Source organism: Protopterus annectens, chromosome 1.part0 (assembly GCF_019279795.1).
Source record: "Protopterus annectens isolate FY-2018-M chromosome 1.part0, PAN1.0, whole genome shotgun sequence".
NCBI lineage: Eukaryota > Metazoa > Chordata > Ceratodontiformes > Protopteridae > Protopterus > Protopterus annectens.
The window spans coordinates 1,876,355,228-1,876,499,406 of record NC_056725.1 but is presented as its reverse complement, the minus strand read 5'-3'; positions in this window follow the sequence as shown (position 1 = coordinate 1,876,499,406).

Sequence of the window (144,179 nt, the reverse complement as noted above, 5' to 3'; positions counted from 1 at the left end):
CTTGTGTTACTCAACAAAGTGCTGCACCATGGTGTTATTGTGTTTCCACAGCAGAGTATCATGGCACAACAGGCATACACATGCACTATTAGCATGCATACTGGCCACATGCCTTGTGGTCACTGTAATATGCATGGCTACCACCACCACCATGTCTCCACAGTGCAACGTGTTCAAAAACAATGACACTAAGAAATCGGAGAGATCAACTGTGTGCAATGTAAACACTAGGAAGGACATGGTATAGAGATGGTGGTGTACCAGGGCTACATGTTGTGATTGAGATATAGACTGTAAAGGGAGGTCTCTACACGGCACTAACAGTGTCTGATAAAAGGGTATGTGTATGGATGTAGGAGTATGTAGCCATGGGTACTGTACAGAAATAGTGTTGATGGGGAGACTCGGCAAAGGATCAATTACAACACATAAATAGGTGCATAAAGGACAGGAAGGAGGCCATAAGTATGGTCATCCCAGAGCATACTGTATATCTATCTATATATATATATATATATATATATATATATATATATATATATATATATATATATATATGTGTGTGTACACACACACACACACACACACACACACACACACTGACTGACATGTTCTTTCCACAAGTGTACATATGCCAGCATGAACCGGCATGCCCAACTGAGGGAGGCAATGCCTGGAAAACTGTATTAAACAGGTGAATGAAGTGCTACTGCAGCATACCTCTCAACTGTACAGATTTTTGCAGAATGTCCAGATTTTTGGCTGATATTTTTGGTCTGTTCCTCATAAAATCTGTGTTTTTCTGACAAATTACTGGGATGATCGGAGAACTGAAGTCAATAAATAATGACATACATTTGAGTTTCATACAAATCCTTCAGAAAATGTATGTTAAAACAAATCCTGTTACTCTAGCAACTCTCTATGCTTATAAGATTAATATTTAAAATATATCCCTATTTTTGGGCCTTTGTCCCTCCATTTTCTCAGTCTTTGTCTAGATTTCTTGCACTGAGAGGTTGAGAGGTATGACTGCAGGCCTTTTGAATATGTGGCACACATCTCCTGGGCAAGGGTGCTGCAAGCAAGCAGTATTTGGACCACATTTTGTAGTTACTGGAACAGGATTTCTGCACAAAAACACTAAACAATAAAAAGTATATAGTACTATAACTACTAAAAAATAGTCATACAGATACCTGCAGCAACTTTAATGAAGGATGGAAGGTTACTGATATGATACACTGTGCAAAGAAAAAATAAATGGTTCATTGCAAGATCAGATCCCTGGTGATCTAATGGTTAGGATTTTGCACTCTCACTGCCACAGTCCAGGTTTGAGTCTCAGTCAGAAGATTTCAATGGATTTTGAGATGCATGGCTAGACTTAAAAAGGCCATTGTGGTCATTAGCCTAGTAAACACCTATGGACAGGTCTTCCATAAGCACAAAGTATCTAAGACTGAGGAGATTTTGGTGACACTTGCTAGTCAGGGGGAGCAGAACCTCATGGAGGTGGCTTAGATGACAGATCCTATAGCAGAGGTAGTGCTGTTGCAACAACTTATATGAAGGTTGCTGCTTCAACAGTTTGAGTAATGCCATTGTATGTAGCATTGCACACATAGCAAGTTTTGAGGCACATTTCAGGATTGTATTGCAGTGCCCTCTACTGATGTATCTAGGTGTTGGAAGTGTCCCTTGAGTTGATGAAACACCAGCTCCACTATTTATTGTTTTCTTTGTAGTTGTTTACTGGGATAGACCACTGATGTCCTTTCCAAGAGTGCCGTCTGGTTAATTGACTTGATCAGTGTCACACACTTCGGCAATAGAACTTGAGGGAATCAAATTATGGACCATAGGAAGCAGCTCGTTAACAGCTCTTCAATCCTCTGCTCCACCTTCTAGGTCATTTCCTACATGGTCTGGGGTTTCCTTATTTTACTTGTATCACATGCTAAAAATTTTCTGCAGCACAGCTGATCCCCAAATTGCAGTTTGTTGTATCTCATTAAACTGCTGTAGGCTTGGTCGCCCTTCTTCTACTTGCTGGGTAAAGTTCCATTTGATGATGTTCTGACCCAAAGTCCAATTTACTAACCATCTTTGCACCACTACATATGGTACCAATCAGGTACACTGTGAAAATACAAGAATGCATTTCTATCTATTCTAGTTTTATTTCTTTTTCACTCTGTTTAACTAAGTACAATGTCTCCTGAAACCAAACACATATATTTTATTTATCATGCTGCAACCGCAAACCTAGCCCCTGCTAATCTTTGGTGTTTGACACCAGTGGTCGAATTACCTGGTTTCCAAGATTAAATTCAGTTGTGTGGTGTTCCAAAACTGGTTAACTCTCTCATTTCTTCACTTCACGTCCTTATCTGCACACTCCAATTTCCCTTCACTCAGACCCATTCCTATCTGAAGCCACCCAGAGGTGTTACACATTTATAGCTCTTCCTATCAAGTCAATGCATTTCCTCCTTCTGTGGAAATTGGTTTCTTAAAAGTTAATGGCTGTTTGTCCTTGCTATGCCTGACTTGGCTGGCTTTTTAGCTGCATGACTTGTAGGCTTTGGCTCACATCTGTTTCTGGCTTTCTGTAGTTTTTTTTTCTTTTCTTTTTTTGTTTCATCATTGCTATTTGAAAACAACAGTACATCATGGCAAACATCAGGACTACACGTGCTTTCCCATCATTATGCTTACTGCTGACAGCTGTGCTGATATTTTTTATTAAACTCAGTTTTCCCAGACTATCATTCTACTTGAACAGGCAATTCAGTCAGGCAGTATGATATGCCAATATGTATTGGGTCCTGGTGGGTAATTTGGGTATCTGAATCTCATCTAACCAACTCATATTAAGACTGAAAATATTATCCAGATTTTAGACACCTTCTGTTAACTATAACATGGCAAGCTCCCTTTTATCCATTTGCTGTTTTTAGTTCTCAGGTCTGTGGAAATCATTCCCAAAGCACATTCTGCAGCCTCTTCCATCAGCCTTTTGCCAACTTCTTACAATCCTTCCAAGCAGCTATCATCCACTTATGGCCAGTGCCTGAGACATTCACTCAGTAGCATCAACCCAAGTTTATCAAAATTACAGGGTTGTAGCTCAAGGATCAGTTGTGTATGTCCTTCCTTCTTGCAAATCGCTACCCTTGTTTTTTAGACTTGGAGATGGTGTTATGCTGTTTGTCAGAAATACAACAAATGGTATGAATCTCTGGTTAATAGAAGTTCTACAACATCTGAATTTAACCCTAACTGGTTACTAATCCAGCTTGTGACATGGAACGATACGAAACTGTTTATAGTTGTTCTTTTAATCCTCCACCCACCGCAGTATTGCTCATTAAGAGATACATAACCAGGATTACCTCAAAGTGCTGTAACAATATTTTAATCCTACTGAGTGATCACAGTAGAGACTTGAAGGTGCTGCTAAGGGTACACCAAATAGGGAGAATTCATTAATAAACAATAGTGATATTTTCAGGCATTTCTCAAAGATCAGCCTACTGAAGTCTCTAGGCATTAACTTTTGTATGCATGCACATGCTAGTAATGGGCATAGTCAACCTTAGATATTTGTAGCCTAGGTAGACACCTAGGATGCCATTCACCTAGGGATACTCTTCTGAATTCTCTCTTTTTTTCCATCTAGATAAAATGGTGCCCTGGTTGTTTAAAACATCCATGGCTGAAGCACCTATCAAGCAAAGAGCTGCTTTCTTTTTAATTTCCAAACTTTTTTCTTGGTCCTGCTCATGATCTATACTATGAATCACAGACCCCTGAGGATTCATTATCTAGAGTACAGCAGTTGGACTGAGTATTAAGCCTTGAAACTTTGAAATATAGAGGATAAAGGCCAAAACAGCAAAGGGTGTTTGTAGCCAGTAGTATAGCGAGGGTTTGTGCTGCATAGTGTCTGAAAATGATGTCATAGTCAGGGTGCAGGAGCTAAGCTTTTTATCTTTGTAGACAGGCAACCAGATATTCATACCTCTCAACTGTCATTGACTTTGTAGAATACCTATGATTTGGGATGATATTGCTGCCCTTTCTCTCATAACATGTTTCCATTTCTGGTGAATCACTGAGGATTACTATTAGTCAATAATATCAGATATTAATGTTTCATACTTATTATTCAGAAAATGCATGTTGATTCAAAACATGCATGGAGTTCTTTTTAAGTGAGTGAGAGTAATATTTAAAACTTGTCCCTGATTTTTGGCCTTTGTCCCATCATTATTTTTGGCTTTGTCCCTGCTTCTTGAACAAGGAAGTTGGGAGCTATGCTCTCAGATGTCCATGATTTTGTAAAATGTTCCAGATTTTGCCACATATTTTTGGCCAGTTTCTAGTAAGATGTGTCATTTTCTGGTACATAATTGAGGGTTGCAGTCACTAAATAACAGAAATTTGAGTTTCATACTTTATCTGTTTCAGATAATGCATGGTAATGCAAACCATGTTATTCTAGCAACTTTCTTAGTATATAAGAGCAATTCTACAACGTGTCCCTTACATACCTCTCAACCTCTTAGTGCAAGAAATCTGGACAAAGCCTAAAATAATGGGGGAATAAGCCCAGACATAGGGACATATTTTAAATATTGTTCTTATAAACTTAGAAAGTTGCTAGAATAACATGATTTGTGTTAACATACATTTTCCGAGGGTTATGAAGTCTGAAACTCAAATGTATGTCATTATTTAGTGATTTAAATCCTCAGAGATTTGCCAGAAAACCACATATTTTATGAGAAACAGACAAAAAATATAAGCCAAAAACCTATACATTCTGTGAAAATCTGGACAGTTGACAGTTATGGTCCCTTATCTTTGGCCTTCATCTCTGATTTTTTTGCATTAATGTATTGACAGTGACTGAGGGCTTTACTGACTGACATTCATTTTATTTCACTTTTTTATTTTATAACTGTCAGACATCTGAGATGCACAGAGACAAAGTACCTATAATATCAGTTCTGACATCTGAGATGTACAGAGACAAAGTACCTATGATATCAGTTCTATCAGTGGAAGAAAATGACTGTCTGCTGTTGTTAGCTCACTATTCTAGCTTTGGAGGACTTATGTGATATGTGTAAAACAACTTGCCTTACTTTAATGTGTAGCTACACTTTGTGCAGAACATAGATGAAATGTATTACATGGCCATTTTTATCACAATCAGATATCTGAAGTGTAGACAGAAGTGACTATAACTGCTGAGAGGGAGTGGGGCCTGATTATAGATAAAAGTACCTGAGTTTCTCGTCATTTGCTCATTTTAAACATTCACCAATCCTCCTTTGCAGGACTAGTGTGCATTTGTGTGAAATGAGATGGTATACTTTACTATGATTGCTTTGTGTTTCTATGAAACAAACTTGAATTGCCATAATTCTTATTATTGATTTTTAATATCAGAATCATGCATCCAAGTTGTACACAGTCAGTCAGTAAAATGGCTGTAATTGATTGATACAAGGGCCATATCTGGATTAAAGTGACATACTCCAATGTTTTGTCACTGTTAAACAACAGCCACTAATCTGGTATGGCAGAAGTGCTGTTGCACAATGAATTGTAGTTGCTAAAATCAGTGTAAAACTAGTTTTATTATGGATTATGATTGCAAGTTTTGGGGCTGCAGTGTATTTAAGAATGGCAACCTGGCCATAATTTGCTTAATTTTCCATCACAAACATCAGCATTACAAATTATAAGTGGCTATCTTTGGTGGTTTGGCAGGAGCACAATGTGTGTAAAAGCAATTGCTCATTGGCATTCCAATGTTGTGAGTAGCATTTGCAATCCACACTGCTTGGTTCTAGTTGAGTGCTTAGCTGTGGCTTCTTCTATGTGGATTCTGCATGCTTTTCCTGCCTCTGTGTGGCTTTATCCATATGCTCTGTTTTCCTTAATATTCCAGACATGTCATAGGTGAATTAGTGTTCCTCCAATTTGTCTGAAGGAAAGCAGATTTTGTGTGTGTTCTTGTGCATCTTGTGATAGACCTAGTTTGTCAGAGGCAGTGTCAGTATGTGAGTGTGTGTGTGTGTGTGTGTGTGTGTGTGTGTGTGTGTGTGTGTGTGTGTGTGTGTGTGTGTGTGCAAAAAATAATATCACCTGCCATGAACCCCACGTGTTCTAAAACCATCCATGTTCACAAGTATGTGCAGAAGGTTGCTATACCTTATGAGGATGCTGGGTATGGTGTGGTCATTATTTCTTTAATGCTCACAATCAAAATCAGAGGCATGCACATAAGGCCATTACAGTTTTTTTTGGGGGGACTGGGAAAGAATCGTCATTAGTAATTTAACTTTCATTACAAACCTCAGGGGTATGCATATAAAGTCACTATAGTTTTAGTAGGGGCAGTACACTGTCTATGATCAATTGGTAAGAATACATTACTGAGATAATTATTTTCACATCAGATGTATATGCAGGGGCCTATGTTTTTAGAGTAAGGTAAGGATGTTTGCTGATGGAAAATAGTTGGAATAAGTTATTGTGTTATTTTTGTTCTTTCAGTTTCATCCCAGACTGACATCAGAAGGGGACACAGAAAATGGCTGTCTTTTGGGGATAGGTGTCAGGATGTGTAGCCACTTGAAATATATGACTGTGGTCATTGGTGCCATCAATTTCATCCCAATCTAACACCAGAAGGATGCACAGAAAGTATTATCTTTTGGGGGGGGGGGGGTCGAGAGAGAGGCACTATTTACAGATAGGATTTATCTATCTTCTCAAGCAATTGCTTTCTCAATTTATTGTAAACTTATTATTTTATTCATTTTGAACAGTAACACTTGGACACGGCCCTTTTCTTCCCTAAAAGAAACAAAAAGACTGAATTGTTTTCCTTACTCATAACTAATTCAAATCATTGGCTCAAAAAGATTGGTAAAATGTTCTAAAATGTACCTCAAAGCATCTATAATCCCATAACCCCATGGTGTCTGGGAATCTAGTGTCTCCCAATCCCCCAACCTCTCCTCCTCCCACAAAACACAAATACATGTGAGAGATGCAACTATACGGCCAAACTGGAGGCTGAGCTCTCTCAACATAGGACTGGCAAGACCAGACAGGAGAAGAAGGTAACCACACACAATACATACCCAGTCACACATGGTACCATCACAACTTCAAATCATACACATACTCACACAAAGACATACTCGGAGGCTCTGATCAAAAATTTACCAAAACAGCAGAGGCCACCAAAGCAGACACCCAAACAACTACCACCTCACGACCCAACACATGCAACACATAGACCACACAGTCAGAGTGTCAAACAGTCACAGCCCTTAAGGCCAAACAAAATGCCAGACACACTTGTCATTGGTGATTCCATAGTCAGACACACTGACGTCCGCTCACCAGACTGAGTAAGGAGAAGGTCACAGTAAGCTGCCTGTCGGGCGCTAGAATCCGCCACATAACGCAAGCACTCAGGTCTCTCAACAGCAGGTACAAGTACGACTCAGTCATTGTCCACGCTGGTGTCAACGACCTGAGACGCACCTCCTTGGACTACATGAAAAGGGACATCGAGGAGCTCTCTGATTATGTAGCCCAGGCAGGTATGACCCTGACCTTGAGCAGTATCCTACCTTCACCTAGAATGATGCCACAATACAGTGATAAGATGATCAGCTTTAATAATTGGCTTAAATTCTGGTGTCATTCAAAGGGGATCCAATGTCTGTCTGCCTGGGATGACATGCTGGACAAGCCACGCTGCTTCACAAGGGACGGCTTGCACCTGTCACCCTGGGCTTCCGGATATTGGCAAAGGCTCTTGCCACCCCATAGTGCCTTTTTAGGCAAGGCTCAAATTCTAAACCTACCACCCTAGAACACCAAAAGGAAAAAACTAAGGGTAATGCTGCTCAATGCCAGAAGTCTCACTCTCAAGATGCACAGACTCGAGGCCCTTCTCAATATGGAGAACATCGATGTCTGTGCTGTGACAGAAACCTGGTTCAAGGCTCCTGAGAGCACCCCAGCACTAACAGGTTTCACCTCATATCATGCGTTCCGGCCCCAAAATCCGGACAACACCAAGAAAGGAGGGGGGGGTGTCCATATTCATAAAGGACACCCACACCTCAAGGTTGGTGGCAACGCACGATGCATCGGAGACCATCCAGGTGCAATTAACCATAGGCAAGACTGCTCTGCAATTTGTAGCATGTTACAGGCCACCCTCTCAAACTCAGGAACCTCACATGGCCTTCCTGAAAACATTGGAGGGATAAATGTATCTCCAAACACCATCATACTAGGTGACTTCAACTACCCTAATATAGACTGGGAACACTACTCAAGCCCAAACACTCTAACCCAAAGATTCCTGGAGTTCATAAACTCAAATGCCATGGAACAACTAGTCACCATCCCCACAAGAGGAGAAAACATACTTGATCTCATCATCACGAACATGGGATCAAAATGTTCAACACCGAAGTATACCCCTCACTGGTGAGATCAGATCATAAACTAATCTCGCTGGAGGTCCTCATCCCGCCCCACCTGAAACAAAAAGACCACAGTGAAAAACTTCTCAAAAGCCGATTTCACACTTCTAAAAACTAGTGTGGTCTCCTTTAAGGCCCCTGAGCCAGTGGTAAACATTACTCAAACCGCTGAATCACTTACAAATGCCTTCTACCAGCACCTACAGGACTGCATGGATCAGGCAATCCCAAACAAAACTAAGACTCTCTGTACCAAAGGCAAGCATCCAGTCTGGTGGACCCCAGCCATAAACAAGCTCTACAACAAAAGGAGGAAGCTACTACAAGATAGAGCAAAATCCTTGAAAGGTAAGACATCTTTGATCATTATAAGTAAAAAACTAAGAGCTCTCATAAAATCATCCAAGGCAAATTTTGAGAGAAAAATCGCCAAGGACTCTAAAGACAATTATAAGGCCTTCTTTAGCTATGTTAGAAACCTAGGAGGAAACTCCCAGATATGCTCAGAATTAGTTCAAAATGATGTGAAAATTACTGAACCTACACACATTGCTAACATACTGGCTGACAGGTTCAGTGCAAACTTCTGCCCTCCCCAGAAGGAGAGATATCTATTCCAGAGGATTGTAACCCTCCAAACATCTCCAACGCCCAGGTGAGAACTGCCCTCACTAAGGCAAAAAACACAACATCCATGGGACCGGATGGTGTCCCCGGCTGTGTGCTTCATGAACTCAACGAGGAATTAAACCCACAGTTAGGACAGCTGTTTAATCTTAGCCTCACCTCAGGATATGTACCCAAGGAGTGGCGCACGGCGACTGTGGTCCCACTTCATAAGGGCGGTGCCTCCACAGACCCTGGAAATTACCGCCCCATTAGCTTGACAAGCCTTATCTGCAAAGCCATGGAGAGGATCATAATGGAACTCATAAATAAAGACATAGGGAACTTGCAGACTTTGGATCCAACCCAGTTTGGCTTTGTCAAAGGCAGATCCTGCCTCTTAAACTTGGTTGACTTTTTCGAGACAGTCACCAAGGCCATTGATGAGGGAAAGGCAGTCCATACAGCCTACCTCGACCTGGCAAAGGCCTTCGACACAATACCCCACTCAGGTATCATCGAAAAACTCATCAGCTTGAATGTAAACCCATACATCACAAGATGGGTTACAAACTGGCTAAGTGACAGAACCCACAGGGTCAGAGTTGCTGGAGCCATGTCAGACTCAAAGCCTGTCACAAGTGGTGTCCCACAGGGCTCAGTCCTGGGTCCACTCTTGTTCGGTGGTGCCAGAGCCATGGCCTGAAGTTAAACGCCAAAAAATGCATAGTCATACCCTTCGGGAAAAACAAGGTTACCCCTAGCTACCATATAGGTGGCAATCCACTGAGCACAGAAAAAGTCATCAGGGATCTGGGGACCCAAGTTGACAGTAGCCTTTCGTTTGACACTCATGTTGCTAAAGTAGTTAGGAAAACCTTCTATATCGCCCACCTGATCATGAAGGGATTCACATCTAGATCAAGGGAGGTCATCGTCCCCTGTACTCATCACTCATTAGACCTATGATTGAGTACAATGCCCGTTCGAATGTATCTGACCAGACACCTGCTGCAGCTTGAAAGGCCCCAAAAGTTCCTCACCAAAAGGATAAAGGGTCTCAAAAATATGTCTTATGCTGCCCGACTGAAAGAACTCCATCTCTATTCAGTCTCATACCGCTTGCTCAGAGGTGACCTGTGCCTGACATATAAGGCCATGTCAAACCCAGATTTGATGAATATGCTTCACCTCAAAAATCTAGATCCCTCAGAACCACAAGGGCGGAGACTTAAACCTTGACACGGTTATAAATAGAACGTGCTGGAGGGACAGATTCATCACCCAGAGACTCCCTATGCTGTGGAACAAAATCCCGGTACATGTGAGGCAGAGCACCTCGCTGGCCTTGTTCAAGAGGAATCTTGACCAATGGATGGGAGATCGCAGATATACCCCAGGGATTACTTCAGTGTCACTGCTTGACAGAGGCACAGAAAAATGATAGGCATAGTTTTTATTCAAACTAAAGGGGTGGCGAAAGCCACATAACTATGGGCTAGGCTTATAGCCTAGTATGAACCTATGAACCTATGCTTTCCTACACAGTTATTACAATGCAGTCTTGGCCAGTTATGGTGTGTTGAAAAGATGCAAGAGAATGTAAAGTCAAAGAGTACAACTGAATTTCTTTGTTTATTCATGACTTTTGTTCAGGCCATAATTGAATGGAAAGGTTGGTTAAAAAGAATTTAAAATGCACCTCAGAGATCTCAAAATCCTTCACTTAATTCAAAAAAAAATTTCCTCACAGTTATTACAGCACACTTTTGGCCATGTCGGGTGTGTTGAAAGGATGCAGAAAAAAGCTAAAAATTAAGATAGACGTGAGAAAAGGAATAAAAAAGTAATATGGATGGTGTGGGGAAACTGAAAAGGCTTGGGGGGGGGGGTTGTGTAGAAGGAAAGATCAGTCAGTAGCACACTGGGGGGCACCATGGAGCCCTTTGCATAGAACACCATTTTTCTTAAGGTTCTCCCTGCTATCAGTACAATCATATTACACACAAGCTATTGAAAGAAATAAGCTTTAACAACTTTTGCATGCTCACACATATTAACAGCTGTGGAGCTATGTAATATACAGACTGTTGAAAGATATCAACTTATAGCTTAAATGATGGGCAATACAACTACCAGTGATACTAAATCCTCTCCAGAAAAGCTAACGTGAGATTAAGTGATGTTCATATATGTAATTATGCTAATGTCTTCATTTTCATATTTTTCTGTCCTAACAGTCAAGCAGACTTGCAAACGCTCACAAATCGATGGACAAAACTGTTCTGAAAGTTTCTGTATAGCTTTAACATTTGCTGATATATGATAAATTGAATATTTACAAAAATTTGCATGAATTTGTTTACTGTGTCATCTAAAGTTTAGTGTAAGACTTTCAGTATAATGAATAACACTGCCGTGAAGATGGGTTTATACTTAACAGTTCTTCAGTTTATACTTCTACAGTAAATATAAGGTTATAGAAATATGTGCATTTGTTTTTACTGTGAGTTTATAAAATGATTGAATCAAAAAGTCCAGGATTCAGTTACTGAAAATTAGAAGATAACTTTATAGAGGTCCTGGGAGGCAATAAGAAGAATCATGTCCATCTTGTTACATCCCCCTCCAGACTTAACAGAGGTACTGGCTCCATCTCTCTTAAGTGGTGCGGTAGTTTCAGTTTCCATGAAAAACATCAGCATTTCAAATTATAAGCGGCTATCTTTGGTGGTTTGGCAGGAGCACAATGTGCGTAAAAGCAATTGCTCATTGGCACACCAATTTTGTGAGTAGCATTTGCAATCCACATTGCTTGGTTCTAGTTGAGTCCTTAACTGTGGCTTCTTCTATGTGGATTCTGCATGCTTTTCCTGCCTCTGTGTGGCTTTATCTATATGCTCTGTTTTCCTTAATATTCCAGACATGTCATAGGTGAATTAGTGTTCCTCCAATTTGTCTGAAGAAAAGCAGATTTTGTGTGTGTTCTTGTGCATCTTGTGATAGACCTAGTTTGTCAGAGGCAGTGTCAGTATGTGAGTGTGTGTGTGTGTGTGTGTGTGTGTGTGTGTGTGTGTGTGTGTGTGTGTGTGTGTGTGTGTGTGTGTGTGTGTGTGTGTGCAAAAAATAATATCACCTGCCATGAACCCCACGTGTTCTAAAATCATCCCTGTTCACAAGTATGTGCAGAAGGTTGTTATACCTTGTGAGGATGCTGGGTATGGTGTGGTCATTATTTCTTTAATGCTCACAATCAAAATCAGAGGCATGCACATAAGGCCATTACAGTTTTTTTTTTTGGGGGGGGGGGGGCTGGGAAAGAATCATCATTAGTAATGTAACTTTCATTACTAACCTCAGGGGTATGCATATAAAGTCACTATAGTTGTAGTAGGGGTAGTACACTGTCTAGGATCAATTGGTAAGAATACATTACTGAGGTAATTATTTTCACATCAGATGTATATGCAGGGGCCTATGTTTTTAGAGTAAGGTAAGGATGTTTGCTGATGGAAAATAGTTGGAATAAGTTATTGTGTTATTTTTGTTCTTTCAGTTTCATGCCAGACTGACATCAGAAGGGGACACAGAAAATGGCTGTCTTTTGGGGATAGGTGTCAGGATGTGTAGCCACTTGAAATATATGACTGTGGCCATTGGTGCCATCAATTTCATCCCAATCTAACACCAGAAGGATGCACAGAAAGTATTATCTTTTTGGGGGGGGGGTAGAGAGAGAGGCACTATTTACAGATAGGATGTATCTATCTTCTCAAGCAACTGTCTTCTAAGTTTATTGTAAACTATTATTTTATTCATTTTGAACAGCAACACTTGGACACGGCCCTTTTCTTCCCTAAAAGAAACAAAAAGACTGAATTGTTTTCCTTACTCATAATTAATTCAAACCATTGGCTCAAAAGATTGGTAAAATGTTCAAATATGTACCTCAAAGCATCTATAATCCCATAACCCCATGGTGTCTGGGAATCTAGTGCCTCCCAATCCCCCAACCTAATTCAGTGCTTTCCTACACAGTTATTACAATGCAGTCTTGGCCAGTTATGGTGTGTTGAAAAGATGCAAGAGAATGTAAAGTCAAAGAGTACAACTGAATTTCTTCGTTTATTCATGATTTATGTTCAGGCCATCATTGAATGGAAAGGTTGGTTAAAAAGGATTTAAAATGCACCTCAGAGATCTCAAAATCCTTTGCTTAATTCAAAATTTTCCTCACAGTTATTACAGCACACTTTTGGCCATGTCGGGTGTGTTGAAAGGATGCAGAAAAAAGCTAACAATTAAGATAGACGTGAGAAAAGGAATAAAAAAGTAATGTGGATGGTGTGTGGAAACTGAAAGGGCATGGGGGGGGGGGTTCTATAGAAGGAAAGATCAGTCAGTAGCACACTGGGGGGCACCATGGAGCCCTTTGCATAGAGCACCATTTTTTTAAGCTTCTCCCTGCTATCAGTACAATCATATTACACACAAGCTATTGAAAGAAATAAGCTTTAACAACTTTTGTATGCTCACACATATTAACAGTTGTGGAGCTATGTAATATACAGACTGTTGAAGGATATCAACTTAAAGCTTAAATGATGGGCAATACAACTACCAGTGATACTAAATCCTCTCCAGAAAAGCTAAAGTGAGATTAAGTGATGTTCATATATGTAATTATGCTAATGTCTTCATTTTCATATTTCTCTGTCCTAACAATCAAGCAGACTTGCAAAAGCTCACAAATCGATGGACAAAACTGTTCTGAAAGTTTGTGTATAGCTTTAACATTTGCTGATATATTGTAAATTGAATATTTACAAAAAATTGCATTAATTTGTTTACTGTTACATCTAAAGTTTAGTGTAAGACTTTCAGTATAATGAATAACACTGTCATGAAGATGGGTTTATGCTTAACAGTTCTTCAGTTTATACTTCTACAGTAAAATTTAAGGTTATAGAAATATGTGCATTTGTTTTTACTGTGAGTTTATAACATGATTGAGTCAAAAAGTCCAGGATTCAGTTACTGAAAATTAGAAGATAACTTTATAGAGGTCCTGAGGAGGCAATGAAAAGAATCAGGTCCATCTTGTTATATCCCCCTCCAGACTTAACTGTGGTACTGGTTCCATCTCTCTCAATTGGTGTGGTAGTTTCCAATATTCTGCACAGGAATCTACAGATCCCAGTGCTATCTAATACAATGAGTGATCATCATCTGTTTTAATCTATAGTTATTTAAAACCCCCATTTTAGTTCAAGTGAGGGCTGTCTCAGAAAAAATCAGATGATGCTCCTAAAAGCGCTGATTGTTATAACTGCCTGGCCAGCCTGACTAAGACTCTGTCCTCATTCTAGAATGGATAACTTTCCATACAAGAAAATCTTTTCCATCTAGATTACATAGGTTTAGAAGGCACTGGATGGCCTTGAATCACAACTACCCTGAAGGATCTTTTTAAACAGAAGGATAAAGCTGAGCTCTTATGGAGGGAAGACAACTTCAATCTGATATTGAAGCACCGCATGTGCTTGCACCTAAGACAGGCTAGCAGGATAACCATCAAGTCAGTAAAGCTTATCAGTTTGAGGAACCAAAAGGAGACACATTTCAGCTAGCCTATGTTGTTCTCGATTATTCTTGAAGACCTTACTGGGAACTTAATAAACTCTATTAATTCTGATCAAGTACCTGACCCTGGTATACTTAAGATCTTTAAAAGTTATATTTCTAACCCCACAATACACAAAAGAATTTCTCAATATCAACTCCTCACTGATAAATCACTTTTTTTGAACTATAAACAATCATTAGGGAGAATGGTAGGGCTTATTGAACATCATCACACGAAAATACCAATGGTTACAGCTTTTCAGTATTTGCATTTCTTTGCTCTGCTGTCACCTGGTAAGTTAAGTCGGTAGCTGTGGGGATACTACAGCATGATGAAGCATTACAACTCTTTAAGTTACAAGAAAAGAACATTTTTACATAACAAGAGAGGTATCATATACAGTCCTTGTAATGTGAGCTTAGCATTTAACCAGTCTCTGTACCATGGTATGGAGACACAACCCCTCCTAACAGGAAGCTGGTAATCCTGATAAACCTTGTTATATGCTATGTATGTTACTTTAAGAAACTAATTCTAAATACCAAGATCCTTTATTTATGGCAGTCAGTACTCCACTGCATTATTTTGCAGAACATGTATATGTGCCATTAGTTACTGAGAACACTACTATGTTTGCACAGGATGAATAGATTTACACAGAATAAATGAAAACGGTTCTTACAATAAGAGCATTAAGCTTACTGACTTTTAACAAGCTGCTTCTTGGATTGCAGGATTTGATTCCCTCAATGTACCTACTACATGACTGAACAAGTTACTTAACCAGATACAGCTCTGGGGAAAGGGAGAAACGGGGCTGAGTTCCTCAATGCTCTCCCAGAACACACGCCTAGCAACTGCCTACGGACCTGTTTCCCACTTCAGTGATCATCTGAGTTCAGATCCCATGTGGAATGCAATAAGGATTTCTTTCTTTAGTAAAAAGTTGTTCACAGCCACTTCTTAACCATATTCTATACAATGGCTCCCCAGTAATTTTGTATGCTATGGTCTTCTGGGTTTAGATTTCCTGTGGAATCCAATAGGGAAGTCTTTCTTTAAGAGAGTTGTTCCTGACCCTAATCACCTTAATTACACCTGCAGTCACTGGGGGAGTTGGATCAGTGACAAAGGGTGAGTACGGTAAAATGTGGACAAAAGAAGGAATCCTCTTATCTTTTTAAGATGTGGGAAGAAATTAACAGAAGTCCAGAAGTAGATGTCCTAGGGAGTACTTCAGCATTCAATAGATGCATGCAAGAACAGATAAAAGGTGAAATGTTAAAATGCAAATGAAAAGAAGAAGGAAGGGAAAAACAGGAAAAACAATGGCATAGCAAATAGTATACCTTCTTCAGAGAAAGGAAAACATGAGTGATGCATTTGATGGTTATAGAGCAGCCTAGATAGGTTCATAGGTAAGTACTAGGCTACCTGCCCTTGGGGCTATTTTAAGCCTAGCCAATTTCCCTCAAGGACAAGAATCAAACCCTGCACCTTGTGTCTGTGAGGTAAACTCCTTAACCAGTATGTCACCTCCCAACCCAAATGGTTGTGATTAAGGTATGAATAAACACAATTCACACTGGTGGTATCATCTTTCAATGTTGAAGTTAAAAGAGTGAAATTGGAAATGGAAATGGAAGGAAAGCAAATGGAAAATGGAGAAAAAGCAAAAGGAGAGGTGAGTGGTTGAGTAGGTGTCAGAGGAAAAGGTAAGAGGGAATGGGCATATAGTGAACTGGAATAAAGTTTGTGATGTGAAGTAAAGTAATGCAGGATGTAGGCAACTAAAGAGAGGGAAGAGGACAGACATGATAGAGAGGGAGTTGAAGCTTGTAGAAAGGGGTAGACTAGAAATAGATGGAGAATGGGGGGCCAGAAATAATAGCAAATTATATGATTGTAGGACATAGCAGGAGCAAAATAAACAGACAGAGATGTTGAATAGAAAGAAGATTTGTTGGGACAACAGGGAAATATGGAGGTACTTTGCATAAAAACTTAAATAAAAAAGGAATTATATAAAAATGGTAGGCAGAAACAATTGAATCAGTAAAGATGACATCATGGAAAACAGGAAAAAGATAATGAATTTTAATGAGGAATTGTACTGGTCTGGGAAAGAAGTTATATATGTAAAAAAAGGTAGGCAGATGAGGGCCAAAACAGCAAGCAATAAGGAAAACATAGCTCAAAATCTCAGCAAAAGAGGTAATGGATTAAGAAGTTTAGCAAAAGAAGTAATGGAGCCAATTGGAATTAGAGGAAAAAATACAGTAGATGCAGTTATATGTCTGACAATTTTTTTTAAATTACAAAGATTCAAAATGGGAACTGGAAAGATACCCTGATAACTAACATAATCACCTTGAATGTATCTTGTCATGCAGCTTGTCCTTGGCCTTTCATGATACAGTCTGTGCAGTGGTAAGCCTTTTGCACAAATCTGCAGTGTGGCATACTGCTGAGCAGCACCGTGCATCTTGCAGAAATCATAGTTTTTCCCTTGGACACTGACTGTTTAGTGCAAGGGCTATTATTAACTAATCAGTCCTGTCTGAAATCACGTGGTACCAAGGTATGACCCAGAGATACACAGCAAACTTAAGCTTTTGACAGAGTAAACCTGGCAAAACTATGAAGATAAGTTTGAGGTTTTACCTCAAAACTTAATGGACTTTATGAAGTCCTTGCAAAACTTCAGGTTCCATGCTGTTTGTAAACACAAATAGAAGAATGGAATGGGTATTTTATAATAGCAGAGGTGAAACTTAAGGAAAGTAAAGTTCAACATGAAAAAATTAAAAGTGTTTCACTTAAATACAATGATCTGTGAAATCAGTTTCCAACACAAATGTGATTCTGCACAGTGTATTTTCAGGAGCTGACATTTTTACTGAGAATGATATTCAAAATAACATTTTTACTGGCTGAACTAGTCTGCATTAATAGTAAATCCCAAAATAATGTATGTATGTATGTGCATATTTATTTATTTATTGTCGTTTGATAACCTGTATTTGGGCTGGTAAAGTGACCCTTCTCAGACATGACCTGGACTTGACAGAAGTGTCAATACAAATAAAGGAAAACAGTCAGCAAGTGATATCTTTACAGAAACACTAAGGGGTATATTTAAAGCACCAGTGTAAAGTTTCAATTTACAAATCCAGTTTTACACCATAAAGCACATTTTATGTAAAAAAAAATCAATATTTACAGGACCACTAATAAATTCTCTACATTTGTTCTGTGAAAGTATTGAATATGGAAATCAACAACAGATTTGTTTTATTCTTCTGAGTAATAAAAAAGGCAAATAAATTAGAGGACAAAATGCTTTCCCAGGATATAAATTCTCCTTTTAGCATTATGGCTTGAAATGAAAATGAAGATAGTTTCTTGTATTAAATGGCACACCATTATCATTGACCGAAGTCTGCCATATGATGATTATGCTAAAATGATTTAATCTAAGATCAGTTGGTTATGCAGAATTCTGTACAGAACTAACAAGGGACTTCACAGCTACAAATAGGATTTCTATAATTTATAGGGTGATTTTACATAAATTATGATTTGTTTCTTTGAATTTTGCTAATGTGTTGCATTGTAAGATGGATACATTTGCTATAACTGAAAACAATTTTGATAGATTTCTTACTGACTCATTCTTTAGAATTCATTATAGTCTAATCTTACAGAAAATGGCAATCAGATGTTCACTTTTGTTCATATAAAAATAAAAACATTGCATTCCTTCAGCTAACTCTCTAACCTGCCATATGATTCCATGGTAGCTTATCGACAGTTGTGTTGCAGACACTTAAGAGGCCAGGTAGCAAAATCACAGCTCAGCAAATGCCATCACCTGCTAGATTAACCTGTGTTGAAGAATGTCATTCATTAGAAGTTTTAAAGCTGTTTTTGCAGGGATGCAAGTACCCCACAGTTCCTTGGGTGGAGACTATGATAGGAGGCAGGTACCCTACAGTTCCTTGAGTGGAGGCTATGCTGGGGGGCAGGTACCCCACAGTTCCTTGGGTGGAAGCTATGCTGGGAGACAAAAACCCTGCAGTCCTCTGGGTGGAGGCTATGTTAGGATGCAGGTACCCCACAGTCTGGTGGGTGGTCACTATGCAGGGAGACAAGTACCTCTCAGTCCCCTGGGTGGAAGCTATGCTGAAAGGAAAGTACCCCACAGCCTTTTGAGTTACGGCTATGTTCCCACAAGTCTTCTGAATTATTATTATTATCATTAGTACTATTACTCTGAAATTGTGCAGACTTGGGTAAGGATGACAAATACTCTCTGTTCCCAGACTGAGAATACTAATTGGATGTGCCAGGGCTTACCTCTCCTGCAGAAATATTAGTCTTCCACTATTTTTATAAGTTCTATACCTGTTGCAGAGTTTCTGCATCCCTTATGAGCTATGTAGATACATGACAAAAAGTGCCCGAAAGCTTAATTCTTTGGCAGTTTTTTGTTCAGTAGGCTGTGAGATGAATTGCTGCGAGATGCATATTTGTAAAGTATGTCTGTCACTTTCTACCCTGGTTTCCACTGCAGACAGGCTCTGCATAAATGGATATACCAGGTTAGCAAAAACAAAAATACAATTACTCCTGGGTAGGCCAGTTGCATTAGTCAAACAGATATAAAACTTTCTCATACAATTTACAAAGTATAAGAATATGGCATAAGAAAATAGTTATGCTATTTATGTGTAATATCAAAACTAAAAACAAGGCTAAGTTAAGGAGACCTGGCTGCTGGTTAGTGAAGTGGTGTTTAAATTAATTGTATCTTTCACTAATGTATTTTTTTCCACATTTTCTAGTTCCGGGCTATATGACTCCTGGGTAACTAATTTAAATAGCAAAGCATTCCAAGTTACTTCCAATAGCAAGCAAGTAGTGTGGCTTTCTCAACTCTCAAAGGAACTTAAGAGTCATCCATATAAAATCAAAAATGCATTAAAAGCAAGAAGAAAAGCATACGGAACTAACAATCCTTAAAAGCATACCAAAGCTTGCGTGTGTACTAATCTATAACTAATGGTCATTTTCTCTGCACAAGTGTGGAGTTATAACCAGTTCTCTCCAGTTGCAGAAAATGTCAAATAATAAAAAGTACAGTTTAAAAGCAATTCAGAAAATAAGCTGGAGTTCTGGTAAGTGTATAAATGCAGATTCTTTTATGGGCAAAATCTATACATTAATTGTGTTCTTATCGAGCCTAACCTCTCCACAAGCAGTCTTTAACATGATGACAATCTATCTCTGAGTCTGGAGGGCAGTACTCTGCCCTTCTTAGTACTATGAAATTAAACTTGGGCTGTAAACACAAAGCACACCTTGCCACAGGATAACCAACTTATGCACTTCATACTTACCTGTGAGAACCCCAGGCCCTGCCTAGCTACTGAGAACCATAAGTCTGGACTAGACCCTCTACCCATTAATCTGACAATGATTTTACAGTTCTTTCTCTGTATCTTAAAGGCCATCACCATATTATTATCATCTTCACTAATAAAAGGTCCAAACTCTGTGACAGCATTATATATTTTATTTTTTTAATTAACTGTATTTATTACTTTATATTTTGAAGACTAAACTGCCCATGTATAGAGGAAACCTGGAAGAAAATCACCAGAATTACCAAGTATCTCATACTGGTGCATGTACTAACAGAATGCATGCAGACTAACACACATACTGCTATGTTCACAGCAAATATTTCTGTCCAGGTTATTTGCATCAAGTGTGAGCACATTCTATAAATATGTTAGCAAAATTACACAGATATTTTTTTCACAGCAAATATTAGTGTTTGGATAATTACACCAAACATGAATACAGTACAGAGCTGTATTAACATTATGTATGCATACACTGAAAGCAATAATTCTGGAAGAATGTATGCAGACATTTATGGATCTCTAGTTAAGTAAGATAAGTCTGATAGGGGTCTGGCAGAGCAAAATGGGGAAGGGATTAGAATTAGGATTAGAACCAGATGTTGTTGCTAGATTAAGACATGTATGTTGTCATGCTTTGCTGTATGCCAGAGATTACAATGGAGGGTCATGGAAAGAGAAACACAAAGTACAATAATTAAAGGGAGGACCTGTGCTGGTAGTTTACCAGATTTCACTTAAAGTCTCTTAACTGGAAGTATTTTAAAATTAAGATATTATAGTATGTAAATTTGTCTGCATGGTCCATAGTTAGATTTATTATTTTCTATTACATATTTATAGATATATTTATGTTTGTGTTTCAGTACAATTTGTATTTATGAAATATATAATATTTTAACAGTAGAAAGGGAACAATGTTATTATAAATGTGGTGATTTCATTTTGTCTAATGAAGTTTAATGAATTTGAAGAATGAAAGCGCTAAACAATTTTTGCAGTAAAGGAAGTGGTCATCTCTAAAGGCATTTATTTGCTGTTTTAAAGTTTGTACAAAGTACTGTAGTGTTCATAATATATACTTGGAGATTGCAATGGTGGTGAACAAAAAGTGTTTGCAAAGGCTGAGACAGGTGATTGTTATTGTCACAGAGAGGTGCGGTGGCAGTTCTGGTGGTCATTCACCCTCCTCCTGAGGTCTTTTTAAATAGTGTTTGTGAATGTTCCATACATAGTTGCTCTAGTAATTTGCTCTAAGGGTTAAGTAAACATTGTGCAAACATACATTTGCTAGATCAGTGATAGTTTTTAACTGGACTGGATGGTTGCTGCCTATCAGATCTTAGGATCTTGCTAATCAAGTTGCCTGAAAAATGTTGCAAATTGAATGATGGGTGGTGATGTAAGAATTTTAGAGCCATTCCACAGATAGTAGTATTTTACGTTGTTAGAATATTTAGGAGAATTTAACTGTTTCATAGAAGCTTATCAATGTCCTGCATGTATTTTTATTGCTGCAGATCTGGTAATATAGTTGTAATCCCTTTCCATTTTATCAGCTTTATTATGAAAGCATATGCTGACGTTAGCCATAAAATGGATCAAAATTTTTTTTGCAGCTGCAGTAGCTAGTTTTGTTCTTGCTGCTTAATTTAATAACAGTTTCCTCTGTATGGTCATGCTTATTGCTGCTTAACTGTCTGTAGGTGTCAAATTCATGTTATTGTTGTTATTCGGTCATTTATTCAAGTCTGATTTTCCTGACCTCAAGGACTTTAGCACACCAGACTTTTTCTTTTAGATCCTGCACATTCACATTTGTTGCTTCAGTAATGCTGTTTATCCATCTTAGCCTCTATCTTCTGCTTCTTCTTTTGCCTTTGATCTTTCCCAGCATCTGTGTTTTTTTCTGCTTAACCCTTTGCACCTTTGCATTATGCAGCCAAAGTATGTGAGTTTTAGTTTTAGCTTTACCATTACTGTTTCAGTATGGGTTTATTTCCATAAGTACTGACTGATTTGGTTTTCTTGTAATCCATGGAATTTTCAAAGGTCTTCTCCAGCACCAAAGCTCAAAAACATCAGTTTGGGGGTGCATAGCCTTACTTATGGTCCAACTTTCACAGCCATATACTATTACTGGAAAAACATACATTTGGCTATACAGACCTTTGTGGACACTGTGATGTCTTTGCTTTTTATTATTTGTGCAACAATAAAGTTAGTTAAGGAGCCATAGCAAAAAATGTATAAAACAGAACAAAATGTTTATTACAGCAACACCTAAAATTCATCATCAAACAATCCAAAAACGTATTGAAATCCATAAATACATTGCTCAGACCTAGAAAATCAACCTAACCCAGCCTATCTCCAAACAATAATGTCCAAAGCATTCCTTCACAGTTTAACTCATATTTTATAAATACAGTAACCTCCCTTCGACAAAAGAAAACTACTACAAATCCAGCCATCCCAGCCCAGTCATTGAAGTCACAACAGACCTTCACAGTCACTGCAGTGCTGATATCTACAACTAAAAAATACCTAAGCAACCTTAAGACAGTAGCCACTGCCCCAACCAACTTCCATCGGAATACCTTATACTCGCTGCAGATAGCCTTGTGCATTCTGTGTTAATTCAAATAAACTGCTCTATTCAAGAAAAATATGACCCCACCTTACAGAAAAAATCCTATATAATACCCCTCCACATAGGTGGCTCATTAACAGAGCTCACAAACTATACACCAATTACCATTCTCTCACCCTTATCCAAAATCCTGGAAAGCTGCACCCAACGTGCTACGTATATTACTTCTCATCAACTCCTCTCTCCCTCACAGAATGGTTTCAGACCCAATCTACAACCACTACCCTTCTAAGGTTCACATATATAATATCTACAGGAATTCAGGTCTTCTATCTTCAGCCCTGTTTCTGGATCTATCCAAGGCATTCAACACATTCAGTCACCATATTCTCCTAATGAAACTCTCTTCCTGTGGGTCATCACTCTTCTCATTTAAATGACTTCTTTGTTACCTCACTAATAGGTTCCAAGCAGCAAAATGGCAAGATGATTTCTCCTCTTTCCTTCCTATCGCCATTGGAGTCTCACAAGACTCCATATTAGGACCATTACCATTTAACTTTATCAATGACCTGAACACAACAGCCAGAGAGACCACCATAGTGCAATATGCTGATGACTTCTCTGTCATATATGCTCCTAGAACATTATCCATGTTTCAAACACTCACCCAGAAATGCTTCTCCTCCATAGAATCTTGGCTCAAAAACTCACAACTCCTGCTGAATCCCCCCCCCCAAAAAAAAACTACTACCATTCACCCCAACTCTTTTTACTTCCAAAAAAAAATACCTTAAATATGCTGTCATCCATCACACCAATATAGAACTGGTATCGCACACCAAATGACTAGCTGTGATTATAGACAACTACCTGAAGTTTTATCTCTACCTTCATCAAACCATAAAGAAAACACACAAAATGCTAGGCTGCATCCATAGAGTAAAACACTTCCTCAGTGACAGTGCTAAACAAAGAATAGCCACATATTTTCTTATCCCCACCCTATTATATGCTTCTCCTATCCTAACCAATCTCAACTCATAGAATCATAGGATCATAGGAGGTTATTAGGCTAATGGCCCTGGGGCCCTTACAAGCCTAGCCAAAGGTTTATCCCCAAAAAAGAACTTCAATCACCACCTGTAACAACTGTCAGTGAGGGACATGGGTGGTACCCCTGGAACAAAGTTGTGGCTTCTCATCCACTCATCAAGGTTGCACTTGAAGAGGGTCAGCGACGTACTTTGTTTGATGTGTATGGGGAGTCTGTTCCAGAGATGGGGCAGCCTCTGAGAGACAAACCTGTTTCTCCAGCAGGTTTTGTTAATGTCGGATATTAGATTTAGGCCTTTCAATCGGGTAATATGCGCGGAGTTAGACTTACAGATATGGAGCATCTGTAGTAGGGCAGGGTCCAAGATTGTGTTGTAGACAAGACACATATCACTTCAGAGCAATCTATATGATAACGAGTAGAGTGATAGTAATTTGAGTCTGTCCACTTAGGACAGGTGTTACAGGCCATGGATTCTCTTTGTGAGGTTTTTCTGTGGCCTTTCCAGATGGTGCAGGTGTTTGGAGAGGTACATACCAAACAGAGCATTGTACTCAATTATTGGCCTAATGAGGGAGAGTACAGAGAGGTAATAACCTCCTTTTATCTGGATGTAATCATTTACTTATGAGATGAACCAAGTAAATTTCTTTTCTGACCACTGCTGCTACATGACGGTCAAATGTGAGATTGTTGTCAACCTGTGTAACCAGGTCTCTCACCACAGGTTGAGTGCTTAGTGGGTTGCCATTGATGTGGTAAACAGTAGGGGCCATGTTTTTTACCGAATGGTATGATAATACATTTTTTTGCATTTAACTTAAGGCCGTGACTTTGGCACCAGTCATTTGTTGCTGTGAGACCCTCTTGTAGTATGTTAACATCATTTGAGGAGTCGATGACAGCACCCAACTTACAGTCGTCCACAAACTTGGTCAGCCATAGCCTTTTGTCTTTGTCTGGACCTCTGAGAAGTAGATGCCAAACAGTAGAGGTCCCAGGACAGATCCCTAGGGAACACCACTAGTGACAGGTCTGCTGTCAGAGGTGGAGGCACCTATTTTGACCTTGTGGGTCTTATCGGTGATGCAGTTGGCCAACCACCTGATGAGATAGGGATTTACGCCAAGTTGTGTTAGCTTTTTGAAGATGCCCAATGGCGGATTGTGTCAAAGGCTTTGGCCAAGTGAAGATAAGCTGTATTACTGACTTTCCCCTCATCCAGGGCCTTAGTGACAATCTCAAAAAAGTCAGCCAGGTTCAACAGGCAAGATCTGCCCTTGACAAATCCAAACTGGGAGGGAACAAGTGCTTGAAGATTGCCTATATCCTTGATTATGATGTCCATAATAATAATAATAATAACAACAATAGTAATACATTCCATAGCCTTACAAATCAGACTTGTCAAGCTACTGGGGGCGATAGTTTCCAGGGTCAGTACTGGCACCACCTTTGTGCAAGTGGATAACAATGGCAGTTCTCCACTCTGCTGGAATGAAGCCTGTACTTAGGCTATGGTTGAATAGGGTGCTCAATGGCAAGGCTAGTTTTTCTGGAGCAGGTTGGCTAAGTCAGCAGGATCAGTGTAAGTGGCACTGTTAAGAACTAATTCGGAACAAACCTGGGCTTTGCCATGGAGGTTCCTGACGTAACTGAAAAAGGTTTTGTGGTTACTCTTTGTTTCAGAGGCTAGTTTCAATTCCTAATTGGCTGTGGAGGTTTTCAGTAGTGATCTGATTTGCTTGTTGAGGCTAAGGAGAAAGTTGTTCCAGTTGGGAATTTGTGCCTTTTTACCCTTGGACAACAGTTTCTTCCTTTTGTTGTAAAGCCTGTTGATAGAGGTTGTCTTCCAGATAGGTTTGTGTTTCCTTGAGGAGCTGGTTTTACTTCTGTTTGATATGGCTGTGTCCATGCAGTTGCACAGGTGCTTTTATAACTGCACTGGCATACTGTTCAGCATAGTTGTCTGCATCCTCTGAGGGGGGCGGTGGTGTGAAGCTACTGATACTCTCCCTTAGAAGGTTGTAGTCAGCTTTTGAGAAGTTTTTTAGCCGGGTTATGGCTGGGGGGTTGGCAGGATAGAAACTTCAAATGGGATAGACCAATGGTCTGATCTCAGCAGGGAAAAACTTAATATGGGGGTGGTGCAGTGGTCACCCATGTTGGTGAAAACCAAGTCTAGAATAGCTCCCCTTGTGGAGGATGAGACAAGCTGGTCTAGTGTGCTATAGCTGATGAAGTCAAGGAATAATTGGGTGAGTGCATTAGAGCAGGAAAAGTTCACCCAGTTTATAGAAGTTGAAGTCACAAAGGATCAGGGTGTTAGGGGGTACCTTGATGGAGTCAAGCAGGTCCAGGTAGGAGGAGTGGGTGTCCTGAGTCATGGAGGGGTCTATAGCTGGCTATAACTTGGATGGGTGTCTTGCCAATTGTCAGTTGCACTTGGAGTAATTCCAGTGCATCATGCTGCCAAACCAGTCTGGAGGTCTGCTTGTCTTTAATGAAAATAGAGACTCCACCATCCTTAGTCTTCTCAACCTCATTTTAGGGTCAGAATGTGTGGAATGAGGTATAGCTTGGTAAGGCAGGGGTGTGCTCTGCAGCCTTGAACCAAGTTTCCGTGACTGCACAGATGTTGGCATCTTCCAGTGCAAGGAGAGCCTCCAGTGAGTGCATTTTCAGATTAAGGCTCCTAGCATTAAGCAGCATGACCTTCAATTTGCTTTTTGACAGATATTTTATGATGAAAGATTTGTCTTTGGGACATTGTCTAAAAAAGGCACACTGGCTGAGGCTAAAGTCTTGGATCCTGAATCCCAGGGGTGACAAGTGGAGGCCATCTCTGGCAAAGCATCAAGGCCGGTCAGTCATGTCATCCCAGCCAGACAGATACTGGATCCCCTTGGAATGACACCAGAAACTAAGCCAATTGTTGAAGTCAATTATTTTTTGTTAGTATTGTGGTATCATTCTTGGTGAAGGTAGGATGCTGCTTAGGGCTAGGGTCATACCTGCCTGGACACGTGCTCTGAGAGCTCAATCATGTCTGTCTTCATATAATCCAGGGAGGTACATTTCAAGTCATTCACACCAACATGAACAATGACAGAGTCATACTTGTACCTGTTATGGAACGACTTAAGTGCATGCATGATGTGGCGGATTCTGACACCTGACAGAAAACTAACAGTAATCTACTCCTTGACGAGCCTGGTGAGGGGTACATTGGTGTGTCTCACAACTGAGTCACCAATGACTAGTATGTTTGGTTTATTGCTGTGCCTAATGGGCTGTGTGAGTTTATTGTTATGTCTTATGGGCTGTATTTTTGAGACACTGGTGTGTTGTCTGCTGTCTGTGATGTGTTTGGCATTTTTTGTAGAATGTTTGTGAGTGTGTTTTGGAGTCTCTGCTGTTTAGGTAATTTTTTATTGAGGACCTCTGCATAGGTGGGTGTGTGTTGTGCTTAGCTATGTGATGTGGGTGGTGTGGTGTTTGTGCTGGCAATCTCCTTTTTCAGCCAGACTAGAACAATGCTACAATAAAGTAGCCAAATTTGCAACCAACCAACACTACAGATCACATCACTGCCTCTCTCTAAAACAATTAAACTGGCTCATACTAAATAATTCTCTGTTGCACTCCCAAATAATTGCAACCTGTAAACTACTGCACAACCCTGAAATCCATTAAAAATCATTACTCTCCATATCTAGACCTAACAGCAATGTAGGATATTTCCTGTATTCGCACTGCATTGCTTATAGCTTGAATACCATCCCACTTCACTTAAGAACAGTGTGTAACCTGAAAGACCTTAAACACAGCTGAAGCAACACCTGATAGATGATAAATGGCTCTGCAACTTACATCAGTCCTGATTAAACTGGTACTAATATAGCTATATGAATTCATGCCATATTTCTCTGCTGTATAAATCTTATTGTAATATTATCACAACTTTACCCTCCTCTATCATCTCATCTCCTTTATCTTCCTTGCACCTCCTCCCCTCCTTCCTTTTTTTGGGCTACAGTAACTCTTTGTCATATCTTGTTATGTCCTAAATTTTGAACAAGTCTTTATTGTAACAAAAATTCTTACGTAAAACCTGTGAATCTATGCATACCCATGGTTTTGCACTGCATATACCTCCCTGTATTTAAAAAAATATTCATATATGACCCATGGAACTATTATTTTAATCAAAACCTTTTTGTAAATAACGTAACCAATGTCAAAGATGTCTAAATAATGACTGTTGCTCATGAAAAAAGTCTGCAAATGATATAGCAATGCAAATGATGTCCATGTTTGTATAATGGAGCTTTTCTCCCTATGTCTCTACTGCAAAAGGACATCGCTCAGCCAGACTTGCCTAGTAAACAAATGCCAATAAATAAATAAATTATAGTCTTAGCCAGATTTACCATAACTTTCCTTCCAAAAAGTAAATTCCTTTTAATTCCATAGCTGCAATCACCATCTGCAGAGATGTTTGAGCCTAGGAAAATGAAATCTGCCACTACCTTATTTCTTCCCTATCTATTTTCGAAGAACTAATGGAGGTAGAGTACATAAGTTTATTTTTTTCATGATGTATAACAAGCCAAGTTTTGCACTTTCTCCTCTTCCATTCATCAACAGGCTCTTCAGTTCTTCTTCACTTTCAGCCATCAAAGTGGCATCATCTTGCATACCTAAGGCCATTAATAGTTCTCCCAGCAGCTTTAATTCTAGCATCTGATTCATCTAACCCAGCATTTCCCATTATATATTTAGCATAAAAATTGAATAAATAGGGTGACAGTATATAGTTTACTTGTACTACTCTTCCAGTCCTGAAGCAGTCACTTCTTCCAAATTCATTTCCAACTGTTGTTTCTTCTTTTGCATACAGATTCCTCAAGAAGCAAATAATGTGACTTGATATCCCCATTTCTCTAAGAACATGCCACAGTTTGCTATGATCAACATAACCAAAGGCCTTAGAATAGTCAATAAAGGAGAAAAGATTTTTTTTTTCAGAAATGCCCTCAGTTTTTCCATTATCCATCAAATGTTGATAATTTGATCTCATGTGCTTTTACCCTTTCTAAAACCAGTCTGCATATCTCACAGTTATAAGTCCATATAGTGCTGGAATATGGCTAGCAGGATCCTGAGCATTACCAGTATATGAAACAAGTGCTCTTGTTTGATAAATTGAGCATTCTTTAACATTGCAGATTTTGAAGATTGGAATATAAATTGACTTTTCTAATCCAATGACAACTGTTCAGTTTTCCAAATTATCTTGCATATTCCATGCAGCACTGTAACAAGTATCATTTGGCAGGATTTAAAATAATTCAGCTGAAATTCCATCATTTCCTGCTGCCTTCTAATTAGTAAGGCTTGCTTTGGCCCATTTAACTTCACCCTCCAGGATGTCTGGCTCTAGATCAGAGAACACACCATTTTATGTATCAGTGTTGTTGGGGGGCTTCTCATATAGTTATTCTATATATTCCTGCCCCTTCCTCTTACTATATTCTACTTGTGTTAAATGCGGTCCATATTTTTCTTATCATGCCCATTTTTACTCGAAAGGTTTCCTGTAGTACCACCCGTCTTCTTGAACAAATCTCTCGTCCTTCTTTTTCTGTTCTGCTGGTTCTTTGCACTGTTCATTTTTTAAGAAAGCTCCCTTATCTCTTTTTGTTATTCTCTGAAACGCTGCGTTCAGTTTGACACATTTTCCTGTCTCCATTGCACTTTACTCTTCTTATTTTCTCAGCCACTTCTAAAGCTTCTGCAGACAGTTAATTGGTTAATAACAGCTAATTAGAAATTGGTATATGGATTAAGGTGTTTACCTTGCAGGCACAAGGTGCGGGATTTAATTCTTACATGGGGTGATTGGCTAGGCTTAAAATGGCCCCCAAGGGCAGTTAGCCTAGTCCTAATCTAAGAACCTAAGTCATTTTATTGTTTTAATCTTCTTTTTGTTTGGAATATTTTTGGTCACTACCCCCTGAATAATATCCCAAACTTTTGTTCTTCAGGAATTCTGTCCATGAGCTTTAATCTCATCAATGTATTCTTCACATCCAATACATATTAATTTGGAATATTGCTACACTCGTATCTCATTGGCCCAGATACTTTTCTTGTTTTTTTTTAATTTAATTCCAAACTTTACAATAACAATCTGATAATGTGAGTCACAGTGAGCTCCAGGTCTTTTTGTTAACTGTATAAAACACGTCCCTTTCTGACTGCAGCATATATAGACAATTTAATTACACTACTCATCTTCTGGAGATAGCTATGTGTAAAGCTGTCTCTGAGGCTGTTGAAAGTGAGTATTTGCCATGACTAGTGAATTATCTCGACAGAGTTCTACCAAACTATGTCCCACTTCATTTCATAATCCAAAGCCATACCTGAGCATTATGCCAATTGTACTTTGACTACCAACTTTAGCAATTCAGTCACCTATGATAAATATAATATCTTTTTGGTGTCATTTTCAAAAGGTGCCGCAGATCCTTGTAGAACTAATTAACCTCTTCCTCCTCTTTGGTATCAGTAGTTGAAGCATAAACTTGGATCACGGTAATGTTGAATGACTTACCTTATAGGCTGATGGAGCAGTATGTTGTTATGGTGAACAGGCTTGTGTATCTCAGTGAAGCCATGAGCTGTAACATCATGTCTTGACCATTACCTTATCAAGGTGAAGGGTCTGTATTAGAGCACTGAATATTCTAAATGTCGAGTGTTCTAATATCGAACCCTAGCAATTGAAAAAAAAAAATCATCGAACATTCGGAACAGCAAATTGTTTCCTAAGGAAAAAAATTGCTGTTCCAAAACACATACACACAACATAAGCACACCAAACAAACAGCAATCCACACACATACACCTAAACTCATACACCTAACCCTACACTAAACTATACATACACCACTAACTATCCACTTACCTTAACCCAAACCCTAACCCTAAGGTCTGTCACTATTGCACAGTCACCTCACCCGCTCCCTAACCCTAACTCACCTAACCCATCCTAACCCACACGTCCACACAATCTCACACTTACCTGACCTGCGCCCTAACCCTAACTCACCTAACCCACCCTAACGCACATGTCCACACAATCGCACACTTACCTGAACCCGATCCGTAACTTTTCACTAGAGAGCTGAAAATACAGAAGCAACAGAAACAGACAACGAAATTCTTTCCCTAGGAAAGAATTTGGTTTCCTGTTACTTCAATATTTTCAACGTTAGCTGTAAACGGGTCGATATTAGAACACCCGACATTTCAAATGTTCGGTGTTTTAATATAGACCCAAGGTGAAGGGGCCAAAGTATCTCAGTGAAGCCATGAACTACATCATGTAGGGCCACCCAAGAATTGCAGGCCATAGCAGGCATGAAAGAGAGACCACACAAAATATGGTCCACTGGAGAAGGTAATGGCAAGCCATCACAATTATTTTTTGCCAATCAAAACCCAATGACAAGATCGGTCACTGGTACATCAAAATGACACTGCAAGATGAGAGCCTCGGGTCTGAAGGTGTCCAGTATATTACTGGGGAAGATCAGGGGACAAATGTGAGTAGTTCAAAAACTAATGCCACAAATGGATTTAAGTTGAAAGTAAGCTCAATCTGCTGAGGTGCTTAGACATGAAATGAAAGTTTGATGCTGCAATGAATTATATACCACTGGAACTTGGAATGTAAAAACTAAGAACTAAGGTTAATGATGTGATTAAAACTGAGATGACAAGAATAAACTCTGACATTCTGGCAGTTAGTGAACTGAAACAGACTAGAATGGGCCATTTTACATCAGGTTATCATCAGATTTTCTACTGTGTACAAGAATCTTTCAGAAGTAATTGAGTAGCCATCATAGTTAATAAAAGCCTGTCAAAAATCAGTGCTCAGATACAATCCCCAAATGATAAAATTGCATTGATCAGACTACAAGGTAACCCATTCAACATTACAGTGATAACAAGTTGATTGAATTCATGCTAGCTTCAAATATAATGACATGATATTTTATGTTAATTTGTTCATTGAGGTCTATATCACATCATTTGAACTTACTATTTATCGAACACCTCTTCATCAAACTCACTTTGTCAAAACTCCTTTTTGTCGAACAAACATTTTAGCGAATATTTTCCCAGGGAAAAAACACAGTGGGCCATGATTGGGAATTTTCCCTTTTCCCCACAGTAGTGCGATCTCAGAGTTAATATAATTATTTGGGGGGTTGCGGGCTATGGGGGGCAAAGCCCCCCACCTGAGTCAGTATTAAATTTTTTGCTTTTTTTTTTGACGATTGATAGTTGGGCTACCAGTTCTTTTCCCTGGGAAAATATTTGCTAAAAATGATCATTCGACAAAAAGGGGTTTTGACAAAGTGAGTTCAACAAAGAGGTATTCGATAACTAGTAAGGTCAATGATGTGATATAGACCTAGTAAAACCAAAAATAAGTACAATGAAAGTGAGTCTTAAAACAGGTTTACTAAGAAAACTTAAAGCGCTTTTCGCTTGTACCTAAACAAGCTTCTTCAGAAGTTAAAACCGATTACATACACATTCCATTTAAATCAGAAATATGGTGACTTTATACAACCCGCCCATGCGGTGTAAACCTAACCTTAAAGGTATAAATGTTATATGACAAATTTTAATTTAATTTATTAAAAAAGATAACAGCAACACCCTCAAACCGCTGACAATAAACCAGACTAATTACATGGCTTATAATAATCTAAATATTAATCAAAATATTAAAAATTCTGATGTCCTAAAAAGATGTATATAAATACAAACATACAATCCACAAAAAGGGCACCATCTAAAATCACATAACTAAGGAAAAGTTTATATATCAATTAGGAGACAACCTGATCTAATATCAGTCCATGAACTAGCGGACTATTATAACTAATGGATACTTGTTTCAAACTAAATTATTTACACCAGGATTAACATATCCAGAGCCCATTTAAAAATCCAAGATCTATCTACAAGTATTTCTGTATTTCAAGATGCATCCAATAGAACACATATCATTTAAACCTGGGAATCTATAAGCATTAAGTTTTATTTGCCAACCTAATTCAAGTTCCTCTAGCCAAAGAGATGTTGGTCCACCTCTTATAGGATGGATTACTTGGTCAATTGCCATATATGTAAACCCATGGTCCTGATATTGATGGACATGTTTGGCTAATGCATTATCTAATTTCCCTTTGGAAATTGCATATTGATGTTCATATACTCTGTCCCGTAATCTACGTTCGGTTTTTCCAATATAATATGCGGAACACGATTTACAGCATGCTAGATAGACTAAATTTTTAGATTGGCAATTAAACCTAAATTTGATTTTATATTGCACATTATTAATTACAAACAAATTCATTGTTGCCATAAATTTTCAATAATTGCACGCTTTGCATTTAAACACAGCAGTCACCCGCAGAATAGGTTGTCTTGCTGATTCCAAAATGTTCTTCAAGTTTCGGCCTTTCCTAAAAATAACTAGGGATATTTCCAAGCTTATCCAAAAGCCTTGGTGTCCCCCTAAATAGGTCCCAGTCTTTTTCAAGATATCAATTACTAAATGACTATCGCAACTAAATGTTGTGATAAAGCTCTGCCCTAAATTATGATCACTAGAGGTAACCCTATTATGATCGATCTTGGCTTGGGCCTCATTGATCTCATTCGGTAAACTAATATTCATTATATCAAGGCTTTTCGCTCTTAAAATTGGAGAATAAACTTCATTCATTCTCTTTAACCTAACTTCATTTATTAGCATATCTAATAATCCTTCTGGGTAACCCCGACCTAAAAACATGGTCTTAAGAAATTGACATTCAATTATAAAGTCGCTCTGTTGTGTGTTGATACGTGCGGCTCTAACTAATTGGCCCTTGACCACTGAGTGTTTTTGATGGAAAGGGTGACAGCTAGAGAAATGCAAAAAATCATTTGAATACATATTCTTCCTATGTATACTCGCCTCAAAACAACATAAGGATCTATTCTTTGCCAAATAGATATCCAAATAAGGTATATTTTCTGTATCAAAACACGAAGTAAACTTAAGGAAGTCTGTTGTACAATTCAAATAGTTGACCAGATCATTGTTGTCTTGGATAGAACCCCTAAATAGAATAAAAATGTCATCCAAAAATCGTGTAAAGTGAATGATATTTTTGGTTCACTCAGGATGTTTAAAGATAAATTCAGTTTCCCAAAAAGACATGACTAAATTGGCGAAACTTCCCCACATGGAGATCCCATAGCAACTCCAGACTTTTGCAAATAAAAGTCATACCCAAACATAAAGAAATTGTTAGTAAGTACTAAATCTAATAATAAAGTTATTTCACTGTTTGAGGCACCCTTACTCTTTAATCTCAACGATGTCCACTCAATGCCCACGTCATGAGGTATACAGGTATATAGGTCCTTCACATCAATTGTCAAGAAATTTAATTCATCACTATACTTGATATTATTTAACTCATGAAGGAAGGACCAAGAATCCCTGCAAACATGTGGCTCAGATGACAAAAACTTCTTGAGTAAACTATCGATGAATTTAGCTATGGGATAAGTGGGGGAGTTTCGACCATTGACTAATGGTCGCATGGGTGGTGTAACCAGGCACTTATGCAGCTTTGGAGAGCCAAATAGGTATGGGTACTTAGGATAAGAAACTGCTAGATAATTGAACACATTTAATTCTATTCCGCCCTCTATTAATAAATCATTTAAACATGTATTAATGAGTCGATATGCTCCATTAGCCTCCGAACATGACCTAAGTTGGTAAGCTGGGGAATTTAAGAGTGATTTCATACGGACATCATAATCGCTATTATCGAATATGGCTAATCCGCCCCCCTTATCTGGTTTACACACATGAATGCTTTGTGATTTTATGAAATCCAAAAATTCCTTCTCTTCCTTAGAGATATTATACTTAACACCCTTCCTACAGCTAAATTGTGGTATTTGGTGCACATCAAGTTCACATATCTGCTCAAAAATCTGTAAGGCTGGGTGTAATGGGGGATTAAAAGTGCTAGGAACAAAGAATTTATCATTAATGGAAGGATTTGTACACTGATTGCCTAAAATAAGGCAAAGATTCAATTTCCTTACGTACAATTTAATGTCAATAATTGTTTTTACAAGATCCAGTTTTTGAGTCGGTACAAAAGTATATCCTCTCGCCAGTAAATCAATCATGTCTGGGGTAATAGTCACCGATGAGTAATTGTAGATTTTAAAGTCACCCTTTTGATTGGTGACTATTATCGGGCGACCCGAATTATGGATAGATGGCAGGTCACATTGCTTGTTGATATCTGGTATAATATTATCGCCTAATGGTGACTGTCAGATGTTTTGTTCAGAAATAAAACTTGATGTTATTTCCTCCATCTGTTGTTTTTGTTGTTGTTGTTCCTTCTGTTGTACTGGTGGGGGTACTTCTGCTTCGGCCTGGCACCTGTCCGTGTTGCCTCCTGAAAATCCGGATCTGGATAAGGCTGTAGACCACTACTAGTTTTAGTGGCCTTAGATATCCTCTCACTATGCCTTTATTCCCAAATTATCATTGGCAACATCCACACCAGATCTGTCCCTCACTGTATCATTAAGTGGAATCTGAACATTAACCAAAGTAACCTGTACAGAGCTCCCACTTAGCTCACAATCACTACTATCCCCACTCTCAGTGTTCAGTTGGGCTTTTATATGATTAAGGCCAGACCATGCTTGAGCACCGGATGGTTTTGGATAGGCCACACCTTGCTGGTATGCATCTAGATCTCTGCTCAATTTTTTGATTTTATTACTTTTAAGTTTAACCATATGGTCGTCTATGCTGGAAAAAATACGACCATACTCGTATTTGTACCTATCAAAGTTAAAATCATTCTTAATGCTGGTATCCAGTTCTGTGATGGTTTTTAATAACTCAGAAATCCAAACGTTATAGTGTTTAATGATGACCTCTAATAACTCTAGTCCCTGTCGGTCAAATAACGTAATTAAATCTAGATGGAATAAAGAATTAGCTTCCAGTCCCGTAGGGAAATGATGGCACCTCAAGCCTTTCGGTACAATTTTTAATTTAAGGCATTCTTCAAAATACCCAACCTCCAACTGAAGTTTCTTAACTTTTAATAAGAAAGCATCAAAAGTTTTCAGACTGGAAACAATGTTACTATTTGAAATATTACCTCCTCCGGCCGAATCACCTGATGGATTTGTTGTCCGCCCACATGATAGATTAAATTTATCCGATAACCAAGTGGTCAAAGAGGGCACAGACTGTGATCCCATAAGCTCCGAGGAGTTACTTCCACACGCCGCCACACAATTAATGGTTGCACATGACAGGCTGTTATCAGTAACCGGGTTACGATGTTGCAAAAGCTGTTGCTGTGGAAGGCTACCAAAAGGTGTAGTTTTAGGTGTCTCCTTACGTTTTGAACCAGTCAATTGATCTCCGACTGGCCCTTCTTGCCCATTTTGTAAACCAGAGTGTAAATTGGATAAACTAATGGGCGAATAAGTCAATTCCATATTCTGCTGGCCTGAAGGCAAAACCCAATGCCAGTTGCTATTTGCGGTTGGGGAAACTGATTCCTTTGCAGCAACTCACATACAACACGTTGGTTCTCATCCAATTTATCAAGTCTGTTCATAATGTGATATAGACCTGTTCATTGCTACTGTTGTCCAGTGCACTCATGTTTTTCTAGTTTAAATAATATTTTTATAGTGTCAGTGGTGCTAAAGTTTAGGCTGGAGCACTTTAACCTTCTTTCAAAAGTGGGTAATGCATGCTGAAGGTTTGTTTACCTCTTGCTGACTAATTCCTGAACAGATGATGACAATGCCATTTAGCATAATAAATGAGGCCAGCTCTGTTTGCAAAGAAGGTAAAGCCCTGACTGCAATACATGTGACCTGAGTTCGACTAGCATCTTGAACACCTGCTGGAGCTGACAGGTGACAGGGAGGACAATGGAATTTGCTGGTTTGCCTCTTTTTGTAGGGAAGGATTTGGGTATGCACTTGGGTGCACATTCCTATGATACAATGCCCAGAGGAGTTTAGCAATCACACAAGAGAGTTGGCATCAAGAGAAGGGGGGAACTTCTGAGGGGCTGTGACACTTGCAGAAGTGAGCCACATGTCCTCACTTATGTTCACTAACTGACAAATCCTTAGCATGAATGTGGCTTGTGTGGTGGGATGTTAAGGATTCATATGGAAAGGCCTGATTCCCACATGGATGATATCACCACTCCTTCTCTCTCTCTCTCTGCTTCATAGGGAACAACTGGACCATAAGTCTCTCACCCCAGCAGGAATAAATATGCCAAGTGAGAAAAAAGGAAGGCTGGATGGTCAGAGGAGGCTGGGAAAAACATAATGACTGAGTTAAGCTCCTTGACTGTGTTCCTAAGTGTTGTTTGAAAAGAATGGCAGCCATAGTGGCCATAGTACTAATCTCTGAGATCACCAAAATTGCCACATGCCATTTACAAAGGAAGAGAGTCATAACGGCCCTAGCTCCAATCCCTGAGGTCCATCAGTGCTCCCACGTGACATTTATAAAGCATGAGAGCTACAGCGGCCTTACAACTCATCTCTGATGTTCACCAGTGACCAAACATGCCATTTATAAAGAATAAAAGAAGAACAGCCATAATGGCCCTAAAACTGATTCCTGAGGAGCACATATGCTCCCACATGACATCGACAAGGAATGAGATCCATGGTGGTTCTAGGGCTGACCCCTGATGTACCTCACTGCTCCCACATGCCATTTACAAAGACTAAGACTCATACTTATCCTAGGACTTACCTTGAGGTGCATCACTGCGACTGCTGACAGGTGAGGACAGGCTGTCATCCGTCAGACAGCATGTCATTTACAATAAAGACTAGGAATCATACTTTCCCTGGGACTGATCCATGAGGTACACCACTGCATGCCAATTACAAAAGCTGAGAACCATACTGACCTTAGGACTAATCCCTGAGCCACATCACTGTGACTGCTGACAGGTGAGGACAGGCTGTCATCCATCAAACAGCATCAGATCTAATGCTTGGGTAAATCAGGTTTGGGCCCTGTTTTCTAGACCATGAAGAGACACTCTTCAGAGTAAAATAACACTGATTGATAGTAGATATCCCCACTCCTGAAATCTTTTTTTTTTTAAATCTTTTACCTGAATTTTGATTAAGTGTGGCAGCTATACCAAATCCCTGCATTTAATCAGACAATGTTTTGCCTAACAGGTGACTTATTTAGGACTCTTCAGAGAGCAGATAGGTGAATTTAAGGAAAAAGTAAAGGTAGAAGATGTTTCCTGCAGTAACATTTTATGTCTCTTATGTAATATATAAAACTACTTGCAGTAAAATTGACTGACTCCATTGTGACTAAGGAAATACTAGTTTTATCTTTCTAGTGCTTTTGCATATGAAATAAAAACAGTAAAGTTTAATTTTAAAAATAAGTGACATATGTATGAAAAGGCCCATGTCTCATTTGAAATTACACCTCTTATGTAATATTATAAATACTTTGCAATATAACTGACTAACAATATAAGAAAATAAGAAAATATCTGTTTCATTTCTGGTGTTTTTGCCTATAAAATAAAAACAGTAAAGTTTAATTTAAAAATAAGTGACTGACATATGAACAGGTGCATGTCCTGCTTGAAATTAATATCACTAGTAATAATTACTTCACAACTGATCATTGCCATCAGTAACTAAAAACTCATCTCATAATAGTTAGACATATTTACAAACATAACATTTTTATGTGAAACTGTGGGTACCCAAATTAAAAAAAATCTTCTCTGTTTTCTCTTTTGGTGGAAAATTTGATCAAAGGTGCGTTGTTTTTGTTTAAACAACACAGCTACTTCTACTGTTTCTGAGGCTCTGCTTTCCCTGAAAATGGAATAATATGCTTTCATTATTTTACTAAGGGCCTTTAACCAGGTTTTGTTATTTGCTGAAATATTTAGCTTGTAATTGTCTATGACTGCATGAGGCTGCTCAGGCTTGTTGCCCTGAGATACATTATCTTAAGACATGAGGTGTCTGCTTATAGTTTGAGGGTTAAATATTATGGTCTTTTTTAGTGGTAGGACTACATTAGATTGAACTGGGCTTCCTAGCAACATTAATAGCCGGACACTCCATCAAAAATTAACTAAGAAGTTATATGTTATGTAATATCTAAGCTTTTTGTGATGGGAGGAACAGAGGTGACTGACACAAAACAACTAAAGCAGTGAAAATGTCTTTCTTTTAATGGAATCACAAAATCTCTAGCGCCTCGACAATCAGCCTTCCAGGAGATAATACCAGTAAAAAAAAAAACACACCTTATATAAAAACATCAATTAAATCATAAAACAATTAATCAATAAAATTAAATAAAACTATTACATCACAGGAGATATTTCCAATTACATTCCTGATTCAAGCCAGCAGGTGTCATGGTATCATATTTTAAAATAAAAACAGTTTCTTTACATAACAACCTATTTTTTAAACAAATAGCATTGGCAGCTTTAACTTGTTCCAAAATGCACCCTCTCAACTCTGTATAAAGTCCCCCATGCACAGAATTAAAATGGCAAGCAATGGGACTTTCTTCTCCCTTATTTTTAATATCCCGAATGTGTTCCTGCAGCCTAACCCTAAAGGATCTCGAATGTGTTCCTGCAGCCTAACCCTAAAGGATCTCAAATGTGTTCCTGCAGCCTAACCCTAAAGGATCTCAAATGTGTTCCTGCAGCCTAACCCTAAAGGATCTCGAATGTGTTCCTGCAGCCTAACCCTAAAGGATCTCTTACTTTCACCAATATAAAAAAGATTGCAAGAACACGTAAGTGCATACACTACCCCCACTGTATTGCACATATATTCTCTACTTTGTTGCACTGCTCTGGAACACCTTTGGCAGTTGGGGTCGATTGATTTTGTTGTTGACTTCATAAAAAAGGTGGAGGCATCACCTTATTATTCCCAAACAACTTTACAGTAATTCCTTACTCAAAACCGATTCCCTTCGTTCAATGAATTTAAAAATGTTATGAATATAGTGTGCCATATGGAAATGAACACAATTAGGTCAAGAGCAACTAGAAAAACATCTTATTATATTGTATGGGATAATTTACAAAATTTGTTAAAAAAATCCTAATTTCAATAGCATGGTATTTTAGTTTAATTAATTGATCTGATTGTAGTGGATGTCTTTGTAAATACTTTAGTTGTTTTGTTGAATGTTATAATCATATCTATTTTTAATTACTTGTATAAAATTGTTATGATATTTCTCTTGTATGTTAAAACAATAAACCTGTTTTGAAAAAAAAAAAAACGATTCCCTTTTTTCCCACTGCAGAGCTGCTTGTTACCTTCCTAAAACTTAATGACTGCAAAAGCCTCTGCATCATAGTCATAAACATCCTCCCAGGCAACAATATTCCCATTCTTGATGAAATTCCTGCCTGGGCAGCCAACAACATAAAAAATGAAATTGTAATCTTAGGTGACATTAATATTAACTGGCTAGATATCTCCAACAATAACCCCTCTACAGATATCAGCCTTTACAAGTGCACTCAGCTAATCTCAGACATCACCAGATCTGACAATAAAAAAAACAAAGGATCAACCTTGGATTGGATCTTGGTCTCAGACCCAGACAAAATCTCCTCTGGCATACTCTCAGACAGTATTAGTGACCACTCACCAGCATTCATAATACGTAAGTCCACCTCTTTACCAAACATACACCAGTACTGATATACCACAGATCTATCCCACTTCTCCCCTGATATCCTCAATGACACCCTGCAGAACACTAACTGGAGTCCACTGAAATTTCTCCCACTCAGCGATGCTGTGGAATTCTTTAATTCTACATTTCTCAGGATCCTAAATAGTCTTGCCCCACTCTGGCTAAAAAGAATCAAAGTAAAGCATGCTAACTGACTTGCAAAATTCACAAAACAAGTTATGTCCTCTAGGGACAAAGCCTGGGAAGCCTGGCAAAAAACAAAACTCCTGCTAACCTCATGCAATATAAACAACTTCGCAATCTGGCCAAATGCTTGGTTGTCAAAAATAAAAAAACTACTTCCAAGGTATACAAGATCAGCATAGACAAAACCTCAAAAACTTCTGGGGTAAAATAAACTCCTTACTCCACCCAGGAGCCAACAATAAAACCTGCCCAAACCCTGAAAAAACACCCTCTGAGATAGCATCACTATTCAATACATACTTTATTGACATCATCGCAAAACTAACTACCACGTTCCCACCCATTAACACTGACCCACAAGGAACACCATCAGTACATATCCCCACAAACCCTCCACCTACTTTTTCACTATCACCTATTCCCACATCCACAATCCAGAAACTTCTACATAAACTAAAACTTTGTATCAATGCCCCAGATAACCTACCTGCAGAATATTTACAACTAGCTTCCTCCTCCATTGCATATCCTGTCAGTATATTCCTCAACAGGTCCATTCAAGAATCATACATACCTGACATCTGGAAATAAGCATTGCCCTCCCATTCATAAAGGCGGCAACAATTCTGATATCTCAAACTTCCATCCTATCACCATACTTTCCCCGTCTACAAACTACTAAAGAAATGTATTCATTCTCGGCTCCTAAATCATCTGGTAAAACACCACATACTTTCCCCTACTCAACATGACTTTAGGCCCAGACATAGCACCAACACTGCCCTAATCTCCTTCCTGGACACAGTAAACAGAGCTTGTGATGCTGGCTCCATAGTCTCTGCACTCTTTCTTGATTTATCTAAGACATTTGACACTATCTCCCACTCCCTTCTGCTTACTAAATCTCTAACTTCAACCTATCTCCTCCTACCTTGCAATGGCTTACTAGTTATCTCAGCAATAGGCAGCAAGCTACTAAATGGCAACACTCTTCTTCCCCTTTCATCAATACAAACATGGGTGTCCCCCAAGGTTCAGTTCTGGGCCCCCTCCTATTCAGTATATTTGTTAATGACTTTCACAACACTCTTATCCACAGTACTGTTATCCAATATGCTGATGACTCTATTATCATCAGATCTTCTAAATCTCCCACTGTATTACAGCATCTTACACAAGAAGCTTTTACTTCTACTGAAACCTGGATATCCCAGAACCATCTCACCCTTAACCCCAATAAAACTAAGCTCTTAGTATTTACCCCCACAAAATCTAGCCCCATTGACAAATCACTTTTCTCTGTTCATTCACAAAACAACACTACCATTGAAGATGTCCCTAGTACCAAACTGTTAGGTGTCATCATCAATGACAAGTTAACTTTTGACTTTCACGTCTACAGCAATATTAAAAAAAACATTAAAAGCTAGGTGCTCTTTAAAGGCACAACTACTTTCTTAGCCACTCTGTTAAAATAGCGCTGGCCTCCTCCTTCCTGCTTCCAACTCTTCTATATGGCGCTCCCATCCTCTCCAATCTACAGTCCAACTTAAAATCAAAACTAGACTCTTGCCACAAATGCAAAATTTTCCACCCATCACTGCTCCTCTGTGCATCAACTAAATTGGCTAGAATCTACTCACCACCTCACTTTCCTACAATTAACAACAGCCAACAAAATAATCTACCGACCTGAATCCTGTCCTTCCCTGTCCTCCATACTGACCATGCACCATCCTAATCACCACCTCAGGTCTGAAAACAAAATGCTACTGTCAGTCAATAAACCCAAGCTCCCAGCCAGCCAAATGTTGTACTCTTATACCATCTCTAAGTTATGGAATAATCTCCCTCCTTCAATTAGAATGATCAGCAATCCTGCCTTCTTCAAAAAATCCCTCAAACTACATCTCTCCTCTCACTGGCTATGCTCCTGCACCCCAACCACTTACGTCAATAACTGATTTATCTCTCTGGAGCCTCAACTTTAACCATTCTACTACAAACACCTCCTCTCATTCTCTGTACCATTCATACTCCTTTGATGTCACCTTACCTTGACTCTTTCTCCTGTAGCCCTTCTGTCTCCTCCTTTCTTCCCCTAATTCATCTCTCAACTGCTAAGTATATTGCAAATATATTTTTACTTAGGTGTTATTTGAATGTATGCCATCTGTATCTTATATGTATACCTTGATTGTAAACCTTATCACTGTCATTGCTATTAATTTTTTTTCCTTGAATGTGAAATTACTGCTCGACATACTTGGTTCTGTGTATGAATATCTCACTTTGTATGTATTAATGTGGAGCTTTTCTCCCCAGTCCTCCACTGAAAATGGGCTCTTTCTAGGCCCAGTGGACCTTCCCAGTTAACAAATACAATCAATAAATAAATAAATAAATACATACATACATACATACATACATACATACATATTCTGCTACTGGCCTAAATTTGTGACCATTAATTCTCTCAAAAACCTACTGACGTATGGGCAAACTGAACAACCCCCACATGCCCAGGTACCTAACCTATCCATAGTATTACCAAAACTTACACAAGGTATAGAAATTGTTGCATGTACTAGCATATCTTTCAGACTAGGTCCCCTTTTAAAAGAAATCAAAGGGACGTGCCATAAATTAATGACCTTATACCTTCCTACCACAAGAAAAGACCAGTAATACTTTATACTATCCATTATGTCATTAGACAATACATTGTAAGGTGTTACAAAATACTCTTTCCTACTTCCCTCAACATTAGCACATTGAAACATATTATTATTGTACCTCCATACACGTGTCCCATTTTTACCTTGAAAACATAACCTTTCTAAAACTTTTTTAATAATATCTATACTATACCCTCTTTGTTTAAACATTCTGCAAGAATTAAACATTTCCTTTTCCAAAATTTCTGGATCACTACATAGTCTGCTGACCCTTAATAATTCCCCATATGGGAGAGAATTAATAATATGGGCCGGATGGCAACTACGCCCACCCAAAAACTGGCCTCCATCACTAAATTTCCTATGTATACTTGTACTTATTTTCCCATTCATTTGACCTTGCAAAATCAAATCCAAAAAAATAGTTTCCACTCTGTAATCCCTCAAATTGAAAACAAAACTGATTTGAATTTAACAGATTAATAAAATCCTGTACCAAAGATTTACCTCCTTTACAAAGAAAAATCTAATAATCTATAAACCTATAATAATGGACAACATATTGTCTAAAAAAATCTAATCTATACAAAAAACTATCTCAAAATATCCCATAACCAGGTTTGCATACATGGGAGCAAAAGGAGCTCCCATGGCTGTACCTTGAACTTGGTTAATTACCTGGTTAAATTAAAAAAAAATGATTAACTAAACTAAAATAAATAAGTTCAATGATATAACATGAAACAGGACTATCACCCAAAAAAAATCTAAGGGCCTCCAGGCCTACTGAATGCTTGATATTAGTATACAGACTTTTAACATCTAAGGTGATCCAATAAAAGCCTCCCCCCCCCCCCAAGACACAGATTTAATTTTTTCTAAAAAAACAAAGGAATCTTTGATATAGGAATCCAAAGTTACTGCAAACTTAGTTAAATAACAATGCAGCATAATTCCTATCTTATGTAAAAAATAGTTACTAGCTGCTACTATTGGCTGAACTGGGGGAGAAGCCAAATTTTTATGAACCTTGGGTAAGCAATAAAATTTTGCTAAAGTACAATTATCCACATTAAACCTGATTTCTACATCTTTTTTTGATAAATATCCAAGCCTACAGCCCTTCTGTAGAATATCTTTAAAATTCTCCACAGCTTCTTCATAATCAACAATACCAGATATCTTATAAACTTCACTTACATTCAAATGATCCATACACATTTTGAGATACTGAGTAAAATGCAATATTACAATGTTATTACCCTTGTCAGAGCGCTTTATAACTAATTCTTGACATTTACTCATATTTTGTAACATTTGCCATTCTCGTTTACTTAAATTATAACATAGAGTCTTTTTGTTTTTTTAAAAACTCATTAAAAGTATTTTCAAATGAATAATGAACCATTGATGAAAAATGAGATATTCCTTCATGTCTAAAAGGTGGAATAAAAGTACTTCTAACAGGTACCTTTGTAGTGTCCAACTGACAAGACGCATTAACATCATCATTTACATTCATATCAGAAAAGGAAGAATTACAGGTACAGAAATGATCACTAGTATCTAAATCAACATCAGCTACACCATTTTCAGCAGTTTCTACAAACATTTCTTTCTCATCCTCAAAAAAGGTTACACAAATGCAATTTACGTACTTACTGAAAAATTTCAGTTAGCACCACATGTTTTTAAGGAAGTGCAGTTGATACAAATTTCAAACCACATTGAAGTACTGCAATCTCACTATCATTCAAAACATGACCTGATAAATTCAGAATAGAGTTTGCACAATTATCAGCAACAGTATTTTCTAACAACGACAATATTTTACAGACATTAATATTTAGTCCATTTTTGGAGGTTATCATACCTCAAATATTGTCCATCTCTGTTCCCTTCTGTACGTCCTCTCTTCTTTCCATACATACCACGTTGGTTCCAGAAATTATTTCGTAAATATCCCAGTTCTGGTGGATAACCTCCTTCATCTTTTTTGATTCTCCCTTGCTACTAACTACTTCTGATAACGCAAAAAGATGCTCAACTTGTTAACTCCACCCAAAGTGCATCGCTTCTGTTGAATACGCTTATTATTAGATTGTTTCTTAAAGGCATAGCCGGCATTATAGTCACAGATGTCCCATTCTAACTTATTGATCTTTCTTTTAATAATGTCATTAGAAACTTCTTTCAGTTTCACATCCAAGTTACCTAATATTTGATTAAATTGCTAAGAACTAAACTGTTCAGCCAAACCAGAACAGCAAGCTCCAATGTCATATTTTACCTTTTGCTGTTTGACTATGTCTCTCTCAATAAGAATATGTAGCCACTCAATAACACACTTATGACTGGCTAAAAACCACTTCTTTTCAAACTGCTTGTCTAGAGCATCAGTCACATCAAACGGAGTAGTGGAATGTTTAACAAAATGGAGCCCTCTAAGTGTTATGTCTAGGTCAATATATCGCTGCAGGCTCAACAGGTTGAAATGCAAAGAAATTTCTTTGTATAACAATTTTTCAATAGAGTCTAAAGTACCTCAAGCATCTTGAGGGATATTAGTTAAGTCTGGTCGACCCACACTCTGGAAGGGGTTATGTGGTCTGTTCTTAGCCCCTTCCAACAAAAGTGTTTTCTATGGTTTAGTAGTTTCAATTATTCTTGAAGATGAATTACCTTCCAATTGTGCCACTCTGGACTGCACCACATATTGTTCCATGGTTCTCTGACCTCGTTCTACCCCATGTTCACAAAAGACCCGGGATAATTGTACAAAAGAAGAACCACTGGCCATGGACATCCAAAACCAACAAGCACAAGGAAAAAGACACAAAACGACTAAAACCAGTGAAAATTTCTTTCTTTTAATGGAATCACAAAATCTCTAGCGCCTCGACTATCAGCCTTCCAGGAGACAATACCAGTAAAAAAAGAAACACACCTTATATAACAACATAAATTAAATCATAAAACAATTAATCAATAAAATTAAATAAAACTATTACATCACAGGAAATATTTCCAATTACATTCCTGATTCAAGCCAGCAGGTATCATGGTATCATATTTTAAAATAAAAACAGTTTCTTTACATAACAACCTATTTTTTAAACAAATAGCATTGGCAGCTTTAACTTGTTCCAAAATGCACCCTCTCAACTCTGTATAAAGTCCCCTATGCACAGAATTAAAATGGCAAGCAATGGGACTTTCTTCTCCCTTATTTTTAATATCCCGAATGTGTTCCTGCAGCCTAACCCTAAAGGATCTCGAATGTGTTCCTGCAGCCTAACCCTAAAGGATCTCGAATGTGTTCCTGCAGCCTAACCCTAAAGGATCTCAGATGTGTTCCTGCAGCCTAACCCTAAAGGATCTCTTACTTGCACCAATATAAAAAGATAGGAGGAACACATAAGTGCATATACTATCCATAGTATTACCAAAACTCACACTAGGTATACAAAATGTGTACGCAACATTCTGTATACCTAGCGTGAGTTTTGGTAATACTATGGATAGGTTAGGTACCTGGGCATGTGGGAGCTGTTCAGTTTGCCCATACGTCAGTAGGTTTTTGAGAGAATTAATGGTCACAAATTTAGGCCAGTAGCAGAATATACTTGCAATACAGTGGAGGTAGTGTCTTAAATGTCCAGATTGTCATGTTTTGTAAATATAAAGTCTGAATTTTAAAAGATGCATGATATTTTATTGAACAATATTTCACCAACAGACAACAGTTCTAGAAATATTCATTGAAAAGACACCCATAAGCAAATAGCAACAATATATATATATATATATATATATATATATATATATATATATATATATATATATATATTTTTTTTTTTGCAGATGGACATGCTTCCCCACATCATATCCCCTAAATTATATATATATATATATATATATATATATATATATATATATATATATATATATATATATATATCAACTCCATGGTCAAATAACAGTGAGGAATGGGCAACAGTTACCATTCACTGAAAGTAGTTTTCAGCAGAATCTCTCTCACACTACTGTCAATAATTTAAACAGCAGTCAATCAATTCTCACAGTCCCATTTTAACCATACTGTGAGCTTATTTCTTAGTTGCTGTTGTTATTAAGTATGTCACATTTTACCCATCTGTAGCACGTTATGTGAGATAGTGTAGTATTCCACATTTTAAAGATGGAATGTTGGCTAGGATTGTAGTTTATTTCATTGTTTTGCTTGTTGGTGTTACAGATGGAATGGCATTCATGATGTTGTGAGCCTGTAATTACCTTTACTGCTTGACTGAAGTTGATTGACTTTTCCTTGGGGGAGGGGTGTTGCTTGACTTGCCTACTTTGAGCCTTGGACTTTTGCAACATGAGTTGCCTCCCCATAGTTTCTAATAGTTGAAGAAATGGATATATGGTACAGCACACAGCACACTACCGTAGCTTGTATATTATAACTGTTGCATAACTTTTTGTTTGCCTTATAATAGTGTTGCATTACAACCAAGTGTCTGCTCTGGCAGGTAAAGTGAGACTGGGAATCAAATGAACGTGTATGTTCAAAGTCCATGGTACACATTTTAACAATTCTACGAGATTACTTCATTGTTGTTAGTACACGTTCAATGATTTGCTCATTTTTAAAGATTGTGTGGTACTTAATATTCTGAAGATGGAAACTTAACTGCAGCTGCGGTTTATTTAATTAAATTTCTGGAGGTATGGATGGTAGGTTAAAGATGTCAAGCCACACTAAACGGAATAAATCTCAACAGAATATTTTAAGAAACATTTTTGGTTTTAATTCTCTCAGTTATTAAAACTAAAATAGGTATAAATTCCTCTGAGACTGGTTCACAGACAGTAATACTACCATTCAGAAAATCATGCCTGCATTGTTTAAAATATGAGGTTGGCATAATGGTTGTTTACCATATAGATGCAAGATCCCCTATAGGATAATTGGCTAGGTTTAAAAGGTCCCACAAAGGCAGTTAGCCTAGCACTAACCTATGAAAACCATTGAATGAATTATTGTGATCAGACATTCATTTTTTGTACTACTCCAAGATATTCAAGTCTAAATTATTCCTGGTGATGTTAGAAACAGAGCATTAGTTGGTTCATGCTGTTGCATTTGCATGATTTGCTGGATATATTTTTGCCTTTGTCAATTCTGGGTTTCCTTAGAGGCCTGGAAAACTGTAACATCAAGCAGTTGTTCATGATAATCACTGCTTTTCAGTTCTTTCATTATACTTCTGTATTTTGAGTTATGTTGGTACATCAAAATTACTAGGTGCTTTTTCTTATTTAATGGGACTTCCCATATTAATTTGTTCTTGAGGTAATTTGATTAAAATGGCAGTAGTGTGAGTTACAGGTATCTTACACAGCATTTAGAATTTGACAACTATTTTTCAAATTTTTGCCTGAATTTCTCTGATTTGTATTCTTAGCACTGCAGTTACCCCTTAACAGTAGTCGCAAATCTCCAACAAGATTAAGTAGCTAAAATGTAGGTTTTTTTATGGCTAACAATCATTCATAATCCTTCAAGTGCTGACAGACCCTCCCTCACAATCTTCCTGAGGTGTCAAAGCTCTATCTAATCCATGATCCGTTAACTGACAGCTCTTCAGCATCTAACAACTTTTGACAGATGTGCAGATGTTTGCTATTTACCAGTGTTTGCAGTGGAAAGCTATGTTTTTCTTGAATATTAGTAAAATGTGTTGCTTTTGTTTAAAAGTTTTGTCATTTTTATCATGTTATCTCAATTCTTATAATACAGAACAACATATAACACATACAAATTGCTTTTCTTGAATTTATTTTAGGAGACCCCTTTTCTCTTTTTACTGGGGCACAAATGTCATTGTGCCATTGTCACATTTCTTTTGTATTGTTGGCTACCGACTTGCATGTTACAATGTAGCATACTAGTATTTCTTCCAAATCATAATCCTTAAATACAACAGATTTATTCTATGTGTTGTGAATATTGCTAGGATATGTCAAATATTTGAATACATGATTAGACTGCAGCATTCAGTGTTTTTTCATAAGAAAATGGTATTTTCAATGCATTGTGAAACTTTGGCATTTGTGCTTTTATTCCACAGGAAAATGGTCTTTCATGTTAAACAATGGGTTGTAGGAGAATTGTTACAATGGATTTTTTGGGGGTGCCCCACCAGTTACCTACTGTAGCCCTACTGTGTACACACAAGAAAGGAAATCTGGGGCTGCCACTGGCCCTAAGGAATTTTATGATCTATTAAATCTCTGTATACAGAAAAATATTCCTTTTCATAATAAGGAATAATAGAATCAACAATTTATATAACTAGAAACTTAAAGTCCCAGCCTTTTTTAAATGTTGTTACCCTGCCAACTAATAAAACAAAATTTAAACAAATTAATAACAACCTTAAAATTGCAAGACTGTCTAAGGGCACAAGACAGCCACCAACACTGCAAACAACCACAAGGCTATTTCTAAATATATACATAAAATCAATAACACTAAACCGTGGCCTGAACTCATTGTAAATGTGCTACCCACCCTACCCAGAATCCATAGCTAACATCTTGGCTAATAAATTAATCTCTAATTTCACTCAATGTGCTTTACTCTCAGTCCCCCCCATACTAGCTAAGCCCAAATCTCTGTCATTACTATTGACCAAATTTTCACCTCCCTCACCAAACCAAAAAAATTATACCTCTGTGGAGGCCAGATAATATATTCAGTTGTTTACTAATAAGTTTAAAGCATCACCAAGCTAAACATCTCCTAAGCATCTTCAGCCAATGTTTTACACAACACAGCCACCTGGTGCTGTGAACCTTGGCTCTAGATGATTGTCACTGTTGAAGTGACACCCTGATCCCATGTGCAAAAATGGGAAAATACCACAGTGATCCTCCTCCATAAGGGTGACCCTCCGTTGACCCATGTAACTAAAATCCTGAGTCTCAATAGCCTTGCCTGGAAAGCCAAGGAAAGTATTACTGTGAAACTAATCACTAAGGATATGCAAGGTCTGCAGACCCTAGACCCCCTCACAGTTCAGCTTTGTCAGCAGTAGCTCAAGCCTTCTTAATTTTCTTAGCTTCTTTAACATGTCGTTAAAGCTCAGATAATGGACTTCCCATCCTCACTCTTATTTGAACTTATATTCAATACCATTTCCCACTCTGGAATTGTAAATAAACAGACCCAACCATCATCAACCCTTTGCAATTTGTTGGATTGTGAACTGAGTAATAAACAGAACAGACTCAATCAGAATAAATGTTACCATCTCCACAAAGCATAATGTAACTAGTATCATCCCTCAAGGTTAGATTCTAGACCCTCTCCTCTTTGGAATCTATTTCTCTGAAGTATAGGTTAATGCTAACAATGTCTGGCTAACTAAATTTGCAGATGAATGGAAACCTGAAATCATCCTAAGCTCCCTATCATATTCACTAACACTTTAATAATTAATTGATTCCACTATTAACTGATGTTCTAATCATAGTCTCACCCTAAAAGCAAAGAAATGTAGTGCAGCCACCTTTGTGAAAACTACTGTTCCTGTGCAGTATCACATAAATGGAATGTTTTTAAACTTCACAGTCATCTGGGATTTAGGAATTTACCCAGACAACGAGCTGTAAGTAATGCACATATCACTGATATTATCTTAAACTCTTTCTACTTGTCTCATCTGTGATGGCTTATTGCCAATATCCCAATGCATCCTAACGTCTTTTAATCTTTTCTCATCCATTTCATCATAGAATTCAGTACTCCGTTGGGCATGTATAGCTATAAGGAACGTTCCCAGCTAAAAAGTCTCCAGTGTTTTAAAACCAAATGAAACCAAGGTTTAAAAGACTGCTCTTACTTGGATACACTAAAAACCCAGACCTTATTTTCTGTGGCTGATAGACTCCTATGAGGTGATCTTTGCCTTGTCTTGTTTATTATATCAAACCACACTCACAGCAACCTCTTCTCTGAAAAGAAAAAAGTATTCGGATATCACCCCTTCCAAATACCTAGTTCTATGAAACAATATTAAAGCATGTTTTGACTCAAAGATAAACTCATCACTCAGCACCTCCCTAGAGTAGGGAACAAGCTTCACCTTCATATTAGTCAAGGTAAAAACCAAGCAGCATTAAAACTTCATTTAGATAAATGCATGGGATCCCATGCATTCATCCCAGACGTCAGTGGTTGCAAACTACTAACTATGCCAAACTAACCATCATCACATCTCAATCTTCCTTCTAACTTCTACTTTTCTTTCCTACCATTTCTCTAACTTTCCCTTTTCTATGGCATAATCCAAGGTGAAAATATTCTGCCTGTGTCTCATAAATTAATTTTCTTTTTTACACCATCTTCTGAGCTATTAGCTCAACTTCAAGGGTCCCCCTTTGGCACTTTTGGTTAAGCCTACAAGGGCTGAATGCTACCAGCTTTGTATAAGCCTGTGAACCTTTAGTTTAATTATTATGTGCGCTATAAATGTATGTATTTGAGAATGGCAGCTTAAGGACAATACAGTCTCAGCTATTGTCATAGTATATTTCTTGTTCTAAATATTTTTATAGGTGCTTTTCCCCTCTATGTTTCCATCAGCCCCTCCTTCTATTGATCTTCAGACAATTTGCTGTCCTGTCACTGGGGACTCTCTAGCCGGAGGATAAGAGCTAACCAAAGGGGGCCATTATTCAGGTAGCTATGAAGCTGTTTTTTACCCTTGATGCTGACAAGGAGTACATTTTCGGTTATGCCCTAACAGCAGCCATGATGACTGAATTAAGTACCTCTGTCACCAGGAAGCCCACTGTACCACGTGGTCCTGTTGACGTGGCAGTATAGGGAAGTACTGGTTTCTTTACCATTGCTTCTATTTAGGTAAAGGAATTCAAAGATTGTTGGGTCACTCGTACCACAGAAGGATATACACAAATCAACCCCAGGGGTCTGCATGACATTGAGTAGAAAGACATGGTTTTTAGTCTATCGAAATATCTAAAGGTGCTGAAACCCAAGATCATTTTGGAGAGTTAATCCTGAGGTCTCTCAAGCTTCTTTAGGTGCTTAGTAAATGAAAGGTGCAGTGCATACGACAGCGGTCCTACTAAGGGATGAATGAGGTGCGACTATAATGTCTCTGTCCCTTGAGAAGATACCATGAAGGATGAGTTAAGCACTGTAGATGGGTTTTCTATCCACCACAGAGATACAGTGGTCAAAGCAGAAAGTTTGTTATCAACAAATACATATATCCAAGTCCCTGATGACTGTATCAAATATATGTGGAATGCTATCTATATGGTATGCAGTAGTGATGCAAGATTTAGCAAACAAATCTATGCTGCTTTTCTTGCTGAAGAGGGATATGCCCAAGATTAATACAGCATGCATTTGTTTAGTCCAATCTTTGTTGGAGAATTTGACTATCAGAATGGGATTTGATAACTGTCACCACTTTGCAATCACCAGTAAACTTGGTTAGCCATAGTCCACTGCTATTGGCTTTCATATACCAAAGAGGAGGAGGACTCAGGATGGAACATTGTGGAGAACCACTAGTAATACTTTTTTGTCTAGAACAAATACCCACAACCTTAATGGCATGGGTTCTGTCAGACTACCAGTCATGTATCCAGCAAACTATGTATGGGTTAATATTGAACTAGGAGACTTTGTCAATAATCCTAGCATGGTGTTACAGAATTACTTTATTCTCTTCACATTTTAATTACACCGAGTTTATACATGGTAAGGGGTTGTGATGCTCTTGTTTAGAAGGTGGCTACAAGGGGACTATATACATAAATATTAATATATAGGTATGTATATAGGAGCCAGGCTTGTTTTCAAAAATCAGTGGTCATTTATGTATATGTATATGTATATGCATATGTATATGTATAGGGAAGCCAGATTTATTTTCAAAACACTAGTAATCAACACTCATTTGTGCAACTGGACAGCTTTTCCCTGGAAGATAAACTGCTGGTATACTAGACATTTCCCTTTTCCCATGTAAACTCTGTGTAATACATATATGTACTAAGGGAGTGGGGGGGGGTCCATCCCCTGCAAAGTGCTTTTTTAGTGTAACTTACTACTCCTAAATGATGTTTACATTTGTGAGCTTACGCTCATTTGTGATGATTACTTGTCAGGGAGATACACACACACACACACACATATATATATATATATATATATATATATATATATATATATATATATATATATATATCACCCACAGTGATACCTTACTAAAAGGATGCAAGACCTAAACAATATGCCCTACGTGGACCAACGCAAGGCTCTGTCAGTATACCCAGTGTCCTAGAGACTGCTAACAGGTGATGTGTGTCTGGAATACAAGGCATCTGTTGACCTAGTAATGATGGATTTATTGCACATCAGCAAGTCAAATGTCATCAGAAATGCTTGGTCTGGGGATCTATACCTCTTCCTGAACATCAACAGAATGGTTTGAAGGGAAAGGTTTATCTCGCAGAGGATACCTCTGCTCTGGAACAGACTCCTCATCCATGTAAAACAAATCTTATTCCTGTCCATATTCAAGTGCAATTTGGATCCATGGATGGGAAACAGAAAAGTTACCCCAGGACTGCCTCCTGTACTACTAATTGACAAGTGCAGCTCCTAAATGCTTCATCTCATGCATGGGATGCCTCAAATTAACTATGGCATCATCCCAGTTATTCTCACTAGGAGTAATATATATAATTACTGACTATGGGATGGGTAAGGCCAATCTAACACCAAATGAGATAGGTTAATTCAAGCACAAAAAGGGAAGTTGGCTAGGCTTAAAACTGCCTGCAGTCTAGTACTTACCTATGAACTATTAATGTGCAGAAACATTGATGCATATTACATCAATTTCTACATGTCAACACTACATTTAAATGATTTCTTGATACACTGGAAAATATTAGGGTACAACCTAATACACACTAGTAATAGGTGACTCTATAGGCAGGCACACTGATGTTCCACTCACTAGGATGGGCAAGCAGAAAGTTACTGTTAGCTGCCTGTCGGGAGCCAGAATCCGTCACATAACACAAGCACTCAGGTCACTGCAGAACACGTACAAATATGACTCTGTCATTGTTCATGTTGGTGTGAATGACCTGAGATGTACCTCCCTGGACTACATGAAAAGAGACGTGGAAGAGCTCTCTGATCATGTAGCCCAGGCTGGTATGACCCTGACCCTGAGTAGCATCCTGCACTCACCAAGAATGATACCTCAGTATAAAGAAAAAATGACCAATTTCAACAATTGGCTAAGCTTCTGGTGTCATTCAAAGGGGATCCAGTGTCTGTCAGCCTGGGACAACATGCTCGACAAGCCTCATTGCTTCGCAAGAGATGGCTTGCACCTGTCACCCCTAGGCTTTTGAATACTGGCCAAGGCTCTTGCTGCCCCCATAGTGCCTTTTTTAGGCAAGGCTCAAAAGTCAAACCCACCTCCGTAAACAGCACAATTAACAAAAAACTGAGGGTTATGCTACTCAACACCAGGAGATTAAATATCAAAATGCACGCACTCGAAGCACTCCTCAGTATGGAGAACGTTGACATCTGTGCAGTAACTGAAACCTGGTTCAAGGCTCCAGAGAGCACCCCAGCACTACCGGGCTACAACTCATACCACACATTTCAGCCACAGAACATGGACCGAAACATAAAAGGAGGGGGTGCATTCATATTCATCAAGGATACCTATACTTCCAGGTTAGTGGCACAACATGATACCTCTGAGATCATCCATGTGCAACTAACATCAGGCAAATCTGCAATGCAAATTGGGGCCTGCTACAGATCACCCTCCATGACTCAGGACCACCACTCCACCTTTCTGGAGAAACTGGAAAACATGAAGGTTCTACCAAACACCCTGATATTGGGCGATTTCAATTACCCTACCATTCACTGGGAAAACTACTAGAGTACAAATTCCCAGGCACAGCGCTTCCTGGAATTCATTAACTCAAATGCCCTGGATCAGCTGGTAAACTCCCCTACCAGAGGTGAAAACATATTGGATATGGTCATCACCAACATGGGTGACAGGTGTTCCACACCAGAGGTCAATCCGTCACTGGTTAGATCAGACCATAAACTAATCACTCTGGATGTCCACAACCCACCACCACCACCAACTAAGGAAATCACAGTAAAAAACTTTTCTAAAGCAAACTTCACCTTACTTAAGACAGAGGTGGTAAGTTTCACAGCCCCCACCCTAAAGGATAACCCTGCCCAAGATGCAGAAACCTTTACAAATGCACTCTATGAGTACCTACAAGGATGCATGGATCGTGCCATCCCTAGCAAAACCAAGACTCACTCCTCTAAGAGGAGGAAACCAGTTTGGTGGACCCCTGCAATAAACAGGCTATACAATAGAAGGCGGAAACTAGTTCAGAAATAAAGCAAATCTCAAGAAGGACAGACATCCTTGATCAATATCAGTAAGAAGCTGAGGTCCCTCATGAAATCATCCAAGGCTAACTTCGAAAGAAAAATAGCCAAGGATTCAAAAGATAACCACAAAGCCTTCTTTAGCTATGTTAAGAATCTAAGTGGCAACTCGCAGATATGCACTGAACTAGGGCAAAATATCACAAAATATACTGAACCTACTGATATTGCCAAGATCCTGGCAGATAGATTCAGTGCAAACTTCACCCCCCTCTCACCTCCAAAAGGGCACACAACAATACTGGAAAAGTGTAGTGTCCCAAAAATCAAAAATGCACAGGTGAAAACAGCCCTTTCAAAAGCCAAAAACACAGCGTCAATGGGACCAGATGGTGTCTCAGGCTGTGTCTTGCACAAACTACAGAACGCTGTTCAACCTCAGCCTCTCCACAGGCTAGGTGACCATAGAATGGCACACAGCAATGGTTATTCCTCTCCACAAAGGAGGGGCCACAAATGACCCTGGTAACTATCGCCCCATAAGCCTGACTAGCCTGGTCTGCAAGGCTATGGAGCGCATCATCATGGGACTCATTAGCAAAGACATTGGGGAAACTCCAAACACTTGACCCAACCCAGTTCAGCTTTGTTAGGGCAGATCATGCCTACTAAACCTGGTTGACTTCTTCAAGACAGTCACCAAGGCCATAGATGAGGGAAATGTGGTTCACACAGCCTACTTTGACCTTGCCAAGGCTTTCGACACCATTCCCCACTCGGATATTACAGAAAAACTCACCAGCCTGAACATAAACCCCTACGTCATGAGATGGGTTGCCAACTAGCTGAACCCACGTGGTAAGAATAGCGGGCTCCAGGTCTGACTCTAAACCAGCCACAAGTGGTGTCCCATAAGGCTCGATCCTGGGACCCCTACTGTTCGGCATATACTTCTCAGAAGTACAGGCAAACACAGGTGGACTATGGCTAACCAAGTTCGCCGATGACTGCAAACTGGGAGCCATAATTGACTCTCCGGCTGACACGGACATCCTCCAAAAGGGCCTTACTGAGACAGACACCTGGTGTCAAAGTCATGGCCTCAAGCTAAATGCCAAAAAATGCATAGTTATCCCATTTTGGAAAAATAAAACACCCACGAATTACCACATGGGTAGCAGCCCTCTTAATACAGAAGAGATAATAAAAGATCTGGGGATCCAGGTAGATAGTACTCTCTCCTTTGACAATCATATTGCCAAAGTAGTTAGGAAATCCTTCTATGTGGCCCATCTAATTACTAAAGGGTTCGCATCTAGAAATAAAGAGGTTATAGTGCCCCTCTACTTGTCACTCATTAGACCCATCATAGAGTACAATGCCCCATTTGGGATGTACCTCACAAGACACTTCCAACAGCTGGAAAGACCACAAAAGTACCTCACCAAGAGGATTACTGGTCTCAAACATATGTCCTATGCAGCCTGACTGAAAAAACTCTGGCTGTACTCAGTGGCATATCACTTACTCAGAGGTGATCTCTGCCTGACTTACAAGGCCATGTCCAACTCAGAATTGATGGACATACTCCACCTAAAGAAATCTAAGTCACTGTGAGCCACGCGGTCTAGTGAGCTAAACCTCACCACAACAATAAATAGAACATGCTGGAGGGACAGATTCCTGTCACAGAGACTACCCATGCTTTAGAACAAAATTCTAAATTACATCAGGCAGAGCCCTTCACTAACACTCTTCAAGAGAAACCTTGACGAGTGGATGGGTAACAGAAAATACACTCCTGGGATCACTTCATTGGCTCTGCTTGACAGAGGATCAGTTAATTAATCAATGGGGTGGCGAAAGACGACCCATTCTGGCTAGGCATATAAATGCCCTCGGGCAGATAGCCTAGTAAAACAATCAAAGGAACTGCTAAAAAGACTCAAACCACGACTGTATCAGCAGAAAAACAGATGTAGCCCCACACCTCAGTAGAGTCTAGTACTCGAGACAAGGTTCAGGACAAACGTATTTATTCCAAGACAAACAGTTCTCCAAACATTAACGCCTTAGTTAAAAACAACACATTGCGTTTTCGTTCCCAATAGACTTCATCAGAAAAAAAACAATGCATCCAGTACTATACTTATATATATGCCTATCAATTAAACCATGATTACATTCAATTAACATTCATTATTGTGCTTAAAGCAGAAATGCCAAACATTAAAAACTGAAACACATTCAAATTCCTTGATACAGAGTGCATTATCTTACAATTGTTAAGATTAAAAATATGTATAAATGTTATGTATAGATGTTATTTAAAATGTTATTAAAATACAAACTATTATAATAAATATATGTATATAAATATATGTTAATTAGTTAAAAACTGCACCATTTATTCATATAATATTAAAAATATAAAAACATATAAAAACAAATGTTTTATTACTAATGTGGATCAAATGCATGTCAAAATAACACTTAAAAAATCCTAAAAACATAAATATATATATATGTCTCCGGTATATAAATAGGGAAGTGAAAATAGTAATTTTGATATTAATTAATATGTTGAAACATAAATGAACTTTGATACCTTAAATTTGGAGAGACAATTCTAAATTATAGTGCATATATATCTGAAAACAATACCGGGAGGGCCTCTAGTGGCAAAAGCTGATATATATTATACTATAACTTTGCTGCTCTTAATTTCAATAAGGGTAATATAGTGATATTGTCATTTAACCCTGGATATTTGTCAGTATTTAATGCTATTTGCCACCATAGTTCTCTGTATTCAATTCTGGTTTCCCAGGGTCCCCCTCGGATGTCCATTTGTATACGTTCTATTATTAAAAACTTAAATTTATATTCTTTGCAAATTTTGCTATGTTTGTATAAAGCATTGCTCTCTTTATTGACAGAAATTTCATAATTATGTTCATAAATACGTTTTTTCAAAGCTCTTTCTGTTTTACCAATATAGAAAGCCTCACATTTTTCGCAAAAAGCAAGATATACTATCCCTTGTGTATCGCAATTGAAATATTCTGGGCTGATTATCATTTTATTTCTACTTGGTATATAATGTCCTTCTCCATTTAATATATAACAACATTGAGCACAATGCCCACACTTGTAAGTGCCCTTCTTATTGTTATTTCTAGTAGTAACCTTTTTCTTGCTTTCCAAAATATTCCCCATATTTCTAGAATTCCTATAAATTATTTTTTTAGGAATTTTCGATATACTTTCTATATCAGATAGTGCCACAAACCTCTCCCATTCTTTAAGGAATATTCTACTTATTCCTCTATTTATACCATTATATTCTAATACTAATGCTTGTATATGCTCTTTGGTCCTTTTGTTCTTAATACTCAAAGGGCCTACCGGTGAATTTATTGCTCTGTTTCCCTGTCCCTTGTATATAGGTTGAAATCTATCCTTTCTTCCTTCATTCACTTCCATCCTTATATGTTCCACAAATTCCTTTGGGTAGCCTCTTTCCCAAAACATCCTTTCTAAAAAATCACATTCATTTTTGAAATCTTCCTCCAAACTTGTCATGCGGCTACCCCTAACGAATTGTCCTTAAACAATACTTTTTTTACAGTGTTTGGGATGTCCACTAGTATAATGCAGAAAGGAGTTACAATATGTGGGTTTCCTATATACTTTCGATTGATAACATCCTTCCCTTTTATAAAACTCAACATCCAAATATATCAAACTACATTCTGACACTTGATGTGTAAAGCTAAGAAAATTGGTGGTGGAGTTCAAATATTCTAAGAAGTCCACTAATTTCTCTCTACCAGCAGTCCAGAGAATGACTATATCATCCAAAAACCTTCTATACATAATCCAACATTCTTTATAGATAGAGTTTAGGATGTATTTTTCTTCCCATGATGCTAAAATAAGATTAGCATATGTGGGGGCACAAGCTGCCCCCATAGCCACTCCCTGAATCTGCTGGAAGAACTCCCCTTTAAAATAAATAAAATTGTTATTTAGGACCAAATCCATAAGCCAAAGGCATGCTAATTTGTCAGTTCTATTCATACCTTCATATGCAAATATTATATCCTCCAATATATTTTTCCCCTCGTCATGAGGTATGGAGGAAAACAAATCCACAATATCAATTGTTAAAAATAACATATTTTCATGCCATGCACATTTATTTAAATCATTTAATAGCTCCCAGGAATCCTTCAAGATGCTCGTTCTTCCAGTCCATATCGGTTTCAATTTGAGATCTACATATTTGGCCAGAGTCTGGGTTTTAGAGCCTTCAGCTGATACTATAGGTCTCAATGGGGGGTCGGAAGGGTCTTTGTGGATTTTTGGAATCCCGAAAATAACTGGGATCTTAGGTTTATCTACTTTCAAAAATCCATAACTACTAGGACTAATTAACCCTTCCTGTAGCATGTCATATAAAGCTGTATCAATTCTGTGGTAGGCTATGTTAATCTCATTTTTGGAGACTATACTATACCTATTTTCATTCCATAGTTGCTTATACATTTTGCTATCATAAAGAGTATAATCCATAAAAATGATCCCCCCTCCCTTGTCTGGCTTCATTACTCTTATTTCTTTATTATTCTTAATTTCATATAGAAGGTCCTTTTCTTTCTTAGTTAAATTACTATGATACTTGTTGTTATAACACATCTTCCTAACTTCTTTCTCGACCACTTTTTCTAAATTCTTTATTTGAGGATGTAATGGTGGATTGTATGTACTTTTTCTCTTCAGTGCATTACCATCCACCCCATTTCCTTTTCTATTATTAATAGTATTGGGCCACATTACATTAAAATTCACTTTCCTCAAGAATAACTTTATGTCAAGGAGACTTTTGGACATATCTCCATTACTGTTGGGTATAAACTTTAAACCCTTAGAAAAAAGTGTAAAATGCCCTTTCTCCACATTTAAACTACTAAAATTATAAATGCTAAAATTATTCCATGTTAGGCAGTGATCATCAATAAGTATACCTGTATTACTGTATGGGAGATCCGGGTTGGGGTTTAATGATATTTCCCCCTCCCCCTTCTGCCTCCCCTCCACTGAGAATTTCCATTGTATGGACCCTGCTTATTAATTAAGCGTTCGGATCTCCTTAAAGGTGGAAAGGCCTCATCATATTCCCCATTTCCTTCTCCATAGTGTTCTTCTACTCCTTCCTGTTCCATTATTTCCACTTCTTCATTACCATCACTGGGGTCAACATACAGATTTCCATAAGTTCTATGCGGCCCCTGGGGTTTTGGGTAACTAATATCAGTATTATACTCATGTAAATCTCTCCCTAATTTTTTGATTTTTCTTTGTATAAGATCATTACACCTCTGTTCAACATTTTTCCTAATATTAAAATACTTAGATTTCTCTTCCTGCACACTGAACAATAAATCTTTATTGATGCATTGGTCCAATATTTCTATATCATTCTGTATACCATCCATTATTCTCACATTTTCTTTAATAATCAATTTTAACATGTCCAAACCACATTTATTAAAAACATCGACCAACTCTTTATAATAAATAGAACCATACATAACATTATTGGGAAATTTAAAAACCCTTAGGCCCTTAGGCACTATACCTTTCCCAATACATTCATGCAAATATTCATTTTCTATTACCAAAGCTCTATATTTATACATTAAGTTGTTTAAATTGTTCAATTTTTGCTTATAAGTCCCATTCACAAGATTAGACCCATTAGAATTTTTTACTGAAAAATCAATACTGGGTTTGGAGTGTAACCATTCCATATTGTTGATGGTTACATTGGAAGCCCCTATATGATTCACAGTACCTGGATTATCCTCAGTATCACCATTGCTGTGGTTGCGTTCCTCTCTCCCCTGTCGACCAGGGAAACCATCCACTAGTAATCGAGGTGTAGCACTAGGATGAAAGGAAATGTCTCCTCCAGGGTCGCCGATCCTATTCACTCGATCAATAAGCTCTCCCTGTTCTCGTCCCCTTCCGAGATGGCCGTCACCAAAACAACGCTGGTTATTCCGATACTGGGACCCATTCCTATCCAAAAGGGCCTGACTGAGTGGTGTTAGAATGTTTATAAGCTCCGTAAGTTGTCCAACCAATTTGCGCATGCCACCTACGTCATCGGAACTACGCGGCTCCACCGTGGATGAGCTATCCATCTCGCTCCTCAAAACGCCAAGAAAAACAATCAAAGGAACTGCTAAAAAGACTCAAACCACGACTGTATCAGCAGAAAAACAGATGTAGCCCCACACCTCAGTAGAGTCCAGTACTCGAGACAAGGTTCAGGACAAACGTATATATTCCAAGACAAACAGTTCTCCAAACAATAACGCCTTAGTTAAAAACAACACATTGCGTTTTCGTTCCCAATAGACTTCATCAGAAAAAAACAATGCATCCAGTACTATATTTATATATATGCCTATCAATTAACCATGATTACATTCAATTAACATTCATTATTGTGCTTAAAGCAGAAATGCCAAACATTAAAAAGTGAAACACATTCAAATTCCTTGATACAGAGTGCATTATCTTACAATTGTTATTTATATACTGGAGACATATATATATATATTTATTTTTTTAGGATTTTTTAAGTGTTATTTTGACATGCATTTGATCCACATTAGTAATAAAACATTTGTTTTTATATTTTTAATATTATATGAATAAATGGTGCAGTTTTTAACTAATTAACATATATTTATATACATATATTTATTATAATAGTTTGTATTTTAATAACATTTTAAATAACATCTATACATAACATTTATACATATTTTTAATCTTAACAATTGTAAGATAATGCAACTTCACGCTTCTTAAGACAGAAGTGGCAAACTTCACAACACCCATGCTGACGGACAATAGAGGTATGACTGCTGAATCCTATACAATTGCACTTTATACGCACTTACACGAGTGCATGGATCGTGCAATCCCTAACAGAACCAAGATGCTATCCTCCAAAAAAGGAAGTAAATCTGGTGGTCCCCTGCCATAAACAAACTCTACAACAGAAGAAAGAAACTGTTGAAAAAAGAGTAAAATCCCATGATTGGAGGAACTCCATGGTCAGCCTCAGTAAGAAGCTGAGATTCATCATAAAAACCTCCAAAGCAAGTTACAAAAACAAAATCGCCACTGATTCTAAAGATAACCACAAAGTATTCTATAGCTATGTCAAGAATCTCAATGGCAACACTCAGATATGCTCTGAGTTACAGCACAATGGAACTAAATATAGAGAACCAACTGATATTGCCAACATCCTGGCAGATAGGTTCAGTGCTATCTTTGCCCATCTCTATACTGGAAGAATGCAAAGTTCCTGTAATCACGGCTGCACAGGTAAAAAACACACTCTCCAAAGCCAAGAACACAGCATCCATGGGACCTGACAACATCCCAGGCTGCATTCTACATGAATTACAGAACGAACTGGCACCCCACCTAAGTACCATGTTCAATCATAGCCTCACCTCAGGCTTTGTGCCCACCGAATGGCGCACAACAATGGTTATCCCACTCCACAAAGTGGGAGCCACCACGGACCCCAAAAACTACCGCCCCATTAGCCTGATGAGCCTGGTCTGCAAGGCTATGAAACATTTCATCATGGAACTTATAAACAATGACATTGGTAATCTCCAAACTATGGACTCTTCCCAGTTCAGGTTTGTAAAAGGCAGATCATGTCTCCTAAACCTGATAGACTTCTTTGAAGTGGTCACCAAAGCCATAGATGAAGGTAAGATGGTTCACACAGCATATCTAGATCTCGCCAAGGCTTTCAACACCATCCCCCACTCTGGAATTATAGATAAACTCACTAAACTAGGTATAAATCCCTATGTCACAAGATGGGTTGCCAACTGGCTCACTGACAGAACCCACACTGTGAAAGTAGCAGACTCTAAATCCAACTTCAGACCAGTGACAAGTGGAGTATCACAGGGTTCAGTCCTAGGTCCTCTCCTGTTTGGTACCTACTTCTCTGAAGTACAGGCTAACACAGAAGGTCTTTGGCTAACAATGTTTACAGATGACTGCAAATTAGGAGCCATAATCAAAACTCCTAACAATGTGGACATCCTACAAAAGGGCCTCACTGAGACAGATGCCTGGTGTCAAAACCATGGCCTCAAGATCAATGCCAAAAAGTGCATTGTCATCCCTTTTGGAAAAAACTCTGTACCCACGAACTACCACATAGGTGGTAGTCTACTTAACACCGAAAGTGTGATAAGAGACCTTGGGACACAGGTGGACAGTAGTCTCTCCTTTGATAATCACATCGCCACAGTAGTCAGGAAATCCTTCTATGTGGCACACCTCATCACAAAAGGTTTCTCATCCAGGAAAAAAGAGGTCAATGTTCCCCTCTACTCATCACTCATTAGACCCATTATAGAGTACAATGCCCCTATTGGAATATACCTCACAAGACATCTACAACAACTGGAAAGGCCACAGAAATACCTCACAAAGAGGATTACCGGCCTCAAGCAGATGCCCTATGCAGACCTCAAAAAACTACAGCTTTACTCTGTCACATATTGCCTACTCAGAGGTGATCTCTGCCTAACATACAAAGCTATGTCAAACCCAGAGCTGTTGGACATGCTCCACTTAAAGAAATCCCAATCCCTTCCGAACTACATGCTCTATGGACCTAAACCTTGTCACCACAATAAACAGAACATGCTGGAGGGATAGATTCCTGTCCCAAAGACTTCCCATACTCTGGAACAAACTACCTATCTATATCAAGCAAAGCTTCTCATTAGCACTCTTCAAGAAAAATCTTGATGATTGGATGGGAGATATGAAATTCACACCGGGGATCACTTCTGTGGCTTTGCTCGACAGGGGCACAGGAAAATAATTTTCTTGGGTGGCAAAAGCCAGGGTACCGTTTGGCTAGGCTTATATAGGCCCTAGGGCCAATAGCCAAGTACCTACCTATGAACCTAAAAAAATAGCCAAAGCTACACTGATTGCAAAAGAAAAACAAGCAGTCTCCCTTTTTCATTAGCAAACCCAAAACAATAAACAAATACATGAATAAAACAAAAATAACCCCAAAGTTCTTAACAATATCTTTGACACACTTTTTTGCAAACACCTTTATTGAATTATCATTTGTGACACAGGCAGATTTACATTCATATAAAAGTAATCAAACTATATTAACATAACAAACATTATACTTCACATATATTGCTATATATTATATAACCTAAGCAATATATATATACTTCACATATATTGCTATATATCATATAATCTAAACAATATTAAATAAATTATTCAATTCCTGCCTTTTTGTAAACAAGAAACATCTTTATTAAACTATCACTTACTTTATAGGCAATCATATATTTATATAAATGAAAACAAACCACAATGACATAGTCCTATGTGTCTGAATAGTAGTACTGTTAGGGAAAGAGTTTTTCATAAGGTAATGTGTAGGGTAGGGTTTAGAGGTAGTGACATGTTTAGGATTAGTGTTAGCACACATGAGTAAGGATGGGCATGGGGGGCTTTGCCTCGTTAAGCTAACTAATACGAAGTGTCTGACTAACCGTTGTGAGAATATTCCCATACTCCATGCTACAGTGCACTTAAAGGCACATTACCCACATACTAAACCCAATGTTACAATGTATACGTACAGATATGTTTTTATTATTCCCTTTTGTGAACAACACATTATCACCATGGATATATTCCCCAGCACAGTTGCTAACAAACTAGTTTCCAAAGTTTATTAGTTTTTACTACTTTAATGGCATTTCAACCACTGTAGGCTTTGTCAACAACTTAAAGAAGAACTGTCAGAAAAATATGTATTAATGTGTGTATGCTTAATGCTAATTAGAAACTAAATAAGTTAACACGTTTTTCATTCTATTTTATATGCACTGTTTTATATACAGTTGAGTTTCATATGAGACTGAAAAGATGCTTTTTGAAACTGCAGTGTGCTTTCTGAAACTTGCAAGATGCCCTCTGACCTAGTAATTGCTAGCACAGCAATATTCATGTTTATGCCTTTTGGAAATGTACTTGAGAAGCAGGTGATTATCTGCTAGGTCAGGAAAAATGAATGAACAATGCTATATTCTGTAAATGTAATGATTTTAAACAATCAGCTCTGTTCGAAGTATGAGAACATGTGCAGCTGCAGAAGTTTAGAGATAACATAGACAAAGGACTGTTAGAGAAATGAACTGCAATCTATACTTGCTTTGTGCTCGAATTAGCCATAGTACCTTGAATGGTAACATTGCATATATCTAACCGGTGGTAGCCAAGGCCACGTTGTTTTTCTTAGGAAGTTTCTCACAAAAATTGATGGTACCAGCAGAATATTGTAAAAACAATTATTACTAAATGATGATGACAAAACTTGTGATTCACTACGTCAGCTTGGTAGGCAATGTCTTATTAGAAAGTGTATAAAAATGTTAGCATTTCCTGATTCTAGTTAGACAAACTCTGTATTAGCACGTTTTGTCTCCTTGCTGCAAGATTAAAGTGCCTTAATCTGAACCTACCGTGTTTTGATCATTTTTAAAGTATATTTTTCCTTTGACAAGAACCCTTGAAAGTAAGGTAAAAGTTCAGAATATGGTAGTAGGAGTTAGACTTCATTTGGGGGACAGAGCCAGGATATTGTCACCTTAGATTATGATGGAAGGAAGGAAAGCAGGAAGAAGTTGCAGAAGTTTACATTTTTTAGACCAACATACACAGAAACAAAATATCCAGGTCCTATCACACCTGGCACTAAATAAATATTTAAATGGGGGGGGTTTCTAAATTTTAAATGTAAGCAAATAGTTAAGTGTTTAACATCTGCTAAGTTATAACTGAAAATAAAATATGTTTGTATGCTAGTTACTGACCATTTCACCTTTTCTTCTTGGATTAATTACCTTACGTACGGAGGTTTGATTTTCTTTGTGTAACATTAAGAGTTCAAAGTTTGAAAAATTAGTTAAAACTGATCTGTAGAAGGCATATTAATCTCTGACAAAAGCACTTTGCAATTAAAGACACTTCTTCTGAATCATAGTGTGTGTGTGTGTGTGTGTGTGTGTGTGTGTGTGTGTGTGTGTGTGTGTGTGTGTGTGTGTGTGTGTGTGTGTTTGCACACAATATATAGTATAGAAAGCAGAACATGGAGACACAGGTAAAGCAATCATTGAAGAGAAAAATGAAATAAGCAAAAGTGAAAGAGGAAAAATATCTCAAGAAGAAGCAAAGGAAGTGAGTCTTCCTTCACATACATTAAAGAATGCATGAAAGGAATGGGAAGTGGGCCAAGAAACAAAGGAAGGGGACAGTGGAAGGATAAAGACTAGAAATAATATATTCTGTGTTGTGATTAACTGCTGCCGCTTCAGCTTTACATTATGTAGGAGGGAAGTGGACCTTCAGTAATCAGTAAACATAATATGGTACAAAAGGCCTAGTTCGTTTTCAGCAAAAGACTTCTAAAGTGATTTATATCTCTGTATGAAATAAATAAATTATTCAATTCCTGCCTTTTTTTTAAACAACAAACATTTTTATTAAACTATCACTTACTACATAGGCAATCATATATTTATATAATGGAAGCAAACCATAACAAGGATACATGGAAGCAAAACGGTCACTCACAAGAACATTAAAAAAATAACTACATAAATAAATAAAATCAAAGCTAAATTCCATACTGAAACCACATTCCTCAGAGGACAGAGAAGGATATACTGTGGTGATGGTCCATCACAGAACCAAGATCAAGTAGCAAGTTAAAGAGCTCAGCTTCTGAGACACACCTCAGGAGTGAGGTATTGAAACTAGCTACTGTACCTATTGCATGAGGTGACACAAGGTAAAACAAACAAATAAATAAATAAATGTACCTCATTCCAAATAGCTCAGCCTGTGGGTAGATTCACAGCTGTCCCTCAGCTACGCTGTGCACATACTGTAAGGCAGCTTTTATGCTCAATTATACAATGACCCCCCATTAATATTCAAAAACGTGCATGCTGATTGGTCAGCGTGCACGTTGTAAATCATAGTTATAGTAATGGAAAAAGTTCTGGCCACCCGGACTTTTTCCATTGCTATAACTCTTTTTTTACAGCAACGGAGAATGCAAGATCTCTGTTGCTTCACACTGTCTCACTATGTTAAACTCCTTTAACATAGCGAGAAAGTTTTTAAAAAGCAACGGAGATCTTGCTTTCTCTATTGCTTTTTTCAAAACTGTCTTGCTATGTTAAATGGGTTTAACATAGCGAGACAGCTTTAAAAAAGCAACGGAGATTCTCCGTTGCTTTTTAAACTGTCTATGTTAAACCCATTTAACATAGCAAAACAGTTTGTATAAAGCAACGGAGATCTTGCTTTCTCTGTTGCTTTTGCCCACAGCTCTGATGTACTGCGTAGGCATGTGCAGTACATCAGAACTGCCGCAGAATACCAGACAGCTGCGGAAGGGCAGCAAGGAGGCATTATACAATGCCATTATTTAAGAAAAGTAATTATTTTTTTCTTAAATAAAATAGCAATAACCCACTTCTGGTTCGCCCTCGTGACCAAGCCACACCAACCGTGGGTAAATCCAGCATTATCCACACCCAGACGTGGGTTATTGCTATATTAACTGTCCTTATTAAGATATCTAGCTACTTGCCTCCAGAGGCAAGGGCTATGATGGGAAAAAGAGTATAGTCTATAATTACTTGTCTATTCTTCAGCTTAGAACCACTCTATTCTTCAGGATCTTGACAATATTTTCAAAGTTACCCTAATAGCTTTACAGAAGGAAAATCATTCTGACACCTTAGTTAGATCCAGCCAGTTTGGGGTGAAAGGAAGGGCTGATCTAACCATTAACATTCTGTCATTTAAACTGATGTAACAGAAATCCTTCCTCACTCTGACAAGCATACTTACTTGCAGAACCTCCACTCACATCCTGACAGCAAGAACAAATCTAGTTATAAACCCTGAATATCCGGGAATACAGACTAAAGATAAACATCAGAGTTCTTTTCTTACTAGATCATTCATTCTAGGATTCATTTCCTTCTGAACTGAAGCTGGCCCAAGATCTTTAGTTACTCACTTGCTAAGTCTCACTAGAAGTCCTTCTTGTACATCTCCCAGGGCTCACTAGCATCTCTTTTCCATGATTTACATTTTTAAACAAGTTGCATCAGAATATGCTTAAGATATGGGTTATGATACACTTGTGACTCATGATGCTGTGTCCGGAAGGTGAAGCCTAAATGGCCAAACACAACTGAGAAGATATATTATATCATAATCCAGCAGCCAGATTAAATAAAGCCTACACGATCCATTTACAGCAACGCACAGACAGTAGCACATTGTTTTCACTGTGAATTCTAAAACCTATTGGAATACAGCCACAGAAAAGAGTCTACACAGAAAGAATGTTAGGGTCTGTTGTTGCTTTAATTCATATGTATGTGCAACAGGCTGATGTCTGTGCTGCTGCTGCTGCTCATAGACCAAGGCCAAGAAGGAGAAGAGTTTTCAGTCCCCAGGTAACATCACAATCTACATGATGTGGAAATTGTAGAGCAATACAAGGTGAACAGACACACACTACAAGATATCTGCAATCTCTGTTGTCCTCAACTCAGAGCCAGGACTAACTAAGGGGAACCCATCCCAGTGGAGACAAAGGTATGTGTATTACATAGAATTTTAGCTACAGGTACCCTCCAGAGACCAACAGGGGACATGCTGGGGGTGTCACAGGCATCAACATCCATAACCCCCCATCAATTCCTGAATGCTATACTACAACATGCTAGTGGTGACATATATTTTCCCTGTACTCCTAAGGGTAGGACCAGAAATATGCAGGAGTTCTACCCTGTAGCACACTACCCTGAAGTACTGAGTGCCATAGATTGCACACATGTAGAAATTAAGGCACCACATGGGGAACAGGGAAGGCTCTACATTAACACAAAGGGCTTCCTCTCTATTAACTGCCAAGTCATGTGTAATGCCAAGGGAATCATCTTGAAAGTGTGCTGGCAACTCATGCGGTTACCACAACTCACATATCTGGCACACCTCCCAACTGTATCAGATGTTCACTAGAGGAAATATCCTACAGGGCCATTTACTGGGGGATGCAGGTTATGCACTGGAACCGTGGCTGATGACACCCATCAGAAATGCACACACACACACACACACACACACACACACACACACACACACTTGCTACAGAACACCCTAATGAGGTACATGCTCAATCCAGAAATATCATAGAGCATGTGTTTGGGCTGCTGAAGTTGCAGGTCCGGTGCCTTGATACATCTGGAGGACCCTGCAGTACAACCCACATACATGTACTGAAATATTCACAGTATGTGCCATGCCACACAACATCATCCTGAGAAAACAGCTTCAGCAGGATCAACAAGGGAAAAGAGCACACATCCCCCCATCAATGCCAAGGTCACCACAGCCACATGCAGATGAGGAGTCAGAGGGGGAGCCAGCAGCTGTTCTATAGGCAGACATAGGCATGCTCAATATGCCCATGCATTGGCTAGGAGACAACACATTGCACAGTCCCTCACCACTTAAGGGGCTAAAACCTTCCTTCTACGCACATACATAGAGTAACATTGATGCCAGGCAACTCTAACAACATTTACCTACCCATGTAATGGCTGTGTACTGCTTGTATCAGACAGAGTCAGCCCTGAACTAAAACTGTTGCAACTGCTGGATTTACAAGGTAAGTGCTGAACCTGGAGTGTATTTTATAATAATATGAATGACTGCCATATCTTTGCATGTTGTTACTTGGTAGTGTAAGCAAGTAAAAGGCGGGAGATTTGTATAGAAATTACCTTAACATGTGACAGCAGAGAATTCTTTGACTTATATGTGTCCATTATTAAGTAGCTTGCCTCAGGTATCAAAGATTCATACATTCAAACATCTCAAAAGTAGTGATGGTCACTGCATGCCTTCAGTTTAGCACCATATGTTTGTACTGGAAATTCATGAGAGAGAAGTTAGAAAGTAATGATAACCATTTCAGTTTCAGACTTCACAACCCTCACAAGATCATTAACAATAAAGATGGAAAAATGTTGATGCTATCAACTGTCTAAATTTCTAAGAACAATATAAGTCAAAGGTAAAGTTACCAATTTAACATCACAAATGCAATATACTAAGCACCAAGTCAGCCATGCACTGTGAGCATCAGACACAAAACTTAGGTATACCTGACAGCTCAACCACTGACAGAGCAGTGGAAGTACTCCATTATGGGAGCATGATTGGGCATGGCTATGTTGGCTAACAGCAGATAATGTGGCTGATCTATTTACATGAGGATACCACCCCCTCCCAGCAGAGATTCAATTACAGATACTGCTCATTCCAAAGTGTCATTCATCCAATCCTTTGAATCAGCAACATGGTGAAGGTAGTCACACATGTCAGCCTGTGCCACATCTACAACCTTAAGCATTTCTCTGGAGGACCTATGGGAACATGCCTGTGCCTCCACGGCAGTCTTAAACATACATCGAGTGGCACAGGAAGAGACACCTGGATCAGGTGGAGGATGGACAGGATGGACAGCAGGCCTCCTAAAGTACCCCTAGCAGTCTTCCTGTGTGGCACCTCACCCAAACTTTGCCTACAGCCAGAGTCAATAGGCATTGAAGCCTCAGTAACCACACTTCCCTGATCGATAGTTTCACCCTCCATCTGTCCAATATCTGAGGGCTCACTGGAATGGGTAGGTGTCGGCCTACTGGCTGTGTCCAGTGGAATTTCAGGGGATAGCTGTATGTCAACCTCAGTGTCAGATTCAACCTTTGCACCCCCTGACTGTGCCTCTGTTTGGCCAACATCATCATCAGAGTCTGCTGATACTCTGACATCAGGTGGTAGAAGTCCCACACTTCCACTGTCTGGATCACCTGTGATAATAAGCAACAAACAAAGGAACAATTAATACCTACACTACTATAGTCCAATATATGTTAATAAAATAACAGTGGTGCCACTATTAGACAATGCAGTAATACACACAACAGTCCTGACATCAACATCACAGTAAAATAATTCCTTGAACTGCTCATCAGTACTGACATAAAAATGTTTGGCTTACCATGTGCAGATGATGGTATGCTCCCTATGACGGATGGTCCTGAAAGAAGTTAAGCAAAAGGTAAGAACACCATCACCGCAATTAACAGTAACACAAGGGGGCAATACGTTTTCCCCTTTATATGTCCATTAACTATACTTTCAACAAGAACTTGGATGTGTAAATCCAACCTAAGCCCATGTGTAATCCATCAGAATGTCTTGTTAACTGTAGCAATCTTCAAAACCCCCAAAAACAAATTCTTGTGAAACAGAACTAACGTATTGATTTAAATTGTTTTACAATACTACAGTATTTAACAAATGAGATACAAAAGCCTACCTGGAAGCTCCTCCTGGGATGTGCTTGCTGTCCCTGAAACAGTAGCACCAATGTGAAGAACATGCTGTTCTGCACTTTCCTGGGAGCTGTTTGGATCTCTGACAATGGACTTGAACTCTTCATTTACTTTTAGTTCTGTAGCAAGCCCCCTTGTACCCATCTAATCACAGGCCACTGCAGCTGCTCTCCTCCGTGCAGATGAAATCATGTCAGTGGTCCTATGGCATACTTGATCATATGTCCTGCTGTGTCTGCTACTGCATTCATGTCTGCAACTATCAGCTGCCAAATTTGCTTTCTGACTGACATATCTCCATGCTCCCGCTCAAGCAGGAAGGCACCATGTCACCTAAAAGCTTCCATAATGACCTGATTCTCAGGGTCACTGAAGGCTTTTTTTTAGGGATTGAGATGGCTAGATGCTGTAGTCCTAGGTGTCCTAAAAGACAACAGAAGGATAATACACATAACTATCATAAAACTACAAAATAACTGTTCCCAGATAAAACAGAAAATGTAACATTTCAGTACTACCCACTGGAGAAACATAAAACAGGCTAGCGATTTAAAATATGGACAACAGGCTAGATGCAAAAAATGGAGAGTAAGAATAGCAACATATCCTTGTTTGTGCCATAACAGAAATGCAGCTTTGCTCCCACCCCCAATAGAACAGGCAAATGACACATTCTGCTAACAAACCATCATTGAAATGTTAAAAATGCTATCAAATGAACTGTCTCTGAAACGTCTACAGATTCAAAACAGAATATTCCATTTTAAGGTATTGCCAATCATGTATACCTGTGAAATGCCCTGACAAACATGTACATGCCATCAGTACACTTTTAACTAATGCATACAGATAAAAGTGTAGCCTTTGTCAATCAATATATATATATATATATATATATATATATATATATATATATATATATATAAACATTAAACAGATTGTTTTTAATTACATTTCAGCATATGCAGAATATAGCTGACAAAATACAAGCATACCTTCTCAAGTTCAGTAATCTTCTGTGCAGATATATCCCAAAGTAATAGCCTCTATTTTGTGTTCTCCACATAAACAAGTCTCCTCACCTTCAGTTTTCCTAGCTACGGTCTCCTCACTTCAATTTTCCTAGCTACATGGTTGCCTTTTTATGGTGTAGATTCAGGGCTGTCAGCATGGTGAAGATGCAAATCAGCTGTGAACTCATTAGAATTGCTGAATCCCAAATACATGGTTCAGTGTAGTAAATTTAAACGTAGTGCAGGCACTCCCTCAGTGTTTGATTTTAATGGATTGCAACTGTGAATGATTACTGGTAGGGAGAAGGAAAACACAACAGCTATACAAACTGCCCTACATCAAGTGGGTGTGTCAGGTTAGACTTAAAAAGTGTTAGATGTAATTTTGTCAAGGTTGGAATTGTAAATAAGCAGCACACAATTCACAGGTTCAGTTCATTAACATCCAACCCTCCCTTCATTTGTTGGAACTGCATATTATATTATTGCCATTTAATATCCTCACACAGTTTAAGGACAATAATATAGAATGGTCTTACAGACTGCATGTCTCAGATTATTGGTCAGATAAGAGAAGAATGATCATTATACCATGATCCGTCCGTTAGCCGGACTTTTTTCAGTAAGTATAACTTTAAACACTGTCACTGTATGCATTTATGTGTTTATGGGTTTAACATAGCGAAAATAGCAAATAGCGGAGATCTCCGTTTATTTTTAAAGCTACGCTATGTTAAACCCATTTAATTATTTAAGAAAAGTAATAGTTTCTTTCTTATATAATGTGTCGGTATAAATAAACTATTTTCTTCTGGGGTAGGGTAATGCTATCGTCTGCTTGTTGTGGTTGTTTGGTCCCTGGGGCCCCAAAACCGGGCCCAACAGGTATTGCTTATTGTACACCAACCGTGGGTTATTGCTATAATAAACCCAGAGAGGTAAGACAGAGCTGCATATTTGCAAGCAATACTCATAACTAGTTGTGTGATCACACAGTGCACTACATCCAAATTTAATAAATGTACAAATAACTTTATACGGTTTCATAGTACTGTAGATGATGTTGCAATCGGTTGTATGCAGAATGATTTCAGTTCCTTGTTGCAAAGGTGCTTGCATGGCAAAGAGGGATAAGGCACCCTTACTGTGTTCTGAGGGTTCATTGCAGTGAAAGTTCAAATCCAGACCTATGTGGAAATATTTCATGTGTACTAACATTTTTTAGTGTCTGTGTCATAGATTGCTTTTCCTCATTTCAACTACTTTTCCCTTTTTTTGGGGGGGGGGCAGTGTTTGAACAATGTGCGGCTTAGTGCAAACAAAGGAAACAGAGAAAAATGAATGTCAGGTTTGGCTGTGCTTATCTCATTTGCAAGAAGCGTGGCAGTACACAAACTCAGACTAGTGACCCATCCAGAAAGCAGACAAAACACCTGCAGAACACCTGCAAACAAAGCGTGTGTAAAAGGACAAAGGGCATAAACAATACATTGTTGCAATTTTTGTTTTCCATCACACAACTTCGCTTAGCGGTGTTGCACTGCACTTAGCAAGTTCCCCAACAGCCACAGCAATCGAACACCTGCAGATAAGACTCAGACAGCCAATAATTGAAACCAAATACATTCAATTAATTCTGTTGGGCACCGCTCAAACATGCAAAGTGGCATTGCTCAGTAGTTAACACAGAGAATTTAAGAATGATTAGGAAATTAGGAAATGTCATGTAACTAGTCCTGTGGCAGCAAGTGTAAGCGTAGAGCTGGAATACAGAAGGCCTTGGGTTCTATTACAGGGTTTGCAACCTATTTTTACTGTTGTGACAGTGACGTTTACAGCAATGAACTGAAAAATAGAGAAGTGTCATTTCAACATTTTTTGTGGCAAGAGGTGTAAGTGTAGGACTGCCATACACATGGTCCTGGATTATAATACTGGATATTCCATACACTTTTACTGTTGTTCCACTTCACATTATATTCACTCTCACTTATAAAACTTTAGATAGTTGAGCTGATATGAATTATATGTATGAGGGATGAGGCACCATTATTGAGTTTTCAGCTGTATGACTAAGGGTATACTGTCTTATATTTCTGTAAGTATAATTGTGCTATCTGGACTTGCATGGCCTTCACAATTACATAAGACATACATAACTGGATCTGCATCAATAACCTTGTCAGGTCACACACACATACACATGTGCAACATCTCAAACTGTCACCTGTATTTATATATGATTACTGACAATGTCTGAGCAGCACTTCTTCTGTGGAAAAGATGGAAAATGCTGTGGAAGAAAATGTTTTATGCCTTATGCCTAGGTTTGAATCCCACAGTGTAAAAAATCATTTTCTTCAGTGTATAAAGGCAAAAACAAATGTGTCAGTTCATTACATTTATGCCCCCAGTGCATGTCTGCATAAGTGACTCACCTAACAGTTACCTTCCAATTTCCAACTTAAACTTACAGGCTACATCAGTAGGCACCCCTCAAACTAAGGTCAAGTGTCAGATTAACCCTCCAATTTCAATTATTTAATTTCTCCTTGCTTGGCACTGCTGCTCTCTGCTGAACATCATGCAAATTTGGCTGGCATCGTTGTTCAGGTTTGCCTACTACCAGTAAACACGATAACTGGAATTGGTGGGAAAGCATCAGTTTCCATTGCTCTAGTTTGTCTGTAGACATGGCTGGCATTAGTGAAGAAGGTGTCCAGTTTAGGAAATAGAGGTAAGGTGTCCAGGAGTCCAAGATATGCCACAGCCAAAGGTTTCTGCACAGGGACTGGTATGCATAATAGTCTTCTGTTCTTTTCTGTTCTTTCTCCAGCTGCCAACAAACATGAGTTCAATAGGCAGGTTCACGTTGCTTGAATGGAGAGACTGAGGGAAGCAAGTGGTATGTATGCAGCACAAGAGAAGTGTTATTGTAGCTTTAAAAGTTAAAGATAGGTTTTTAGGTTTTTTACACAGTTGTATCAAACTGAGCATGCATATCCCAACTGTAAAAGCAAATATACATGCATTACTCTGTAAAAGCAGAGCAATTGAATGAGTCAAATATTAGACTGTAGTCAGAAATCGTGGGTTCAAATACCACAAATCACAACTATGCAATGTTGCATTTCTTTAATAATATTTACATTAAATTTAAAACTCTATACAAGTGGCACAAATGCCCTGCTGTTAACTGTAATCTGGATAACTGGAACATTCATATTTGCAACATATACACATTTCAAGGATTACTATTAAGCTGTAGTATAGTGTGTATCTATTAGGATGTATGCTTAAATGTAATACTTCAGATAAAAGAGTTGTATAATTGTATTAATGCACTGTATGTCACATATGATGGTACTAATTTTATGTCTTTTTTACTCTCACCCCAACCCTTATGTCACTTTTTTATTTTCTATTATGTGTCATCAAAATGTCTCCATGTCATCCATGTGTACCACATCACTAAATGCTACACAGCACAGCAAGGTAGGTCAGCCCCAGTTGTTCATCTTGCCCCCGCTCCACCGCTCCAGCACTAATGCCCAGCATGTCTTGGAGCCAACCTGGCACCACTGCCTCCACTTGCCCTCCACTACCTGTGCCATCAGGTAGTACTGCCCCCAGAAGCTGATGCAGTGATATCCTCCGGGTACAGTGGCATTGGTGGTGATTTCATCACCCATTGGAATATGCCAGGTTGGTCCATAGGGTCATGCACCGCACCACTGGGGTATGCCTACACCAGATGGAGAGGCTGCTGTCCTTCATGGTCCATAGGAGGAGATGTCAAGCACTCCAGCCACCAGCTGAGTAAGGGGACAGTGATGACAGTCCAAGTGGTGAGGACTCAGTTATCACTGTCTCCATGCTCGATGGGTATGAGCCTGTATTGTCCCCTCCCTCACCCCAATCATGGTGCCCCCAACCTTTTGTGTCCCTCACCATCCTTGTCTCTTGTCTTGTTTGTCTGATTTGTTTGCATTTACGTCCTCACCTACCCAACTTACCTGAGCAAGACATATCTACATCCCTTACCCAACAGTCCTCTCTTACTGAATTAATAAAATAATAGGCACCTGTCCCACAAAAAAAAGTGTCCCATACAGCACTGTCTATTTCACACATGTTTCTTCTTCACATTTTTGATTTGGTCCAATTGGCTATACAACATGATTACATTGTTGCCAGCCCTCTCTCTGGAGGTGACAGCCAAATTCAGCTAATATTCCGCACACATGATAATTTATTTACTGTTGAAAAAATGGATAGCTATGGTTCTTTCCTATCGCTCTCCTGCAAATCCGTATATTGCTTTCCCTTTGTTCTTCCCCCTGCTTGCCCTCCTTTCCACCATTTTCTTATCTAGCCCATTTTTAACACCTATAATCTGTTCAAAAAAATAGAATCACATATAACACATATAAATAGCAGAAAAAGCAATGGACCCCTTCACTTTTTGGCCTCTATGTTTGTGCAGAGTTTGGCATCACACAGCAATGCCAAGCCATGGTGAGCAGCAGTACAATGTTGCAGTTACCTCCGCTTAATGCCTCTTAACACCACTGCCCTATGCCAACACACATCAACACATTTACTGTAAAGAATTAATGTAATTACATTATCACTGTTTATTTAAAAGTATTAGATACACCTGGATTCAAACCCAGTATCATCTAGGGCTCAAAAAGAAATGTGTCAATGCATTTACACCTGCTGCCACAGAGTCAGTTAAGCAGCAGGTGTGCTTCATAGACTCAGTACTAACTCTCAGACTTTAGTAATGAAGATCGCGTTTCCACACTGCTTAACTATCCACAAACAGGGAAAGGAATGGAAATGTGTATCTCACATACGCAAGCACTTTTTCAACCATTGAGCAAACTGGCTCCTCGCTGTGCTATGGACAACTAAATATTATTACGTATTTGTGCTGTTTACTGTCCATTTCCTGTTTATGTCATGAAATCACATGTGGAAACATAAACTGAAAGCCCTAGTTAACAATATGTCACATATTTACAATGCAGCCATGTGTTTCCTCTCCCCAAGCACTGGAACCCTGGTGTCTCTGTACTTATTTCACACATGTATCAACTACACTACATAAAATAATTATCAAATGTGTGATATGCAATGCACATCAATCTGGTAACATGCAAAACTAGAACTATTGACCCATAAGTCTAAACAGCCTTATCTGCAAGACTATGGAAGGTATCATCATGGACCTTATCCACAGGGACATAGGTGACCTTCAACACACTTGAAACAAACCCATTTTGGTTTTCTCAAGGGTAGCTCTTGCCTATTAAACTTGGCAGACTTCTTTGATAATGACCCTAAAGACCTGGATGAGTGATAACAGGACATACCCCCATGATGATTTATCCAAAGCCTTTGACACTATCCCCTATTCAGGTATCAGAAAGAAAATCTCCCATCCGAGGATTAAACTGTACATTACTAAATGGATAGCCAACTGGCTCACCGCAAAATGCACACTGTCAAAGTTGGGGACTGCACCTCCACCACTAGACCACTTACCAGTGGAATACCACAAGGATCTGTGCTGGGCACACAGCTGTTTGGAAACTATTTATCTGAAGTCCAGGCAAAGGTAGATGGCCTGTGGTTTACCAAGTTTGCAGATGACCATAAACTGGGTGCACTCATATAGAGTCCCCCAATGATGTTAACAGATTACAGAAAGGCAAGAAACAGCAGAAAAATACAAGGTTGATGTACCTCACAGAGAAATAGTAGTATCTCAAAAACGAACTCACGAGGTAACACCAAGTTACCTTTACTTTGGTGTTACCTTGTGAGTTCATTTTTGAGATTACAGAAAGGGCTGACACAGACAAATGATTAGTGTCAAACTTATAGACTGGACCTTAAAGCAAAAAATGCCTCGTTGTCCCCTTTGACAATGAAGTATCCCTGCTAATTATGATATACATAGCACCCCTCTAAGCTCAAACACAGTGTTGTGAGATTTGGGAACACATGTTGATAGCAATCTACACTTCAATCACTATGTGTCCATAGTGGTGAGACACACATTTTTTATTGCGCACGTCATAAATATGGGCATCACATCAAAATCCAGGAAGGTTATAGCTCCACTGTACTCCACCCTTATCAGACCGCTAATTGAGAACAATGCTCTTTTTTGTCTGTATCTCACCAGTCACCTGCAGCAATTGAAGAAAACACAGAGGTTTGCAACCAGGAGAATCCAGGGCCTCCAAAACATGACATACATTGAAAGACTGAAAGATCTGTCACTCTATTCAGTATCATGCAGGCTGTTGAGAGGAGACCTATGCCTGGCCTAGAGTGCAGTCTCAGTCCCCGCCTACTGGAAATGTTGGACATGTGAAAATCAAGTGGGATAAGAATAACTTGCTCCAGGGATCTCTACCTAGCCTGTGACATAGACAGAACATGCTAGGGAGACAGATATTTCTCCCAGCAATTGCCACTCCTCTGTAATAGGCTCCCACTGCATGTGAAGCAGTGTTCCTCAATGACCCTATTCAAGAGCAACATTGACAACTGGATGGATGATTGTAAATTTACCACTGGGTTGGCACCTATGTCCCTCATGGACAGGGGCAGTTAGTGCTGATCACGAAATCACTCTGCTACCAAAAAAATCTAACTACGCTTAATAAGGGTACGTTTGTTTTTACAAAGCTAGGCTTATGAACACCCTAGAGCTATTAGAGTAGTAACCTCCAATGAGCCTATAAATCTATGAACCTATGCAGGCCTCCCAAAATCTTCTCTCTAACATGCCCTGCTAATGCCATCCATTACAAGTTGTCCTACAGCCTTGTAAAAGTCAGACTTGTGCCATGATAAAGTACTGAGTTCTGTAGTCTGTGTACTTAGGTAGGGTGTGTGTGTGTGTGTGTGTGTGTGTGTGTGTGTGTGTGTGTGTGTGTGTGTGTGTGTGTGTGTGTGTGTGTGTGTGTGTGTGTGTGTGTGTGTGTCTAGCCAGAAGAGCAGAAGTGTGTATCCTACAGTTAACACTCTAATCCTGTGCACTGACAGCATTTTGATACTTGCACATGCCTACACATTCCTTTCAGGCAAGCCTCACAATATCTTCTCTCCAATATGCCCTGCTGATGTCATCCACTATAAGTTGTCCTGCAGCCTTGTAAAAGTTACACTTGTGCCATGCTGCTTGAGCAAAGTACTGAGTTCTGTAGTCTGTGTACTTAGATAGGTAAGGGTTCTGTTCTCACTGCAGTCAACTGTGTGTGTGTGTGTGTGTGTGTGTGTGTGTGTGTGTGTGTGTGTGTGTGTGTGTGTGTGTGTGTGTGTGTGTGTGTGTGTGTGTGTGTGTGTGTGTGTATGTGTGCACTTAGCCAGAAGAGCAGAAGTGTGTATTCTGCAGTTACCGCTCCAATCCCATGGATTGACAGTATTTTGATACTTGCACATGCCTACAGATCCACTGTATGCAGGCCTCTCAACATCTTCTCTCCAATATGCACAGTTGTCATATAATATAAGTTGACCTGCAGTCTTGTAAAAGTCAGACGTGTGCTGTGGTGGTAGCATGAAGTACTGAGTTCTGTAGTCTGTGTATTTAGATAGGTAGAGGTTCTATTCTTACCACAGTCAACTGGGGGGTTTGTGTACACACTTGCTTGACTTAGAGAGGCTTTACACCAGCATGTGGGACACTCTTATTGCCATATTCTCCTCAACAGACACTGCTGATGTCATCAGCTGTAAAGTGTTATCTGAGACACTCCAAGTCAGTCTTGAGCTGTGGCGCTTGCCTTAAATACAGAGTTCTGTAGTCTATGTACTTAGGTAGGGGTTCTATTCTCACTGCAGTCAACTGATGTGTGTGTGTGTGTGTGTGTGTGTGTGTGTGTGTGTGTGTGTGTGTGTGTGTGTGTGTGTGTGTGTGTGTGTGTGTTTGTGCGCATTTGCTTGACATTACAGAAAACTTTTTAAACCATCATGTGGGAGGGACACAGTTATTGCCATATTCTCCTCACCAGAAGCTGCTGATGTCATCAGCTATGTCTGATTAGTGGATGTACACTATTCTCACTAGGGCAGGGTCAGAGACTGTCCTAGAGGCCAGGCAGAAGTTATGTCATCTTCACACAGCTTACAATGACATGGATTTTAGTCTGTCCATATACATTGTGGCATAGTTTGCAGGCACTGTGTTTTCTTGGCGAGTAACCCCTGTGGTGTCTCCAGCTGCTGCATGTGTCTGGTGAGGTACATGCAAAAGAGAGCATTATACTCTATATTAGTGTCCTGATGACTTATGATGTGCCCAACATAGGCTTTCAATACCAGTGTGGACATTTGGTGGTCGAAGTTCAGATTTCTATGTATGTGTATTCCCAGTACTTAAATCACTTGGTTTCAGTCTAGCAGGACTTTTGTCAATGCTGTAATTAGTAGGGAATTCCACTTTGTAGAAGGCCAAAATAAAGACACATTTTTGCAATAATTTGTAGAACGTGTGGCTTTGTCACCAATCATTTTTCTGTGTTAGCCCATCCTGTAGCATGTTATCATCATAGGTGGACTCAATGATTGCACCCAGTATGCAAGAATCAGCAAAAGCAGTAAGCTAAATGTATACTTTAGCCTGAACTATTGAGAAATAGATTCCAAACAGTAAAGGGCCAAGCACTGATCTCTGGGGTACACCAGTGATAACAGCTCTACTGGTACAGGTCGATTCGCCAACTGTCACAGTATGTGTTCTGTCAGTGAGCCAATTGGTTATCCATCTAGTTACATAAGGTTTAATCCCCAGCTGAGAGAGTTTCACAATGATACCTATATGAGGAATTGTGTTCAAACCCAGGCCTATCACACAGAATCAATGGGCTGTGACAACATCACAGATCACCTGTCACATGACTTGTCACATACACCTTCCTGACATGGTTGAATACACACTTCAACACACCCTCTGCACAGACTATGTTCCTCTAGAAGGGTGTACATAAACATGCATCCATCTGAGTTGGGGGGCAGCACTGGATGTATGCATGTATAGACACATCCTGACTCTCCTCATCTGTGAGGCAGACCAACATGTCATCATGGACCTTTTCTAAATGGACACTAGTGATATCCTGGCTGTGTGCAGCAGACCTGTGTGAGTTGTTAATGCTACATCATGTCTGTTACATCTGTTAGATGTCCTCAAAGAGGTCATCAAGGTCATGCATGATGACAACACTATCATCCTTTTGAAGTTCACAAGGTCAAGGCATTTGACACAAATCCACAGTGAGGTTATTCAATCAACACTGTCATATGTGTCCTTATACACCTATATCACCAAGTGAGTAGACCACTGTATCACATACATGGCATCTAAATATGTTGACATGCGTGAAGTGAACTATATCTCAGGTCCAGTGATCAGGTCTGTCTATTAGGCCTGTCTGCTAGGCCCTTTACTGTCCATTATTTAAATGGCAGACATCACAGATGAAGTACACATCCTGTGCCCAAACAGTTGTCTGAAGGACTACAGACTGTGGGCAATCATTGACTCCAGCTGCGCTATTAGTATAATAATGACAATATCAACACACACCAAATATTGCTGCCACAGCCATGACAACACCTGCAATGACATGAAAAGATGGGTAGGATTTGTTACATCAGGAAAACAAACACACAACCCAAGTATAATGTAGACATCACACCCTATAATCAGACAAATAGTATGTGACCTATGTCCTGGGGTAAATGGTAACTGGAATGTCCACCAGCATGTGGTTACAGTGCTGACTACTCCCTTGTATGTAACATAAGTACTGAGTATGTGAAGGACATCCACATCAGAGGCCATAATACCTCCATAGTTCATAGCCTTCATCACACCAATAACTGAGTACAATGCACCCTTCTTCATGTACCTCCCAACACATCTTCTGTTGATGTGTAAGTGAAATGTGCCACCTTTGTCACAATGAGTTGTCACACATCTTATTGGCCATATAGGTATTCTTTTTGTGGCATAAACATTACTGTCTGATGATGCAGAATCCCGATCAAGTTGTTACACCAGATACACGTGTGCTACCTGTTCTGGTGGTGCACACAGTACATACATAGCTGTTTGACAACGTTACTGCCATGGGATATATATATATATATATATATATATATATATATATATATATATATATATATATATATATATATATTCCATGCACACCAGTCAACTAGCCTGCACTGATCATAATGTCACTTACAGGTACAGCAATGTCAGGACATTGTTCATGATTACCCTCATAGAGTGCTGACATGTCATATTAGTTGTACAATTGTGTTTGTGCAGAATCATCTCTGATCACTCTAAATCGCATATGTTATATCAGGGACATGGGATTACTGGTGGTATTATTCTGATATTGTGCATGACTGTGCTTGCTTATTTTAATGTTGTTCATGAGCCTTTACCTTTATCCCACTTGCTGGAGACTTCTGCTGAGATTACACTCATATTCAGGCAAATCAGATTGCACAGCTTCACAGTAAGCATCCTACCCCAATTGTATGCAACATCCATGATAGATGTCCTCTGCATTGTTCATGTAAGAATGCTTATCTCACAGAGACATCTTCCCCATTATGTCACCTTGTGTGACTGTCAGATATTACACGTTTTCACTGTGCAGTCTATACTGTACCATACTGATACATTGTTGGTGTTGCTGCTGCAACTATCTTCCATTGACATGCCCTCATCTGCTGTACATTAGGTTGCTTTACCAGTCCTCTTTCCCTGTGTTCATTCCTACAGTTCATCTTTGTGTCCCTATTCAATACACACACTTCCCCTGAGTGTTTATTTTACATAGCATTCCATGTACCCTTACAAATCATTTACACAACTTCAGTACAGAATGTCAGGAATAGGATCACAGCAATTTACACTTTAATTACACTGTCCTGTACTGTGTTTGCACCATATACTTAACTATTAGCATACCTCTCAACTGTCCAGAATTTCACAGATTGTCCAGATTTTTTGCTTTATATATTTTTTGGTGTGTTCCTTATCAAATTTTTGGTTTTCTGCCATATCACTGGGATGATCTCAGGACTGATGTGACTCAATACTTACATATGTTTGAGTTTCAGACTTCAAATCCTTCAGTAAATGTATCTTAACATGCACCCTTTTTTATTCTAGCACATCTTTAAATATCAAATATGTCAGATCTGTCCCTATTTCTGGGTCATTGTTACTACATTACGTTGGTCTTTGTCCAGATGTCTTGCACCAAGAAATTACGAGCTATGAAAACTATTGTCTGTTAAGCCTTGGTGATCATTGTGGCATTCTTCACAAAACCACAGACCTTCAGGGCTCTGACTTAAACAGGATTGCTATGTGTATTAGCTTACATGGTTTCCTGGTCAGCAACACTGCTGTCAGCCATGAAACTGTACTTATTTATGTTTAAACACTATGGGCAGCATGAATATACAGTGAGAACTGCTGCTCACTGTGTATTACCACTCACACACATGTAAACTCCATGTAAGCTTCGCGCGAAGCCTACACGGAGTTTACTGAATCCCCGGGCATATCTTAATCATGTATTAATGTATTTCACAATGGTTACTATATCCTAGGTTTTAGCAAACAAAAACAATTAAAAAGTATTGCAAGGAAGTTTCCATGCCTTCCTTGCTAATTTACATGCAAATTGTGAAGGCATATAATGGAATAAAATACTTTAATTTATTGCATTATTTTGGTTATCTACACTCGCAGAAAGTTTTGAAAAAAATAGTAAACTGTATTCTTTAATGTTTATATTGACAAAATTGTTTAATTAGAAAATTTGTTTCACTTTTCATTAGAGGAACCACACATACTCCCTCAGCACAGTTTCTGAATCGTGAACTCATAGTATAAACCATGACGTGAGTCTGCATGCAGCACAACAGAGACAAGTAGAGGAATAACATGCACAACTGTGGTGATCAGAGGGAATCACAAAAATATACTAAATGCACACAACGTTTGTAGCTGTTAGATGAGGAAAAGGGCATGGTGGTCTTTTCCTTGTTAAGGATTGATCATATTTTAATGCAAGAGTAACTGTCAGATATTAAGATATAATCCTTTGGATAAGTTATTCTTTTAGGAAATTTGATTGGAGAGTTTCACCAACATATACAATGCTTTGTAATCATAACTGAGTTATTATGTTAAGCTTGAAGTAGTCTGTATACACCAATGTCACTATCATTCTGTTTGGCCCCATCTCTTCCAGTATAAGCATCAAACTCTTGTTCCTTATTGTCTCGCTCATCCCCAACCAATCCCATGAGTAGTATGACACAGGGAGAGAGAAATGGGAGCTGGGGACTGTGGCTGTCATCCAACAGGGCTTAGATTTTTTTTTGTATACTGTAATATCTCCCCATGCTGACCACCAAGTTGCTGGACCTGGTATGAGTGTGATCTTCTGCACATTCACATAATCCAGCAGTAAGCATGCAGGCACACTCTTTGACAGGCTCACACTCCCTAAGTCACAAGCTGCAAGAGTTGCACATACCAGACCTTCCCTTCAGGCGGAATCCTACTGGTGGGACTCCAAGTGCACCTCCCCTGGGATAGGTAGGCTGTCATTGGTCACTCACTTCCATCCATCTCCAGAAGCTCTTCCAGCACCCAAGCCACTAGCCAAATGCAGGCCATCTGAGACACAGCCTGACTTCATCCTTTGCAAGATGTTTTGTGGCCATGTCAATGTATTGTATTTTATCTGATTTTCTCCTCCTATTTACCCCTAATTTTAAGAGTTTCAATTTCATGTTCCCTGTCTTTCCTGTCTTACTTCACCTTATTCTTTTTCCTCCACTTCCCCTTTGTCATCTACTCAACTTCTGTTAACTAACGTGTCTTTGACTAATTAATTTATTTAACGCAGCAAATACTTCAGACTAAAACACTTTTATTTGCTTTGGTTATATTGATATCAGTAGCACTGATTATGCTACTCACATGCAAATTAAACAGTTATACTAATCTTCATTCAAACTGGAATGTATTCTATAAATTATCTTTATTAGCTATGTGTCTTGTGTTTCAAGGATGATTTGTGGCTAATGTTTCCTGCTTGCATTTATGATCCTTGATGCATTCATGCTAAGTTATATTTCAGTAATCCGTCACCATCATCATCATCATCATCTTTCCTCATATCTAACTTTGTCACAACTGTCTCACTGCAAACATTGGGTAAGTAGTGCTGATCCTGATCTGAATCCAAACTGCCCATCTCCCATTTTATGTTCAACTACTCTGCATATTCATTTATCAGTCACTGTCTCCAGAACTTTAATGTAGTATGACAGGAGTTTGATACCCCTCTGTACTGCCCTCAGTTGTGAATATCCCCTTTGTTATTGAACACTGGAACTAGTATGCTTATTCTCCAATCATCTGGGATATGCCTGTCTCTCCACACTGCTATGAGTACCCTTAGGAGCCATTTCTCCCCCATCTCACCCAGCATTTTTAACGTATCTGCTGTGACCTCATCTGAGCCTGCTGCTTTCCCTGACTTCATTTTCCTTAGTGCTGTTCTTACTTCTTTTTCTATGGTGGGCTCCTCCTCTTTTTTCATCATAGACTGTGTCTGGGGCATTACAGCTTCTGTGGGGCTTTCTTCATTCAGAAACTGCTGGAAGTACTCCTTCCATCTGCTTTTGATGTCCTGTGGACTGATAAGCAGGATGTTGCTGGCATCCCTTATGATGGATGTCTGACTATCTTCTTTATCTTTCTGTCTTTCCCTTGCAGCTGATATAGTTTCTTTGTGCCATCTACTGAATCACATTCCAGAAGCTGCTAGAGTGCCCCTGATGCCTTGTTCTTTGCTATTGCAATTCCTTTCTCAGCTTCTTTGTTAGCCAACCAGTATTCCTTCCTAGCCTGGTCTGTTTTTTTCTATCTTACATTTTTTCCTGCATGCCTTCTTTCTTTTGATAACTTCCTGGACTTCTGCATTCCACTACCAGCTTTATTTTTGTACCTTATTTCCATACCTGGTTTGGACGCATATCTTTTATGTAGTACTCACACCTGCTGTTTTGAGGAGCTGCCATTCTTCTTTAACTCCACCTTTTTCCTCTTCTTCTTGAGTGACTAGAGCCTTGAATAATTCCTTGAACTGTTGGGCTTTCTCTCCAGTTAACTTCCAGGTCTTCAGCCTGGACTGTGTTGACCTTAGAGCCTTTTCTGACCATTGCTTGCAGCTGATTTGGCAACTAGTGGTTTATGTTGTTGGCCAACTGTTTCACTGGGAATGACATTTTAATCACTGATTCTACCCCAGTGGCCTTTCCTTACTAGGAACAAGTCTACCTGAGTTGCAAGTTGACCATTCTTGTGTGTGATCTTGTGACCGTCTCTCTTTCTGAACCATGTGTTGGCTACTATCAAATCATTTGCCAGACAGCAGTCTAGAATTGCCTCTCCTTCTTTATTCCTATTGCCCCACCCATGTGGACCCAGGCAGTCTTCATATCCTGTTCTGTCTGTCCTGATGTGAGTATTCAGGTCACCCATTTTAAAAACTAATTCATGTTGCCCTGCTTTAGTTTTTTTTTTTCTAGTAGGTCCTGCAACTGCTGTCTGAATGCACTCTTTTCCTCGCTACCACAACTCTGCTGTGGGGCATAGGCTGAGATAATGAATACTGCCCTATCATTAGGTTTGAGTCTGACTGCCATTAGTCTGTCTGATGACATCCCTGACTGCTGTCTGATGCCTGTCCCTCATCACAGGTTTCACGTCATTTCTAACTAACCTGTCCTCCTCCTATATAGTACACTCTGGATCCTAAGCCAAGTGGCTCTCCTGGATACATAGGATCTGCATCACATCCTTCTCCTTACCATCATGTCATCCACATGGAATGTAACAATTCTTAGTTCATGTTTGGAAGTGGCTCTCCTGGATACATGGGATCTGCATCCTTCTCCTTACCATCATGTCATCTACATGGAATGCAACAATTCTTAGTTCATGTTTGGAAGTGGCTCTCCTGTATACATGGGATCTGCATCCTTCTCCTTACCATCATGTCATCTACATGGAATGCAACAATTCTTAGTTCATGTTTGGCAAGTTGATTAATTGTATATCTAGCTTTTGCTCAACAGAACTATCCCACATAAACCAAGCAGGGCAACTGGACAACAGCCAGCCAGTTGTTATTGACCCAGGGCTGCTGGGCTTTATGGTTGACACACACTGGCCAAAAGGGGCATATACACCCCTTCTACCATTAGCATGGGTACCTAATATAGGTCAGACTACCACCTACTTAGCACTGGCGAATATCCATGCCCATTTGTCACATAAGTCAACACGACCAAATCACCTTGAACCATATTTTACACTGCTGAGTGGTTGGTCTATACAACTCTTCCCTCTATAGGGCACCATGTAGCATCTGTGCTGCTGCCCACAGCTCCATTCTTGAGTGTGTTTGACATGGAAACACTCAGCATGTTTTTAGGAGGTGGGAGGAACCCCAGAGAGTCACAGGGAGAACATGCAAACATCAAACAGGCATTGGCCAGAGGTCAGGATCAAACCTTGTAACTTGTACATGGGAGGCAAAGACCTTAACCATTATGCCACCTGGTTGTTGTTATTATTATTATTATTATTATTATTATTATTATTATTATTATTATTATTAATAGCTTTATTTCTTCATATTAAATTACTGTAGAATATATATGTGTAAACTTTATTGTTTGTCTTGTGGCCTGGATCATGATGGAAATAGATCATTGGGATCAGTTCACAAAACTGGTTAACAAATAAACAATAAAAATAAATGCCAATCCAATTAAAGGAAAGACTTGAAATGTATTCTAAAGCCACTTAATTACAAGGGTAAAGTCAGAAAATATTTACAAATGTGATGCAATAAAGCAGGACTTGGAGACAGCTGTAGTTTCCAATATAAAAACTTTAATGGACACAAGAGCTTTTGTGGGCAACCCCACTTCTTCAGATGTCAATACAAATTAAAACGACCCTTCACTTATTTATAAACCCCCCTCTTAAGACACATGACCAAAAGCAACCAATACTTTCTAATATTGCATACAATCACTGTTAACTTAAAGCACTACAAAATATGTACATATAAATGCAGCATATAATAAGAATACAAATGATTCATAATACATAAACATAAATAATTCTGCCTAAAAAGCTGCCTGAATTATAACTTAAAACATAAAAATATATAAAAGATAAGGAGCCAATGCCTTCTAACAGTGTAAACAGTCACTATTAACTTGGATTAGACCACAACAAAATCCATACTTGTATGTGTCAGAATGAAATAAGAGTACAACTAAATCATGGGACATAGACATAGATAGTGCATCAGTACTACTACCCAAAAAGCTGCCTAGATTTTAACTTAGGGCGTAGGGATATATATTCATTAAGTCCATGGCCTCTATCGGCCATTAACCTAATACCCACTTCGCTTCAAGTTCTTCAGTAATATTCTGTAGGTCTCCCCCTCTAATACTCTCATAGGACCTCCCTATAACCAGAAATTTAAAAACATGTTCCACATCAGTATTGATAGTGTGTCTAGCTAGGGCATTAACTTTATTCTTCTTATTGATGGCATAAATATGTTCACGTATTCTTTCCTTCAAACATCTATCTGCCTTCCCTACATAGAAACAGCAGCACACTATACAGTGTGCCAAATAAACTGGATGTTCAGCTTCACAACTAGCTTTAATATTGAAATCATATGTCCTTGATTGATCAGGATGTTCAAATCTAGAACTACTATCTATATAGTTGCAAAACGCACATCTACCACACTTTTGGGTGCCACTTTCAAGAAAGGGGCTATAACATTAATGATATAGATACTAGTACCCAGGAAGTGAGCAAGCTGAGAGAATCGAAGGCTAGACCTTATGTTTCTAAGAAAAAATATATGAGAGAGTGATGCTACAATAGGAACCAAGATGGAACAAGAGATAGTACTCAAATTAGAGTACAATTTTATTATTCCAAAGATGCAGGGGTATACATGGATGTTATAAGGAAACATTGGGACTTACTGAAGGTAGATAGGGACATCAGTAAATTGATTGATGTGAAACCTAATTTTTCATTGAAGAATTATAAATCTTTGAAAAGGCAGTTATGTCAACCTAAGGTGAATGATAAGAAACAGGGCACTTTTAGTTCTGGTACAGAAAGTGGCACCAAAAAGTGTGGTAGATGTGCATTTTGCAAATATATAGATAATAGTGCTAGATTTGAACATCCTGATCAATCAAGGACATATGAGTTCAATATTAAAGCTACTTGTGAAATTGAACATCAAGTTTATTTGGCACACTGTATAGTGTGCTGCTGTTTCTATGTAGGAAAGGCAGATAGATCTTTGAAGAAATGAATACGTGAACATATTTATATGATCAATATGAAGAATAAAGTTAATGCCCTACTAGACACACTATCAATACTGATGTGGAACATGTTTTTAAATTTCTGGTTATAGGGAGGACCTATGAGAGTATTAGAGGGGGAGACCTACGGAATATTACTGAAGAACTTGAAGCGAACTGGATAGTTAGGTTAATGGCCAATAGAGGCCATGGACTTAATGAATATATACCCCTACGCCCTAAGTTAAAATCTAGGCAGCTTTTTAGGTAGTAGTACTGATGCACTATCTATGTCTATGTCCCATGATTTAGTTGTACTCTTATTTCATTCTGACACGTACAAGTATGGATTTTGTTGTGCTCTAATCCAAGTTATAGTGACTGCTTACACTGTTAGAAAGCATTGGCTCCTTATCTTTTATATATTTTTATGTTTTAAGTTATAATTCAGGCAGCTTTTTTAGGCAGAATCATTTATGTTTATGTATTATGAATCATTTGTATTCTTATTATATGCAGCATTTATATGTACGTATTTTGTAGTGCTTTAAGTTAACAGTGAGTGTATGCAATAGTAGAAAGTATTGGTTGCTTTTGGTCATGTGTCTTAAGAGGGGGTGTATATATAAGTGAAGGGTCGTTTTTAATTTGTATTGACATCTGAAGAAGTGGGGTTGCCCATAAAAGTGTTTGCGTCCATTTAAGTTTTTATATTGGATCCTACAGCTGTTTCCAACTCCTGGTGTTTTGCATTTTACTCTGGATTTGTTTTGTACAGGACAAGTGAGTTTTAGAGCTTTGGTAACAGTGTTGTGCTTGATGCAATAAAGCAAATGTACTTGACTAACTTTTTCAAATAAACAACTGTGGTACTATAAAATAAAATAAAACATTAAGAGTGCAAAATGAGTGCCTTCTAAGCTCCTGGCTGCACTGGAGGCCAGCCACTGACCAATCAGAATGCATTACCTTCTGCTCCATCTGCTTGTTTGACTAACACTGCACAACACAAATTGTTATCATCTTTGACACAGGCAGCTCAATTCATGAGTGTGCCTGCCTATGTGTTTTGGAACATACACTGCTTTGTAACTTACTTGTAGTAGTGGTTTACAGTCAAAAGGTTGACGATGACATGTTCAACAGCCACCTCCTCGACCATGGTAGGAGTGACAGTTGGAATGTCGACGTTCATAGGTACGTCCGTTCAGAAGGACATACACATGGCAGGGGTTTACAGCATTGCTGTGAATGGGGGATTTATAAAGTATCATCGACAGAATTTGTCGACATTGTTGTATCGACCATACAACTACTTAAGGTATAGGAGTCGATGTTGTGTGTCACGGAAATCACTGTTCGGGTAAGTGATTTTCGTGCTTTTGATAGTAAACCTGTAGTAATTTGTATATATAACTACAACTACAAAAAGCTATGTATTGTTTTTTCTGTTTCTTTTGTGTTCAGTATTCACCAAACAGGAAGCCTAGGCTGAATGCAATATTTTTGTTATGAGCATTTACTAAGCTAACATTTTTGGGGAAAATTAATATATTTCAGCTGTTTCAAGAAACAACAGAAGTGAAAATGTTTCACAGAGAACTGAATAATTGAGCTCCTGCCCCTGACAATCTGGCAGCAAAGGTTTATGTACAAGGGAAAGATGACCTGCGGTGACCATTAGCAAACTGTTCACAGTGTCACAGCTGAGAACATAAACAGGCAAGGCTGTCCCCCATGTCATTTGATAGATACACAGCTGATACAGAGCAGTGAAAAAAATGTATGCCTTTATAAACGTTGTGGCTCACTGCTATAAATGAAAAGAGAGAATGGAAAACAGCTATGTCAGAACATTTAACAAAAGGGTCAGAATATTTACAATTGATGTTCTAAGCACTCGGTGATATTAATGCTCAGTTGCAAAGATCACATAATTCAAACAGCATATTTGTATGCATTCAGCACTTCCATTTTGTGTTGTGTTGAGTGGGAAGATCCTGCAATCCTTGCTCCACATATTACTACTGTTTCGGTAGTGCACACATGTTCAAGAACACACTATATGTTGTCTTATGTTTAAAACTAGTGTACAAATAATGCTTTCCACATGACTGCAAAACTACAAGAGTCTTCATATTGGGAAAATACAGAAGTATTACAGAAAAGAGTATTCACAAGTATATCAAGAAAAACTAGTATGACAACACCCTATTAACTGAGAGCTTGGTCTGTTTTTGCCTAATAGAGAAAAGCAGTACTTTAAACTTGAGAACTATTTGATCAGAACAAATGTTATCAAAGCACTATTACTAATTCTTAAAACATCAAATATCAGCAAGGCTTACATAACTTTATTATAGCTTCTAGAGTGCATATTTTTCCTTCTGTCAACAAGTTTATATTGATGAACTGTTGTGGATGACAGGGTGCACATGTTTACTATTGCCATTCAGATCAGCTGTGCGTCAAGCACGACAGAGGTGCATTCATCTGTTTGAACTTTCATCTTAGAACTCTTATCAGCATTTCGCTCATTTAGTATTTGGCTCATTGACAGCTCAAATACTACTGTGGCCAAGTTGTCAACAGTCCACGTCACTGAGAGTAACACTACCACCAAAGGACAGAAACTGTTTTCCGGAAGGGAAAGGAGTTTAGACAATATTCATACTAGCTCTCAGATGAGGTCTTACAACAACATTGTACTTTTATGCATCAGTTATATTATTACACTCAGCTTAGGACTAAGTGATCCTTATTGGTCCTCAGAATCTATTCTGTTTCTATGATGCACATGAAGCCCTGTGTGTATCAGCCCTACAGAAGATGTATAAATCAGAAAACAAACTATTCCAGGAGAAAGGCTTACTAATGATCTGCCTGTCTTTGATCCACAGTCTGATGTGTGTATCCTAAACACCCTACCTTGCCTCACTATACTGGAGGAGACATGAGATGTTGTATCAGTGTAAATAATCAGTAAAATGTTTATTAATTAGAGAGGTCTGGATCAAAAGGCATATGTGTAAGTGTGTGTGTGTGTGTGTGTGTGTGTGTGTGTGTGTGTGTGTGTGTGTGTGTGTGTGTGTGTGTGTGTGTGTGTGTGTGTGTGTTGCACCTGAAAGTGAATGATTAAGTTTTCTTGTCATTCACTACAGTTATTCATAAGGAAGGGCAACAGATTAACAAATTATGGCCTAGTAGATCCCAAGGCCTCTGTTGGCATTATACTTCATAAGACACCCACAAAGCAATGTTAGCCTCACAGTAGATGCAGGAGTTCAAAGCTGAAAGATGCTCAAAAGGAGAAAATGCAGCACCAAAGAACTTTGAGCAAGCTTGAACACCAAAAACATAAAAAAATTGGCACTGCTGAAGACTTCAGAACTCAAAATGAACTACTATCCAAACGTTTATTGAACCAACCACACACAAAAAATAAACGCTTTAACTTGCTCACCGTGTTTTCATCCAAACTACCAGATTTCATCAGAGCAAATAAAACAAGCAAAACAGCACACTTAAATCTTCTCTGAACAATAATTAAGAAAATCAATTAATTAACACTAATCTAGATTTAAAGACAAAGTGCCTGAAACAATCCCCTAAGCAACAAATACATAGTAATACATTACATAGTTAACTATTCAAAACCTGTAAAAATTATCAAAGTCCTTTACTTATCAAGCCTGCAAATATCCGTGCAAAGTATGGAAATGCATTTCTTTAAAAAATATTAAAAAATGGGAGTTATATAAATGTGTCATAATAAATATATTATTAAAATATACAGTTAAAAATGTACATGTTAGATAGGGACTGAAACATAACCTCATATAAAATCATAAAAACTCCTAAAATATTTTGCTTACCTAACTCACCATCAATACATATTTGTATTGCTACCTACATGGAGAAACTTTTTAAAATAATCCATGTGAGGGCCACCTAAACATGTAAAAATATATAGAAATATAAAGACATAAAAAAAATCCTTTTTTGTTATGCTGTAATCTAGCTGCCCTAAGTTTCAATACAGGGGTGATGGAGATATGTTCATTCAGACCAGGGTACCTACTGGCCTCTAAAACAATTTACCAATACATTTCTCTGTATTCGATTCTTGCCTCTCATAGTCCACCCCTACGATCCTTTAAATTTATTCCAACACAAAAAAAATAAAAAAGGCCTGCATACAATTCTTGGTATATTTATGTGTTAGTATCATCCTTCCTAGAAATAGCATAAGAATGTTTATAATTTTTTTCAGTTTTCGCTCTGTCTTCCCAACGTAGAATGCTTCACAATATTTACATTGAGCATGATAAATCATCTCTATCGTGCCACAGTTGGAAAATGTTTTGCCTTGGATATATTTGTCCCTCCTTGTCACATAGACCGATTCAGTGTTGGCAATGTGTGGACATTGGGCACAAGCCCCACATTTAAAAGTGCCTACCTTTTTCCCCACTGGGGGGGGGGCTCTATTTTTATTATCATCTTGTTCTAAAATTTCCTTTAAATTGCTCCCTTTCCTAAACACAATTCTAATTGGGTCCCTAAAAAATCACATTCAAGTCAGAGAATCAAAGATATTCACCTCACAGTTGATGCAGGGGATCAAAGCTCAAAGATGCTAATCTCACAGTAGATGCAACTTATTGGCAGCACAGTGACTTGATGGTTAGGATCTCTGACACCCAGTTTTAGAGTTTGAGGCTCACTCCTGACCTTTGATCATTCATTGTTCATGAGAGGTGTGCATAGTCAACCCATGTCTCTGGTGCTTTTCTGTGACTACACTGGTTTCTTCTTAAAGTCATGTTGGTTGCTTGAATGACTATTCAAAGCCACCCATATGTTTTGCATTTGACTTATCCTTCCTATCACTGTTGTAGCTGATAAGGGTCTGAAAGCATTAGTGTCACTTACCCAATTAACAAATGAATATGTTTAAATTTTAAATTTAAAATATCCTTGCCAGAGAACCATTTATCTAGAAGGTTATAAAAAGTTATAAATAGACCTATCTTAATTTGTTCCATTTTCTTTATAAAATGTTAGAAGTATATGACAAAAGAAAAATAACTGTGTACAGAAACTGCTTAAATTTTAAACAACGTTGATTCATCTGCAGTTTTTTAAAGAATTCTGAAATATGTTTGCAAAATAACTAATCTGAAATTCTAATTACTCCTTTACTGCTACTAAAATGTACATATTTGGTATATGTAGAATACCTCATGAAACATCAAACACAAGAAGATTGACCTACAAAGACTGAATCAAAAACACCAGAACACAAAAAAGAAAACATAAGAAAATGCTTTATGCAGGGGAGCAAGCCTGCCTGCTCCCATATTCAGTCTCTTAAGCCACAAAAGAAACATTCGATATTTCAAACATTCACCCAAATGTACTGCAACCATACACACACATATACATACACACACATACACACACACAGACATATATATATATATATATATATATATATATATATATATATATATATATATATATATATATATATATGTCTATAACAGACATTCAAAATATCAAAACTTTGAACATCTAGCATAGTGTTAAAAGAGTTTGAATCACAATATTTTGAATACACGTAAAATTCAATAACACAAATTTGAATAAACAAAATCTACTTTTTACATGGTGGCAAGGCCCTCTGCACTCCCCCATCCCCTGCAATTTATATATACCAACTCTAAGATAACACTACAATGGGGAAAGGGTATATTTCCCGATCCTCACAGTTAATCGTGCAATCTCACACTTTAAAAAGCCATTACATGCAATCAGCTGATTTTTAATCAGCTGCAACAGCTTTTTTTTCACTCAAACAATTGACGATTGGAAGGGTTGAAGGTAACACATGCATATATATATATATATATATATATATATATATATATATATATATATATATATATATATATATATATATGTGTGTGTGTGTGTGTGTGTGTGTGTGTGTGTGTGTGTGTGTGTGTGTGTGTGTGTGTGTGTATATATATATATATATATATATATATATATATATATATATATATATATATGTGTGTGTGTGTGTGTGTATATATCTATATCTATATATATATATATATATATCTATATATATATATATATATATATATATATATATATATATATATATATATATATATATATATATATATTAGAAAAAAAGTGTGCTGCACTATCCCAGATGTTACTGTCAAGCTAAAATGTATAAAGTCTAGTCACAGTGTTTAAAAAGTTAATAGCATGGTTTGGTTGTTTGGGGCTGCAAAGGTACAACAGATGATTAGATAGCAGGCAATCCCAAGGTGGTGTTCTCCAATGCAGATGCTTAAGGTTTTCTGACTTTAGCTTCTTGGAAATCCTTTTCCTCATAAATTAACTTTATGTTGCTCTGGCAGGTTGGATAAGGAGGTACAAGCTGTTGGACTGGTAAACCAAGACAAGAACTGCATTCCTAATGCTTCTTGAATTACTATTCACACCTGTGAAATGGTTGTTGTTGAAACATGTTATGAGAAAGAATTTGAAACTAGTTTTGAAAGTTGTACAGTACTCTTTGTTATTCTGGCTTTTTCAAGTAGTGTGAATCGTGTTAATTAAATAATGCTCTTTTTAATGATACATAGCCTCAAGAGTGACATTTCGTGTACAACAAAAATAATAATTTGAAAACATTATCTTTACTACTGAGTGAGTGACACTTACGTTCACAAAAGGCTCTAAACTATTCTGTTGACGAAGACAGGAAAGCAGATTGCAGGTGGAGAAGAACTAGTGCAGGGATGATGTAATGCAGCGAAGTAGCAGCAACCTTTCGTTCAGAAGGACTGGAGGAGGAGGAGCTGATATGTAAGGCATGGCAGAAGGAATAGAAGAAGCAAGAGAAGTTGCTGCTGAACTGGTAAAGACGGGTACAGACTGGTCTGAATTATCAGATTTGTGCTGCTTATTGGTGAGAACTAGTATGTTTTGATGGAGCTGTACACGCACATTTCTGTCAAGAAAGGAGGAAAGATGTAGGAGGAGGCAGCCAGGAACAGCCACATTGAACTGAGGGCTGAGCAGTCTAGAAGTGATATTTTGCAGCTCCTGAAATACTTTCCTCTTTCACTGTGTGACTCTCTGAGGAGGATTCCACAGGTGTTCTAAATACTGTCTCTGCAGTCCTACTGCAAATGAGTCAATGGCCCAGGCATGCCCATGAGGTGAATTCACCTCCAAAATAAAGTCCTCCATCTGAGACTCTGCTTGTTTAGTACTTATGTCTTGGGTCCATGGAGAATCTGAAACATTGTTTATTCATCTTCAGAGCCGGTATTGATCTGAAGTATCTCTAAGGGTATGCATTACATCATCCACAGTATTGCAGAAATGCATGTGGTCATCTTTACTTCTTCGTTTATGTCTATAGTCATCTGTCCTTCATGTATGGATCTGGGCACTCAACCCTCATCCAGACACTGCTATAGGCTAATTGGGAAATCGGGTTAGGCTACTCAGTGGTCTTCTGGACTGCATACCTAGTTATCAATCCACAAACTCTCACCCCATGAACTGTCTAATTAAGTGACTTGCTAGGAGTCAAAATGTAGAAAAATAAAAGCAAAGGGATGCAAACCCTGGACTACAGGAAGCAACCTTATTAATAGCTCATAGCGTTAATCCACTGCCCTAACTGTAACATTGCCAGTGTTGAGTCAGTTTTATACAATGCATTATAGTTTCTGAAATGCAGCAATCCATTCTCAAATGCAATGGTTTGGGATTATGGCTTGAATTGTTTTCTTGAACATTTATATATGCTCTTATGAGAGCCCCTTCACAGCAGGACGATAGAAAGCAGATGTGAAGAGTGTTATACTGTTTAGATTTATGAAGGTTTTAAACTCTTTGAAAACAAACTGAAGGTAATTGTCAATGAGTTTTCTGGAAGCCCATTCTTTATGAGCATTTTTCACAGCACTGTAACAGTCTTCACCGTGATAAGTGATTCAATGCAAATAATCTCTGGCTATTTATGGTATGTATCCACAGTAAGTACAATTGTTATTGAATCCATAAGTGGTCCTGCAGAATCAATATGTATAGGTTCCCAGAGCACTGAAGGAAATTTAGAAAGGTGTGAGAGTGCTTACTAGGTTTCATTGGATTACCTGACATTCCACAGGACTTTATACAGAATCTTCAAACTAAATTTCAGTTCCCAGGTGATCCTCGCGTGTGATGTCCAATGCTTCTGCATGTAACTTAAGGGGAACTGCTGTTCTACAGACATACAGTATGGTTCCTTGACAGGTAAATAACTGTTCATTGTTGCTTTTGTATACACGGTCATTAAAATAAGTTCATAGGTTCACAGGTAAATACTAGGCTAGCTGCCCTTGCAGGCCATTCTAAGCCTAGTCAGTTTCCTTTTTTGTGCTCGAAATAACCTGTCCCATTTGGCTATGGACTGGCCTTACACATTCCATGCTCAATAATTATATATTACCTGGCCTTACACATTCCATGCTCAATAATTATATATTACCTGGCCTTACACATTCCATGCTCAATAATTATATATTACCTGGCCTTACACATTCCATGCTCAATAATTATATATTACCCCTAATGAGAATAACTGGGATCATCCTATAGTTAGTTTGAGGGGACCCATGTATGGGATAAAGCATTTAAGAGCTGCCTGTGTCCATTATCAGTACAGGAAGTAGGTCTGTTTCCCACCCATAGACCTCAGATGCACTTAAAAATGGACAGGGCTAAACATTGTTTTATGTGAATGGGGAGTCTGTTCCACAACAGCGATATCTCCTGCAAAATATACCTGTCTCTCCAAACCATTCTGTTGATGTTGCAGAAGAGCTTTAAATCCCTAACCTGAGTATTTCTGTTGCCATTTCACTTACTGATGTGCAGTAAATCTATCAGTAATGGGTCAGAGGATGCCTTGTATGCCAGACACAGGTCACGTCTTAGCAGTCTGTAGGATTCTAAGTATAGTGACATGGCTTTGAGTCAGTCCATGTAGAACATGTTGCTTAGGCCTTGTATCATTTTAGTAAGGTATCTCTGTGGGCATTCCAGTCGTTGCATATGTCTGGATAGATACATGCCAAATAGGGCATTACATTCAATGACTGGCCTAATGAGGACTGAGTATAGGAGAACAATGACATCCCTAGATCCAGACACAATCCCTTTGTTTATAAGTTCTGCAATATACAACACTGGACACATGTTGGTCATAAGTTAGGTTACTGTCCACATAAGTTCCCATATCTCAAACAACTAGGTCAACTCTTAGGGACTAATTGTCAGTGTGATTGTTCCCTGGGATAGATGACTTCCCAAAGGGTACAATAAAGTATTTTTTGGCATTTAGTTTCGGACCATGATTTTGACACCAGTTATTTATTTGAGACAAACCTTCCTGCAAGATGGCTAAGTCATTTAAGGATTCAATGACTGCTCCTAGCTTACAGTCACCTGCAGACTTAGTCAGCTTGACCCCTTTGGTATTGGCTTTTACTTCAGAAAAGCAGATGCCAAACAGCCGACGTCCCAGCACAGAACCCTGGGGGACTACACTGGTGACTGGTCTCTTTGTGGAGATAACTTTAGGATAACCCCTATTTTGATTATCTGCATCTTATCTGTGAGCCAGCTGGAAATCCAGTAGGTGACATAGGAGTTTATTCACAGTTTATTTAGAATTTCTACTATGCCTGAGTGGGGAATTGTGTCAAAAGCTTTGGCCAGGTTGAGGTATGCAGTGTATACCATTTTGCCATTATCCTTTGCTTTAGTGACGTTTTCAAAAAAATGTTCACCAGGCTAGTAACCATGACCTGACCTTGACAAATCCAAACTGAGACAGGCCCTGTGTTTGGAGAATTCCTATGTCCTGATTGATTAACTCCATGATACGGACATTACGTCCATTATGGACATTACGTTTATTACGGACATTTGATGTGCTTTGTCAGTGTTTCTGATAGTCGACTTGTACATACTATCAGCATTTGATTCTACTTTGTAAACGTTTAAGATAGCCAAATAGGCTCTATGGTATTAAATCTGTGCTACCCTTGTTACTATTGCTACATTGGTTTGGAGTGTTCCCCGCGTGGCATCTCATCTGCGTTGTGGGTATCCTCTGTACTCTCAGTACTACTGGAACTGCATTTTAATACTGAGAGCTACACGAAGGTTTGAACGGCTTATTTCTTTTGTTTTTACAGTCTATAGCTATACGTTGTGGGTATCCTCTCTATTCTTGTAGTACCAGAGCCATAGCTAATACTGAGAAGCTACACATGGGTTTGAACGGCCAATGTAACTGTCGACCCTAGTCCACAGCCCTCCTTACTGTGATCTACTGCTAGCCGTCGAGGTTCTTTAACTTTCAACTTGCTGACTGTGATCTAACCTGTTGACCCCTTATGTTGTGCTGTGGCATTTGGATAGCCTGCTTACGCTAATTAGACATAGAGGGTTTAATTCTCCCTGGCAGCTATTCTACCCGGCATCCAGGGTGGTTTCTAATATATAAATTTAGTACAGCCCACTGTGAGCTTTTTGCAGGTTTGTCTGGTTAGCAAATAATAATCTTTTAACCATAGCGCTACCTGCTGAGGTCCAAACCAGTCTTTCCCCTCTCTTGGGCTCTGGTATACGGATAGCACAGCAAGACCTTACAAACATCCTAAAGGGGTTTCCTCCTTTGCAGCTGCTCCACTTGGATTCAGGAGGGGTTTAACTTACTAATTGCTTCAGCCTATTTAATCTTGTGCTCAGGCACTGAGCTCTGCACTCTTACTAGCTTATTGTTACTGAATAAGTTATTACTGGGCTATTTGTGCTGTAGTCAGTATGAATTGCTATACTGTACATTACAATATTATATGACTGTGAAGGGTTGTACTACTGTTAAACCATTTGGTTCATTCCTTTTTTTCCAAAGGTTAAACTACTTAGTTCAGTTTTTCTTCTTTAGTTAATTTTGTATAGTAGTTAGAAATTACATGATTTTGACTGTAGTAGATACATATGCTTTTCTTTTCTGAGCCACACATTTAAATGTATAGGACTCTTGCATGCCACTCAACTACTGACTTGCACTCCTCTTCCTTCATTTTACCTTCCACTCCTGCATAGTCCTTAACCTAGCTGGCTAACAAATTTAACATTCTTTCTGTCTCATTTTTAGCTACCAAGCCTTGTGTTGAGACACAGCCTGTCCCTCTATCAGCAACACTGTAAGGCTAATGAAATCCAGCTGAACAGAAGGGAAACCTAACCTAGAAGCCCCACAGGAACTATCTAGACTCTCTGCGTTCAGCCTCACAGTGTAGGTAACTATAAACTTGTGAGTGCTTTAATTTAAAATTAATTGTGAGTGCATTAAATTTAAATTAATTTGTAAGGGCCAGCACACACGTGGACCTACCCCTCTGACCATCTCTTTACTATCTTACCCCCCCCACCTCCTATCCTAGTGGATTTAGTGTTTTCCCTACATTTACCGCTAGAGAGCAGCAGATCTCAAGGCATGGAAAACTGTCTCTTACTGGAAGTTGAAATCCACTAGCTCTGTAGACCAGCCATTCTCTGCTATCCCTGCTTGTACTTTTTACTCAAGTAATTACCCCCCACCCCATGAAAAGATGAAAAGGGAATTATCCTGGTTAAGTCTGAGAGTTTTAGAAACTAGACAGCTTTTTTGTCAATTGCTACTCCAGCCACTGGTCCCCTTAATTAACTCTGTTTAAACTTACTTTTCCTGCCATGGCACTATTTATAAATATCTTTCTCTCTGTTATAGAACTCTTTACTCATACCTTTGTCTGCTACACAGCTATACCTTTATTCATCATTTTCTGATAAGTAGCAACAGAAAGTGTCCCTTACCTTTCCTAAGCCTGTAGAACACAGACTCTCTGCATAACTGATTGCCTCTCAGCCTCTCTCAGCTCTGACCAGCTCCGTTCACCCTATGGGCTCACTCTGCTCCCCTACCCTACCCCCAATTCCAACCCACCCCCAGAGGTCCTACACTTATACTTCCCTAACCACACCCTCTCTCTCTTCCACCCTATCCCATACATCACCTCATCCCATAAACTTTAGCCACACCTTTACCATCTAACAATCACTCACAGTAAGCCACACCTTAGAGTACCTTACCGTATCCCTCTACTCTTAACTAATATGTATTAGTGCCCTCCTCTCTATACTTCCCTCATCCTTTTATCTTCTTTTCTCCTACTTTTCAATCCCAAACTCCTTACTCCTCTTATTTATAATCTCAACAAGATGCCTCTGGCTAATCTAACCAAGCTAACACTTGTAGTTATACTTTCAACTGTCCTCACCTCTACCTACCTTCTTACCTCCTTTGAAAAACTGTACTATTACCATCTTAACCACTCCCTAAAACAAACAGCAATTCACACTCATATACTCTCTAATAGTCATACTAATATAACTTCCATTCCCAGCTACCTACTACCTAAATACCACAGACTCTCCCACATTAAACACAATATACCCACAATAAAGAAAGTGAAAATTCAAACTAACCTTAGGTATAATTCAGTAACAAAACTTAATAATCCCTCCTTAAAAGACGGTGACATCCACCCCAACCCTGACCCTACCAACCCGACTATCCTAACAACCCACCCCAAACTCAATAACTCTCTCCTAATAGGACATCTAAATATCCAGAGCATTAATAATAAAGTAGCCCACCTCCATGCCCTTCTAGATATTCACTCCTTTGATATCTTCTGCCTCACTGAAACTTGGTTGAAACCAGAGACTAAAGACAATGAAATCATTCCCCAAGGTTATAACATAGTGAGACAAGATCCAACAAAACACAAAGGGGGTGGAGTAGCAGTCCTATTCAAAGATGGACTTCATATCTCCACCCTACCATATAATCCAACCCAGGATAGTAACGCAGAAGTCCTCATCACCAAACTTCAAATTAACGCAAACAAATCTTTATACATTATCTGTATTTACCTACCACCTGGAAATAATATCACTACAATAGAGGCTATACTAAGCTGGGTGTCTTCAACTTACCCCCAAGAAACAATAATACTAGGTGACTTTAATATTGACTGGAAAGGTGTGAGCGCTGAAAATCCTACCTCTCATATTAACCTCCATGGCTTTAGCCAAACTATAACCTCTACAACCATAATTAACAAACCAAATAAAAAAGAGAGCACCTTAGACTGGATACTTATATAGACAGAAACAATCTTATAAGGTAGGAACACTGTCAGATGATGTAAGTGATCATTTTTTACCTACATCATAAGAAAAAATAGGGATCTTCCCAGCATCCCCACCTTTAGGATAGCACGCTCTACCAAACACTTTAACTCAGAATTATTTCAAAATGAACTTAGTGCCTGTGACTGGAACCCTTTAAAAACCCTACTACTTGAAGGAGCTGTAAAGTATCTTAACTCTAAATTCTTATCTATCCTGGATAGGCATGCACCTAAACGGTCCATCAGAATGAAGTCTAACCCAGCCCCATGGCTTTCTAAAGAAACCAGACATTAAATTTTGCTTAGGAACAAAGCTTGGGCTAAGTGGAGAGATAGAAATATCTCTGATCAATTAAAGTTTAGGCAGCTGAGAAATAGTACAAAAAAGGCAATACTTATAGATAAAAAAGAACTACTACTGTAAACTGCAGCAAACTCACCAAAATAATCCTCAGAAGTTCTGGTCTAGTATCAATAAACTCCTTTCCCCAGGACACTCTCGAACACCCACCCCACTTGATGCCGATCCAAATACCCCCCATCAAACTGCCAATACCTTTAATTATTTCTTCACTGAGACCATACAATCACTAGCTAGTCAACTTATCCCAGACAACTCAAGCCTTCCCACCACCACACCAGGCACTCTACCTACATTCAAACTACAACCCATCTCTACTACTCTCATCTATAAATTCATTCAAAAACTCAAGCCTTGTACTCCTTCTGCCGACCAGTTACCATCACAATATCTCCATAAAGCAGCCAAAGTAATTGCCTACCCTATATCCATCCTTATAAATAGGACAATTAAGGAGGGAACCATTCCAGTTATTTGGAAAATCTCCCACATTATCCCCCTGCACAAAGCTGGTAACTCAAATGACTACTCTAACTATTGGCCAATGGCTCTCTTATCACCCTTAGCAAAAATTATGGAAAAATGCATTCACCGACAACTTCTACATCATTTATCTCAACATAACATAATAGCAAACTGCCAACATGGCTTTAGGCCATCACACAGTACCACAACTGCCCTTTTATCCTTTACAGATACCATCAATAGAAACTGCAATAAAAACATCCTCTCATCTACACTCTTTATTGACCTCTAAAAAGCTTTCGACATGGTAAACCACACCCTTCTAATCAATATTCTTGAATCCCTTTCCTTTGACTCTCAGGCTGTTAAATGGTTCAGATCCTACCTTAGCAACAGGCAACAGGCAGTTCTCTGGGAAAATCAAATTTCATCCTTTCTGCCAGTCACCCTCGGAGTCCCTCAGGGCGCTATTCTTGGACCACTTCTTTTCTCATTATTTATCAATGACCTCCATGTAGTAATTCCTCAAGCCACCTGCATTCAATATGCAAATGATTCTACGCTAGTATGCTCAGCATACTCCCCATCAGAACTATATTCTCTTACTCAAAATGTTTTTAACATTGTAGAAACATGGTTTACAAAATGCTGCCTCCTTCTTAATGCCAAAAAACCAAGCTACTTCTCTTTACTCCCACTACCAAGTCCTCCCCCATAGATTTCTCAGTCACTTCCAATAATGGCACTATTATATTCCCTGACTCTACCACTAAACTGGTAGGAATTACCATTGACAATAACCTTACATTTGATTACCATAAAATAACACCATTAAAACAGTCAACAGAAAAATAGGCTCCTTATATAGAATCAAACCTTTCCTAACCCCAGCAGCCAGAACCAAGATTGCTCACTCCCATCTAATCTCAACTCTTCTGTACACCTCACCTATTTATACTAACCTAAAGAAAAATAGTCTTAACAAACTAGCAACTTCCTACAATAACATCACCAGATTTGCCACTGGCAATCCCTTTAGAACCCACCACTGTCTGAATCTTTGGCAGCTAGACTGACTTGAATTCCAAAACCATCTGATAATCTCCCAACTGACCATTACCCACAAGATATTTTACCAACCCAACACCACCCCTATACTCTCCAATCTCTTAATCCCCTATAAAAATCTAAATTCCCTACGTTCTTCTAGAAAACTCCTCGCTAGGATAACCAAGTCTAACAACATGGCTGGTGACTCTCTGTTTACTAACACAGTGGGAAAAAACTGGAACCAGCTACCCAATGAACTAACTCTACTTTCTTCCTTGCCTCTCTTTAAACAAAAACTCAAAAAGCACCTCAAAACACACTGGTTATGCCCTTGTAGTAACCCCGACTAACCACCCACTTTCACCACTGTTTTTTCCTCTTCCAAATTAACTTCCAAACATTTTAAAGCTAATTCATGCAAGTAAGGCTGTTACTGTTTGAACTCTAATCAACATACTGCTGAAATCTTTCTACTTTGATGTGAAAATTTTCTTATGAATCTTACTGTGCTACATTTTTATTGTTGCTTTTTCAAGTGTAAATATCTTTAGTATGTTATAATTACTTGTACTTTTTTTTTAAATCCTTTCATTTAACATGTAACAACATTTTTAATTTTTCTATCTTGTTGGAGCTTTTCTCCCCAGGCCTCTACTGAAAATGGAAATATATCCAGCTAGACTAGCCCGGTTAACAAATGTAAAATAAAAAATAAATAAATAAAAATAAAATTATAAGTCTTTCCATGGCTTTGCATATGAGGCTGGTCAAAACGTATGGGTCTGTAATTGCCTGGGTGTGTGGAAGGTTCTCCCTTATGCAGGGGAATGACTGTAGCTGTTCTCCGTGCTCTTGGCAGAAAAAATGTATGGAGGCTGAGACTGAACAGTGGTGTTAGAGGTGTGGCTAAATCATGCTTCATTCTATTTAAGATGAATTCATCATTATTGTCAGGACCCATTGATGCAGTATTTTAATTTCTGATAGCACTTTTAGGACTTGGTCTTGTGTGATAGCTGAAGGTGAGCCAGTGTCAGGTATATCTTGAGGGACAGATGGGAGAGAGGGGTAAAGTTAGAGATAAATTTATCAGCCAGTAGGATTGCCTCAGTGTAGATAACATCATTCACAATCAGGTCAGTACATTGCTGTGTTGTGCTTTTGAGATTATGAACATAACTATAATAAATCCCTCGTGATTGTCTTTGGCTTGGGTAGCTATTTTAGCCTCAAAATTGGCTTTGGTGGATTTCATTAAGTTCCTGGGTTGTTTCTTTATTTCAGTGACAAGGAATATAACATTCTGGGATTTACTCTTCTAACTTTTGGTCAAAATTCTTTTCATTTTTATTACAAAGCTTGGTGATATAATGGTTCCACCATGTGGGTTTGTTTCTGGAATTTGCCCTGCACTTGGTCCTGTGAGATACAGCTGCATCCTTGTAGCTGTTAACATGCTGATATAGTGTGGTGATATACATTTCTGCATATTGAATGGACTTAGTTGGGTTTGGTGGAGATTTGAAGCTTACCAAAGTATCACTTAGGATTAGGAGTAAGTAGTTTGTCTTAAAGACATTTCTAAAGGTACCTTGGGTGGAAGGGATCTCTGGTTTCAACCTTATTTTGAAGAAAACTGCTTTATGGTCAGTTCTAACAAGTGATGAAGATACACAAGGGATAGTGCAAGATGCTCCCATATTAGTAAGAAAAAGATCCAAGATGTTATTCCCCTAGTAGTTACTCTGACTAATTGTTCCAGGCCATTTGTATGGTAGTGTAGGTTTCCCAGTCTACAATGAAATAATTTAGATCACCTAAGGAAAGGGTATTGGGTTTAATACTGATTCTAGTTCCTGTAGATAGGTATCATGGCATCTTTTGTCACAGAAGGAGATCTATAGCTAGCTAATATATGGCACGGGACCTTTATGATGGTTAATTGGACATTAAGAAGCTCTAGTGTATCAATGCATCATGCTGCTTTACCAGCCTTGATGTGTCTCTTCTGTTTGTAGATTGATACACCTCCACCTCTTTTCCCCCTTCTGTGCTGGTCTAAACATGTGGAAGGTGCTATAGTCTGCACAGCCAGAGTGCTCTCTGCCATTTTAAACCATGTCTCAGTCACTACACAGACGTCATTGTCTTCTAGGGTGAGAAGAGCTTTTAGGGAGCAGGGTTTCTTATTTTGTTCAGGCTCTTAACATTGATCAGTAACACCTTTACCCCCTTTAGGCCATTCCTATATGACAATGGCAAATCCTCATAGCAGTAATAGGTTATTTTTGGTTTCCATTTGGAAGCTTTTATTATGTAGAACATAACCAGTGGATCAGCAGTTCTTATCCCTTATGCCTGATCATATGACAGTTTTGACATTTCATCAATATTACCCTGCTGCTTAGTTTCCCTTGATTTTAATGTCACAGAAGTATTATCATAGAAAACATTAATGCTACATGCATTACAGGCAACATTTTCTTTAGATATAAAAACACCAATTCCATGTGTTTTCATGGCCTAAACCAGTGAGCAGTAAGGTTGGTGTCAGCAACACAGTAGAAGGAACGAACACTGTTGGAGTAGCACAGACAATAGACAATGAACCTATTAGACTGAATGAGTCTGCATACAATACCCCATGTGGACAGAGGATGGGAGTGTCCCTCCAAGATTCCGTAACTGTCACCACACATGGTGATGCACAGTTGAGATACAGTAGTTAAGCGAAGGAGTGAGATGGGTGTAAGACCAAAGGTTTTTCCCCAGTTCCCCTGCCCCATCAGGCAAGGATGGAATGCCTCATCAGAGAGGTCCAGGAGTCGGGGAAGGACAAGAAAGAGGAAACAACCTGGGGGACAAGGGGCATATCCCACTATAAAAAAATGTGGACAGTGAGAGCTACACCTTAGTGTGGAATCTCTCAGACAGACAGTTGTCCAGAATAGGGACTTTTATACTTTCTCAACCTGTGCACTTGGTTGATTGTATTATGGACTTGAAATTAATATATCAGGACTTTGATGTTGAGAATTATGCACTGTAATGATAATATTGCCATGGATGCAGTTGATAATATTTTTAAGAAGCCTAGTGCGTTTGTTCCAGACAGCCATCAGATTGTAGAGTTGTTTGCCAGAAAATGTGAAACTGATATTTATGAGTTATTCAAAGATAGTAGTAGAAACTTTGGATTGTATAATCAATCAGTTGCTGGGACAGCAGCCCTGGATGAGTTGAGGAACGATAAGAGTATTGTTATACGCCCTGCAGACAAAGGTGGCTTAGAGGTGGTCGTGAACAGAGATTACTACTTTGAATCTATGAAACAGATGTTGGGTGATTTGAATACACATATAGTTATGAGTGCTGCAGATATAGTACACATGCACATTAATATCATGAATATGCTGTTGGATTTCTTAACACGCAAATTATTTCTAAAGATCACTTCAACTATTTGGTTGTACAGGCCCCACTTGTGCTGGTTATACAAGGGATGCCCAAAGTCCATAAAGATACACTGAGATGCCCATTTAGGCCTATAGTGGCTGGTGGCATACCTCTCAACTGTACAGATTTTTGCAGAATGTCCAGATTTTTGCCTTATATTTTTAGTCTGTTTTTCATAAAATTATGGCTTTCTGGCAAATTAGTGGCAAATCATTAAAGATTGAAGTTAGAAAATAATGACAGACATTTGAGTTTTAGACTTCATACCCTTCAGAATATTCATGCTAATGAATAACCTGTTATTCTATCAACTTTCTAAGTTTGCAATATTTCAAAATTGTCCCTATTTGTACCACTTTTTTATGGCTTTTTCCAGATTTCTTACTCTTAGAGGTTGAGAGGTATGACTGGTGGGGGTTGGTTGATAGAGTTATTTTCTGTTTACATAGATAAATTTATTAGGCCTATTCTTGATAAATATGTGTATGTTCTCAGGGACACAACAATTTCCATTGGATTTTTATTGGATTTGTTTGAGTATGTGGAATGATCTGCAGATCTAGAGGGGGTATTATCAGTCATCATGGACATTCAATTGTTATTTACAGTTATACCCAATCAATAGGGTATTGAAATGGCAAGGAGCTTTTTGTTAAAGTGGAGTGAATATGATTTAGGATTTGTTGACTTGTTATGTTTGTTTTTGGAAGTAGTTTTAGAGAATAATGCTTGTATGTTTGATGAGGAATATTATCTGCAGATATTTGACATAGTTATGGGCACTTCTTGTGCCAATAGCTACGCCAACATGGTGCTTGCAGAATGGGAAACCAGAGTTGTTTTACCTGTGTCCCAGGTTCAGTTTTACCGAAGATTTGTGGATGATTTTTTCTTCATTTGGGGTGGTTTAGAATGTGAACTGGATGCTTTTGTATCTATGTTGAATGAAAGTATATCATTTATTAAATTTACAGCTAAGTCTTCATTTGAAAGAGTTGAGTTTTTGGATGTTCTTGTTAGTAGAGATCCGTGTGGATACCTCACCACTGATCTTTACATGAAGGAGTGTAGTAAGATATCCTTACTTCATCGCTCTAGCATGCACCCACAACGCATTTTCAATAACATAGTTAGGGGACAGGCCGTGAGGTTGTCTAGGTTTTGTGCTGATGATACTATTTGTGATGTACATTTGAAACAGGGGATCATTTGAAAATAAGGGGATATGCCGAGAACAAGATTGGTAAGGGTGTGAATGATGCTAGGGCTTTGAGGCGTACAAGAGCTAGACCACATTTTTCAAAGCGTGATACTACTTTGAGGGAGGTGGAGAGAACTAATGGAGGTAGTATGGTCACCATTATATGTATAGTGATATACACCTGTTAAGAGAGATTTATTATAAGAACTGGGGGATTTTGCAGCTGGATGAGAAAGTTACAAAGGAGGATGGAGCCTTCCCTAGGTTTAGATATAAGAACAAACCATCACTCAAAGGTATGTTGTGTTACCCTGATAGAACATCACGTCAGATTATCTCTAATTTCTGTTGCTTTATAGAGTGTGGAGGGGTGTTTAGGCACCCGGATACAGGTAGAGTGTATAAGTTCAAAGTGGAGGCTGATTGTAATAGTAAAAATGTGGTCTGTTTAGCATGGTGTGTGGCCTGCCCACGTTTTTATGTGGGCAAGACCAACAGGAGGTTATGTGAGAGGATACATGACAGCAGTTATTGTACAAAGAGGGAATTAGGATGTAGTGCCTTTAGCTAAACATACTTCAAATGCAGGTGATTCTCATACCTTTCGGTTTCAGGTTATAGATATGGTTTATGACTACCTGCAAGGAGGTGATTTTATCAGTCATACAGAGACTTTGGAGTCCCAATAGATTGTTAGACTTATGGCACATAAGGGGTTGGGGTTGAATGAATCTGGGCCAATTAGACCAGCCCTGCGAGCTAGGAGACTAAGGAGCGGAGCGCAATATGGTAACTAGAATGCTATATCTTAAGTGGGTTAAGTAGGTCTAGTTTTACCTAATTAGGGCACCAGATTTATTTCTATATATTTAAACCTGAATATGTTGATGATTGTTTGAGGCCATTTGTATATGTGAGATGGATAAACTTTCTTCATATTAATATCTGTCAGTCTTAAGGTTGAGCTTATATACTTCAGTATTAGTAGTTTAAATTAGATATTGTGAAGTCAATAGCGCTGTGGATAGTTTATTTAAGGCCGAGCTTAACAGAGCAGTAGTGTTTATTAGTTTGGCCTGCGATTGATGACAGAGATGTGTTGCTTTTGTGGAGTCTGCACTTGCAATGGAGTTAGGGGTGTAGGATCGAACCATCCTCTATATGAAATGTTTCCTGAATGTAAGTTCCATGGACAGTTGATAGAGTTAAGCTGCTGTTTAACAGTTTATTACTGTCAGCAGCCATAGGGTATGTGTGTTTGAGTGCACCTGTTTTAGGAATGGGTTAGTTTTACTTAGTGTTATGTTTTTTTAATGTGAGTTGTACTGTTAGACAGTAGACCTGAGCTGTTGTTTGACATTTTTTGAGTTATCTTAACAGCTCAAGTCATGCTTCAGCTTAGGGATGGACTAGCATTATATAGTGAAATACCTCATTACGTTCACACAGTGCATCTTAGAATCTATGTTTCATAGGGCGTCCTTTGAGTTAAAGGGAACTTCACTGGAATGCTGTAAAGCCTAATGATGATTATAATATGTAGAATGACGACTTATGCTTTGATGGGGTAAGTCTATCCTCACTTGCTCCTTTTTAGGTTGAAGGTATTCATCCTGCCGTTTTAAGATCTAGTATGATGTACAGTGTTACAATTGCTTACGAATTTACAGATATGACGATTTCTATATAGAAAGGACATGACATAGTTGTTTGTTAAGGTTTTTGTATATGCATTTTTTACTGAGTCATTGACCGCTGCATCCAATTTGAGATTTTATTATATAGGAAATTCTTTGCATTTTTGTTTTACAATGTTGTTATTTTAATACTCATTTGAGTCATTTTTGTAGGTTGCTGCTACTGTTTTTGTAAATGTGTGAGCTACATTGTCAATTGGAAGCATCTTACTGGCTGGTCAATTTTTGAATTTTTATTTAAATACTGTTTTGGATGTATAATAGTTTTCAGAGTCTGAAGAAGCAGATGGGGTTCGTGAAAGCACTTTATTGGCCATGCTTTGGTGCAGCTTCCTTTTTTTTACATGACCATACTGCTTAGTTTCCTTTGAAATTAATGTCACAAGAAGTATTATCATAGAAAACATTAATGGTACATGCATTACAGACAACATTTTCTTTCGATATAAAAACACCACTGGCTATTGATCCATTACTGATGTGAATCTACAAATATAAAATATACACTCCTCAAATCAATTCAAGGGCTAGTCTGTCATCTCAGGTGTAATTACATTCAGCTTTCATCAGCGTGCCTGATGCAAATGTGACAGGCATGTCTATGCCATACAGAAACTTATATGCTACAAATGAAACTTATGCAGTTACCGCAATGACAGGGCTGCATGGTCATGGTTCATCTTCTTCGAAACTATTAGGAGCGAGATAACATATCATATTCAGAATGAAAATAAAACTTTCCCAGACACTAACAACAGCTCTTACCATAACACTTCATGTTCCTCACTACTCTTCAGATATAATGGGTGCTGCTCAAGAACAGAGCAGAAACAATAGAAAAAAAACACTAAATGTACACTAGTATAAGCCTCCCTATCTGGCAGGTGGGAAAAGGTGAGTGGGAATATTGAAAAGGGTGGACTACAACCATAAAACTCTTAACATTATGCCAAGTACATAACTTTTGAACTTACATTTTCCAGCTTATGAAAACATCTTCACATTCATTGAAAATATCCCTACAAGCAATGACTTGTTAATCCTTGGTGACTTCAACTGTCCCTCCATAAATGGAAGTACTTCCACTACCCGTGCAAGGTATGCTTCTAAGACTGGGTTAACAAGAACTCTCTGGATCAACTTTTCGACAATCCCACAATGGGCAAACAAAATCTTGACCTGGTTGTCACAAGAGCTTTCTGGATCAACTTTTATTCAATTCCACAATGGGCAGAAACATTCTTGGCCTGTTTCTCACAAACTTAGCACCAACTTTCCCCTCAATCCCCAAGTCATTCCATCATTAGTTAAGTCAGACCACCTACGGTTACTTTTACCCTCAAAACATCTACTCCCCAGGTAACAAATGCCACCCTCTTTAGAGACTTCTAAAAGGTGAGTCTTTTACAATTATATTACAAAATCTCTAAACTCACCCAGAAAACTCCACAATTAACCCAGGACACATAGCCACCTACACTAAAAATCTTTGTGGCATTCAGCCAAATGCATTGACTGGCAGTCCTCACTAGAACTAAATATAGTTGTAAATTCAAAAACAAACCACCCTGGTGGTCAGTCAGTTTAAACAAACTGTATAACAGAAGGAAGAAACTGCTCAAACTGCTCTGTAAGGTCAGAACCCCTTTGCATGAAGAAAATATAAAAAAAAAACTCACTAAGAAACTGAATGCAACCACAGAGACCAGCAAAGCATCCCATGACCTTTGCCTAGCAACTGAGGCAAATGATAATTACAGGTCCTTCTTCAGCTATGTCAGAAAATTAAGAAATAATTCACAACACAACTCCTCATTTTCTTCTGTAATGGTACCTTCTACTCAAACCCTAATGACATTGCTAACATACTAGCAACAAGTCCTCGCACAATTTCTCCTCTGAAACTACTATCCCAACTCCAGTCACTGGAGAAAACATCCCACCCCCACCATCCATCTCCACCATGATCAAGGATTATGTCCTTGAAGTACTTTCAAAGACAAAAATCACTTCTTCCATGGGTCCTGATAGTATACTGAGCTTCCTAATAAACAACATTAAACAATATTTTCTGATACCCTCACTAAACTGTTTAACCTTATATATAGTCTATTTCATATATAGTCTATGCCCCTAAATCTTGGTGCACTGCAATAGTGATGCCACTACACAAGTGTAGACCCATCATGGATGCCGGAAACTTCAAATCCGTCAGCCTTATAAGTCTTCTCTGTAAAGCCATGGAGTTCACCAGATACCCACCTCATAAATCACAACATCATAAATCTGATTAGGTTCAACCCTCAACAATTCAGCATTTTAAAAGGTAAGTCATACCTGGTAAATCTTGTAAGCTTTTTTGAAAAGGTCATGCTGCCTAGCTTGGTTTGGTCAAGGCATTTGATGCCATTCCACGTGATTAAATCTTACATAAGCTTATTGCATTAAATCTTGACTCTATGTGGAAAGGTGGATATCAAACTGGCTCAAGTACAGAATGCATACTGTCAGAGTTGGTGATACCTCCTCAGTCAGACAGAAAGTAACGAGTGGTGTCCCCCAGGGAATGAATGCCAGGACCCTCTCCTGCTTAGCTTTTATTTCTCGGTCCTGAAAACTAATATCACTGATCTCTGGTCAATCAAATCTGCTTATGGCAGCAAGATGGGTGCAGCTGTCAAGTCAACCCAAGATACTTATATCCTTCAATGTAAATTAAGACAAATCAAAATAAAAGGCTTAAACTAAACACCAACAAATGCAGCATTATCCCTTTTTTGAAACAGCAAATTTCTTCAACCAACTGTATGAATAAATATAGATATCAAGCAAGTCAGTGACTGGAGACCAGGGCACCTGGATTGATGACTCTCTTTCCTTTGATCATGATGTAACAACTGTATTTAGGAAACGGTTCCATATCTCACAAGTAATTTCCAAGGGCATTTCTATCAAAACAAAGGAATTTATTGTTCCTTTACACTCTGCTCTGGTCAGGTGTGTTATACAATATAATGCATCTTTTGGCATAAATCATACTAGACACATCAAAAAACTTGAAAAAAACGTAGAGATTCCGAATAAAACCTATCTCCGGCCTCAAAGTTTTAGGTCTCAGGAGAGACTGGAATGTTTGTCCCTCAGGGATCCTGCTATTCTTAACCTACATTTTCTCAATAACTGAAATACTGCAGTCAACACTAAAAGAAGAGATCTCAACCTACATCAGGAAATAAATAAAATTAGATGGAAGGACAGGTTCATCCACCATTTCCTCCCTCTGCTCAAAAGTAAGCTTCCCTATAGGCCAAGCAATGGAATTCACTGTCATCCTTCAAATGCAGCTTGAACAAATGCATTGGTACCCTTAAATTTACTCCGGGATGTACAAGCCTTGCCGTCCTTGCTATGGGTGGTACCACCTGAGGATGGTTATTGACAAGGTGGACACGGCCTATGGCAAAAGTACCTTGCATATCTTATGATCTTATAATCCTATTGAGCTGACAAGATTTGATTTATCCTCTTCAAAGCCATTAGAACAGAGTCTTCCTCTGATCCTACTGAGCATCATCAGGAAAGAGTAACTCATAATTGCGGCCCCAATGGAAGACATAAACCTTCAAACCATGCCCAGCTAATGGTGTCCAGCAAACTTATTCCCTGAAGTCTGTGTCACATCTGCAAATATTGTCCACACATGCATTTCTAAAGTGCGTTTGTGTTGTAATGACTGCCCTAGTGGAATGTCCTGTAGGCAGATTTTGCAAGCTCTTATATTTAGTGCAACAAAGCTTAATACACTCTGGTACCCAATTAGACAGAATGATATTAAATACTTTGGTGCCCAATCTGTTGGGGGTTGGGGGTATGGGATTAAAACAATTTAGGATGTTTGGTCTAAATAAAATCCCAAATGCTTATGTACAGCCATACTATGCAATAACCAATTTTCTGTATTAGAACAGTTCTGATACAAAACAAGGAGCTTGATTGGTTGGTTTAAGTTTAATTCAGTGGCTCCTTCTGACATAAAAGCACTTTTTCACATAACCACTCTATCTTTGTGGAAGATCACATACAGAGGACTGGTACATAAAGCCTAGAGAACCAATATCATCTTCACAGAATTAAAGACTACCAGAAAGAAGGTTTTAAAAAGATATTTCAGTTTTGCGTTGGATGTTGGTTCAAAAGGAGGGACAGTTAACTTTTCCAACATTAAGTATAAGTCCGGGGAGTGCCATTTCTTTTAACAGACATCTGATTAGACATGCACCTCTCAGGAGTGCCTAACATATTTTCAGGGAAGATCACTGACAGATAAATCTTGATAGAAGAGTAATAAAGAATGTGTCAAACATTTGAAAATGATTGTCTAGAATGTTGGTACAGGAGCAGAGAAGATATCCAGTTCTTTTGAGGTGGTCTACATTGAAAAATACATCCAATTACTCATGTATGTTTTTTCTAGTATTAGGCTTCTGGGCAGAAGTAAGGATCTGAATTGTGATAGGATAGTAAGCAGCATCCATAGTCATCAGTGAAGTGGAGAAACCATGTAGTTTGTCAGAGGGAGTGGAAGTACAGGTGACCTGATGAGGCCAAAGCATTGGGAACTGCACATGTTGAAACCAAAAAAGGATTATAAACATGACCTTGGGCTTGTTCTGTTTGGCTTTCTGAAACCATTTTTGAATCAGGAGGAATGGAAGAAAAGCATAGAGAAGTCCTGGAGGCCATGCCTGGATTAGAACATCTGGAAGAACTGAGACATCATGTGATGAATGTGATGAGTGGGCAGAATCCCACATAAAATAAGACTGGGTTTGCTGATAAGAGAACAATCGATAAAGGTGAGGGCCTGTGAAAGCTGTATCTATGATTTCACAGTATTCGTTGTAAACACTTAGGATAGGAAACACTAGAGGAGGGAATCCTGTGTGTCAGCATTTTTTCCAGCACCGGAGTGGCAGGTAGCCAGTCATCGAGGTATGGAAGCACCTTGACTGCTTGCATCTTCTGGTGTGCTGCAACATGGCCATGCATTTTGTAAACACCTCAGCTGGGAAGAGTCTGAATAGAAGGACTCATATGTGATAGTCACGGGGTGATGACTAAAAGTGAATGAACCTCATTGACTCCGTGGCAATCTTTACGTGGAGGCAGTCATCTTGGAGGCCCAAACAGCACATCCAATGTTTTTCTAACAAGCAAGAAAGCATTGATTGAACTGTGACTGAGAATAAACCCATTGACCTTTGGGAATAAACCCATTGAGGTTGCTGAGATCAAGCATTGGCTTGAGGTTCTTGATCTTTCTGGGGCCTAAAAAGAATCGGGAATAATAGCCAGATCCTCCCTGGTCTGGTTGAATCTCTATGATGGATTTATTTTGTAGATGTTTAAAGACTTCTAACTTTGCCACTCTCTCATGATGAGGTCACACATCAGGATTAAGAAGACTTTGTGGTTGGTAAGGGTTGTGGAACTAAAATGGATTGCTTTGCATCCTCAGAAAGGAGCATTGTAGAGTCTCACACTCAAGGCCTACAACAGTCATTGTTTTCCTTCTTTCTTTCTGTTCTCCACTATATTCTAATCTTGAGAACCAAACAAGTCAGTACTTGCAAAATCCCTTGGGTGTAACCAGACATGATAGTGCATTATAATCCTCATACCTGCTGACCTTGCTGCACCAGGTATATAGTGAAATTAGGTATAGTGGACAAGGTTGCTCCCTGAGTTGAAAGCTTGGATTGCAGCCAGTCATTCACAATTTTGGACACCTCATCCACAGTATCACGCTGGAATCCTAACATGTGAGATAAACAATTTAAGTCCCCCAATCAAAAATGTTAAGGATGCAGATACTTGCTTCCTGGTTAAGTCCAAAACTATGTATTCTTTCTCAGATGGATGAATATCTGGTGTCTGTAACATGGGTGCATTTTTTTCATGGGTGCTGCAGCAATGACAGTCAGTAACAGGGTTCTAGATCAAGCAATTTCAATTGTTAGGAGGCTAAAACAAACTATCCAGTCTCCTAAGTATTGTCACCATGACATCAGGCTCTCCCTATGTCTCTCTGGTGACAAGAGTCACCATCTTGCCCAAAAAGTGACCCTCACATGTTGTGGCAATAGAAAGGTTTCCAACAAGTCCCTTTCTGGAGATGGGGGTTACCACTCTTCCCCCAACCTGGCATTATTTGAAGTATCTCTTCAAATATGGGATCATCCAGGGGAGAATTGGGAAATGTCTTGCATCTCAGTTGTTGGTGTCTCATACAGCAGACTCCAATAGAGAGTTGATGTGTTTGCTCCACAAGGCTTCTTCATCCCAGTCCTTGTTGCATAATATTCTGAGGAGGAAGAGGCAGAATCATAACCAGACAGTCTACAATTATCTTACCATCATCCTTCTGGCCCTCTGCTCTGATGGTACATAGAAAGGGTTGGTGTTAGCATTTTGGGAGCCCCCAGCAAATGTCAAGTTGGGGGCCCTCTATGCAGTTCCAGTCTAAGTATCACCCTGTAACTGCCACCACTTCTAAGCAACCTTTTAGTTCATGCTGCAAACTTTTAAGAACAGTATGCACAGAATGACCTGTAGCTACAATGCTCTTATATTACAACAGGCCTGCGTACCATACTATGTTGGCCTATCTCACAAAGGGACATTTACAGTTGTTGGCATTTAGTTGCAATTATACATTACGACAACTCTATATGCAGGTCTGGACTTAGCTGAAATGACGCCGTATTCCTAATGTTTCACAGACCTTCCCTGATTTTTGTTCATAACTTTGCTCCATTCTTTATAAAATGTTTGACTTGCTGATAAATCATTCAGGATTACAGACAGTCAATAAATCTAGATATCAGAGTTTTATACTTCTTATTACTGTCCAAAAAATGCATGTTGATGTAAAAGGTGTTATTCTATTAACTTTTTAAGTGTGTTACAGTAACATTTAAAATGGGGTTCTGATTTTCAGCCTTTATTCTGCTATTATTTTGGCATTGTGCTGAATTCTTCAGCAAAGAAGTTGATATAGTATCTGGTATTCTGCCAGTATTTATAAAACTCTCTAAAAGAGAAAAATCTTTCCTGAAGACTGGAATCATCAACTCGTCTTAAAATTCAAGGTTTACAATGAGATCAGTCACTGTGGGCTGTTGATCTCTCTAGTGCTTACTTTGCTGGTTTGACAGACATGTTACAAAATATCAAGATAAGATAACTTACTGCAGTTGGGGGACCCCAGGAACAGGGGGGCCCCAGCAGCCACAGGGTTTTCTAGTGCCTAAGGTTGGCTATGCACTTGGACTGCGAAGTTGAAGAGAGAGAGGGTTGTAAAATGGTCTTTGGTCAAAAATGAGAGTTTTGGAGGTGCAAGAAGAGGGACATTCAAAGATGGCAGGTAGTCAATGCTAATATCATGTCAGATGTAGGGGACTTTGCTGTTGTAGAAATTGGTCCAAATTCCATCTTTGTTGATGCCTATAATCTCTGCAGTATTGACAGTAAGGGACTGACCTTAAACCTCAATGGGAAGGAGCCCTCTGTCACCAAGATTGGTACCAAGGCCCTTTGTGGCTGAGGACAAGAAAGCTGAAAAATCAGACCTGCAAAGCAGTTCCAAGAGAATTAGTACTACCAACACAATGTCTGAAGACTCAACTAAAACACTAAGGACCAAAGAGGAACTCAGCACCAACAGGCCCAATGTCAACACCATTGAGCCTGATGGCAGTGTTGGCAAAGAAAAGTCTGTGTCTACTCCTGCAGGCTGCTCACCAGCTTCATCTGGATCAGTGCCTTGACTGGGGCTGATGAGGAGGCAAAAATAAATGTGGGCAATGATGAAATGCCTCTGTCTACCCTAGACCCAGAGTGGAAGGGGAGCCTGCAATAACAACTTTGAGAAGAAACAGATCTAAGAGACCTGTTAGATATAGACAGACAAGAGGCAACCTGATCGATGCAAACTCATAAAGAAAAGAGGAACTGTCTTGCCTAGCAATCCTAAGTGAATGGTCCTCTACCACACTAACCAAAGTTCTAAAACACCAGATTCAATGTGGGGTACCCTTCCTCCCATCTAGATCATTTTAGGAATGATGGGGAAGACCCTTTATGAGAATGGGACATACCAAAAGAATCCCTTCTTTTGGTAGACTTGTCCTTGCCTTTCAGTTCTGGTTTAGGAGGATCCAAATCTGACATATTAGATTTCTGAGAAGTGAAAGGCTCTGCTGGACATAAGCCATTCTTGGGCATTAAACCTTTCAAAATAAATTTGTTCTTCCTATTAGTTGAATTATTCTATCAAAGGGCTAAAAGGGAACAGGGCTGGGCATTATGCTGTAGAATAAAACACTGCCTAATGGAGGAAGGGAACACAACCTTAAACAAAAATAATAAATTAAGAAGAAAGGCTGGAGCTGACCTAAAACATATCAAAATAGTAAATAGTGAGTAGATAAAATGCTCTCAATCACATATACTTTAAATTTCAGATGATTTAAAAAAAATATATGCAAACAAAGCAAGGATAGCCTAGGGACAGTTTTCTCTGAGAGCCTGATGAGTGGTAAAGATCTTGAGAACAACATGCAGCATAAGGCATTATTACTAAGGGAAGACGTTAGAGCTTGAGAAGGTTTCATTTGGCAAGCAAAGACCTGAAGACTCAGTCCTAATGGGTCTATAGAGGATGAAGTAGATAGTATAACCTTTGGGCCCTTTTTTACATTCAGCCCTGACACTTGACAAAGAAGATCTGTAGAACAGCAAGGAAGAAAAGACATTGGAGTTAGAGTCTTAAAAAGGTTTGTTTCTGGAGCTAAGACCTGTTGTCTCAACCTTAATGGTTTTATAGATAATAAGGAAGTTAGGATGGCCTGTTGCCATTTTTCAATACAACCTGACATGTGGTAAAGACAATCTACAAAATAATGAGAAACATGAGGCAGTATGGGTAAAGTGAAGAGTTAGAGCCTGGGAAAATTTTTATTTGCAAAGTTGACTAATAACTGCAGTTTCAGTCCTAATTATTTTGAAAAGGGTGAACCAGACTATGCCAGATCAGTGATTATTCCATAAGGCAAAGTGTTGCACCTGGCCTGATTTTATCACATCTTTGTATTTCTGGAAGTCTCGGTTACACACCTCTATCCATTTCCATGTAGCCCCATCCTGTGACAATGTATTCAGATGTAGGACCATCAAGCAGTTGTCAGAAAAATATGGCAGCAATTTATCATTCCTAGGTATAACCTCATCTGAAGCATGTTAATACAGCATTTGTCTTGTCTTGTGATTTGTGGAGCATATATTTATAATTTACATTACTACAGTAAATTACTTAATTTTTGAAAAACTTACATTTGTCTAGGTAAACTTGAAAACTATGTTTCTTAGCCTGTCTAGCATCCCCTTCCATTTCTTCTGAATCAGTGACACTCTCTGTATACTCCACATTGTGTACATTAGGAGACATTTATGTTCTTTTTACACTTTGTGTTTATTGCCCATACTTTGCTTACCATCATTCTTTTTGCACATTCATTCAATGTCCTTTGAAATAGCTTTTTATAAACATTTTCCTTGAGCAATCCTGAAATTATGTGATCTCTTGCGACCATGAAAATATGCCAGCTTGTGTGTCTATTTATTAGGCAACTTATCGACTGTGCACTTGGCCATATCCTGTTGCATTTTCATATGCTCTCTTGCAACGGCTTCTATGGGCACTACATGAACACTATAAGAGTCAGTGTGTTATATAATATTAAAGCTTCCTTTAGTAGAACCCATTTTGTATACTTTCATTTTACAGCCCATACACAAGTCTGCCTCTGTTCTGAAATGTCAGTGCTCTGCTAATTGCATAGTTCAGCAATATAGCCTTCATTCCTATAGCTTTTGATTCTTTCTGCAAAATCTATATTGACATGCTATCAGGTTAGGTTTGCAAAGGCTGAAAGTTTTTGCAGAATCTCAATCACCTTGGAAAATGATTTAAATGTATGATTCTTTGGTTCCCAGTAAGCTACATAGCAGCCAAAAGCATTGGTGCCCACAGCATTAAGTAGCTTTGAAACTGTTTGCAACTTCAGTGCTATTAACTTCACAATAAAATTACACTCTTTTAGTTTAAGTTGTCCATTTTTCTACAAGAAGACCCCACATAGCCAGCATGCCTTGCTGTTTTGGGACTATTTCATTATTTGTGTACTTATATCATGCTCACTATCTGGCCTTATATAATATACTTACATCCCACTGAGTAAATAACATTCTCATTTTACAAATAATTAGCTTCTTTATCAAGCAAAAATCAATAAATAGTTTTAGATTTTTGCTGCTAGAGCATGTCTATTCACCACTTTCTCCTATGTCTCCATCCACCCTAACAAATATAGGCTTCAGCCTTAACCTCAAGCTGCAGCAAACTTATGGGTCCATCACTGTCTTTTATTGACACAGCCACTGGCTGGGGTATGGCAGGCACCTAGCCATGAATATCATAATCTATCTTAGATATGTGTTTTTCTCATAGACTTCTAATTTTGCTCAATTATTATTATGCATATATAGCGCCGCAGTGGTGCAGCGGCTAGCGTTGTTGCCTCACAGCAAGAGGTTCTCCCGTTCGATTCTCGGCTGGAGAACCTTCTGTGTGGAGTCTGCATGTCCTTCCCATGGTTGAGTGATGCTAATGATATGCAGGTAGGTGTGAGTGTGAATGGGCATGCTTTCTTTGATGGTTGGGCATCGGGCTGGCAACTCGGCACCATAAAAATCCACTGCCAATCATGAGCAGACCGGAGTTCCCCTGTGGTGACCCCTAACCGGGAAAAGCTGAAAGACATTACTTACATTATTATGCATATTCTTAGAATATGCAGGGCTTTGGTGTTAAATATATAAAATATCTTCTACTGTACATGTAATGACAAGTTTAGTGATAAATGGAGATGCTGTAAATAACAAATCTCATTTCCTACATGCTGTACTACACATTACTGTATAATTTACATATGTAAAATGAGACCTTCCCCATCTTCCATTTATCTGTTTTTCTTATCATGTTTATGATGCTTTCAGTGTTTTCTATAGTGAGGTATAATTTTGTTTGTGGAACAACACCAACTGTGTCTATAATTAGGTTTTACTATTAATTTGTGACATAGTAAATTGGAGATACTATAGATTATGATATTTCAGATGTTTTTTCTGCTCTTTCTAACTTTTTATATGTGGTAAGGGATGTAATTGTAAGAAAAGGACTTTTTTAATTTTTGGATTCCACTTTGGGGCCTTCAAATGTACAAGCGGCGGTGGTACAGTGGTAGCGTTGTTGCCTCACAGCAAGAGGGTCTCCTGTTCAATTCTTGGCTGGAGTGCCTTCTGTGTGGAGTCTGCATGTCCTCCCCACAGTCGAGTGGCCTCCGAACAACATGCGTGAATGGGCGTGTCTTCGCTGAAGGTTGGGTGTCGGGCTGGCAACTTGGCACCATAAAAATCTACTGCCAATCATTAGTGGACAGGAATACTGCTGTGGCAACCCCTAACTGGGAAAAGACAAACAAACTTTGGGTCCTTCAAATACTCAACAGCAGATGAGGGAATTAGAGTGAGAATTTTTATTAATGTGCATATACTTCCTTATTTAAAAAATATGTTTTTCCCCGTAAATGTCTGAAATAGGTTTTGATGAGTTTAAGTATTAGTTTTTGGGAGGGGGGTGATTGTCATGAGTGAGTGTCAGGTGATACATATTTCAAAAATGAAAGTAGTTGTGTATTTCATAATATGTGAAGAATTTGCAGATGCCCACTGTTCCATTGACAAGTTGAATGATCTCACCATGGAATGGAATTGTCTGTATATTCTTGCAGCTTATTTTAAAAGTAAAGTTTGGGTTTGAGAGCTATCTAATTTTGGTGACATGTACTAAATAAAAGCTGCTGTTGTAATTTTCCTACTTCTTCTGAAACTGTTATTTTGATTTAGAATACCCTCTACCCTCCATGAAGTATACTGATCCTGAGTCATTGGTGTCTGTGTCTTTATGCTGCCTGGGACTGCCATTTGGAATTGGAAATGTCTAACTTGTACAGAAAGTTAAACAAAGGGTTTCTAAATTACAGTTTTGTTGGAAATTATTTTCATTGTGATGCTTCCATCATATGCAGTAAGTAAATGGAAATAACAACAGCTGCAGATAACATTTTCCCTGCCATCGGTCTATCCATATAAACCATTTTATTTTCTCTATGCACCTGTAATACTGTCTTGTATACATAATCAGTTATTTTTAAAAGTAAAGAGTTTTCATGTGTTTTTTTCTAAAACTGTGGCTATTGTCTTATTTTACTGGTGAAGGGTGTCTTCACAGCCTTAATGTGGCTGTTGGTATTTCCTCTTTTTGAAGTGAGACAAGTCATCTGCTGTTATAATTCACTGATGATTAGCTCTATGGAGCAAAGGTCAGTAACTGAGATCTTGGATTTCAATTTAATAATCTAACTGGTAGCAGCATAAAATGGAAACAAGAAAAGTGTACTGTCACTGGAAAGGTATCAGTAACCCTTCCTGGGAAACAGTATGCCAATGTGCATGCACATATGTGTTAAAACAGTTTGTTTATGTCTCATTCACTGAAAATTTGCACTGCAAAGCATTAAGCCCATCCTGAGTTGTATGAAGTCCTAGGGAGCCAATGATTATAACACAATGCTGTAGCTGACAATGTAAAGCTTATTTGGGTGTGAGAGCAAGCTTAGTATTTCAGTCATGGAGTGACATATATTAGGTTTTGTGGCTACATCTTGTACTTGTTGGCTAAGTAACTGTTTGTGATGGAGACTTCTGCTGAAATAAAAGTCATCAAGCAAAATTATGATTGTTGGTGTACTGTGCATGATATGTTTCTGAAGTGGAGCTGGTGTTTTCTGAGGTATATGTGGCTTTAATTGCATGTTACTTTTTAGGTCTGGTATCAGGTTGATTGATTGTGGGAAGGGTGGATGAGAAGTTGTTGTAATGTACTACTAGTGTATTTTATGTGAAATGTTTTTGATGTTTTTTAACAAAATGCAACTCAGGTAGACTTCCTCCTAGTGAAGAAAGGACAATGGGGTAGAATCGCTAACTAGAAAGTCATTCTCAGTGAAACAGCATAGACCACTGGCTGATACAATCAGTTGCAAGCAGTGGTCAGAGAAGGCTCTAAGGTCAACAGAGAGACTAGGCTGAAGTCATGGAATTTGACTGAAGAGAAGGAACAAGAGTTCAAGAAAATATTCAGGACTCTGGCATCTCAGGAAAAAGAGGAAATAGGTGGAGCTGAAGAACAATGGCAGTGCTTCAAAACAGCATGCGTGAAGACTATAAAACAGATATATGGCCAAGCCATGTATGGAAATAAGGTACATAAGGAAAGTTGGTGGTGGTGGAATACAGAAGTCCACAAAGCCATCAAAAGAAAGAAGGAGTACAGGAAAAAGTGGAAGATAGAAAAGACAGACCATACGAAGAAGAAATGCTGGTTGACTAACAATGAGTCTAAGAGTAGTTGCAATATCAAAGAACAAGGCATTGGAAGACTCTACCAGCTTCTGGAAAGTGACCCAACAGATGGTATAAAGAAACTCTATCAGGTTTCAAGGCAAAGACAGGAAAATAAAGAAAATAGTCATCAGATACACTTCATAGGAATGCCAGCAACAACCTGCTCAGTAGAACATAGGACATCAAAGGCAGATAGAATGAGTAGTTCTAGCAGCTTCTGAATGAAGAAAACCCCACAGAAACTGTACTGCCCGGCATTTAGTCTATGTTGAAAGAAGAAGTCTCCACCCTAGAAATTTAAAAATAGCACTGAGGAATGAAGTCAGGAAATGCAGCAGGCTCAGATGATGTCACAGCTGATATGATCAAGATTTTGGGTGAGTTATGTGAGAAATAGCTTCAGATGCTACTCATAGCAGTGTGGCAAGAAAGGCATATTCTAAATGACTGGAGAATAAGCATTCTAGTGCCAGTGTAAAAGATCAAAGGGGAAATTCACAACTTTGGGAAGTACAGATATATCAAATTCCTATCACACATCATGAAAGTTCTGGGGAGGATGATATATATACGAATATGCGAGTAATAAAAAGTAAGATGAGACATCAGCACTTCAGACTTAGATCAGGAAGAAGCATAACTGACCTGATGTTTGCAGTGAGAGAGAGAGTTTTGAAGATAGAGATGAGGAAAGAGTCCAATTGTACATTTATAGACTTGGAGAAAGCTAATGATAAGGTCCCAAGAAAGCTGATTTGGGCAGTCTTGTGATGGTTTGAAGTCCCAGAAACATTGACTGAATTAGTGCAGGCTAGGTACAAGGGCCAATGACACCAGTACAAACAGTATTTAGACTCATAAGGAAGTTCCCAGTGGGAGCGGGTGTGTATCAGGGTTCAGCTCTGAGGCCACTGCTGTCCATACTACTGATAGACTACATTAACAAACATGACCAGTATCCGAAAAGTGTTGGACTTGCATTGTGGTTTAGTGTACATTAACAAACATGTCTGAGGAGCCAGGGCAGCAAAGCTGCAGATGATGTGAGTAAGGTGTACAAAACAGTAACATGTCCAGTACTACTGTATGATATAGAAAACTCAGTGGGGAAGACAGAGCAGTTAAGAAAACTAGAGGTGATGGGCAAGGAGTGCCTAAGATACGTGGTAAGATGTAGACTGTGGGAGAGATGAAGAAGTGAGGACATCAGAGGAGAAGCACAAGTAGATACATTTACAGAAAAAGTCAAAGAAAACAGATTACAGTGCTTTGGACAAGTGTAGGAAAGCAGAAGACAGTGTGGTGAAGAAGATTTGGGACAGACAGGAAGAAGGCAAGAGGAAATGAGGATGCAGCACAGGACAGGAAGTGATTGATTGAGAGAGAGAAGACCTGTGATAGACAGGCATGACTGTCACAGAAGCTAGGAGAGTGACATTGAATTGAACAAGACCACAACAGTTGATGAGACATCCCAATCATATGTCGAAAATGAGAAAAAGAGGGGGTTGATGATGATGATGATGATAATGATATTTTTGATGTTTTTTGACAGGTTGCTGTTTAGGTATAGTCTTGTAGTTCATGGTATGGGTACGTATCTCTTTCCTCCTGGGTATGGGACTTCTTTTGTCTTTTTTTCAATATTCTTCAGTTCTTTCTAGGTATTTTACTGTCTTTTATATTTGGTATTGTCGGTTATTGCCTTTATTGACTGGATTTGTTTTAGGTTTCATGATTTCTCTCTGACCTCCACTTTGTGTGCCTTTCTGTGGGGGTTATGCAAGCATTTTATAGATATATTAATATTTTAATGTTGAAATTGCATTTTATTTAGTATTTAATGTATTTATTTGCTTTAGTGCAAGGAGCCTGTCTGTAGGTACATTTGTTTTATGATTTTTTTGTAGAGGATAAACTCACCATGGTCTGTATGCATTTAAATGTATATTATATTTTCACATTTAAAACATTTTAGAACTATAGAAAATGTTTTAGGTAACTTAAAGTATTAAATGTGTTGCCTGCAGTAATGTATTATAGGGTCTTGGTTAATTAGTGTGAAGTAGGCCCAGTTGTTAATACTATAGAACTGTGATAGATGCTTGTTGATATGACAGAGTGGCAATATTTCCGTGATTAAGACAGATACTAATAATAAATTATGACCATTCACCACACCTCATTTCTCCAGGAGTTATATATGCATACAGGGTATGGGATATAATAAATGGTTTAGGAAGAATTGTAATGACAGACATGCATATATACTCTAATGCAAATGAAATGAGGTGTGTGTGTGTGTGTGTGTGTGTGTGTGTGTGTGTGTGTGTGTGTGTGTGTGTGTGTGTGTGTGTATGTGTGTGTTCATAGTTACCAATGTGTAGTACACTGACAGTTTTTACCTAATGTTAATACTCACTATCAAATTATTATAAAATACTACAGTATGCTGCTGGAATCCTTAGCTTATTACAATCTGCAACTTTAAATCATTTTGTAAGAAAAAATGCATTGTAGTATCAGTAAAAAACGTCTGTGTCACAGACATCTGATAGACATCAGTATTCATAACTATTATCATACATGGGTAAATCTGAAAATACTATTTTTTTTTAAAAATGCATATTCATTATGATACTTTTTTGGCAAATATAAATACATGATGATTCAAAATAAAAATGTCTTTTTTTCTTGGTATTACTGAATATTGTTGGGTTTATTTTTTTATTTAATACTTAAATCATATAATTAATTAAACTGCAGTATAATTCTTTTTATGTAAATCTACAAAATAAGAAATGTAGTGATAGCTATGCAGACTTTTATGCCGATCGCTGCTGTTATTTAATTATGCTTCTTATTGTAAATAATTCAAGTGTAAAACAACTTTTCCTTTGCTGAAATACATATTTGATAATGTAAGGAGGAGTAACTATGAAGAATTAAAGCAGTACAGACACAGACAAATGATGTCAGAATTTAAAAGTGGTACATAAGATTTGTGTTAATTTTTATGCTAGTACAGAAGAATATGTATGAGCTTTAGTTTTTTATTCTAATGCAGAAGAAACCATACCCTTCATTATACAATTCACCCAGTTTCCTCTGTGCTCAAATTTGCTCTATATAAAAGCACCAAAGTCTAAGACTTAACATGTTTGTTATCTGTGGCCCCGCCCCCCCCCCATGTATGTTTGTTATTTTGTGCCCTGCCCCGTGGTTTGGAAAGAGAGTCATCAAAGAGGACAGTAGGTGAATGAAAGGTTAATGGTAGGGCAAGTCATACAGATTGGTGTATCAAATTGTGAGGGGAAATGGTTGAACCTCCCAGCAGGGCTTACAGACTGGGTAATTACCAAGGGAAAGGGTCATTGAGAGAGCAAATTAAAAAGTCTTTTATTCCCTGATAACCAAAGACCTACCAATACAAGCTCAATTATTCTTTGGAGGAAAAAAATGCCAAGATGGGGGCAGCTGAAACACAACAAAGGCTTTGTTGAATGAACTCTACAGACTCGCAATGAAGATGCACCTTTCAGGTTGCTCTGTGCAGCTGTTTCTTCTCCTACTGGTCATTCTTCATTGCTAAGAAGTTTCTGCAAATAGACAAAAAGTGACTGTAAGTCTTTGACATATATATGGTGTGCAAAGTTTTCAGAGAGCAAGCTGTGTCAGGAGACAACAAACCTTCAGATATTATTAAGTGTAGTGAGCAGCAGGGTACAATTTTAGTAATTTTGAATACTAACTTTTTAAAAACTGAAGGCATTTTCACAGTCACATTTAATTCCTGAAATGTGATATAAACCTATACAGCTTGCACTGTGCCCAAACTGGGTCCCACAGTATCTGAAAATAATCTCACATGTTGAGGATATCCATTATGTTGACCTCTCCAATCTAGCATACACATTATATTAGGTAACCCTATCACAGTCATAAATAACAAATAACACTATCAAGTAAGCTATGGTTACATAAGGTGACTGACATACACCCCTGCATTTTTCATGTATGAAATACAATGAAGAATATTTTGTAGAAAAAGCAGTCAATTAACATGAGTATAAATATGAACTGAAACTGAATTTCATAAGGAGCTTACCAAAGTATTATTATGTAATGACAAAATAATCTGCATATTGAAGTAGTAGATACCAGTGTTACAGAAAGTTTCAAGCACGACTTAGGTAAGAGGAATAACATAGCATGTTCTGATTTGTTGCAGGAAGAGAAAAACTCTTCAGAGCTGTATTCATTTTGTTCTTAATAACCAAAGTGTATACTAGATGGCTAGCTGTCTTTTGCCTCTACTACCTCTATTATTTTCCCATGTTGCATGAAACACTGTACATTATATTTATTTCATGAAACACTTGCGGGTTTTCCTATGGTTTAGTAATTCAGTATACCAGTGCACTTCAGAAATGGTGCTGGGGAGGAATCTTTCAGGTTTGCAATAACTGAAATTGCTGACAAGAAGGAATATGAGTAGTAGCGGAAGTGTGGCTGATTGCTGAGGCACGTGTAGGACAGCTAATATGTAAAATGGTTTCCCCCTTCCTGGCAAATGGACAATTACCCCCATTTGTTACATTGAGAAAACAAGATTTCAACTTGTAAGCAGGGAAAGGCCAAAATTGCAGGGTCACCTTACAGGATTGAGAATTTACAGATACTGGTTAAGAAAAATATTTTGGCATTCCATAAGAAAAGAAAGATGAAACAAACAAAACAATTTGATTTTTAATGGCAGAAAAAAGTGTTATATCTAGACTGACTTCTTGGTCAGTCACAGTTTTCATGGCCACTATATTTGGAGTGCTTATTAATATCTCTAGATATACATTTCCTTAAAACCTAGCTTCTGCTTTGATACAAATGGTGTTCATCTTCTCTATTACTTTACCAGCCTGTCTGAAAATACATATTTCAGTACACAGGACAGTAACCACAGCCATACAAATGTCGCAGTCAGAATATAGACTCCAGTGTCTGAGAAGCACCATGACTTTCAAGAAAACCTTGAAACCAAGACATACTTCACTTTTATCATCATCATCTTCATTTTGCAAACCACTTGCCCTGATGAAGGTAGCATTGGTAGCAATCTCAGCATTGTAAACAAGACTACCCAATCTCCAGTAGCAGCCTTCTTGTGAGATTACCAGGTACAACCAGACAATCAAGAGACATGTATCGAATGCATCTTAGGGCAGTCCTGTTTATTGAGTCATTGGATATGATGTCACAAGTGTTATTATCAATCTAGGCTAAAAGCATTAGCGTAAAGGGATAAATCCATGACCATATGCCAGATAACCCTGATTCAACTTGTGTCCTGGACAGTGGAGAAGCTGGCAAGGAAAAGGACAGGAATGTTGGGGCAGTGCACAATTTCCTCTCTCAGGGGCAGGGAGAAGTGTGCATACCTAGAATATCCTTTCTGTCCTAGAATTCCCAGTGGAGACTTGTGACCACATGGAAGGATTTCTTGTAGGAGGGCAGAGTATTGATTGGAGTTATGTCACTTACAGAACTGACTGATACAATCACACAAAGGTCCATTGAATGTCAAACCTTGAGTTTGCTACAGGATACACAGAGCAGGGCTAGTTAGAACTAAGCAAAAAAACACCTGATTCCCTGAATAATGATGACATGACCACCTCAGCCTCCGACCCCTCACATCCAGAGGAGTAAATGTGCTGTAGTGCCCTCTCCTAATGGGGGAATGAATGGACCATCTTGGTGAAAAGGAGGGGGGTAATGACTACTAGATAATCAGGAGCAAAAATGAAAACACTGCTTTGATCAGTGCCAGCTCTTTTAGTAAGAACTTCTGGACGTCTACAATCAGCATCAATAATTTTTGTGGAATGCGTATACGGTTTTACATGTCTCAAAAATGTACATAATCAAAAACATAGAAAATGAAATAAATCTGTCAAATAAAAATGATTTGGTCTCTCCTGTGTACCCCTTTCAAGGTGCTTACCTACTGCAAGCTGCACATTTAACAGATAACCTATGGCTATATATTTTTTTTAATCCTGTCAGATTTTTCATATAAGTTCATAGGTTTATAGGTACTTACAGTAGATCAATATATGTGTACTGTATATACCTTTAAGAAGCTATCCAAGGGCTTTCACAAGTGTATAAATACTGAGCACATGCAAGTCTGACTGCCATTTTGTAGTTAGTTGTTGAGATGTGAACATGTTTATATGTAAGGTCTGTCTGTTAACTAGTCTGTTCGCATTTAGAGATGCTGCATTTCATTCTGATGTGTTTCTATGTATTAAAGCATCTAAACAAAACCCCAAGCCTTCTTATTATTTGTATTAGAGATGAACAAGTGACATGGTGTCAGAAGTGGGATTTCTAAAGGACAGAGTGCCAGAAACAGCATATCTAAAAGGACATGGAGTTAGAAGAGGCATACCGAAGGGGCATGGAATCAAAAATGGTTTGGCAAAAATGATTTAAAAGCACTTGTCCAGACGGTGGTAGAATACAGACAAGTGAATCAGCCTCAAAAGTGCATTCTTTGCAAAACAGGTCAGAAATAAATTTCAGGTATTAAACTTGCTCAGCACTATTTCTTTTCACATAATATGAAACGAGGCATACAGAGCATTCCAAATATTCACATAAACCAATATGAATGATATTGATAAGAATATTCAAATTACTATGGAAATGTTTGAAATAAAGTTCAAATTGCATAAAAAGAATAAAATAAGGGGGGATGACCGCATTTTCACAAAGCATATGCATTTTCGTATTAAGCAAAGATATCCAAGTTATCAGAAGTGTATAAAGTGTTCACATGTTTATGCAGTGTTACAGTAAAGTATATTTCACAAAGTACAGCCATTATAGGGCATATTTCACAAAGTACAGCCATTGCAAGGCATATTTCACAAAGTAAAGTATTCCAGAGAGTTTATTATGCATTTGAATGTTGTTACAAGCTCACAGAACAGTTTGTTCGTTGATAATTACAACAGCCATATTTTCAGTGTGTTTCTGCATACTTTGTGGGCATGGCAGATGGATTTCAAAAACCCAGTGCACTTGTGTTTGACAGTAATATTGCTGAGAACTGGAGAGTGTTTGAGCAGGAGTACGATATTTTCATACAGGTTGCATTTTCTGATAAAGATTATCATACAAAAGCATTTATCCTGCTTAATCTATCTGGGTATGAATCTATAGAAAGGGAACATTTGTTTGTGTATGCACCTGTCATTTATGCTGGAGAGGGGGAAAACCGTCATACTGTTGTACCAGGTGAGTCAAGGGAGGACCCTGAGTGCTTAAAAAGTAAATTTTGAGAAATGTGTAACTCCCAGAGAAATGTTACAATGGAATGGCACTAATTTTATACAAGGGATCAAAAGCCTGGTGAAACTTTTACAGCATATATAACTGACCTGAGGAATAATGTTAAGACATGCAGATTTGGTGATTTAAGGGATGAGTTGATAAAAGACAGACTTGTGTGTGTGGTATAAAAGATGATGCGGTGAGAAAGATTTTGCTTCGTGAAAGTGATTTAACTTTGAATAAGGCCATTGAGCTATGTCAGATATATGAGCTTACAGAAAAGCATACAAATATGCTTACAAATGAGAGCAGCTCTAGAAAGCACAGTGATAAAGCACATGTTGATAGTATGCAGTACTTGGTTAAAAGAAACAGGCCCAAGCACATGGCAGCAACTGCTGCCCCTGCAGCACTCACTGGTAAACTCCATAACTTTCTAGCACATTCCAGAGTTCATACAGTCTCGGTGAAGCATGAGTGAGTCAGCAAACTCAAATCATGGGCCGCAACCTAGTTTCATTGCCAACTGTCGTAACTGTGGTGGAAGCCATGAATCTAAAAGGGAAAAGTGTTTAGCTTTTGGTCAACGATTCCACAAATGTAATAAATGGAATCACTTCAAAAGATTTTGTAAATCAAAAGGCTCACATGCTTTCATTAAAAGGGAACATTTTAAGAAATGAGTTGATCAGTTAGACTGTGGCAGTTCTACTCTTCATGTTGACAGTGTGGCAGTGCTTCATGAAACAGTCAATGCAGTTGATTTAAGGGCCAACAATGAAGTATTTGTACTGTTCTGATAAATGGCAAACCCATAGAGCTCAAAGTTAATACAGGCTCCAACTGCAAGGTTATGTCAGCAGAAATATTTGCTAGAGTGTGTAAAGGTGAAAGGCTTGATTTGACAAGGTGTGTGAAGCTTGTTGCTTATGGAGGTGAAGAAATTTCAACTGAAGGCTCAGTAGTGCTTTCATGTTACTTTGCTGGAAGGAGCTACAACATATTATTTTATGTGGTCAAGAAGCATGTCCAGTCATTATTAGGGCTCAGAGACTCTTTAAAAATGGGACTACTTTCATCTAATAAGGAAGTTCACAGTGTTAGCTTAAAAGACCACTACTCTAATTTTGCCCAACACATTTTTTCTGCCTATGCTGATCTTTTCAAACTGCCAGTTGTGTATTACATGTAGTTAGACCCAGAGGTCAGTCCAGTTGTCAGACCAGCATGTGGAGTTCTGGTAGCTATGCAGGGCAGAGTCAAAGCCAAGTTAGATAAAATGGTGCGACAAGGTGTGAGTTGTCCAGTGGAAACTCCAACAGAATGGGTATCTTCCACAGTGGTAACTCATAAGAAAAGCTCAGATGACATCAGAATACATATTGATCCTCGAGATTTGAACAAAGCATTAAAAAGACCTCATCATCCAATGCACACAGTCGAAGAAGTCTCAGCCTTAATGCCAAATGCCAGTATTTTTTCTGTCTTACATGCAAAAAGTTCATTTTGACAAATTCAGCTTGACAGAAAATCCTCTTTCCTCACTACTTTTAATATTCCGTTTGGCAGGTACAGATTTTTGAGAATGCCATTTGGGATAAATTCTGCAAGTGAAGTCTTGCAACATGCAATGGTGCAAATTTTTTCTGGGTATACTTGTGCTATCATAGTAAACAACATATTAGTAGAAGGTTATAATGAAGCAGAACATAACAGAAACCTCAGAAAAGTTCTAGAAAGGGCACGTCAAGTGAATCTTAAGTTCAACCCACACAAATGCAAATTCAGGACACAGAAAGTTACATATGTTGGTCATTTATTTACAAGTACAGGCCTAGGACTAGACCCTTCAAAACAAACAACCATTCTTGAGATGCCAGCTGCAGACAATGTTCAAGCCCTGCAATGTTTTCTTGGCAGGGTCAACTACCTAGGCAAGTTCCAGACTTAAGCCGATTTTCAGCACCACTCAATGAGCTGACGTGTAAAGATGTATCCTGGTCTTAGTTAGAGGAACACCAAAGAGCATTTGATGTCCTGAAACAGAGACTTGCTAGTCCACCAACGCTCAGATACTTTGATGTTCACAAACCAGTCACACTTTTCTGTCATGCTTCAAAATTTGGTCTTGGTGCAGTCATTCTACAAGAGGATCAACCTGTTGCCTATGCATCGAGAACTCTTACCCAAACTGAAATGCAGTATGCCCAGATTAAGAAAGCACTTTTGGCAATTGTGTTTGCATGTTCCAAGTTCCATGATTATGTTTATGGTAGACCTATCCAGATCAAAACAGACCACAAACCATTAGTCACTATTCTGGGAAAGCCAATGGATTCAGCCCCAGCCCAACTGCAAAGCATGATGTTGATATTGCAAAAGTACAATTTCAATTTTGTCTACAAGAAAAGCAAACTTCTTTATCTTGCTGATACATTATCCAGAGCACCAAGAAATACCACTGAACAGAGTGAAAATCAAGGCTCTCATTTGATTGATGATTTTGAAATCATGGAAGTGAGAATTTTTTCTTCCACTCGTCTTGATGAGCTGAGAGGTCATACAGACACAAATCCAGTTTTACAAAAGCTCAACTACTTCCTCAATCAAGGATGGCTGTCAAAGCAATCTAGTTTACCTCAAGAAGTGAAACCTTATTTTCCATACAGAGATGTGATTTTGTCTGACAAAGGTATCATTATGAAAGGTCTGAAAGTAATTGTTCCCAAGTCCTTGCAACCAGAGTACATCACTACCTTTCATCGAGGTCACCCAGGAATCAAATCTACCAAAAGAAGGGTGAGAGGACTAGTATTTTGGCCTTCTATGTTGCAAGACATTGAGACAGCACTATTGTCTTGTTCCATGTCTGATAGTACAAAGCCATATCAACAGAAGAAACCACTTCAGCTTAGCCAAATTCTGGAACTACCTTAGTCTACAGTAGCCACATACATCTTTGAGTGAAATGGTCAACATTATTTGGTGTTAGTAGACTGTTAGCATCACCATCTCACAGCAAGAGGTTTTCCGGTTTGATCCTCGGCTGGGGTGCCTTCTGTGTGGAGTCTGCATGTCCTTCCTGTGGTCACGTGGGTTTCCTTCAGGTACTCCAGTTTCCTCCCACATCCCAAAGACATGCTGTAGGTGGATTGGACACTCTAAATTGGTCCTAGGTGTGAGTGTGTGCATGTGTGCCTTCTGTAGAAGGTTGGGTGCCGCACTGGCAACTTGACACCATAAAACTCCACTGCCAATCATGAGCAGACAGGTGATCCGCTGTGGTGACCCCTAACCAGAAAAAGCCGAAAGAAGAAGAAGAAGAAGATTTGGTGTTAGTAGACTCTTACTCCAATTGGTTAGAGATTAACCTACTTCCCAATGTAGCATCCAATGCAGTCATTTCTAAGATGAAACATCATTTTGCAGTACGTAGGAGTCTGCACAGTTATTTATGACAATGGCACGCAGTTTACAAGCCAACAGTTCAAAACATTTGCTGAAGAATGGGACTTTACTCATGTCACAAGTAGTTCTGAGTGCCTGCAGTCAAATGGTTTGGCAGAACATGCAGTGCAAAGTGAAAACAGTTACTTGAGAAGTCAAAACAAGATAACACTGATGTTTTCCTGAATCTCTTGAATCTCAGATATGTTCCTTGTGATAAACATCTTGGTTCACTTGCTCAGAGACTTCTGTCGAGACAAACTCAAACCACATTACCACTCAGCAGTCAATTACTGGTTCCATGTGTAAAGAACAACAGATCAGTAAAAGCCAATCTATTGAAGAAGCACCTAACCCAGATGTCCTACTACGATAAGACCAGCAAACCGCTCAATCCATTACAAGAGGGAGAAGTGATAAGGATGCAAATGTCCAAAGGTTATAATCGGATTGGTGTCATGAAGGATATTGGTCCAGAGTCAAGATTGTACATTATAGAGTCAGAAGGAGCAACCTTTAGGTGGAATCAGAAACATTTGAGACCGGTGTCCGAGCTTATACCACAGCAGATAGCCTGTGAGTAAGACTCTTTATCTCAGAGTGAGTTGTCCAGTCTTCCAATTCCAGAGGAAGTTCCAGACGATATTTCTGTTCCCATGACAAATCCAGGAGTTCCTGATACGAGTTAAGCACCGCAGACTGTCCCTGTTGCTAAATTTGGTCCTAACTGTTATGTTATGAGATATGGTCAAATCTCTAAACCCTGTAGCAGATATGAAGCAACTTGGACATGAACATTGTGTTTTGTTCCTGATGTACATAGTAATGCATGCCTAGCCCTGCTATTGTTTTGCATAAAGGCAATCTTTTTAAGAGGGAGGATGTAGATCAATATATGTATATATACCTTTCAAAAGCTATCCAAGAGCTTGTACAAGTGTATAAATACTGAGCATGTGCAAGTCTGACTGCCATTTTGTAGTTAGCTGTCGAGATGTGAACATGTATGTATGTAAGGTCTGTCTGTTAACTAGTTTGTTCATATTTACAGATGCTGCTATCCATCCTGATATGTGTCTACGTTTTAAAGCCTCTAAATGAAAACCCCAGCCTTCTTATTATTTGTATTAGAGATGATTGAGTGACACTTACTATGCTATTGGTCCATGGGGATCTTTAGAAGCCTAGCCCTGCATCGTCATGATGTTTTTAGCCCTTGTAATTTAAGACCAAATAACCCAGAGATTCAAAAACATTTACATGTTACCCCTATCCATGAAGGACGAGGTACAAAACCAGGGGTGAATTTACAGTCTTTTATCCTTTCATCCAGTTTACATTTGAAAAAGTAAGGGGAGTACTTTGCTTTATGTGGAGAGGAAGATGATTCCAAAGAAGTGGTATTCTCTGTGATAAATGTCAATTTCTCCAACATGTTCTATTTATGTTGCAGAAGAGATTAAAATCTCTTGAGCAGGTATTTATTCCACCATTGGACTTGTAGATGTACAGTAGATCAGAGATGAGAGAGTTTGCTGAGCCACTGTATGCAAGGCAGAGATTTCCCCACAGTAATCTGTATAATAATAAGAAGAGGGGCAAAGTTTTGAAATGGTCAGAGTAGTTTTTACGATTTAAGCACCTGATTTTTTGGTGAGAAAATTTGGTTGTTCAAGTTGTGTGAAGTGCTTAGACAGGTAGGTACCAAAGGGAGCATTATACTCAATTATCAGCCTAAGTGCCAAATACAGTGCAATGGTCACATTCCTGGTCCTAGATGAAAAATGACTCTCTTACAATAGTGGATACATGGGGATCAAAGGACAGACTGTTGTACACATAAGTTTCCAGGTCACTAACTAGTAAATCAATTTTCAAGGGTAAGTTATTAATATGATAGCAACAGCGGATGCCATACCTGCCAAATGAGACTATTATACATTTCTGGCATTTAGCTTTAGTTCGTGGTTATGACACCAGCTATTTGTTTTGGGAAAGGCCCTGTTGGAAGATCTTGGCATCCTCTGGAGAGTTTATGGTGGCACCAAGTTTACATTCATCTGCAAACTTGGTCATCCACCATCCTTTTACATTAGCTTTGACCTCTGAGAAGTAAATGCCAAAGAGGAATGACCCAAGGACTGAACCCTGGGTGCACCACTACTGACAGGTCTTTTGGTGGAGGTGGAGCCACCTACCCTAATTTCCTAGGTTCTATTTGTGAGCCAGTATGCTTACTCCATGCAGACTGAAAATGTTCTATTTGTTTGCAAGACACTTTGCTTCAAGTCTTTTCACTAAATCTACCACCATTTCCATGAAAATATACTTCCTTGTTCTGTTTCTTGCATTCCTCTCTTTAAGTGTCATACCCAGCTATACTTTGAAATCCCATCTTCTAAATATGCCAAATATCATTACTCTATTTATGCCTTTTAGTTACTTCATGATTTCTGTCATAACACCTCTTCTCAGTAAAAACACTAAAAGACAGCAAAGTCAACATTCCTTTGATACCTTTGCTAATTTGTAGCAAGATATGGACCATGCCTAATATTTTTATGCAGATAAAACAGATGCATTGTAGAGTAATTCATTTTTCACATGTGAAAAGCAAAGTGACCACAGAAGTAAATGCATAAATATTCTGATTGCAAAAACAGACTTCATGATCCTGAATCTGCCTATTGTGAGCTACAAACAGTAACCATTTTAAAAGTCAGGACCCACTACAAAAAGTTCTGAAACATAGAGACTGAATGGCCAAAATAATGAAATTAGATATACTAAGTCCGAGATGTCATTTCTCGGAATATTCCATTTTCTCAGAACAGAAGTATGAACCCATTTCAGCAAAAGTGCATTTAACTGAAAGTGCACTTTCACGAAAATCAGTTAACCGGACACACCTCCAGTATTTATATATACTAACTCCGAGATTGCACTATAGTTGGGAGGATATATTTCCTTATCCCACTGTTCGATGAATCAGTGTTTGCTTGAATGTGATTCATGACAGTGCACTTTCAGTTAAGTGCACTTTTGCTGAAATGGGTCCGTACTTCTGTTCTTCAAAGAAACGTGATTTGGTAACTAGAGCCATAAATATATATATATATATATATATATATATATATATATATATATATATATGTTTAGGGGGTGTGGGGAGTGAAGCAGGACTTCTCCTTACAAAAAGAAGTTTAAAGGAGAAGAGCGATTTTCAAGATTCGCACATCTCTGGGTTTTCAGAATTTTTTTTTTTTTTTGTTTATTCACTCGGCATTTCAAGTGCTGACATTTCAATAGGAAGCCGCTACAAATATTTCAAAGGTCACTAACAAATATTTTCCATTACGTCTCCAGTCATTGCCTGTGTAATATACCTGCACATCTATTTAATTTGATATTAAGTCTTATTCTTGTTTAGACACCCCTGGACAATTATCTTGAAAGGCTGCCTTACTTCTCCCAACTTCTACATAAATGTTAACATTTTTTTTTGTGTCCCATTTTACTTCATGTTGGAGGGGTCCCTGCTTTCCAAATGGGATTTGCTTCATTACACCCAAACTTATGAAAATATCAGAGAAGTAATTTTCAGTGATCCATTAGAAAGAGATGTTTTTTTCTTAATGTCTTAACTGATCCCTTGAGCTCTGGATGCAGTATCTTTAGAGCATGACTTGTATGTAGCTATGTAATCTAGCATATGAGGAGCTACACAGCTCAGTGTGTTTAATGTGCTGCTGTTTGAGCCCTTATTTCCTGGGGCTTCTCTCTATCAGAGAAAGAAAATTTGTATCGGCTCCTATCTTAATTCTGAGGAAGGAGGACTGTCCATCAACCATTCAGTTCTTTGTCATTTTTCTGCCTGCTCTCCATTGTCAAAGAAGCTAACCATACCTGACTCACCAGTGGTACAGATAAACATCCTTTCCCCAACCTCATCAAGCTAATAACTAAAGTTGGATCAGTGTTAAGACAGGTAAACATCTTGCCCCGTACACACACTTACATGAAACTGCTAACTGAAGCTGGGTCAATAATTTTCTCTTTAACACTCTGAATTTATGCCTCTTTTTGTCCTGTAAGATTCCCATTTGTCAGATGCTCTAAGTAATGCCTATTACTTCTTAACCATATCTCTTTCTCTTTTTTCTCCCCTTTTTTAAACTCCATTTTTATTTTATCCCACTCATTAGCTATAACTTCTGAAGATATTTATATCTTCCCAAATAACTCTCAGATAATTTCCACTACTCATTCCTTAAATGCCTCTCTTTTTTACAGGTTCATAGGTGTGTACTAGGCTAATGGCCCTGGAGCCTTTACAAGCCTAGCCTATAGGATTGCCCTGGCATCGTGCCACCTCACATTAGTTCACAGTGCCTCTGTTGAGTAGAGCCACTGGAGTGATCCCCGGGGTGAATTTCCTATTTCCCATGTACTCATCAAGATTTCTCTTGAAGAGGGCCAGTGAGGTGCTCTGTTTGACATGTATGGGAAGTCCATTGCATAGCATGGGCAGTCTCTGGGTCATGAACTGTCCCTCCAGCATGTTCTGCTGATTGTGGTAATGAGGTTGAGGTCTCTAGAGTGTGTGGTGCGGAGGGATTGGGATTTCTTTAGATGTAGCATTTCTAACAGAGCTGGGTCAGACATGGCTTTGTAAGTCAACCAGAGATCACCTAAAAGTAGGTGATATCAGACAGAGAATAGTTGAAGTTTTTTGAGTCAGTCCATGCAGGACAACTGTTTAAGGCCTAGGATCATCTTTGTGAGGTACTTTTGTGGCCTCTCATCTTGTTGCAGGTGTCTAGTGAGGTACATGCCAAATGGGACATTGTACTCGATGACTGGTCTAATGAGGAAAAAGTAGAGAGAAACAATGACCTCTTTCTTCCTTGATGCAAAACCCTTAGTAATGAGATGTGCCACATAGAAGGACTTTCTGACCACAGTGGCAATGTGGTGGTCAAAAGAGAGGTTGCTGTCAACCTGTGTTCCCAGATGTCTTATAACGCCTTCTGTGTTCAGTGGACTACCATCGATGTAGTAATTCATGGGAACTGAGTTTTTCCCAGAGGGGATGATGACACATTTTTTGGCATTGAGCTTAAGGCTATGGTTCTGACACAAGTCATTCGTCTCAGTGAGGCCTTTCTGCAGGATGTCGACATCACTTGGGGAGTTAATAATAGCTCCCAACTTGCAATTGTCTGCAAACTTTGTCAGCCAGAGTCCCTTCATGTTGGCCCAGACTTCAGAGAAGTAGATACAAAACAGGAGAGGACCCAGGACCAAACCTGTGGGACTCCACTCGTGACTGGCCAGCAGTCTGACTTGGAGTCAGCTACTTTCACACTGTTGGTTCTATCTGTGAGCCAGTTTGCAACCCACCTAGTGATATAGGGGTTGATACCTAGCTTAGTGAGTTTTTCTATGATTCCTGAGTGGGGAATGGTATCAAAGGCCTTGGCCAGATCAAGGTAGGCTGTATGAACCACCTTGCCTTCATCTACAGCTCTGGCGACTGGCTCAAAGAAGTCAACCAGGATGTGCAGGCATGATCTACCCTTCACAAAACCAAACTGTGTGGGATCCAGAGTTTGGAGATTCCCTATATCCTTGTTTATTAAGTCCATGATGATGCATTCCATAGCTTTGAAAATATCAAACTCGTCAGGCTAATGGGGTGATAGTTCTCAGGGTCTGTAGTCGCTCCTCCTTTGTAGAGAGGGATCACTGTAGCAGTGCACCATTCGGTAGGGACAAAGCCTGAGGTGAGGCTGTGATTGAACAGGGTACACAGATGTGGTGCCAGTTCACTCTGTAGTTCATGTAGAAGCTGTATTCTTGGCCTTGGACAGTGTTGTTTTAACCTGTGCAGTAGTAATACTGTGTCCCTGGCAATCTAATGGTATTGTGATTGGTCCTTTGGGGGGGTTAAAGTTGGCACTGAATCTGTCAGCCAGTATATTGGCAATATCTATTGGCTCGGTATAGCAGGTACCATTGTGCAGTAACTCAGAGCAAATCTGGGTATTGCTATGAAGATTCTTTACATAACTATAGAAGGCCTTATGGTTGTCTTTATTATCTGCTGCAATTCTGTTTTCATAGCTAGCTTTCGAGGATTTGATAATGGATCTCAACTTTTTGTTGAGGCTGATAAAGGAGTTTTTCCAGTCTTGGGACTTCACCTTATTCCACATCAGTTTCTTCCTTCTGTTGTAGAGTTTGTTTATGGCAAGCGATCACCAGATTGGCTTCCTTTCTTTGAAGGAGAGCGTCTTGGTTCTATTGGGTATAGCAAGATCCACGCATTTGTGTACGTGTTCGTACAGTGCAGTGCATTGGTGTATGATTTCGCAGTCATGCAACTATTCTCCATTTGCACGGGTGCCGTGAAGTTAGCCACCTCTATTTTTAGGAGCCCAGAGTTAGCTTTGGAGAAGTTTTTCCTGGTGGTTACCTTTGCAGGATGGGGAGGGGGTGTGGATTTCCAAGGGGATTATTTTGTGGTCAGATGTAACCAGGGAGGAGTTGACTACTGATGTAGAGCAATGGTCACCCATGTTAGTAATGACCAGGTTAAGGATGTTGCTACCTCTAGTGGGGGTAAGAATAAGCTGGTCCAGGGCATTAGAATTAATGATTTCCAGGAAACGATGGGCAAGTGTATTGGTAGACGAGTAGTTTTCCCAGGTAAAGGAGGGGTAGTTGAAGTTGCCCAGTATGAGAGTGTTAGGTTGGACCCTAATATTCTCCAGGGTGTTTAGGAACTTGGGGTGTGAGTCTTGTGATATGGTTGGGGACCTATTGCAAACTACAACCTGAATCGCTGGTAAGTGGAAAAGTACTGTTGTCTCATTTCTACTTCATTACCCTGCATTTTTATCTTCGTTTATATCAGTACATGATATGAAATAGTTATTGGATGTATGTTGAAGCTTTCAATTAAATGCACATGTTCCTGTAAAATATAATTTCTGTCTAGTCTTGCCCAGTTATTG